Source organism: Phocoena phocoena, chromosome 3 (assembly GCF_963924675.1).
Source record: "Phocoena phocoena chromosome 3, mPhoPho1.1, whole genome shotgun sequence".
Lineage (NCBI taxonomy): Eukaryota > Metazoa > Chordata > Mammalia > Artiodactyla > Phocoenidae > Phocoena > Phocoena phocoena.
In genome coordinates, this window is record NC_089221.1 from 157285788 (window position 1) to 157411866 (window position 126079).

At 54.0% G+C, this 126079-nt stretch overlaps 6 protein-coding genes across 9 annotated transcripts; 4 read left to right on the forward strand and 2 right to left on the reverse strand.

Annotated features, from left to right (window-relative positions):
* Positions 1-10060: 10060 nt before the first annotated feature.
* WNT3A (Wnt family member 3A) lies at positions 10061-56872 on the forward strand. The gene is made up of 4 exons (XM_065874999.1): positions 10061-10131; positions 28760-29001; positions 50311-50576; positions 56393-56872. The coding sequence occupies exons 1-4, from the start codon at positions 10061-10063 to the stop codon at positions 56870-56872; spliced, it is 1059 nt and encodes a 352-aa protein (XP_065731071.1).
* Positions 56873-73728: 16856 nt separating this feature from the next.
* Positions 73729-91773, forward strand: ARF1 (ADP ribosylation factor 1). Of its 3 annotated transcripts, XM_065873111.1 has the most exons (5): positions 73729-73820; positions 89689-89873; positions 89949-90059; positions 90168-90292; positions 90452-91773. In XM_065873111.1, exons 2-5 carry the CDS (start codon positions 89726-89728, stop codon positions 90611-90613), a joined length of 546 nt encoding a protein of 181 aa, XP_065729183.1. In that variant the 5' UTR covers positions 73729-73820; positions 89689-89725; the 3' UTR covers positions 90614-91773. The 3 variants fall into 3 exon arrangements, with proteins under 3 accessions (XP_065729183.1, XP_065729184.1, XP_065729186.1); XM_065873112.1 differs by lacking the exon at positions 73729-73820 and having other exon boundaries at positions 89726-89873; positions 90168-90265; positions 90482-90613; XM_065873114.1 differs by lacking the exons at positions 73729-73820; positions 89949-90059 and having other exon boundaries at positions 89726-89873; positions 90452-90613.
* Positions 91774-93064: 1291 nt separating this feature from the next.
* On the reverse strand, positions 93065-95289 carry C3H1orf35 (chromosome 3 C1orf35 homolog). The gene is made up of 8 exons (XM_065874669.1): positions 95137-95289; positions 94896-95046; positions 94701-94746; positions 94529-94608; positions 94246-94318; positions 93979-94064; positions 93343-93468; positions 93065-93260 (listed from the first exon to the last, which is right to left on the reverse strand). The coding sequence occupies exons 1-8, from the start codon at positions 95228-95230 to the stop codon at positions 93203-93205; spliced, it is 714 nt and encodes a 237-aa protein (XP_065730741.1). The 5' UTR covers positions 95231-95289; the 3' UTR covers positions 93065-93202.
* Positions 95290-97246: 1957 nt separating this feature from the next.
* MRPL55 (mitochondrial ribosomal protein L55) lies at positions 97247-100235 on the reverse strand. The gene is made up of 3 exons (XM_065874670.1): positions 100210-100235; positions 97804-98008; positions 97247-97396 (listed from the first exon to the last, which is right to left on the reverse strand). The coding sequence occupies exons 1-3, from the start codon at positions 100233-100235 to the stop codon at positions 97247-97249; spliced, it is 381 nt and encodes a 126-aa protein (XP_065730742.1).
* Positions 100236-101341: 1106 nt separating this feature from the next.
* GUK1 (guanylate kinase 1) lies at positions 101342-110486 on the forward strand. Of its 2 annotated transcripts, none has more exons than XM_065874672.1 (8): positions 101342-101432; positions 107614-107727; positions 107977-108018; positions 108127-108223; positions 109464-109602; positions 109677-109761; positions 109946-110031; positions 110172-110486. In XM_065874672.1, exons 1-8 carry the CDS (start codon positions 101372-101374, stop codon positions 110205-110207), a joined length of 660 nt encoding a protein of 219 aa, XP_065730744.1. In that variant the 5' UTR covers positions 101342-101371; the 3' UTR covers positions 110208-110486. The 2 variants fall into 2 exon arrangements, with proteins under 2 accessions (XP_065730744.1, XP_065730745.1); XM_065874673.1 differs by lacking the exon at positions 101342-101432 and adding an exon at positions 106924-107005.
* A 978-nt stretch (positions 110487-111464) lies between these two features.
* On the forward strand, positions 111465-121064 carry GJC2 (gap junction protein gamma 2). The gene is made up of 2 exons (XM_065874946.1): positions 111465-111563; positions 118747-121064. Exon 2 carries the CDS (start codon positions 118765-118767, stop codon positions 120052-120054), a length of 1290 nt encoding a protein of 429 aa, XP_065731018.1. The 5' UTR covers positions 111465-111563; positions 118747-118764; the 3' UTR covers positions 120055-121064.
* Positions 121065-126079: the final 5015 nt, after the last annotated feature.

A 126079-nucleotide genomic window follows, 5' to 3' on the forward strand; every position in this document is an offset into this window, starting at 1 on the left:
GGGGAGAGTCCACGTTGAGGTAGGGAGAAGGACCCAGAAGGAGCCTGGGGTCTTCCTGAGCTGAGGATACAGAGTCGGGAGTCTAAGAATCCAGATTGGATTGAGTTCACAACACAGAGCACTGGAGAGGAGAGAGCTGCATGGAGAGTGTTCTTGAGAGTTGCAGAGGGCTCCCTCAAGTCATCCATGACTGCTGATCAGCACATACATGTGATGAAACTACTCAAAGCCAGAGAAGGGACCACCTGAAAGAATCAAAGAAATAATCTCCATAGCTCACACAGGTCAGCAACAGTTTATGTTCCCAACAGCCAGACTGGAAAAGCCTCATAATTCAGAGGACATCAAATGGAGTCATCAGAAGTACACTGCCTCAGTGCTAGGGAAAAGTTAGCCCTAGACTAAATCCTGCTCAGGTCCTGACAAACAAAGCTTTAAAGAAAGCCTCAGAAGAAGTTTTCAAGTAACTTAACTGTATTCAGAATAAAGCTGAAGAATTTTTATAAGAATACAAAAGTATTCAGCGAAATAAGCTAAAATTCACAATGTCTGACTCTCAATTGAAAATTACCAGACCTGCAAGTAAGCGGAAAAATGACCCATAATGAAGAGAAAAAGCAATCAAGCAATAGAAATAGACACAGATGAGACAGATGAGAAAAATAGTAGACAAGCACATCAACACAATGACTGTAGGGATTTCACATATTTGTGAAGATAGAGGAAAAACTGAACAGGTTATGTAGAGACAAGGAACATGGGAGGGTAATCACACTTCTAAAGTTGAAGACTACAATATTGGAGATGACACATACACTGGATGGGATTGATGGCAGATCAGACATGGCAGAAAAGAATATTAGTGAACTAGAAGACATAGCATAGAAGAAAAGGCTGAAAATACGAACAGTGAATCAGTGAGTTGTGGGAGAACTTCAGGCAGCCTAATACTTGTATAATTGGAGTCCCTGAAGTTAAGACACAGATTTATTTATTATTTATTATTAGAATTGCCTTATACATTTGTGGAGGCAAAACAAATCCAAAACCCACAGAAATTTAGGAAGAGATCCCAGGAAGGTTCAAACCATGGGCTCTTTGAAAAGATCACTCTAGCCAGACTTATAAGAAAAAAGAGAGAGAAATTAATAATACCAAGAATTAGAAAGGTTACATCTCTACAGATATTAAAAATATTAACATCTATATGCCAATAAATTTAACAACTTCTATGAAGTGAGCAAATTCCTTAAAAGACAGACTATCAAAGCTCACTCAACAAGAAATAGATAACAAAAATAGCCCTACATTTATTACAGAAATTAAATGGATAGTTACAAACCTTCCTATAGAAAACTTTTCTTCATGAGAACACTTTAGGCACAGAAGGCTTCATTGGTGAATTCTACCAAACATTCAAGAAAGAAATAATAGCAATATTCCACAAATTCTTCTAGATAATTAGATTTGGGAACACTCATGAGTAGTCTATGAGGCCAGCATTATCCTGATGGCGAAATCAGAAGAAGATATTGTAAAAAAAAAGAAAATATCAGACCAATATCCCTCATGTACATAAATGCGAAAATTCTTAATTAAGTTTTAGCATATCCAGTTGAACAATATGTAAAGAGGACAATACATCATGACCAAGTGAGATTTATCCCAGAAATGCAAGGTTGGTTTGACATTTGAACATCAATTAATATAACTCAGTGAAATAACAGACTGAAAAATAAAAACCATATAATTGTCTCAATAGATGCAGAAAAATCAATTGACAAATTATGACATTTGTATAAAAACTTTCAGCAAACTAGGAACACAAGGGAACTTCCACAACCTGATAAAGGGCATCTCTGAAAAACCTACCATTAACATCATACTTAAATGAAACACTGTGGGCCTGTTCCCCATTATCAAGAACAAAGCAAGGATATCTACTCTGACCACTTTTATTCAAAATTGTCTGAGTTTCTAGCCAACGCAACAAGGCAAGCAAGAGCTGAAAGGCATCCGGAATTGAAAGGCAAAAGTAAAAATGTCTTTATTCACAAACAACACCATTGTCTATGGAGAAAATCCTACAGAATCTATGAAAAAAACCACACTAGAACTAGCAAGTGAGTTTAGGAAGGACACAAGATCAATGTACTCAAATCAATGGTATTTCTATGTACTAGCAACAAATAATGGAAATAGAAATTGAAAGAAACAATATCATTTAAAATAGCATCTATCTCCTAGACTAAGAGGAAAGAGCTGGTCTAGAGGGCAGGTGGAAGATTTAAGAGAGAGAAGAGCCTGAAGACAATGAGAACAAATGTCTGCTGAATCTTCTGGATGAACTGGGCTGGTGGAAATTTCATCCTCTGAGGCAGGAGAGATGGAAGCCCCACAGCAGGTCATATGGGGAACGCTGATGTCCTCGATTTCCCAGTACAACCCTCTGGACAACATGAGAGAGGAGGGATACCTATTGAGAGCAGGCAGAAGGAGCTGCACTGGTAGGGAGAGGTGGGGATGCTAGGTAGAAAGGCTCTGCAGAGCAGGGAGGTAGGGAAAAGGCCCACCAAGAGGCTGATGGCCTCATAGGAAACATATTGTCAAGTCTCATTGGAGCCAGAGAACAGCAAGAGGGGAAGGGAGTGGTCAGAGAAGACCTTGGACAGCCTCAGCCCCCCTCCCCTCCCTCCCATGATCGCGCCTCACCTTTCCTGACCCACTGACCACGACCTGGAGGTGTGGGAAGGTAACACCCCAGCCTCGCTCAGCCCAGGGAGATGGCAGCCGATGGTGCATATTCTTCCCCCACCATCACTGATGGAGGCACCGAAGGTTATGCTGAGGGTTCAGTGCACCAAAGCAGAGGGCAATCGAGTGCAGAGGGAGTTGCAGACTGTGAGCCTGGGTGACAGGGAGGCAGGAAAGATGCTGCATAGGAGGCACCCAGTCCCTAATCCTAACCCTCTGAATGCCAGCCCCATGGATCTTGCGCTCAAGTCCTCCAGGCCTCAGCTCTGACTCATGTCCTGAGGATGGTAACACCGCTTCTCAAGTGGTTCTGGGACCAAGTGATCACCCAGCTTGCCTAATGCAGACCAGCCGGGACTGTGGTCCCTGCCATTACCAGGAGGAGGATCATATGCACTCAAGACTTGGGAACGCCAAAGGCTGGGGAGGTGCTGAGGCTTGTTCCACCCACAGCTGTGCCCAGCTGGGCACTGACTGCAGGTGAGGGACCTAGGAGTGGCCCCAGGTGTCCCACCCATGCCACCTCATTCAACATCTCCACATGGTGGCAGTATTGTCCTAGAAGCGGAATTTTGGCAGGTGGCCCCTCAAACACTAATGGCACCACGGGGAGGCTGTCGCAACAAAACTTAGCACATTAGAATGGCTGGGATAGGACTTCCCTGGTGGCCCAGTGGTGAAGAATCCATCTGCCAGCGCAGGGACATGGGTTCGAGCCCTGGTCCGGGAAGATCCCACATTCCACGGAGCAACTAAGCCCGTGTGCCACAACTACTGAGCCTGAACTCTAAAGCCCGCGAGCCACAACTACTTAAGCCCACACACCCTAGAGGCCCGTGCTCCGCAACAAGAGTAGCCACGACAATGAGAAGCCCGTGCACTGCAAGGAAGAATAGCCCCCATTCTCCGCAGCTAGAGAAAGCCCTCACACAGCAAAGGAGATCCAACACAGCCAAAAATAAATAAAAAAATAAAAATAAATTAAAAAACCCAAAAGAATGGCTGGGATAATATAGAACTCTCATTTTACAGGTGAGCGAGGCCTCAGAGTCAGGATTCTAGGCCCCACAGGAAGCCAAGATTCTGGGACAATTAACCTACAGATCCTAATTGTTGTGATGAGAGTCTAGGATTCCAGAAATTCCACGATGTTGATTTTGAAATTCTTTTTTCTTATGGTTCTAAGACTCTATCTGTGGCTTCCTGCTTTGAGAATCAAATGATGCCAAGATCTGACGGCTCTACTTATTCAGCTGCTCTGGGCCTCATGAGTCTATGACTGAGTGGTGCCAGCATTTAGAGAGTTCATTCATTCCTTTAGGCAGAATTCACCACGTGGCTACTTAGGAAGTTAGAAAACTCAGTAGCCCTACTTCCATGACTCTTGGATTCCACCCTCCCTTCGTTCCCCACACAGAGATCCACAATTCCCACAACATCAGGCCACCTCTGTCCATCTGAGGAGAGCAGGCTCAAGAATCATGCAGCCTGGGAATTCCCTGGTGGTCCAATGGTTAGGACTCAGCACTTTCACTGAAGTGGCTCAGGTTCAATCCCTGGTGGGGGAACTTAGATCCCGCAAGCTGCCTGGTGTGGTCAAAAAAAAAAAAAACCAAAAAGAATAATGCAACCTGGAACCAGAATAGGACCAGCCATGTCTCTTGCGCTCCAAGTCCTAAGTGGAGGGGATGGAAGGTTAGGATGCTTACACAGAAAGACACATGAGGTAGGGCTGCACACTGGAGACTGGATTATGGGGGATATTTGTCCCACAAGCCTTTGATGATAGCTTCCCATTCGACATCGAGAGGCTGGGTGCTTGGTGATCCAGGAGCAGATGTCCTGAAAGGCGTGAAGAATCCCTGGGGTATGAGATCTGGAAACCAGGGTGCATTCATCCTCAGTCTCTGCTGCTCACCCTGAGCCTACTTTCTCTGTGTAAAGAAGGGGCTGACCTAAGGTTCCAGTCATTTCCATAAATCAGACCCTCTGATCAAAATCAAAATGGAACTCTCAGGGGAACTTAGGAGAGGTAACCATGTGAGGGGAGAGCCAGCTATGGGATGGTATCTTGAGACAGATGGACTTGTTCTCAAAGGGACTTCCTCAAACCTCTGCAAATGCTCTCTCCAGGGACTCCAGAGGGCAGGTAACCCAGCCCAACAGGTACCTCACCCTTCGTCCACAGGAGTCAGCTCAGAAAGATGAGCAGACACAGACCAAGTTTGCTCTCCTGTGGACACATGCCTCCCTGCATGCCCTCTCCATCCCAGCCATAAGCTTTTCAGGCTCCTGCCACACAGCCTTCAGAATTATGAGTCCCGCCACCAGTATTCAAATCTTGGAGGGACTTATTCTTGTGAGGAACACATTATCTCCAGATACACAAGTCTCAGAGAGACTGAGACCCCAATCCTTCCTTGACTCCCTCTGGGGACCCAGGGAGAGTTGTATCATAACCCTCACTGAGCCTCCTTGCCCAGAATGCAGAGACAGATGTTTCTAGGGGGTGCTGGGTGAGACCATGGCCCCACAGCACTGGGCAGAGCCCTGGGCACCCAGAGCATGTGATGTTGTCACCATCTCAAAGAGCACTGGGGAAGTCATCTGATCCAACAGCCTGTCTTTACAAGGAGAACCTACCAGAGAGACAAGAGGAGGCAAAAATTTCACCAGGGATCTGAACTGGAGAGGAGAGGCTCTTAGAACACTAACAAAACTACAGACTAAGATGGAAAGATGTGGACAATAGTAAGAGCCAATGAACACACAGCAGGATTAGACACAAGGTAGGACACATGAAGAGGTGCACCTGCAGCAAAGAAGGGGATGGGGGAGGCAGAAAAGCCAAGACGACCCATGCATCTCAGGCCCACCCAAGAATCATGGTTCCCAAACTTTGTGCCAAGGCACCCTGGGGTGCCACAGCAAATTCCCGGGGTACTGCAGGATATTTTAAATGTTCAAGGAACACGTGGTGATATGGTCCTCTCTGTAGGACAGACACCTACTGGCTCCAGGCAGTTCTGTTTCAGCTTGGACGGTGGCACATTCCTTTGTGAGGCTGAGTTTCTGGCTTTTGCTGTGATTAAAAAACAAGTACCAGGCTTCCCTGGTGGCGCAGTGGTTGAGAGTCCATCTGCCGATGCAGGGCACACGGGTTCGTGCACTGGTCCGGGAAGATCCCACATGCCGTGGAGCGGCTAGGCCCGTGAGCCATGGCCGCTGAGCCTGTGAGTCCGGAGCCTGTGCTCCGCAACAGGAGAGGCCACAACAGTGAGAGGCCCGTGTACCGGAAAAAAAAAAAAAAAAAGTACCAAATGAAAACTGCTGAAGAACAGAAAGTAAGCTGTCCTCCCTGGGGCTGCAGGCACACACTTCCCATTGGTAAGTAACTGCAGTTATGTGACAATGAAACAAAAACAGTATTTTTTCTTTTAACTTATAAACATTTCTTTTCCCAAGAGCTACTAATTAATACATTATTTGGACCTAATTATTTGCTAAACAAAACTTTTAGGCATTTCTTTTGGCCTGGGGCACTGTGAAAAAAAATGACAGAGCATGGACAGAAAGTCTGCCTCTGAGTACAAGCACCCCACCCCTGAAGAGCAGGTGTTCCAGGAATGACAGCCCCCCAGGCAGGTCAGGGAAGCTTCCAGAAGGGGCTTAGAACCAAATGGGCCTGGAGGTAAGAGAGCACCTGCTCTTCTGACCCTAGACCTTCATCCTGTCTGCTTCATCCTGTCTGTGGCCCCTCTGAGGTGACAGCTGCAGGGCTCCTCGGCTTCCAGCCACTGGCTACCCAGAGCCTTTCCTGCCTCCCCTCAACTTTTTAGAAAAGAAGGAAGTGAATGAATAATTAGGCAGTTAGTGTCCGAAAGTCTGCCTCCCTTCTCTCCAGTACAGGAAGGACCACTATCTAATACTTACCAGGCAGGGATTCAAATGCTACCACAGATGACAGTTCACTACCTCAGAAAGCAAAGTGCCCTCTCATCTGGCCTCTTTCCTCCACACCAGGTCCTTGCCCTCCCTCCCCCACCTCCCAGCAGGGGCCTCCAAAGCTCCTGGGACCATACCTTCCTTCCCCTCCAGGACTATTCTGGAAGAAACACAGCCCCAAAGGGGCCTCTGGAAGACCTATGGTGAGGCAAAAAAAAAAAAAAGATCTTTTCTCCAGGGGCATCCATAAATTCTTCAGAATGTTGAATTAGACCTGTGACCAAGGGTCCGTCATGGAAGCTCTCTCTGTGTGACAGCAGAGGGCGCTGCCAGGAAGGCATCCTCCCCTTCACCTTCAGGGAGGGAGCCCAGACTCCACGGCCAGGGTGAGCAGCTGCGTGGAGCAAAGGCATGCCACACCACCAGGTTGACTCTATCCTTAAGTCAGGTTGCAGAGTTTTCAGCTGAACATCAGGGAGCAGGAAAGAATCCCACTCACTCAAGTTATGATAGAAACATCCCCCTCCTGCACCTGCATTCTCTCTACCCCAACCTGGGGATGGCCCCCATCCCCATGCTCCTGGGCTTCTGGGAAACAGACTTAGGGAGCTTCTATCATGGCCAGAAAATGGGGTGGGACCCCCGTTCCCCCATGCCGTAACCTCTATGTAAGTCTCACAGGGTCTGTGGAGGGCTGGAGGCCCCTGCCATCCAGACTCAGGTGGCACCACTCTCCAGCCTTCTCTCCGAGGTCCCGCCACCTGTCTGGAGATCCCTTCTCCCCCTCTTCTGTGCACTCACATGGGCTGTTTGAGGTCAAAGCTTTCAAAAAGACCACAGGATGGGGGCAAAGGAAGAGTGCCCTGCAAGATCACCATGTGGAAAGGGCCAGCTCTGGAAGCTTCCGGACCAGTGCCATCATGCAGCTTGCCCTGGTTGCAGCTCTCCCAAAGGAACGCTGTGATGCACATTTTTCAAGGAACTCTAAAGAACTGGGAGTCTTCACGTGGGAGAGGGATCGGGGCGGTTCTCAGCTCTCCCTCTCTCTCCCTGCACCATGGGAGGCTCCCCCAAGCTCAGGGTGCCCAGCTTACTCTCCCTCCCTACCACCTAGTGTAGGCAGAGGGCAGGGACCAAATGAGGGAGAAGAAAGCAGCAAAAGGAAGAAAGAAGGGGCCTGGCAAGTGAGGTGGCAGGAGGGAGGACTGAGGCGGCAGCGCCCACCTGCTCCATTCTCCGCAGAGCCCATCACAGCGGGACAGCCAGTCCTTTGGTCCTTTGGTAGGGCACAGCCACCGCCCTTTGTGTGTGAGGAGCCAGCAGCCTCTTGGGGGCTCCTCATAACAGCTCTAATCCCAGGGCCCCACAGTTGGGAGGGCAGGGGTGGGAGCCTGCTGCACTGGGATTGGCCCCCACCCCACTCCCACAGCCCAGTCCCCAGTAATGCGATAATTGGGTGGGATTTTCACTGAGAGAGAGGGGAAGTCCAGAGGAAGACGAGCTAACTACCCACCCCGCCTCATTCCAGAATTCTTCCGTCCTTCCCTCTTCAGGTGAGGGGGCACAGTGACTCAGAGGAGGGGTAGAAGGACAAGGCATGCGTAGACTCAACTGGATCCCACTGGCAGTGCAGAGAAAAGAGAACATTCCTTGAAAGGGAATGGCTTTCCCTCCACATCTGGGAAGGAGTCCCTGATGCAGTCACTGAGGTGACCCCTGGTCCAGAGTCCACAGGACCCCACAGGCTCCCTTTACAGATGGGAGAACCAAGATGGATAGGGGCAGCATGCCGTGGGGTACGGCCTGCCTCTTGCTCTCCAGCCACTGCCTAAACCTGGAGGGTTGCTGAGTCACTCCCTGCCCCGAGAAGCAGCCACATGCCCGCCAGTGGCCTCTCCATCGGGCCCCCACATTCTGCAGGTCACATGGTAAGGCAAGGCTCAGGCGCTGTGGAGGAGCTGATGTCCACTTGAAAAGAGACATCATAGAAGAGACTGGAGTTGGGATTTTTATTCACGGCTCTCCTCCCCTCAGTTGCGAAACGGTGACATGGATTCCTGCTACCCCTTCTTCACAATCACTGACTGGGTCTCCTGCTAATGCACAAGGTGGGGGAGGGAAGGGAAGTTGGGAAGACGTCTCGACTTGGATCTTCCTCTTCCTCTCCCCAAATAACCCTGGCTCCTTTTTCCCTGGGCTGCAGGTGAATATGCAAACAGAGCTTTGCGTTGGACTGGGAGCTGGAGAACTGGCTAGCCCCTCTTTGTGACCTTGGATAAGTCACTTTCCCTCTCTGGTCTTCCCTTTCCCCATCAGCAAAAATCATAAGGCTTACCTAAGTTGTCAGAAATCCCTTCTGGCTGAAGAGGCCAGCAGCCCTGGGCAGACTCGGCGGTCAGTAGTCCCAGAGCCAGGGGGCTAACCGGCTACACTGTCCCTGGGGACCGGAAGCACCAGGACTGCCGTTCCCTTCCCTGGTGGGGTGTAGGGGAGAAAGAGGAGTCGTCAACACCTGGGCCCTGAACAGAGCTGGACTGTTTCCCAATAGTGACTTTCAGAAACGTGGCTGCACCCTAAATGCCCACCCAGCAGCTGTCCCCAGACAGGCTGCCCCCATTCTGGCCGCTCGCCATCGGCCCAGCTCCCAGCGGATCGGCAAGGGGCCGTTCGAGGAGACAAGCCTCGGACGAACGGAACCCCAGCAAGGAGATGGACGAAATGGAGGCGCAGCCCGACCACCTAGAGGGCAAGGCACAGAGTGCGCGACAGAGCAGAGGCAGGAGCGAGAGCTGGACAGCGCGTCGCACGGTGAGCGCAGGGCGCGCGGGGCTCCACACCTAAGGAGCCGCCCATAAGCCCCGAGGGGGCGCGGCCCGGGAGGTCGGAGGGGATACCTGCGGACCATGCAGTCCCGGGTGCCGGCCGGCCGCCAGGCCAGCTGCCCATCTGGCACAGCGCAAAGCCTGGAGCCGGCGCACCCGCGCACCCCCGCGCACCCCGCGGCCACGGGAGGGGCCCGCGCTGCAGCCGTCACCGAGCTAGCTCCCAGGGCCCCGCCCGCCCCCTGCCTGCCCCGCCCCGGCCCAGGCCCCGGCGGGCGCCCCCCGCGGCGCTGCCCCGCCCCCGCCGTCCCGCGCCGCCCCGGGCCCCGGCCCGCCGCCCGGCCGCCGTCCCACCTGGCGCAGCGCCGCCCTCGGAGCCCGCGCACCCGCGCACACCCGCGCACACCCGCGCACACCCGCGCACCCCGCGGCCGCAGGAGGGCCCAGTGCCGCCGCCCGCGAGCTCCCAGGGCCCGGCCCGCTCCGGCGCCCGCGCTCTCGGGGCGGACTCCTGGCCCTCCGAGATCTCCCGCCCGGCGATGGCCCCGCTCGGATATTTCATATTCCTCTACGGCCTGAAGCAAGCGCTGGGCAACTACCCGATCTGGTGGTGAGTGAGCCTTCCTCACGTTCTCCCCGGCCTCTGTGCGTCCCCCAGCCGCCGTCCCCTCGGGCAGGGCCCCGCGGTGGCCCAGAGCCCGCGCTCTGCCCAGCCCTCCTGTTCCGAGGGTGGTTTGTTTTCCTTGGCGGCCAATTTCGACCCGTTCGGGCCGGGGCTGGGACGCGGGTGGCGGAGTTTCCGCGGACATTGATCCCTCGGGCATAGAGGGGCTCCCGGCGTCGGACGGGGCGAGCAGTGAGCTGGGGAGAGGCAGGAAGTGGGACAGCACAGATGGCATGAAAGCTCGGGCACCAGAGGCCAAGAGAAGCCAGGAGGGCGAGCTGGGAGAGGGAGATCCGCCTGAGACTTTCCTTAAGGACATGTCTTACACACACACACACACACACACACACACACACACACACACACCTTAAAACAAAGTCAGTGAGACAAGACCGAACAGCTCGGAGCAGCGTAGTTACGTAAAGACTGCGGAGACTCGGCCGGGAGTGGCGGGCGCATTGGGGCCAGCACCCGGCCCTCCTGCGCCTTCCTGCCGCTGTCCCGACCGCGATGCTAAGGAGGGGCTTCTGGAGAGGTAAAGAGGGAGAAAGCATCGCGTTTGAAGGCTCCTTAGTGAGAGGCTCCGCGAACCCACATCTGAGAGGGCTGGGGCGTTCCGTCTTCCACCACAGACAAGACACATTCCCGTGAGACCCTCCTAAATCTGGCGATGGAAGTGCAGATAAACCAAGGGAAGGGTCCTGAGGGTCTGCAGCACATATCATGAGGGGAGGAGGGAAGCGAATTTGGTAGAGCTCCCCACAGGCAAGGGCCACCCCGGCTCCCCAGTGGAGAGGGGAGGGGCGCTTTGAGATGCCCAACATTTGACGAACACAACTGGGGGGAATGCGGGAGCCGAGCGGCCTGGGCGCGCCGCTGGAGGAGACCCAGATCGGAGACAAGCCTTCACACACACATGCGCGCGCGCGCGCGCACACACACACACACACACACACACACACACACACACAGCCAGGAACTCTCTCCGACGGCTTGCCTGGAATTATAATAATTACGCCGAGGGGAAGTTGGGGCGGGGGGAGACTGAGTGAGCCGAAGTACATCTAATCCGATAATAATTTTTCTCTTCGAGATTGTTCAGGAGCGGGGGCGCCCTAGGTGTGGGGCGCGGGTCCAGGCGCAGCCTGGCGGGACGGGGCGGGGCAAGAAGGAGGCACCGGCGGGTACGAGGGCCTGGGAGAGGTGGCGGGGAGGCGGGGACTTGCTTCGGGGACCCCCGCGCGTCCCGCACCCCCGCGGCACCTGCAGCGCCCGGTCGTCTTCTGGAGCACAGGATACAGCGGGCGTGCCTCCCGACGCGGGGACACTGACGCCGGGGGAACCAAGGGAGCGCGTCTGAGAGAGCCCCGCGGCCGCCCGCTCCCGCGCAGGCTTCTAATTAGAACCCGCCGCCGCCGCCGCATTCCTGGGCGCTAGTGGAAGCGCTTTCGCCCCTGCGCTTCTTCCATAAACAAGGGCCGTGTCACCAGCCTCTGGCCACCCTACGCGGTGGAATCTTTGTCCTTTTGGCCCTGAGTGTCCCTGGCCTTGCTCCCCTCAACACACGTATGTCACCCTTTCCACCTGGGCCGTATGTGTTCCATTTGAAAGGATCCTGGGACATGCTTAGTGTATCCGGCATTCTCCAGATCCGTGGGGAGGGGCGTCCCCTCCCCACCGACTCCTGGTCAGTGACCCACCCAATCAAGAGTCTAGAGCAACCTTTTGGCCCCAGAGGGAAGACGGCGCCATGGAACCCCCCACTTTGCTCTCCATAGGATTCTCACATTCAGTGATTCTCTTGTTTCCTGGGAAGAAGCATCTTCGGTGGCCACAACCTCAGGGCTTACTGAGGACCAGCAGTTTCCTCTCCTCCTCCCCTCTGCCCCCAGGCTGGACACAGGAAGGACGTGGTGGTCTCCACAGTGGACATGAGCGTAATGAAAAGGAGGGCTCACAGAGAAAGAAATGGAGTTTCATAGCAGGCGGAAGGCTTTCTATCTTCATACCCTACCTGATGGAGTTTCCCACAGGTGGCTCCTTCTTTCTCTTGCCAACCCCCTCTCCCACTTCCCTCCCTTCCCCAAGTGAGGCCTTGGAGGGAGACCCTCTCTTTGTAACTTCTCACCTTCACACTCAGCCTCCCTAATTGGTATTCTGTTTCACCTTCCCTCCCCAAAATAAAGCCACTGTTCTCATCACTTCTCTCCACCCCACCCCCAGCTCCTCGCATATGAAAGTGAAAGTGACAGGGACTTCCTCACCTGGAGAAACAAGGAAACAACCCAAATTGGGAGTAATTAGGCTTTGAAGTTGGTGTGGGCTTGGTGGGAGGGTGGAAGGAGAGGAGGAGGTGGTGCTGCATCCTGTGGGAATTTAAAGAGCCAACTGCCTCCCCGGGACCGTCTCGGAAGAGTGTCCTTCACCCTAGATGCTCAAGGTCCAAAGGCAGGTTCCGACAGAGGCACAGAGAGACAGCCCTAAGACCAGAATGTTGAAAGCTACGGAGACCTCCAAGAGGTCTGTGCTCCTTGTGTGACAGACAACGGGGTGGGGGTGGGATCCAGAGAAGAGACCTGGGAGGTGACAGGACAGAGGCCTGGGCACCTGACCCCAGAGGCATAGCACGGCCAGACGGCCCTAGCCCCCTCCCCCTCGCTCCCCTTGTCCAGACTGAACTCTTGTTTAATTAGAATTGATCAGAAGGATCCAAGCGAACACAGAACAGGCATCATGGTCAAGGGGAGCACGTGGAACCCTTGAAGAACAATACCCAGTGTGCACCTGTGCTCCATGATGTGCTTTGGGCACCTGCCTCCTACTTCCCGTGTCTGGGCTGATGGCATCTTGTGATCCCCCTGAGGCCTAGCCAGGGCCCTGGAGGTCAGCCTGTTTTCTCCCCTGCCCCCTCACCATGGGGCCAGGCCCCTTCATTTCCCCCACCAGGTTGCAGTGCTCCATTCCCGCCATCTTCTGCCTCTGTTCTCACTGCCCTCCCACCCTCCACTCTAACCCCATACCCTCACTGCCCCCAGAGCTCCAGCAGCAGTGCTTTCACCTGCCCAGAGAGCCAGGTCCCCCTTTCCCTATCGGGACCCCCTTCCTGCCACCCAGCTCCTCACCAGTTTCTGATGGACCTAGGGCTCCCCAGCACTGAGTGGCACCTGGAGTGGACATCACCCCAGCTGGCCCGGGAAGTTCCCATGTTCACGTCCCGTCTTCTCCCACCCCGGGCCAGCTCAGTAGCCTGAGACATGCTCCCAGTGCAGCATTCTCCGGTTCTCCCACCTTTCACTGCCTCTTCACCCTCCTCCTTAGTCCCCGGCACCCCACACTCATGTGCACACAGACACCCTGCTCTGAGAATGTGTCCAGACCCCAAGGAAGGCCAGCTCAGCTGTCACCTGCCCCCCACCTTCTAGAACCTCCTCTCTGCACAGCCTTTCCTGGCGCCAGCCCCACTGGTTCTTCAGGCCCAGGGGTCTTCTCAGTCCCGGGTGGGACATAGGCTTCCCTCAGTGGGACCCACTATTTGGGGGTGAAGGTGCACATGGAGTTCAGGGAGAGTGAACAAGGGCTCTGGAGGCACTGCCCAGGTCCCAAAGCCTCAAAGGGTGGGTGAGGTGGGGGCTGAGGAGGAGGAGGGATGAGCAGCTACACAAGGTGAGAGGTTGCCTGTGTCAGATGACACGGGACCTGGTAGGGCTGAGCAAGGCTCTGAGGCTTCTCAGGCAGGCAGGGCCCAAGCAAGCAAGACTTTCTGAGCTGCCCTGCCTCTGTGAGCCTGCACCACTGCGAGTCCCTCCCCAGGGCAGCCCTGTCCCTCCCTCCAGTCCTTCCTTCTCACTCTGCCCTGTTTGCCTGTCCCTCTCTCTCTATGTTTCTCTCTCTCTCTGTGTCTCTCTACCTGTCTGTCTCTGCCTATCTCTCTGTCTCTCTGTGTGTCTGTCTGTCCCTGTCTGTCTCTGTCTCTCTGTCTGTATTTATCCCTCTCTACCTCTGTCTCTGTCTCTCTGTGTCTCTGTCTCTAGCTCTCTCTGCCTCTCTCTGCAGCTCTGAGGCTGGTGATGGTAGTGGCTAGCCTATGAAACTAGAGAAATCCAGACACCAGTTCGACACCCCCAGCGTTGTAGGATCTCAGGGCGCTGGGAACCATGTTCCTCCACAGAACCACCAATGCACATCCTTTTCTTGAGGAGCAATGTTAGAAACAACCATAGGTAAAACATATGTGGTCAGAAAACTTGTTTTGTACCACCAAGTTCAATACCCATCATCTTGATTCCTTGACAGCCCACCACGGCACACGCTCCTTCCAGAGCACAAAAGCATCACTCACCTCTCACATCCAGCTCTCTCTGACTTGGCCACCTAAACACTTGGGACTCTGTCTGGGGCTCAGGTGCAGCAGCTTCTCCCAAGCTGGCTAACCCTGCATTTTACTGGGCTTCTTGTCATTTTTTTAAAAAATGATTTTGTTTTATTTGCACAAGCCTGCTGGAATTCTTTGTGACAGGGAAGAGGGTGAATAAATACAGTTGAGGAGGAATACAGTCTGGAGGGGTTGTAAAACCACACTTTCCACGGTGGGTCCCAATTACAAATCTCCAGCCTGCAGGAATAGGAATTGCCTTATTCCAGAGGGGCTCTGCCACCATCCTGCAGGTGTGGCCCAGGACAGGGAAAGCAGGGCTTGGATGTACCGCCTGTCCATGAAAGTATCAGTTATACTCAAAATGTGGTCCACAGACCAGAGCCCATCCATGGATGGTTGTCCGTGAAGAAATAAGAACGGAAGTTGAAAATAGGTGTTTGGGAACAGTCATGGCAGTTTTTTAAATGTATAATTTTGTGCAGCATTTTAATGTAATCTATAAGAATTGGTGAGAAATTTAAAAAAAAAAACCAAACCAAGTTCTCTAGCTAGTTTGAGAAGCCAAAGCCCCCCACGGTAGGCAACCCCTGCTATGCCCAAGTCTGGGATCATCCATATGGACCACGTCCCCTCAAGGCTTTGCCACCCAGCACTTGCCATTTGCGCTGTGGAACCAAATGCCAGAGTTTGTATTTGCCCCTTTTAAGTGTAGTTGAAGGACTTGAACCACCCATTGTTGAGAAGTGTCAGGGGAAGACCCCCACTGCTGTTCAGTGTGTGAGAGGCTCTCGGGGAAGGAGGACTGGACTTCTGTGTGGCTCCAGCAAAGGCTGGGAGCAGAGGCTACAGGTGACCAAGAGGCAGATTTTTGGCTCAGTATAGGAAAGGCTTCCTGGGTCTGAGAGTGGTGGTGGTGAGCTGCCCGTCCCTGGAGAGGTAGAAACAGAGGCTGAGGAAGGAGCAGCCTGCTTTGGGTGGAGGGTTCCCATGGACACGTCAGCGGCTGAGAATCCGAGGTTTACAAGGCCCACATCCTCCCCCCACCCCCACCGTAGTCAGCACTGCAGCTAACAGTCTTCCTGGTTAAGTCCCCTAGACTCTACCAGGCACAGCTGGGGTAGTTTGGTTCACAGTTACACAGCAATCGATGAACCCATCCTGGCATGCCTTTACCCGCAACCCCCCAGCAGCATGCCCTCCCCACCTCGTGCACCTACATCACATCACACTTGCCCCTAGCCTCGCTCAGCTGGTCCTGGACCTGACGATACCCGCCTCCTCACTCCTCACCTGGCTGGGCTGGACACTGTGGGGTGACATGAAGAGACGGAGAATAAGGCTCTGACTCCGGCCAGGCTGCCTGATCCCAGGGGAACCTGTCCTTCCCTTTGTAGAATTGTCACAAGGACGGCACCTATATCACCAGGCTGTGAAAGCCCATGGGGTATTTGTTCTCCTTCCTCCCCTCTTGACCCTTCACCCCTTGTAGCTCCTAGATAAGATTTGGTTGAACAAATGAATGAAGGAATGAATGGATGGAATCTTTCCTGTGAAAAAAAGAAATTATCAGGTGGCCTGTGCTTGGAGACATGAGGACACAGCTGACTGTTTTTACAATCCCCCTGACTGAGCCCCGGCTCTGGGGCTGGGTCCCCACCATGCACCAGAGCAGCTCTGCCTCGGTCTCCCTCCCAGCCTCTCCAGGTGACACCCTGGAGGTGTCTCACACTTTGGTGCTTCCACATTCCATCCCCGACAAAACGTGCCGCTGCCGCCCAGGGAAGCGGGCAAATGCATGGCCGCGGGCACGGGAGCCTCTGCCCGCCTGCTGGGACTTGCGCAAAGTATGTGTCAGTAATCCCGGCTCGGCCCGTTGGGGCAGGAGGGGGTGCAGGGAGGGCTGCAGGCAGGGCCATGCAGCCCAGGGGCTGGGAAGAGATGGCCCCCAACACCAGGGACCCAGATCCTGGGACCCCTCCCCATGGGCCCTCCTATCGCCAAAGGTGTTCCAGCTCCTGGGGAGGGGTCTTCCAGGCAGGAGAGAGAGAGAGCATGGAGGCATGTGGGCTTTTCTCGGAGACGCCACAGTGGGTAGAAAGAGAAGGCAGAAGCTGGAGGGCTCTGGGGCAGGTGAGCACCCCTGGAGGAGTCTGGGTCCTGTAAGCCTCCTGGACAGCTCCATCCAGAAAGGACAGAGCCTACCCATCAAGCTGGGTAGCCATCAACCCACAGGGCAACCAGCCCCACACTCAAGGCCTCTGGTCTCAGGACAGCAACCTGGTCCAGCTGTGGAGAGGCCCTGACCTTAGAAAACAGCAATTTGGGACAGGACAGGCACTCTAGAATCCTCATGTGTCACCAAGGGGAAGACCCATGAGACCAGCCAGGGTCCTCCTCAGCAGAGGCCCTGCAGGCAGAGTGCAGAACAGGGGCCCCCAGATGAGGACTGAGCAGAGATCTGTGCCTTCGAAGGACAAGAGAAGATGTGGCCTTGCTCTCTGGGAGCGGCCCCTCATGGCTCAGACATGGGAGGTTGTGCATGAGGAGTGGCAAGCTTCAGCAGGGTCCAGAGAGGGCGGCTAGCAGGGCTGGGAGCACAGAGCACTTCCTGGAGAGGTGGCCCCGGATGACGTGTGGACAGAATGTGCCCCAGCCCCGCCAAGGTGTGAATGAAACTGCCATGCCCATTGCTCACTTCCCCTCCAGGAGCCTCTGATAGAATGTGGTCCAGCACCTCCTTAGACAGACGGAGAAACTGAGGCCCAGGAAGGAAGGGCAAAAACAGTTAATTCAGTGAATAATACAGCTGGTGACCACATCCTGCCCTCCAGGCCCAGCCAAGCTGTCCTCTCCCCAGAACCCCTCTCTCTTTGAGAATTGCTGTGAAGTCCCAGCTCTCCCTCCAAAATGCGCACAGCCACAGGCAAGGGCAGAGCTGTGCCCACAGTGCACAGGTACTCTGTGTTTGCTGGTCTTGCAAAAAGAAATCAAACCAGGACTCAAGAAAACTAAGAGCCTATGACTCCGTTAAGATCTGCCAGGTAACGGTGCACAGGCACTTAGCCTCTCCGGTTGAGGATCCACCCCCAGAGGAGCCAGGCAGGGGCGGGCTGCTGGCGCCTGCTCCAGGTCCTGCCTTTGCCCCCAGCCTCTGTCCACAAGAAGAGCCATCTGTCCTCTGGTTTCGCAGCACATTTACGGTAAAATCCGCTTGAGTGAAGGCCGTCAGCTCAGGTTGGGGCAAAGCTGGCCCAGGCTGGGTCCTGAGTGGCCTCCTTCCCCTGCATGTCACAGCCAGCGCCTTTGCTCTATCTTGAGTAAGACTGCCTGGCAAGGCGCCTGGCCTTTCAACAGTGCAACAGCGCAGTCCTCAACAGGAGCGAACCAGGGAGGAGGGAGAAAAACCATTAGTACTTTCAGGAGGCAGCCGTGGCTCACGTGGCCCCAGCCACAGGCTGGAACCGGAGTCTAGGAGCCACTTTGCAAACTGCACACGTGGTTGCTTTGGGTTGAAAATAGTACCCCCACCGAGAAAAAAATTATTACTAAAAAATTAACCAACAATAGCATTCACAAAAACCTGGAAAAAAAAAGTTCATCAACTTACCAACTTAATACAGGCATTTTCCTCACTTTAGGTTCTTATTTCATTCACACATTTTTCCTGATCGTAATAACAGTATGCAGAGAAGATCGTGGTCTGTTTTCTAGGGTGTACCATCTCCCATTAAACATTTTGCATTTGTGGGGCCATCTCAGCGATGGTGCTAGCAGTTACTCAGGCCTGTGGTGTGAGCGTGCTGTAATCTGCTTGCCTGACCATTGGCCCTTTCTGCTGTATGGATGGCCCTGCAAGGAGGATCTCTCCAGAGTTGGAATTTGGGGTAAAGGCTCGGGGCTCAGAGGAGGTGGGGGGGGGGTCCTCCCATATCTGCGCAGGGAAGGGTGCATTCAGTTTGGGATGATCTGGTTTTTAGGGGCCTTCGGGACATCCGATGTGACATCCAGTTGAGCATTTAAAATTCTAGCTCCCAGCCAGGGGGCGGCTGAAGATGAGGGTGTGAGTGTTTCCTGGTTGCCAGCCTGCACTTCAGGGTTGGCAGCAACAAGGGAAATGGAACAAATTCCTCATAGGGTGAACTGTGGTGGCCAACTGCAGGGTGAAGGAAATGGGTGCAGTGAGGGCAGGCTGGCCTCTTGGCCTCTGCCCGCAGGCTGGGCAGGGCCTTCATGCCCCTGTGGTTCCCAGGCCCCCAGGCCCACCACCCCAAGGGAAGGGCAGCACACCCCCCTCCTGCCTGGCTTTCCCTGAGGCCACAGGACACAGCTTTCGCCCATTAAGGCAGGGCCAGCGACCCCTGAGGTCATTGTTGGTAGAACATCCTGCATTGGCGATGGCCGTGATGAGGGGGAGATGCATGGTGATCCCAAGGCAAGGTCAGGACCTCACGGTGACCCAATACATGGGTCCGAGGGTAAAGGAGGGGTGACTGATTATGGGGTTCTCACCCCCAGCGCTCACCTGAACACCACCATCCCTCCTGTGAGTGGCCCTAAGTCAGGCCCCTTCCATCTCCATCTGGTCCCCAGTTTGCACACCTGTCAAGCATGTGAGAGGCTGAGGGGGAGATTGGAAAATTAACCTGAAGCCCCAGACACGCAGGTGAGAGCTCAGAGTGGGTTCCTGGGAGGTTAATGAGGCCTGGTCCACGCTTGTTACCCCTCCAGAGAACCCCTCTTAGCAGCACTGGACAGAAGACCATGACTTTGCCTCCTCAGGGTTTGGAAACGGACAGTCCATTCCCTGCCTCAACATCCCCCTTCCCACCACAACACTTCTGGAATGTTCACTATTGCTGCTTCCTTCGTCTGTCACCAGTTTGCTCTTTTTAGGATCTTCACCACCTCTGGAAGAGAGATGTGGGGTCCGGCCCCTGCTTATTGCTGGCTCTGGGACACTGGACTGGAGGGAAGCAAGTGGCCAGCCCCATGCAGACAGATGGGGCTGTGGAGGGCGGGGGCTCACGTCCTGAGCCTGGCTGAGTGCGCTCTCCCCTGCCTCTATAACAGATCTCGTGTTCTCAAAGAGCAGCACTGGAAGTTTCTGGAAGCCTTGGGATTCAGAAGCAGAAACCAAAGGAAAACCTTGACTGCCAGACCAAAGGGTTTGGACTTGAAGCCTTGGGAGGCTCCTTGGACTCAAAGTCCCAGGACTCAAAGCTGGGCTTACCTTCAGTGATCCCAGAATTGGTGGTTTTCAAACACCAGCAAGCATCAGAACCCACTGAAGGGCCTGTTAAAACAGGGCACTAGGGCTTCCCTGGTGGCGCAGTGGTTGAGAGTCCGCCTGCCGATGCAGGGGACGCAGGTTCGTGCCCCAGTCCGGGAGGATCCCACGTGCCGCAGAGTGGCTGGGCCCGTGAGCTGTGGCCGCTGAGCCTGCGTGTCCAGAGCCTGTGCTCCGCAGCGGGAGAGGCCACAGCAGTGAGAGGCCCGCGTACTGCAAAAAAACAAAACAGGGCACTAGCCCCGGGTTTCTGATTCAGCAGGTCTGGGAGGGCACCGCCTTGGGACTTGCATTGCTGACAGGTTCTGTGGTGCACCTGTTGCCTGCCCAGGGGCCACCTTAAGAGGACCCAGCTGTCACCCAGCTACCTGGCATGATAGCTGGGGAAACCAAAGTGCAAAGGGTCCAAAGTAACAGGCAAAGTTGACCAGCCAGGGGACAGACTGGAGCCACCACACACATCGCCCTTCAGTGATTGTTCTGTGTTGGAAACAGGGTCATATTGAATCAGGGAGACCAATAGTGTTCTGTGTCTTTGGGTTTAGTGTTGTCTGTGTGGGATTTGTTTATTAATATGATGTTTATCTTACTCTCTGTCATGTTCATGTTCCCCCAGATTTATATGTTGAATCCCTGACACCCAATGTGATGGTGTTAGGAGGTGGGGCCTTCGGGAGGGGATTAGGGTTAGATGAGGTCATGAAGGTGGAGCCCCCATGATGGAAATAGTGTCCTTAAAAGAAGAGGAGAAGACACTAGAGTTCTCTGCTATATGAGGACACAGCGAGAAGGGGGCCATCTGTGAACCAGGAACCCTTCGCCAGAACCCCACCATGCCTGCACCCTCATCTCAGACTTCCAGCCTCCAGGGCCGTGAGAAATGAATGTGTGTTGTTTCAGCCATCCTATCTGTACTCTTTGCTGTGGTGGCCCACACTGACCAAGATAATTGTTCATAAATGTTATCTTGTATGTACTGGTATTTAATACATTTTAAGAGCATAATAGCATATTAGAAAGGGAGGGCCTGGGGAAGCCAACCTGCCAAAACCCCATCCTGCCATGTTAACTCGTTGACGTTGGTCAGGTGTCTTCCTCTAGCCCCAGATTCTTGGTCCAAGAGATTCCCCGGGGTTCCACCTACCAGGTTGTGTAGGTTGGAGAGAGTCATATAGTGGGCAGGGCCAGAGCCAGGACCACACAGGTGATGGTGATGGAGCAGGTAGGCCAGTTAAGTAGCTAGGCAGTGGCTAATGGCAGGTGGTGGCAGAAGTGATGCCAGGGGCTTTGAAGGGGGAAGTAACCAGCCTCCAAGAGAGAGGCACTGGTCCCTGAGGAGGGGTGGTGCTGGGGACACAAGCAGAGGAGGGGGAGGGAGGGAAGAGCTGTCTGAAGGCTGTGGTAACCAGCCCTTGAAGGTGGCAGACCCTTGGGCTACACAGGGAGGGGCCACCTCCTTGCGAGGTTCAGTTCCTTCTGGCCTGAGCAGCTTGGAGGATGAGAGAAAAGAGCCAGCAGAGCAGGCTGAGCAGAGGAGGGAGATGGGGAATATTCAGTCTTCACTGCATGACAAATGACCAGAGTTACGGCTTCAAATATTACCTGTGCATTCACAGAGTTCACGGCTCTGCAGGTCGGAAGTCTGCGCAGCTTGTCTGGGTTCCCTGTTCAGGGTCTCTAGCGGCCAAAATCAAAGTGTTGACCAGTCTGGGGAAGAATGTGCTCCCAACCTCACCCAGCTGTTAAATTCTGGTCCTTGCAGTCCCCATGTACTTGCGGCTACCTGCCAAGGGTGGTTCTCAGCTCCTCGAGGCCACTTTCTGGTCCTAGAACACAGCCCCTTCATCTCAGAGCCAGCACCAGCTTCAGACGCTGCTGATGTCTCCAACTTCTGCTACCAGCTGGAGGCTCTGCTTTGAAAGCATGCATGTAGATAGATTAACTCAGCTTGGTGGCCCTGATTTATGTCTGCTGTCCACTGCAGGTCCTGCAGATATAGCAAGTGTGATCTGTCTACGTTAAGAGTTCTGGACAGGAAGGTGGGCACTCTTGATGCCATATCAGAATCTGGGCTTGGTGGGTGGGAGAACAGGAGAGCAGCCACCTCCTTCCAGGGGTGCATAGCCGCCCTCTGTCCCATCCGCCCAAACCACGTCCCCTCCCAAATGCTCCTTAGATGTCCCCCTCTGGATGCCAGGCCCCTGGGACAAGAAAATGACATCTTTATTTGTACCCACCACTAACAGCAGTTGAACTCACCTTCAATTATGAATGGAGGTGACAAACTGCAGCAGCATTTGTGGCTTCTGAGATGCTGTCACCAGAAGAAAACAGATACTTTCGTCTCAGATGACAGTTTGTTCAGAAATTACAAAATGCCATTGAGCTCTCAGCCCGTCATGTAGGCTCAGTAAAGAAACACACAACCCTGAATCACAAGTTGTTCCCTGTTGTAACCCTGTGTCAGTCTGCTTGTTTTCTTGTAACTGTTTCTTTCTTCTCCACTTGGTCTGGGATGATGACTTGACTGTAGTGCAGAGAGTTTGTGCCGGCCAAACCCACTTCCCCTAGTGGTCACATCTTACACAATTATCAGGATGGAGACCACGCTAGTGCACAGCCAAACACAGGCTGACTTCACCAGTCTCTCCATGGATGCCCTTTCTCTGTTCTAAGATCTGACTTGGGAGCCCAGGTCACATTTGGTGTCGTTGCATTTTATGCACTCTGAGAACTTGGGGAGGCATAGAACACCAAGATGGTGGTGCTCTGTAGTTGCAGCACTTTCCAGTTTACAGCATTCCTCTCCCACTAGGCTGTCTCTGGTCCCTGGCAAGACCCTTAGACAGGACAGTACGTGGTTGTCCCTGGGGTCTGGGGCCCAGAGTCCTGGATGCTCCCCAACATCCTGTCCAGCCCCCAGCCCCAGGCCAGTGCACCCTCCACTTCCTCCTGGAAGGGCATGGGAGGAAGGAGTTACAGATCTTGGTTTTCCAGGTATTAATTGACTGCGGGCAACTACCTTCTTCTCAGATTAGAAATTGGAATCCTGGGGGTGGTAAGGAGATAACATATGTCCAGTTTGGAATTTTTTTCCAGCTTTATGGAGATATAATTGACATATAACATTGTATAAGGTTAAGGTGTACAACATAATTATTTGATGTATTTACATGGAATAGTGATGTATAAATTTCCAAATTATTACCACAATAAGGTCAGTGAACACAGTTTGGATCTTTAATATGAACTTCTTATGAACCAGTTTATCCTTCAAGGCCCAGCAAGATTCAGTGACCTGAGTTGGGCCCCCTTGACCCTTCCCTGCCCACTTTCTCCCACACACTGGACCCTCCTGTGTCTGACAGGACCACCCCCCCCCCAACTCTCTGCCCTCCTTGGGCAGGGTCTGCATCACCCAGATCCTCTTGGTTGCCCAGCTCTGGAACAGAGGAAACTTTCTGGAAATAATTCAAGGAACTAAAGGGGCCGCCAGGTCCAGAGCGGGTGGGAGAGGGATCCAGTCAGGCTTGGTGGAGGCCAGAACAGCTGGAGTGGCATCTGGGCTGGGAGCTGGCTGCCAGTACTCTGGCCGTGCTTTCGGAGGTGGTCATACGGGGTCTGGCTGGGAGGAGGTCTGGGAGGAGACAGGGGTAGGGGAGCCGACTCAGCACCCCAACCTCGGAATGAGCCTGGGGAGAAGCTGTGAACTTGAAAGTCCCACTCTGCTTTCCCTGGAGCTGCGGCGCGGCGGCGTGAAGGGAGGTGGGGAGGGGCCGAGGTGGGGGCAGGCTCTATGCTTTCTGTGGGTGGTGATGGGGTTCTGGGGATGCGCAACTCAACCCCCACTCAGAATGGGTCCTGGCCTCTGGCGTCTGGCAGAGGGACCGGCACCTTGGGAATGGTGAGGACCGAGAGAGACTGAGTCTTCTTTCTCTTTCTGTCTGAATTGAGTGACCCCTTCTTTTTCCACTTGCTCTGAGTCTCCGAGTACATTCTGCCAGTAAAAAGAAATCAACTGAGTGGATTTGCCTTCTGACGGACCCTCTTCATCCCTTCTCCAGTTCGAGCCAGGCTGCCAGCAACAGAAGAGAAGAAGGAGAGAACCCCCATGAACCTCAGGAGCCAGGCCCTTCAGAAAGGCTCCATGACCGGAGCCATGAAGGTCAAACCTTACCCCAATGTTCCATCAGGAAATGTTCAAACATCCAGAAAAGACGCAGGACGTCGACGGAGAACATCTATGTACCCACAACTCACATTTTACCTGACCCAGTGTATTCCATACCTAAGCATCCCTCTGTTCACCCACCTGTTCATCTCATGTTTTATGTGCCCTCAATCCACTCTTTCCCTGAACACTTTGGCTGGCTCATCATTAACTAGAGTTCAACATTTGTTTACAAATCACATCCCATGTGGAGCATCAAAATGCGGCACAGATAGATGTGAAGTACCCTGGCTCACGGAGTGCAAGAGCCACAGCCTGTCAGGGCAGCCTCGCCTGGAGTGACAGCTCATCCCTGCTTCCAAATGGAAACCCCTAGTCCCAGGCAAACTGGGACAGTTGGTTCCAGCCCCACCTCACCTGCCAGCCTCTGAGGCACCTCTGCTGGGGCTCCTGTGTGCTCCAGGGAACTGGAGAAGGTTGAAAACCACTAGCCTGGCCCCCACAGCCACATCTCTGGCCTGGCACTCCATCGAGGCCTCCAGGACTGGCCACGGCAGCCCTTTCTTGGCCTGAGACAGAAGGAGCCTGGTGAGTGACCAACCAGGCTAGCCAGAGATGGACTTTGAACTATGGGAGGTGCCATAGAAGCTGCTGAGGGATCCTGAGCCAGAGTCCTGATTCTCCCCCAATCCAGCTCCTGCCCTGTGTTCCACCTGCTGTCTTCACAAGGCTACTCAGTTCCCGTGACCCTTCCGCATGAGCCTCTCCACTCTTTACAGAAGATGTCATCCCAAACTCTTGTGCTGCCAGTTCCACGTTACATCCTGTTCATGCCGAGTGGAGTGGGGGGATAATGCTGGGCAAAGGTGGGAGGCGGGGAAATTCAGGGTCACCGTGAGGGGTACCACATGGTGGAAACAGATAGCCGACCTCAGCCAAGGGCAGTCGGAGGCCAGCCACATGTGCCGATATAGGCAGAGTGGTCACTGGGGCTGGGATGGGATGTCTCAGCGGGTGGAAGGGTGTAGAAACTGGCTGGAGTAAGTTGGGTAGGAAGTGGAGGTGATGATGTTCTGGAGGAGGACTGGGGCCCAGGGAGTTTTGCCCTCTGATTTACAGGTGGGAGGTTCTCCACGAAAGCATGGGCTGAGAGTGGCAGCGGGCACGCAAGTTAGACACGGCCTACCTCCCCCGCTGCCCACCACCAACCCGTCCTGGACATCCGACCTCAGCCTGGAGTGGGCAGAGCTGGCCCATCTTCTCCACCCTGAAATCCTTACCCTGCCCACTGGGTGCCTCCAAGAGCAGACTGCTGACCTTGGCCTGCATGCCACCTCTCAGTCCAAGGGCCAGCTTCCCTCCCACCCTCCCATCCGTGCATTCAGCCTGTCCATCAGGAAGCTAAGCACCTAGGGCAGCCCAGGGGTCCCAGAGAAGCAGCAGAGCAGCCCCCTGTGGTCTCCACTCAGAGCCATCTGTGCAGGACATGGTGCAGGAGAGCGAGGCTCAGATCACAAAATACTTCCTAGAGAGGAAAGACCTCACAGCTGGGTGAAAGCAGAGGGCTGGACTTTCTGACAGACTGTGGGGTGGGTGTGAGAGAGAGCTGGGGAGGGTCAGGCCTGGCCGGGCACCCAGCACCCAGTAGGCTCTGCAGGCAGTAAAGGAACAAGCAAGGGAATGAGCCAGCCCCACAGTCGAATGCCACTTGGGAGTACTGACTCAGGCAGTGGCATGGGGACGTCCGTGATATCTGGCACGAGGTCATGGCTGGTCTTTGGCTCATCAAGTCATGAGGATGGACAGGATGGGGAGTGTGCCCAGGGAGGGGGATCAGATATTGGAGCATGGATGTGGGAGGGACCCAGGAGGCCAGGAGTCTGGTCTGGAGGCTTCAGGCCTTCCCCAGGAACGGACACTCTAGGGCTGGCCACTCATTAAAAGAAGGCTCAGCTTCACTTGAACACCTGACTGCAAGGTGTCATGGACAGTCCCTGGGGAAAGACAGGTTTTAATTCTTGAGAGATGCACTTGATCAGGAAGGGAGAGCAAGCAGAGGACGAGGGCTGCATGGTTGCCCAGAAATGGTGGGCAGGAGGGTACGGGATGAGAGGATACCATACATGGAAACCCTGTGTTCAGGACTTCAAGGAGAAGTTGCCCTCTCCCAACCAGCTAACTGAATACAGAACTACATAAATGCTGCCGAGGCGAGGCGTAGAGGGTGGCCCTCACACAGAAGGGCAGGGGGACTGTGGGGGATACCAGGGACTCCGTGTGGCCACGGAGATGCCTGGGACGAAGCCCCACGTCAGCTGAGAGATGGGTGGAGACAGGAAGTGTGCGGGGAGGCTGGTGTGACAGGAGCAGGGAGCTCACAGGGTGTGAGAGGAGTAGCTGGACAGATCCAGATTCTCACAGGACTGTGCAGTGAGGAAATGTTCTCTCTGGGTCATCCAATGAGGCATCTCCAGGTACTGAAGGGCATGGGTTTTGTGCCTTAAGGTAAGGCAGCCTCTGAAGATTTTGAAGGCGAAGAGGGAAACATGTTAGGATATGATGTGTATTTCCAGAGAGTGGGTTTGTTTCTCTGAGAGACAGTGATCCTGTTTCCTACCATTCTCACCACAGCTGAATGGAACTGGGTTAGACTCAGAGTAGGACTTCCTGAAAGTCAGCATCTTAATGCAGGTGTGTGGCTTGCTGAGGGACACAGAAACCTTTGTCCCACCTTCTCAGGGGCGCTTAGCCCTCCCAGGGGAGAGGAGGTGCCAAACAAGAGGAACCTCCTGGGTGGGGGGCAGCTGAAACGTTTATAAAGCTGCCATTGCCTTGGTTTCCCCACCAAACAAAGGAAGGGGAAACAGACATTTCCACCTGGATCCCACCAGAGAAAGCTACCAGATAAGCAGGAAGCACCCTGTCAGGCAGAGGGGCCACTCTGGGCCTGGGACACACCACACCCGACACCCCACAGGGAGGAGGAGACCCGGCTCCCTGAGGAGGAGAGAGCGCAGAGGCCAAAGGCCTGGGTGAGCGTGGGTAGCATCTGTACCTCTCTGTGCTAAGAGAGTCCACAGATCTCTGGGGACTAGGTAAGAAGGCACAGAATGCTGTTTCCCTGGAACCACCCCACTCCCAGTTACCCTCCTAGATCTGTGGGGCCTCCCATGCTTTGGTCTTCTCCTACCACCCTAAGGGTCTTCATAGCCCCTTCCAAGAGCTGAAGAGCCTTTGTGATATCAGCGGTTGATGGGGGGGCAGGCTTCCACAGCCGGCCCTGAAGAGTAGCAGTGGCCGCACAGTCATTCACATGGAACACCCACCCAGGGGTGAAGGAAGCACTGAGACGCAGAGGAATCAAGCAGAGCTCTGCCAGCAAGAGCCCATCAACCCACTACAGAGACAGATGCATCCACAGGTGACAGGACTGTGGGTCATCCATTGGGATGGGCAGATATAACAACATGTCACCATGGGATTGGAGAAGGTCTTTCCCCTCTGCTCCAAAAAGGACCTGGTGGTTCTTCCTCTTAAATCAAGGTGTAATCACATATAGTAAAATGACCCCATTTCAGTTAGTTTTGGCACATAAACACATGTGTAACCAACACCTCCATCAAACACAGAGCGCTTCCTTCACCCTAGACCAGTATGGTCCAGTAGAACTTTCCACAGTGACTGAAATATCTAACCATCCAATGTGGTAGCCACAGGCCATGTGTAGCTGGTGTGACGGAGAAACCAAATTTTTCTCTCATTTATTGTCATTTTGCTTACTTTAAATTACATAGGCATGTGTGGTGAGTGGGAACAATTTTGCAAAGCACAGACTGAGAAACATTCTCTCATGCTGTCTTCAGGTCAGGCCAGTCCTCCCTATGAATGAGGAAACTACCCTGATTTCTGTCCCCATCCACAGTGTTGCCTGGCCTTGGTCCCCATCAGAGGAGTCGTGGTCACCCACACTGGGTCAGGCCTCTCTTCAGCACCCTGCCAGGGACATCCCTGCCCTTTGCATCAGTTGTCCACTCCTCTCTGTTTCCAAGGAGAACTCCACTGCAAGAGTAAACACTGTCTGTTCATCCACACTTCTATGGATGCATACTTGGGTGGTTTCCAAGTTTTTCTCTGATGATCACAGCCCTGTGAATATTCTTGAGCACATCTTATTGTGGACATATGCTGTTATATCTGTTGGGTAAATAGCCAAAAGCCGGCTGGCACAGTCGGTATGAGTTCAGCGGTGATTTTCACGCATGTGATTTAGCCACTGCTGTACCCCATCTCGCCGCTGCTCCAGAAGTGGCCCTCCTCCCTCCTACCACAGACCCAGCCGCTCCTCTCTGTGCTGACCCAGCAACACACTGTATCCTCGAGTTCCGTCCTCTGCGCTCCTGAACAGTTTCAGGGTGCTACTGTCTCCACCCCAACAGAACAGGGGACGCCTGCAGCTGCGCAGAGAAGCAGGCAGGCCTCCACCGCTTCCTTGATTTACTTTCTGTCAATCCACGTGCACATCTTGATGTTTTGTGCTAAGCCTCAGGTACAGGTTAGGGACAGGCTTCCTGCACGGTAGAAGCACACCTTGCCCTGGAATGCACAAGCGTCTGGAAGCAAAGGGCCTGTGTGCATCCTCCAAAGAAGGTTCACACTAAGGCAAGCCTGGCTCCTGCTCCTGTTTCATGGGCCAGCAGTGCACCCCTCTTACTAACCAGGCCCCCTTTTCCTCCTCCCCCAGGTCCCTGGCTGTCGGGCCCCAGTACTCATCTCTGGGGACGCAGCCCATCCTCTGCGCCAGCATCCCAGGCCTGGTCCCCAAGCAGCTGCGTTTCTGCCGGAACTACGTAGAGATCATGCCCAGTGTGGCAGAGGGCATCAAGATCAGCATCCAGGAGTGCCAACACCAGTTCCGTGGCCGCCGGTGGAATTGCACCACTGTCAACAACAGCCTGGCCATCTTTGGCCCTGTGCTGGACAAAGGTACACGTGGCACCCGTCATGGCTTTTCAGGCAGAGGTGGCAGCCCAGGGATGTGCGTGCAGCAGGGTCCAAGCCAGCTTCCCCCTCAGTGAGGGTGGGCACAAGCCACTACATTCCCCTCTGCCTTCGTGTCTCACCTATGCTCAAGTGTGGGAACGGCACTTCCAGCAGAGGGGGCAGTGCTGCACAGACCTCATTACCATAAGCATCTCCCATGTGGGTCCTTTCCAATGCTCACCCACTCTGGAGGGTGCTCCTGACACTGGGAAGGATGTAAGATCACGCAGAGATTCCTCCTGCTTCCCCTTTCCCAAAAGCGATTACGTAGTTCCGCGGGGACAAGATTAACCATTGCAGGTTTCCTGCAGGAGCCAGGACTTCAGGCAGGTCTTAGAGAGAAAATATAAAAACAAACAAAAAACACAGAAAGGGAGAGGGTTGGAGATCACAGAGGCACACAGCAGAAGTTATTCAGGGTCATGGAGCCAGGGGTTTATTTTGGGAAGGAGAGGAGGATTGGGAGTGCTGGGTATTGGTTAACTTACGGTGAAGAGCAAACTTTCACAAAACCTAGTAGTTTAAACAATATTAATCATGTGTTATATGTCCCAACATCTGCAGATGTAGACAGATGCAGTAGGCAGGGCTGGTCTCTGCACCTCTGCTGGTCCTCATTTCTCTTACATATCTGGTGGCCAATGCTGCGGTCAGCAGGAACACCCACAAGTAGCCTCTTCACGTGACCTGGGTTCCCTTAAATATAGTGGACAGGCCCTCCAGCAAGTGGGAGGAGAAGGAGGGAGAGAGAAAAAGAGAGAGAAAGAGGGAGAAAGGCTACTTTCACTGAGCAAAATGTTTTCAAGATTTATCCACCTGTAGCATGTTTCAGCACTTTATTCCTTTTTATGGCTGAATTATATTCTATTGTGTGGATGGATCACCTTCTGTTTACCCATTCATCTGTTGATGGACACTTGCGTTGTTTCCAACCTTTTTTGGCTATTGTGAATAATGTTGATATGAGCACTTTTTACAAGTATCTGTTTGAATACCTGTTTTCAATTCTTCTGGGTATACTCCTAGAAGTGGAATTGCTCAGTCATATAGTAATTCTGTGTTTTGAGGAATTACCAAACTGTTTTCCGCAGCAGCTGCACCATTTTATATCCCCACCAGCAGTACATGAGGGTTCCAATTTCTCCACATTTTTGCCAATGTTTGTTATTCTTTGTCTGTTTTTTCCTTTAGCCCTCCCAGTGGAAGCGAAGTGATGTCTCATTGTAATTTTTACTTGCACGTCCCTGATGGCTAATGATGTTGAGCATCTTTTCATGGGCTTGTTGGACATCTGAATGTCTTCTTTGGAGAAATGTCTATGCAAGTCCTTCGCCCAGTTTTTAATTGGGTTGTTTGTCTTTTTGTTGTCGAGTTGTCAGAGTTCTTTATATATTCTAGACACTAGATACTTATCAGAAATACAATTTGCAAATATTTTCTCCCTTGTATCGATTGTCTTTTCAGTTTTGTGACAGTGTCCTTTGATGCACAGAAGTTATAATTTTGGTGAGATTCAATTTACCTATTTAGATGTCATATCAAAGAAAGCATTGCCTAATCTAAGGTTGCTAAGATTTACACCTGTGTTTTCTTCTAAGAGTTTTACAGTTTTACTTCTTACATTTAGGTCTTTGATCTGTTTTTAGTTATTTTTTGTATATGGTGAGAGGTAAGGGTCCAGCTTCATTCTTTTGCACGTGGGAAACCAGTTATCTCAGCACCATCTGTTCCAAAGACTAGTCTTTCCCCCATTGAATGGTCCTGGCACTCTTGTCAAAAATCAATTGTCCATAGATGTCTGGGTTTATTTCTGGACTTTCAATTGCATTCCATTTGTCGATATGCCTGTCATTCTGCCAATATCACACTATCATGTTTTCTGTAGTTTTGTAGTATGTTTTAGAGTTGGGAAGTATAAGTCCTCCAACTTAATTTTTGTTTTACAAGATTGTTTTGGCTTTTTTGGGATCCCTTGCAATTCCATATGAATTTTAGGATGGTTTTTCCATTTCTGAAAAAAAGGCAGTTGGAATTTGTTTTTAAACATCTCTATTGGAGTATAATTGCTTTACAATGGTGTGTTAGTTTCTGCTTTACAACAAAGTGAATCAGCTATACATATACATATATCCCCATATCTCCTCCCTCTTGCGTCTCCCTCCCTCCCACCCTCCCTATCCCACCCCTCTAGGTGGTCACAAAACACTGAGCTGATCTCCTTGTGCTATGCGGCTGCTTCCCACTAGCTATCGGTTTTACATTTGGTAGTGTATATTTGTCCACGCCACTCTCTCACTTTTTTATGGAGATTACATTGAATCTTTGAGAAGTATTGCCATCTTAACAGTATTAAGTCCTCTAATCCATGAACATGGGATGTCTTCCACTTATTTAGGTCTTCCTTAATTTTTCAGCAGTATTTTGTAGTTTTTAGTGAACAGGTCTTGTACATCTTTGGTTAATGCATTCCTAAGCATTTTTATTCTTTTTGATGCTATTATAAATGAAATATTATTTTATTAATTGCCTTTTCAGATTGTTCACTGATTATGTGTAGAAGTACAATTTATTTTTGTGCTTTGATCCTGTATTCTGCAAATTTGCTTAATTGTTTCATTAGTTCTAAGAGTTTTGTGTGGATTCTTTAGGATTTTCTATATATGAGATCATGTCATCTGTGAATAGAAACATTTTTGCTTCTTCCTTTCCAATTTGGAATCCTTTTATTTCTTTTTCTTGCCTAATTGCTCTGGCTAGCACTTTCAGTACTATGTTGAATAGGAGTAGTGAGAGTGGGCACCCTTGTCTTCTTCCTGATCTTAGGGGGAAAGCTTTCAATCTCTCACCATTGAGTATATGATGTTAGCTGTGGGATTTTCATAACTGCCCTTTATCAGGTTGAGGAAATTCCCTTCTATTCCTAATCTGTTGTGTGTTTGTATCATGAAAAGGGTGTTAGATTACATCAAATGTTTTTTCTGAATCAATTAAGATGATCACGTGGTTTCACCTTCATTCTATTAATGTGGCATATTATTATTGGTTGATTTTCATCCATTGAACCACCCTTGCATTCTTGGGATAAACCCCTCTTGGTCATGGTATATAATCCTTCTAATATGCTGGAGGACTTAGTTTGAAAGTATTTTTCTGAGGACTTTTGCATCAATATTCATAAGAAATATTAGCCCATAGTTTCTTTTCTTGTAGTGCCTTTGTCTGGTTTTGGTATCAGGATAATGCTGACCTCATAGAATGAGGTAGGAAGTGTCCCCTCCTTTTCCATTTTTTTGGTAAGAGTTTGAGAATGATTGGTGCCGACTCCTCTTTAAACGTTTGTTACAATTCACTAGTGAAATTCTTCTTTGCTGGGAGGTTTTTCATTTCTAATTCAATCTCTTTACTTGTTATAGGTCTTTTCAGATTTTCTATTTCTTCTTGTGTCAGTTTTGGTAGTTTGTGTGTTTCTAGGACTTTCTCCATTTCCTCTAGGTTAGTCCTTCATTTTTGAAAGATAGTTTTGCCAGATGTAGAATTCTTGGTTGACAGTGTTTTTCTTTCAGCACTTTAAATATATCATCCCACTGCCTTCTGGCCTTATTAGTCTCTGATGAGAAATTGGCTGTTAGTCTTATTGAGGATCCTTTTTACATGATGAATAACTCTTGCTGCTTTCAAGATTCTCTCTTTGTCTCTACCATTTGATAGTTTGATTAAAATGTCTCAGTGTGAAGCTCTCTATGTTTATCCAACTTGAAGTTTGTCGAGCTTCTTGGGAGTATCTTGAGTCTTTGAGATTTTTTTAAAATCAAATTTGGAACTTTTGGCCATTATTTCTTTAAATAGATTCTTTCTGCTCCTTTCTCTCTATTGTCTTCTTCTGGGACTCCCACAATGTGTTTGTTGCTACATTTGATGGTGTCCCACAGGTCTGTTCATTTTTCTTCATTGTTTTTTCTTCCTTCTCCTCAGACTGTATAATTTCAGTTAAACTCTCTTCAAGTTCACTGATTCTTTCTTTTGCCTGCTCAACTCTGTTGAAAACTTCAAGTGAACATTTCATTTCAGTTATTGTACTTTTCAGCTCCACAAATTTTATTTAGATTCTGTTTATAATTTCTGTCTCTTTACTGACAGTCTCTCTTTGTTGAGAAACTTTTCTCCTGGTTTCCTTTATCTCTCTGAGAACATTTAGGACAGTTGATTTAGAGTCATTGTCTAGTATGTTCAGTATTTGTGCTTCCTCAGAGATAGTTTCTGTTAATTTAATTTTCCTTTTCCTATGGGTGGGCCATACTTTCTTGTTTCTTTTCATGCCTAGTAATTTTTTGTTGAAATGTGGAGTTTTTGAATATTATAATATGGTAACTCAGGAGATTAGACTCTTCTTCCTCTTCAGGGTCTGTTGTTGTTACTATGGGTTGTTGTTGCTTGTTTGTTTAGTGCCTTTTCTAAACTATTTTTAATTACTGCATTCCATGTCATGTGTGGTTCTCTGAAGTCTGTTTCTTTAGCTTAGAGTCAGCTAGTGGTTTGGCAGAGATTTCCTTAATATCCTGGGATAACAACAACAACAAGAAAAAGGCCCCCACTCTGCCATTTTGCTGATGCCACTTTGTATCATCTTTTGAGACCTAGCCTCAAAGGCTGGGCAGTGCCACATTCTGTTGGTCAAGGCAGTTACAAAGGCCCACCCAGATTTTAGGGTAGGGGACACAGACTCCACCCTTGATAGCATGTTAAGGTCACCTTGGGAAATGAGCATTAAGGACGGGACATTCATTGGTGTGGCCACCTATGGAACTGCCATCCAATCTAGGATGGGCCAACAGAGATTTGATGCCTAAGGTGGGTCCCCAGGGGCCACAGCTGAACATGCTGTCAGTAGCGAGAGTAGGCCACAGAAGACATAAGAAGAGAGGATGCCAAAGGAAGGCTACTAGGACAAAGGTAGGGTGGGTCACATCAGCAAAGATCTGCTGGGGGCCCTGTAGTCCCAAGGGGGCATTGGTGACAGGATGGCCAAGGCCATGTACCACCTCTTCCACACACCTGCTTTCCCATCTTGTAAAGGGAAGCCCCATCCTTCTGTTACTTGGAGTCACCCATGATTCCTCTCCGTTGCAAGTCCCATCAACAGTACCTTCAGAGTCATTCCTGAATCCAACCATTTACCACCAAGCCCAGCCACCCTGAAACCGTGCATCATCAAAGTGGCTCCTATACAACCGTTCAGTCCCATTCCCAATGTCCCTGAGGCCAAAAGAGCTGTGTCAACCACACCCCTCCTTCACTTGGGCCCTCCAGGGCTCCCAGCTCTCTCGAATCCTCTGGCCCTGCTGCCTCTTTTCCCTCCTCCTCTTCATCCTCCCTGTGCCCCTGTCCAGCCCCACTGGCCTCTTGGCTGCCTCCCAAACACTGAGTACAGTTCTATCTCCACCTTTGTTTTTGCATATCCCTCTGCCATTGCTCTTTTCTCTGCCTTGTGTGTGATTCCCTGCCCATTTCCCTCAGTCTCCTTCTAAATGCCACCTTGTCTCCTGTGTCATGTAGCATCCCCCATGCTGACCCTCTCTATCCCTGTCACCCGGTATCACATCTTGCTGCCCGTTGTCCTCAGTCCTTTACCATCACATCCATCAACCACCCCATGAGTACTATGAGGCCCACCCCAGCTGCCCTGTCTGTCTTGCCAGCACTTGGCCTGTATGTATGGGAGGAACAAATGGCCTTGTTCAGACCTGGCAGCCAGAATGCAGAGGAAGGAAGAACAAAAGATGTCTGGGAGGAAGACACACCAGGCCCTGAGACTGCTGGCATACTGTGGGCAGAGGTCCTGAGAGTGCAACTGAGCATTGCATTAAGGGCAGGTGGGGCCCGGTGGTGTTTGTTCAAGGGGTCGGGGCTCTCCGACATCAGGCAGTCATGGTCATGCCCCTCAAGGTTGGTCTGTATTCTCTAGGGGCAAGAAGGGGCAGAGGAGAGTCATGTCATGTGACCTTGACAAGCAAGTCAGCTCACTTCCTGGAGCACTAGCGTCCCCATCTATAAAATGGGAGAATAATTGCCACAGCCAACTTCACAGAGCTACTGGCTGGGGTAATTATACATCAGCTCCTGTGGGGATGGCCACCGACATGTGTGGGAGAAGTTAGGGCCACAGGGTGATGTGACACATTGAGTGTGGGGGCATGTGTGTGTGAGTGTGTGCAAGTGTGTGTGTGCATGCATGTGCATGATTGTGTGTGTGGTGCCTGCGCGTGTGGGGTCATCTGTGGATTGTGTGTGCGTGTGTGTGTATGCATGTGTACAAGTGTGTACTTGTGTGTTTGAACACGTATGTGTTCACGTTTTTGCGTGCGCATATTTGTGTGTAGTACGTGTGTGCATTTATGTACATGTGTGTGTAGTGTGTAGTGTGTGTGTGGTGCAGGGTCCCATGCTGTGCCATGGTCAGGGAGGTATGCCCATCAATTTCACCATGCCCGGGAGGGCCCAGACAGGATCATGGTGCCATCTGGGTTCCTGGCTCCAGAGCCTGATGCGGGTGTCTAGGGTTCCCATACTCCTAAGTAAGAAGAAGTGTCAGGGATTTCGGGAAGAAGGCAGAAGCCTGTACACCTGACACGGCTGCCATCCTGGTGGTGGAGGAAGGCTGTGTCAGGTGGGGTCAGGCCCCACCTGGAAGCCAGAGAAGGAAATGTGGATTTATTTCTGGGCTCTCTTCTACCCCATTGGTTCACATGTCTGTCCTATGCCCAGGCCACACTGTCTTGACTTCTGTGGCCCTGTAGTAAGTTTGAAAACAGGGCAGTGTGAGTCCTCCAACTATGTTCTGCTTTTCCAAGCTTGCTTCAGCTTCTTGGGGCTCCTTATAAAGGGATTTTAGGATCAGCTCATCAATTTCTGCAAAAAAAAAAAAAAAACTTGGTTTTTTAGAGATTGCATTGAATCTGCAGATCGCTTAGAGGAATATTGCCATCTTAACAATTTGAAGTCTTCTGATTCATAAACACGGAATGTCTTTCCGTTTATTTAGGTCTTTAACGTCTTCCAATGACATTTTGCAGTTTTCAGCATACAAATCTTCTATTTATTCCTAAGCATTTTTTTCTTTTTGATGCTATTATAAATGGAACTGTTTTCTTAATCTCATTTTTGCATTGTTCATTGCTAGTGTATAGCAACATGGTTGATTTTCAAATATTGATCTCATACTCTATAACCTTGCTGAAGGTTTATCAATTCTAATAGATGTTTCATGCATTCCTTAGAATTTTCATGTCATTTGCTAATAGAGACAGTTTTCTCCCGTCTGGACACTCTTTATTTATTTTTTTTTTTCTTGCTCAGTTGCCCTGGCTGGAGCCTCCAGGAAATGATGAATAGCAGTGAGCAGAGCAGGTGCCCCTGATTTCTTCCTGATCTTAGAGGAACAGCTTTTGGGGCCCATTCTGTTCTTAAAATTTAAAGATCTAGGCATGAGGATCATCCTTCAGAAAAATAAACAGATAAAAGGGAGAGTTTTGATATAATGTCTCTTGATTCTTTGAATTTTTTCTGAGTTACCTGTGCCAAAACTCTCACAGTGATATATTATCAAAAAGTTTTAAAAATTTGTCAGCTCATCATTCAATTGGGTCCTCTTTCATTCTGAAACAAGAAATTGGAAACACCTGATTTACACAGAGCTTGGTGTCCCAGTCTTTATAGATGGTACCAGGGCTGAACATGTGCCAGGAAAACTGGGAGTCTCTTCATGGGTCAAGTGGGAGATGGGTGGTCCTAGAAGGGGAGGCGGGAGAAGAAGCAACAATGCCAGTGAGGTTGCCTTGGAATCACCCATGCCGACCTATGCACCCCTAGGGATATGTGAACCTGCCTTGGAGACCCCTGGGGCACAGCATCACCCTCACAGGCCCACAGGCTTTGTCCCTTTTCTGCACGTTCAGACATAGGATCCTGTCATGCTCAGCTCCAAACCCGCAATCTTCCAGCTATGGTCAAACACACAAGCACCCTAGTCAGGACAGCTGTGGAGGCCCTGAGGCCTGCCTCTTGACCCCTGCCCATACTCCCTTCTGTGTTACCCACATCGGGGTGCCACAGCAGCCATGCTCTCTCCCAGGCGACTTTTCCAACATCGCCATTGTAGATGGACCTTCCCTGCCAGTCCAGAGCTGCCTGCACCTGCCCCTCACTGGACCCCACAGTCTGAGATGGGGTCAGTCTTTGTGGGCCCCATTTTTGCAATCCTCATCCTCTCCAGATCCTTCTTATCTTTAGCTCTCAGCCCACAGGAACTACCTGGGGGGCAGCTCCTGGCCTCCAGAGCAGCTCCTAGTTTCCTGCCTCCAACCTCAATATCACTCTCCCGGGACAAAAGCTGAGCCCTGCAGGGTGATCTCAGGTCTGGTGTGGGGCCCCCTGCCATGCGCAGCAGGTTCACACAGCAGGCACATAGGGCAGTACCAAGGTTTGCTCTGGCACAGAATGGGTGCTTTATAAGGATGTGCTGAGTGAGTGACTGAAGGGTGAGCACATATGCCTGAGGGTGCCCACGTGGGCAGGTTTCCCTGGGGAGGGGGGCGTCTGAGCTGGATCTTAAAGCGTTTTCTCTCTTTCTTTAAAACATGTATACAGGGCTTTTGGAGCCGTGTGTTAAGTGTTTTACACACAGCAGTAAACTGAATCCTAGCACCCATCTCATGAGCCAGCACTATGGTTACAAGTTAAAGAAACTGAGGCACAAAGAAGGGGCTGGGCCAGGACTCCTAAGAATGTGCCAGCCTGTGGTGGAGAGGGTGGTGGTGTCTGTAGGGGCTCTCCAGGTGAGAACAGGTGCTGCAGGTGCCCAGGGCCTGCCCCAAGGAACAGACAAGTCACTAACTTCTGGGCTGGGGGCCCAGGGAGTTCCCCCTCTTCCTCTGCACTCCCTCACTTCCTTGAAAGCCTCTCAGGGGGAACCAAGACTCCAGCAGGCCTCTGGGACCCTCGTGTGGCCTTGGTGTCCCAGTCCCTTTGCCCCCATATCCACCCTTCCAATGTCCACTCTCCCCTCTTGTCCTCTCTCCCCCGTGTCCACTCTCCCCCATGTTCTCCCCTTCATGTCCACTCCCACATGTCCATGCTCCTTCCTCTGCCCTTTGCCCCCTCTGCTCCCCCCTCCCCTGACCTGATCTCTGCCCCTCCCTCCCTCCTCCATTTTCAGCTGGATGAAAGTCATCTCAGCTCCCATACGCCCTCACCACTTCATCTAATGGGAAAGAGGAAGCCCTCTCTCCCCCATCGCTTGCCACGGGGCTGAGAAATGGCAGGATTCATTGTGGCGCAGAGCTGAATGGCCCAGGAGGAAGGAGCCTGCCAGGTGCCCCAGAGAGAGGCCAGCTCTGGGAGGCCATTGTGGAGGCCCCCGCCTGGCCACCGGGCCACACTCACAGTAATCAATCTGATTGGATTAGGGTCAGGGCGACCCTAATCATGTCAGAGGTCACTCAGGCTTTGTGGCAAGGTCCGTGGGGTGCTTGACCACCCCTGCTGAGGCGGCCTAGTTGAACAAAGCTTAACACTGTCAGCTGAGCAGAGGGCCCCAGCCCCGTGTGGAGGTGTGCGAGTGTGTGCGTGTGGGGTGAGGATAAGAGGGAAAGAGCGTGTGCTCATGCCTCCTGCTTCCAGCTCACACACACACACAAACCACCATCTGCCTGGCCTGGGGCTGGGGGCTGGTGGACCCCTGAGAAGCTGCCACCGAGGAACGTGGGGTTGGGAGACAGAGGTGAGCCCGGGCTCGGAAGAAGTCCCCTCCACCCTCACTTTCCACAGCAGCAGAACCATGGAACCTGCATTAGCCAGAAAGTATTTGAAGAATTTTGAGTGCATGAAGGCTGGCACACGATTGCGGCTTATCTGTCCCTCCAGGCAGGCCCCTGGACACCTGGAGCGCCTGCTTTCCCTGAGAGCTGCCCGACACCCACTCTTGACCCCCAGTGAGGTGAAGGGGTGGGGAGGCCAAAAGGCAGGGAAGGCAGGTCCCAGACCTCAGTGCCTTAGCAGACACTCCTGGAGGAAGCCGAGCCAGGGCCATGCCCCTAGGGAAGCACAGTGGGTGCAGCTGGTCCAAGGTCCAGGCCAGTGGGTTTGTGGGTGGCACATGACTTTGGGGGGACCTGGGTCTCAGCTGGGTGGGGCATTTGCAACTTACAGAAATGGAAGGGGCCATAAAGAGGTGAGTCAGGGGAGCAGGACCCTTGATGCCTCTCCCACTGGTGTCCCAGCACGTCAGCACGAACAGGTGGGGCATGGTCCCCAGCTTCATCATCAATGACCTCTAGAAACCGGACCTCAGCCTGTGTCCATCCACTAGTTTAGTGCCCTCGGTATAGTGCTCTTGGCAGTGGCTTTCCCAGGCACCCCCAAGCCTGGGCTACAGTGGCTTCCCTAAAGAAGAGACTGGGGGAACCACTCAACCCTGCCTCTGATTCCAGCATATGTGCCTCCAAAACCCCCTTCGGGGGTCTCAGGACCTGGAGGACACAGGGCCTGCACATCTGCATTCCAGGTGGGGCATCCCCATTGGCAGAGGGAGCCTTGCTGCTGGTAGAAGTGGGCTGACTCTCACTGTGGGGTCTGCACTTGGACCTCACCCATTGGGCAGCTGAGCTGGGGACCCTAGCTGACCCCTCAAAGCACATCATGTCAGAGTCCTGGCTGGTTACCCTAGGGGCAGGGTCTGTGGGTGTCAATCAAGGTCTCCGCCAGTGTGTTCCGGGTGCCTGTTGCCTTCTCTGGCTCCCCAGACAGTGCTCATATCCCCTCGCAGCCCTCCGCCTGTGCCCTTGGACAGCCCTGGGACAAGCACCTATGTCTGCCTGCCTTCTTCCCCATTCTCCTTGGGGGTTGGGCTGGGGAGGATCAGGAGGGGGGACAGCATGGCCTGTCCCCTCCCCAGCAGAGCCCCTTCCCTTGGCCAGCCTCCAGGGGGTGGTCTGTCCACCTCCTTGTGTGTCCCGGCTTGATCTGCGGAGGGCCGGCGTGCAGGCACGGGGCCGGGGCAGGACAGCCAGGACGGCACAAGCCACAGGGCTCAGGAGGGGTCAGAGAGAAGAAGGGGCCCTTGAGGGAACCGGCATCCCTGAATCCAGGTTGCAACCCCTGACCCTCATCGGAAAGTGTTTCGGTTCACGGTGGTTGGGGAGCTCTGACTGTCTCTGCGGCCTCCCCCGTATATCATTAACTCTCCCCAGTTGGGGGTGTGTGTAAAGGGGCCAGGAGAGACCCCGGCGACACCCTGCCGCGCCCGGCTCAGAAAACAATATCCCCACGACGACGACAAGATTAAGCACAAGAGAAAAGTGAAAATGCTGCTGGCGATTCACACGCCCTCGGGAGGGCTGTGTTAAAGCGTGTGAATAGCGAGCTCCCCTCGCGCCCCAGGCCCCTGGGCTGCGCATACCTCCCGGTTGCTATGACTGGCTTGCTATGGCCTAATCGCCGACGAGGGGGGAAATTCATATAAAATATCGAGAGCCATTGTGGGCCTAACGCGGCGTGACAGTGGCTCACAAAGCCAGATTCATTAGCCCCAGCAGGTAATCAGGACGCCGGCCGTGCTGGCGGCCGGGCGGTGTCAGGGGCCGCAGCTATAGCGGGGCGCAAGCTGCATTCCGCTCTCAGGTGGCTCCATCCTTTGTGCAGGACGGGCCAACGGGATTACCAAATGCCATTGCCCATTGCGACAACCCCTCCTGGCCGCCCCGCTAGCTCTGAGACCAAGGAAGGTGGGCTGTGTGGGAAGGGAGCAAACTGCCGGCTAGGGGCTCAGGCCAGTCTCCCATCTCTTCTTCCCTCATGTCGGGGCATTGGTAGGAGGAAGAGATGCCAACCTCTGAATGCTCTAAAAGTGCCCTTGAGGCCTTCGTGGGCCAGGGAGACAGACACAGAGCATTTGCTGACCTCTCTGCACTTGCACAGGCACTGCAGGACTTGCTTGTCTTTTGGGGGGTGGCCATCCCTGGACCTGCCTCTCTGCATCCTCCCCCTCCTACAGCCTCTCACCTGCCAGGTGTGCAGTGGCCCAGGCCTGGCCCAAGGAGGCTGAGTGGTGCCTGAGAGGGAGCCACAGTCACTGCCCTTGAGTGTGTGCTAAGGATGCGGCATGAGTGAGGGCACTGAGTTCTCTCCGTGTCCTGCCAGTGATGCTCTGTGGGCAGGTAGGAGCAGAGAGGGTCCCCACAGAGGCTCCCATGGAGGCTCAGTGCCCACAGGAACCATTTGCCCTGACCTGGCCTCTCTGTAGTCCTGTCCAACTGTGAACACCGGCAGCTGCCACAAAGCACTCCTTACCTGGAACGCCAGGGAAGACTCACAGAGGGCCCCCATCTGAGTGGGGACAAGCCTGTAGGATGGGGGATTCCCCTCACATACCTGGCGAGAGAGAAGCTTCCCTGCAGGGCAGTAGAGTGGTGGGGCTGGGGTCCAGGACTCCCCACCCTGGGCAGGTGATTAGCCATGGTCCTGACAGTGGGGAGGGGGTCTCCATGGAGACAAGGGAGCCTGCCTTAGGGCTGCACCCTCTCCGCTGACCAACCCCCAGCACCAAGGCAGGGAGTCTGACCCAAAAGTCAACACTGCCCAGGGGAGTAGTGGAGCCCCAGGTCTCCAGGGGCCACGGGGCAGGCATGCCCAGGAGAGAGAGGGCTATCCCTCAGGCCAGAACTCAGCCAGGAGGAGGCTTTGACAGGCAGGTCCTACAGTTCCCAAGGAGGAGGTCACACCCCACCCTGCCCCAGGCTGAATCCCCACCCAGCCACTAGATGATAGCAGCCAGGCCCCAGTGACCCAGGGCCTCACTTCACATACGAGCCAGGCCAGAGATGCACAGCCCACTGCAGGAGCCCGGAGCAGGGGCAGTATGCGAGACCCTCCGTGTGAGCCACCTCCACGTCCCTCTAATGGGGGGGAGTGTGTCAGAGACACCCTTGCCACGGTAAACTCCTCCCCTCTCCCTGCAGAATCCTGTCCTGGGACCTCCCTCCCAAACACCTCCTGAGTCTGGCCAACTTCCAGAGGACGGGGCTTAGGAATCTGAGACCATAATGGAGGCTGAGTTCAGCTCAGGGATGCATCAGAATCACCAGAGGATTGCTTACAGACACAGATGCTCCCCACCCGGAACGGTGGGCCTGGGTCCACTGGTAGGTCTGCAGTGACCACTACTGGGGCACCTGGTTACCTGCAGAGCTTCTCAGAGGGTCCACTGGGTGGACTCCACAGACGGAACACCCAGGAGCTTGATCTCATTGGTCAGTGGTCGAATTTGAACCACAATCCCCTTCCAGGAACTTCCACTGCCAGGGGTCACACTCTATCCTCCGAAAAGCGCTCCAGCGCCCCCTCAGGCCCACAGGCCTATCCCAGGAGCCCTCGGCCATCCCCTCCTTCTCATCTGGTATCAGGCCTCCGTAGCGTTCCCCTTCCAGGAGAGGACAGATGGGCCTCTCCTCACTCCATGTGGCTGTGAAGTATGGGGCCCGGCAGGGCAGGTGGGCCCTTCACCTCCTGAAAGCTGCAACTACTGAAACAGCCTGGTGGTCATGGGATCCACTGCTGGGGGGTGCAGGAGCATCTCCTGTGACCCCTGTCTGGGCTCAGTACTCACTGTCGGGCAGCCTGTGACCGGGGCTGACCCATTTTGAGCCTTCACACATCATTGGGACTGAGAGGGCCTTCAGGGCCCATGGTGGTGGCTCAGCAGACAGGAGCCCTCTCTTTCTGTCCGGACCAGTCCTCTCAGCAGTTATAAAAAGATGCGCAGGGCCCAGGGCAGGGAGGCCTCTGGGCAGTGCTTTCCTATCAATCCCTGATAAAAGGGTCTTCTGGGTAATCTCCCAGAGGGAAAATCAGCTCTGGGACAGAGCCTGCAGCCTTCTTGTCCACTTAGAACACAGTCAGTGCTCAATAAGTAGTTGCCAACCACCAGCTTCATGGTGAAATGTGAAAGGCGAGGCCCTTGGAATAATTTTTTTGAACTTTCTTCAGCATATAGGACTTTGGGACTGTATCCCTTTTTAATGTTAAAAGGTCCTTTTCTGAAATTATGAGAGTCATTTCTTATGTGTCTTATTCTCTCAAAAAAGTAACAACATTTTGCAGTCCTATTTCAGTCCCCAAGTAATTTCTAGTACTTGCCAAGCCTATGAAATCCAAATCTGGAGACAGGATTTGTTAAAATCCCTCTAGTTCTAAAGTTCTGAGACCCAGGGAAGTGAAGTAACTGCCAAAGCCCATCTCACATGTGACACTCAACCCTCATGCCCAGGGCTGGGCTGGCCTCAGTGATGATGCAGCCCTGCCAGGTGACTCCCCCTGCCCTCCCCCAGACTCCCAGCTCTTGCCATATAGTCCTCCTTCACCTGCCCCAGACTCTACCTCTACCCTTCCATCCCTCCACAGTTCATCCACCCTTCCATCAATCCATCATCCAGCCAACATCCACCCACTATCCTCTGTCCACCACCACACATCCATCCATCCACTCACCCATCCGCCCACTCTCCACCATCCACCCGTTCATTCATCCATTCACCCATCCACCATCCATCCATTCAGCCACCCATCCATCCCAGGCCTGCCCCAGAGCTCACATTGCCAAGCCTACTGTGTGTCCTTGTTCCCCTTACTCTCTTCATCATAAACTGTAAGCTCCCAAAGGCAGGAGCTCCCAAAGGCCAGCCCAAAGCAAGGAACCTGACTTGCAATAGCAGGGCCTCCCACTAAAGGAATGCAAGGATTCCTCTGGTTCACCCTCCTCCTTCCCAGTGCAGGGATTCCCTCCACCTAACAGTGGGTCATCCAGTTTATGCTTGATTACCGCAAGAACAGGTAGCTCCTTCAACCTTTCAGAAAGCCTGGGTTGTTAGACATTTCATCAGATAGAGCAGCAATCCACTTTCTTGCAGACTTCTTACCTTGGTTCTTGAGAATGGGCACCCTGCATCTTACTTATTTTATATTCCTAGTGTATGGCTCATTATAGACTCTCAGGTCCTGGAAGGGTGGATGGATGGATGGATGGATGGTAGAAGAATAAATGAATGGATGGGTGGATTGTAGATGGATGGATGGCTAGATGGTAGAAGAATGAAAGGAAGGGTATATCACTGATACTTTGCATGAACGCAATAAATAAGTGCTAATGAGACAACATCAAGTTTCTGGGGAAGATGGTTTTCTCGATGGAAGACGCTTGTCTTACAGAAAGACTTTGTTACAAGATTCCCTTTCTTCTTCCTTTTCCCAAGCCCTAACTGCAGTGTGGGATAAGAGTCCTGGGCTGGAACAGAGCAGGACTGAGATAGCTCAAAACACTCATGCAGGCTCTATCGCAGCAACTTGGTAAATTGACAAAATTGGTCCTTAAGCACCCCCCTCTCGTAGCCCGTGTCCCCTCCTCCTCTCTTGACCTGTCATAGCCCATTCAAAAGAAGACATTTTGCTGGTGACAGAGGTATTTCCAGTCTCATCTCCAAGATGCAATTCTCTTCCCACAGGCAGGATGGTTCTCTCTCCCCCTCCCTAGCTGCCTGTGTTGTATAATCTCTGACAAGGCTGCTGTCTGTGGCTAAAAACTTTGCTGTAACTGGGGCAGCTGCTGGGCTTCAGACCCTGGTCTGAGTCCTGATTGTGCCTGCCCCACCCATGACCTTAGGGGAGCCCTGTCCCCCTTCCTCTGTAAACTCAGGCTACTCCAGCCAGTCAGTCATGACCTTCTTGGTTCAAACCCCTGTGGAAATCTGATAAAAGCAATCTATCCAGAAAAACACATGAGTTTTCAGACATGCCCTGGAATTCCAGCTCATGATTTTGTCAGGGTTAAGAACCCCCTAAAGTCTGCCCATGGATTCCTGGGTTAAAAGCCCCACCACTGTGGGATGTCATCTGGGCATTCAGGGGGTCTTCCTTCTGCACAGTCTCAGGATGTGTTTTAACTTTTTCTTTGGAAATAGTTGTATACTTACAGAAATACTGCAGGAGTCCAGATCTCTTCCTAGGCCTCCCCAGTGCTGACATCACACAAACCCAGCTAGATCCATCAAAACTAAGATCCATCACTACTAACTAAACTCCAGACTTTACCCAGATTTCACCCAGTTTTCCACCAATGTCCCTTATCTGTCCAGGGTCCCATCCCAAGTCCCTAAGCCCAGACCAGCCCTGCCCTTCATGCCCTTGAGACTGGGAGGAGCTTGGTTAGGCCTTTGGGTTTGGTTTGTTCAACGTTTCCTGATAATTAGATGCAAGTTACGATTCTTTGGTTAGAATGTCTCAAAGGAGGTGGAATGTCCTGGTGGGGGCCTCGTCTTAGGAGGCACGTGGCATCCATCCGTCTTCTGTCCCATTGCTGGTGACCGCAACCCCTATTTCTCTGGTAAGGCGGGGTCTGTCAGATTTCTCCAATGCAGAGTTTCAGTTTTTCCCTTTGTGATTGATCTGTATCTCGGGGAACTACTTAAAGACCTGTGTCTTCCATTTGAAAGGGGACTTTCTTTGCCAGAATGGACCACCTCAAGTTTTTCTGGCTCGTGGTCTTGTAAAGGCTTCTTTTCCTGATGAGCAATTTAAAGGCCGGCTCCAGGGTGTCCTTGGCCCTCGGGGCTTTATTTGTGAGGAGGCCCTCTTTTCATTTAGCGGAAGCGGAAATTGAGGCCCCCAAAGGAAAGAGAAGTGTGCAGGGTCACACAGCTAGTTGGTGACAGAGCAGGGCAGGAATGAGTTCTTTTTCCTCCAAGTTCAAGGGGGAACACCCCTCCCAACCCCCGCACACCCTTCCCCTCAAGTGTGTCTGGCAGCCCTGGACTGTTTACCTGAGCTCGATAAGCAGAGATCTCCGAGCCCCGTTCAGGGCAGAGCAAAGCCCCAGGCCTGCTTTCTCTCCCCTTATCTCAGAAGCTGGAGAAGGGGAGGTAAGGAGGGGCTAGAGGAGGGGGCAGAGCAGAGGCAGAGACAGAGGCAGGATCCTCCTATAGGAGCTAGCCCTGGGCCCTCAGGGGGCAGAGTCAGAGGGAGTTGGGGGAGCATATTCAAGGCTTGGAGAATCTGAGCCTTGAGAAGGGCCACCAGAGACGATGCCGTGGAGGAGGCGCCAGCTTGTGTGCAGTGGGTTCCAGGAATGCCCAGGACATACTGGCTCTACCCTGCCCTGGGAGGGGTGGTAAGGAACCCCCAGGCCACCAGCTCACAGCCCCTAACCCAGGGTCATTGCCTGGGCAGGAGGGCAGATACCACACCAGGGCCCTGGAAGGGTGAGAATCAGAATCTGAGCCCACCCTCTAAGGAGTTGGAGGTGGGGGACAACCTGAGTCCTTGAAAAGACAGAATAAGGGCAGGGGTTCTTCTGAGTGGAGGGACGAGAAGGAAAGGGGTCTGTGTCCATGCAGTTGTTTGTTCGTGGTGCTTTGAGTCAGCAGAAGGTAGCTCTAGGCTGGTCTGTAACTAATCAGTTGTATTATAAAAGGAAAACGGGGCAGGGGCTTCAAGTGTCCTGAGGAGGCAGCTGCCTGGCTGACATTTGGGAAAAGGAGCAGTGAGGGGAGCTGTCTTGAATTCATTCAAGGACAAGCTGAGTAGAGAGGGGCAGAGAGCCAGGTCCCATGGGGTAGTCCTGCCCAGGTGGGCTCAGACCCTCCTGGACTCCCTGCCCCAGCCCAGGGCCCGTGCCCTCTCCTCTGACCAGGCTCTCACTCCCCAACAACCATCTGTGGGATGGGCTGGGACTCCAGGTTAGAAACAAAAGGTGAACAGGACACAGCCCCCAGCTCAGGGAGCTTTCAGGCAGAACGGATGTAAGAGGGTGCTCCTGAAGCACCTGGGGAGCCCGAGGGCTCCAGGGCCAGGTGTGGACCGAACCCAGACTGCAGGGTCAGGACCCTGGTCTGTGCCTCAAAGAGCAGGGATGGGGACATGACAGATGCACATGAGCAGAGAAGCAGTTGGAAAGAACCCAAGGGAAGGATGAGGGCTGAGTGTGGCTGGAGGCCAGGGAGTGGTGGACGGGGCTGAGAGGGCAGGAGGTGGGGCAGAGTCAGCCTGTGTGTGAGCCAAGCAAGGACACAGTGGCAAGAACTGGAGAAGGGCTGGGCGGAGCCAGATGGGCACTGGACAAAACGCTCCTCCTACAGTATGTGTGAGTGTGTGTATGGGCATGTGCGTGCATACCTGTGTAAGAGTGTGTGCCTACGTGTGTGTCTGTGGATGTGTGTGCATACATATATTGGTGAGAGAGTGAGAGAGAGAGTGTGTGTGTGTGTGTGTGTGTTACGTGTGTGTGGATGGGTGGGGGAAGCTGGAAGCTGGAGGTGCCTGTCCCAACTAGGAACCCCTTCTGGTGCAACTGGGAGATACTGCGGGCTGGACTCATGGTGAAGAGCCAGGAGAGGCAGGATGGGTCAGGGCCATTTCGGGAGGCCAGAGCAGCCTTCAGACTTGGGCAGTCCCCAACCAAGCTGTCAGTGGGAGGCTGACAGAGAAGAAATGGGGAGTCCCTTTCTGGGTTTGTGGCTGGGTGCTTACCACCTGGGAGTTTCCAGAAAGCAGCAAGAGTCCAGGCCTGCTCTGGGCAAAACATGGGGGGTACACAGGTTGGCCAGGGCCTGCAGAGGACCATCCAGAACTGTTGGCAAATCCACAGAGTCACCAAAAGCAGGGTGGGGCCTGACAGCTATCGGGAGGCTCGTGCAGAGGGCACTTCCTCAGACACATCTCACACTGTGTGTTCTTGGTATAGGAGTGAATGTGCTCTTTTCAGTGGCAGGTGTGTGTGGATGTGTATGAAGATGTGTGGATGAGTGTGTGCACATTGCTGGCTGGAACTCTATCTTACCATTTTCCTGCCCCTGCCACCTGAGCTTTGGGACACACGTGCTCAGATGCAAACCTGGGAGCAGGCGAGACCACGCAGCTGGAGGAAGTGTGGGGAGCAACACAAAACTTCTACTCACTCCCCAGGGTGAAACCCACCTGTCCCTCCCCCTGCCAGGACAAATGCCTCCAGGGCACTGATGTGGGGTGAGGAGACAGCAGCCCCCTTTGATAACTCTCCTGTAGCCATTTGGAGCCCTAGCAGTGTCCAGGCCTGCAGTGGGGCATCTGCCCACGAGGAGCCCAGGGACACAGCAGGGCACACACCCCTTGTCTGGCACAGAAGGTCCTAGTTGGTCCTGTTCCTACATCTCTCCTGTTCACTCCACAGCCCATAGCATTCATTTTAGCCTAGGATTTTAAAATTCCTGCTAATCAGCAGGTAAGCTCCACGAGGGCCTCTTGCTCCCTGACGTTTCTCCAGCAGGGCTTGGCAAACAGCAGCTACTCACACACACACATGTGGAATGGCGAGTCCAGGAGTGAGTCCTATCAGCTCACACGGGACCCAGGGCACCCCCAGGCCCTTGTCCTCCACCTGGAGTGGATCGTGGCTTGGCGCCCTTGAAGAAATGTTTACACACACTCAGGAGGCATGATGCATTCATTCATCCCGTCTGGGGAAGCCTGGCTGGAAGTCCAGCCTCTGCAAATTCCAGGCTGTCCCCCGCATGCCCTGTACTTCCCTCTGGTCCTGCCAGCCCAACCCCTCCCCACCTGAGGCCCTGCCCTTATGGGCCTCCCCATGCAGAATACCCCTGCCCCCTGCTTTTCCTCTGTCGATTTCCTGCCTGTCCTTTGAGACCAGCTCCTTTAGGCTTCTGTCTACCGGGGTCAGGCTAGGCCTCCCACACCCAGCGACCCCCTGCAGCTGGCCTCGCCAAGGCAGGCCTCCCTTGACTCCCTCACATGCCTGTCTCACCCAGTTCGGCCCCACCGGCTTTTCCTTCCCAAGCTCCAGCCATCACCCACTGGCGTTCTGAAAACCAACGCCACATCCCCTGACTCATTTTCTCCATGTGCAGAAAGAGAAGGCTGCATGCAGGCGGCAGCTCCAATACCGGGTCAGAGACAGCCTGGATGAGGTTCCTGGCAGGCATTCAGTTCCAGACCCAAGCACATGGGGCCAGCAGGAGGCGAGGTGCCAATGGAGGCACTGATCTTCGGAAGGTTCCAGAAGAGGCAGCCCTTCATCTGGGCCTCTCAGTACCTGGTGTCTGGAGTGGAAGAGGGGAAGGGTGTGCAGGCAGAAAAAGAGGCACAAGTGGGCAGCATGTGGACCAGGAGCCATGCCCTGGGCAGGGCTGTGGGAAGCCTCCAACCAGGACATCTGGGCACGGGGGCTCCACCAAGGGTTGGTGGGACACTAGAAGGACCCTTTTTGTATGCCTTTTAATCAATCCGCATGATTGCTTTGAGATTCATCCATGCTCTTTCCTGGTATGCTAAATAGAATTCCATTTCATGGATGTGCCACAATTTTTAATTGAAATATAATTGACATATTATATTAGTTTAGGTGTACAGCATAATGATTCAATGTTTGTATATATTGTGAAACGATCACAACAATAAGTTTAGTTTAACATCTATTACCCCACACAGTTACAAGATATTTTCTTATGATGAGAACTTTTAAGATCTACGCTCTTAACTTTCTAATATACAATATTATTAACTCTAGTCACCATCTGTACATCACATACCCACGACTTATTTATTTTATGCCACAATTTTTCATCCATTCACCTGTTGATGGACATTTTGGAGCTGCCAGTTTGGGGCTATTACAAATAACGCTGCAGTGACATTTGCTTCCTGGTCTTTGCAGGGACACAGGTTTCCTCCAGGGTAAATACCTCAGAGGTGAATGACCAGGTCATAGGGTAGGTGTATGTTTTCAACAAGCTGCCAAATCCATTTCCAAGGGGCAGCACCAGTTTCCTTCCAGCCAGCAGTGTACAGCGTTCTGATTTCTCCACATCCTCACCAGCACTGGTTATGACCTGACTTTCTGATTTCAGCCGTCATTGCTGTTCTCCATGACAAGTTATGTCCAGCATCTTGCCTTGGGCTCCTTAGCCCTCCGTATACTTTCTTTGGGGAAGCTCTCCCTCCTCCTTGGGTCCTCCCTCGGCTACGCGCGCTCCTGTCCCACCGCAGCCCTGCCTCCCCGACTCCCATTACTGTACCGCGGTTACCGTGCTGCGAGTCTAGCACCCCACGCCCACTGTGAGTACCCAGGACCCAGCCCGGGAAGAGGCAGCCACGCCCCCACGCCAGTCCCACCACCTCAGCCCTGCCGGGTCCTGCCAACCACGTCGCCTCTTTCCGCAGCCACCCGGGAGTCCGCCTTTGTGCACGCCATCGCTTCCGCCGGCGTAGCCTTCGCTGTGACACGCTCGTGCGCCGAGGGCTCCGCTGCCATCTGCGGCTGCAGCAGCCGCCACCAGGGTTCGCCCGGTGAGGGCTGGAAGTGGGGCGGCTGCAGTGAGGACATCGAGTTCGGAGGGATGGTGTCCCGGGAGTTCGCAGACGCGCGGGAGAACCGACCAGACGCTCGCTCCGCCATGAACCGCCACAACAATGAGGCTGGGCGCCAGGTACGCCCGCGGCCCCCGCCCCCATCCTGGGTTGTGGACCCGAGAGCCCTGAGACCACACCCCTGAGGGTCCCTGGGAAATAGAAAATTTCTGAGCAGGGTATGTGCCCTGGTCCCTTGAGGAGTATGGCATGGTGTAGGCAGGGTGGTGGGCTGTGGGAGGGATGTATGTATATGGTGGCCAGGCTGGGGGTCTGCTCACCTCCTGCCCAGCGGTGTCTGAAACACAGGGCTGTCCAGTTGCTCCACGAGGTCTAGGGCATTCCCACAGTATGGCAGGTCCACCTGTGCAGCTGGGGTCACAAGGAAGGAGGGATGGGAGAAAGGCCCGCCCTGCAGGAGCTCCTGCACATCCAGGGAGGGAGACAGCCAGGCTGCTACACCACAGTGTGGTAAGTTCTACGATGAAGAAATGCACGCACACAAGGTGATCTGGACATAGTGGAGAGGTCAGACCCGGGCTGGATTCTCAAAAAAGACTTCTCGCAGAGGTGGTGAGTGGAGCCAAGCAGAATAATTGGCAGTTATCTAGGTGAAGGGAAACCAGGAGAGCCTCTGGGTAGCTCAGAGGTGAAAGAATGCATGTGAGTTAGTCCAGGTAGAATATGGAGAACAGAGGAAGAAAAAGATTTGGGGGATGGAAAGGCTGGCAGAGACCAAGCTGTACAGGGCTTTGTGAGCCCTTCTGAAAAGGGGGCTTAGTGAACCTAGTCAGAGGTTCAGTGGGGCACTGCTGATAGGAAGTGATACGTGTAGGGACTGAAAAGTGTTCGTCAGAGTTGGCCCTGGCCTTGGCCAGTGGAACCAGGGCACTGCAGAGAGCTGAAGAGTGAACACTTAACTTCTGGCAACAGGGAACTAGGTGACTCCCATTAATCTTCCAGCTAAAGACAGGTACAAATGTAGGATGAAGTGTAAAAAGTACCCTTTAAAAGCATAGAATACTCACCTGTATAAGTTACCTGATTTATCACAGGGAAGATAGTGCTGCAGAGGGGGAAGTGGTCTTTTCAATAAGTGGTGCTCAGTCAATTGGATAACAATGTGGAAAAAAATTAGTCTTGACCCCTACCTCACATCATATAAAAAATCAATTTCCCATTTCCAAATGGGAAAGATAAAACAAAGAATGTTTTAGAAGAAAACATAGAAGAACATCTCTGTGACCTTGGAGTAGGCAAAGATTTCCTAAACAGGCCAAAGAAGCACTCACGATGAAAGAAAAATGTAATAATGTGGACTATATTAAAATTTATAAAAAGGCACCGCCGTGAAACTGAAAAGGCGATCCACACAGAAGGAGACGTTCACAATATATACACACAACAAGTATATGAAAGTTATAGTATAAAAAGAACAAAAAGACTAATAACCCAATAGAAAAGTTGGCTGAAAAATGGAAAGCCACTTCACAGAAGAAAATCTAGAAATGTCCAATAAATATGTGAAAAGGTGATCAATATCATTAGTCATCAAGGAGATGCTGTTAGAATATATGCCCTGGAGAGGGGAGAGTATAACAACTGGAACAGAGCATGGTGGGAGTTCCTGAGGAGCTGGTGTCCTGAGGCTGGTAATTCATGAAATTTTGTCATATTCCATGCTTATGATATGTAAACTTTTGCATGTATATTGCACTTCCATAAAATAATTGTTAGGTGTCAAATAACTAACCATATAGTGAGGAATTAGCAGTCCAAAGTCCAGGAGAAGACAAGACTCTGAACCTGGTGCCTGGGGCAGCTTTTGTCCAGGGATCATTTGCTGGTCTGGGAAAAAAGTGCATATGCTGAGCTGCATTTCCAGCAGCCTCACAGAGCTAAAAGGGGCCCACCAAAGGTGCTATGTCTAGGAAAAAAACTCCTTGGTTTAGGCTGGGATCCCGAGGAGTAAAGGAAAATCAGAAGTAGACAAGCCCTTATGCACATGTACAGGCTAGTAAAATCTCTAGACTGAATGGATTAAGGTGATCCCAAATTGCTGGTATCCCCATGTACCTGGAGAAAGCAGATAAATCCTCTTTGGAGGATGATAACCTTATGCTAGGCTGAAATTTTTTACTACAAACAACTTTTCAAACACAATGTTCAACACATAATCAAAGATAACCTGTTAAATGAGTGATAGTCAGCAAAACAAAACAAAACAACAACAAAAAAAAACAGAAACAAGACTCAAATACTGGAATCATTAGACATAGATTATGAGAAAAAATATGCTTACTTATGTTCACAAAGCTAAAATGTAAGATTTGGGAAAGAATCCCATAGAAATTGTAGACCTGAAGAATGAATGGGAGTTTCCAGTTAAAGATGACAAACAAAATACAAATATTTTCCTCTGCATTCTCCTAGAACTGCACTAAAATGACAATGAATTAATTTTAAGATACATAAATAGACTATTGAGAACATGGAAAACAGAAAAGGTGACAATGGCAACAAAATTTTGAAAGCAAAAAGCAGATAGATGAATACTCACTATCTTAGTACACTCAAGAAAGCTGAATCTTAAGCCAGTAGAGAACTCTGAGAATCAACCAAGGAATTTCTAGTATCAGATATCTTGAGAAGTTGAGATAGATATGGGGCTGGAAACAGAAAGACTGGTCATTTGCTGGTCTGGGGAAAAAGTGTGTATGCTGAGCTGCATTTTCATTTTAAAGTCTATTTTAAAAGCACTTTTTAATGTACCAGCTCTTCTATCCAACATCTTGCATCCAGACAGCACCCCTCCATCACCATGGCCGAAGTCTGGAGGCTTATTCCCTAAAAAGGGTAAAGCAGAAGGTGTCTGGACTGCTGAGGGTGAGGCTGCCCAAGTGAAAGTAGTCTGGCTACATACACATTTGTCTTCCTAATGTCCTAGTGCCACAGTGAAGCTTGATTATGCTCTAGGCAGGAAAATGGAAGATTCTCCCCTGAGAATCAGACCATCCCAAGAGAAGAAACTTGAAGATTTTGAGGTGGGGGTTCCCCCAAAAGCAACGTGGCCAGATCACTCTACAGTGAGGGCCCAAGTAGATGAGTCCCTCCCATGTACAGGAGGTTCCAATAAGATTTTTGGCGCCCCACTTTCAAATATGAGCAGGCAGCCAAGGATCACTGAACATCTGAGGAAGGCCTCCAGCAACCACAAAGGTAAAGACCAAAATAAAGAAAAAAGAAACCCAGACTTATGGGAAAGAGACATTATAAAGGGATGAAAACTTCAAAAAACCATCAGTATCCCCAGAGAGATAAAACACTGAATCCATAAAATTGGAACAGGATGTTAATTTAAAAGAACATTCAGGGGAAAAAAGAAGCTCTTAGAGATTAAAAATAGGACAGCAAAAACAAAACTCTCAGCAGAAAGGTTAGAAGATAGTTGAGACTCGCTTCCCACAAAGTAGAGAAAAAAAGACAAGGAGATGGAAAATAGGAAAGAATAGAAAATATGGAGGATCTGTCCAAGAAAGACAATGATGAACATGAAGATGAGGAATTTGGTAAAGAAATAAGACAAGAAGGTTCCCAGGGCTGAAGAGCAGAAGTTCAGACAAAACAGGCCCCATAAGTGATTAGCACAAGAAAGGGGAAGACCCACATCAAAATTTGCTGTGAAATCCACAGCCTATGACACAGAAAAGCCTTCCAAGCTTCCCAGAAAACGCTTTGGTTTCATGCAAAGGATCAGGAATCAAAATGTCATCAGAATTTCTAAGAACAACAGTGAAAGCTAGAATAAAATAGAGTAATGCTTTCAGAATCCTGAGAGGGGGAAATATTTTAAGCCAAGACTTTTATACCCAGCTAAATCATCTTTTCAACTTTAAGTAGAAAAGATTTGTTTTCAGACATGCACGTTTCACAAAATTTACCAGAAGGCCTTTGAAAAAGATGTCTCCAAGAAGATGAAATCCATAGATCAGCTGGTGTGTTTGAAAGTCTTGAAGAGAATATTTATAGACAACGAAAGGAGTTAGTGAGACTGAACCTGTGATGAGTACATTAAAAACAGCAACAACACGGGGCTTCCCTGGTGGCGCAGTGGTTGGGAGTCCGCCTGCCGATGCAGGGGACACGGGTTTGTGCCCCAGTCCGGGAGGATCCCACGTGCCGCGGAGCGGCTGCGCCCGTGGGCCATGGCCGCTGGGCCTGCGAGTCCGGAGCCTGTGCTCCGCAACGGGAGAGGCCACAACGGTGAGAGGCCCGCATACCACAAAAACAAAACAAAACAAACAAACAAACAAAAAAACCAGCAACAACAAAACGTTTTGTAGAAAAGGAAAAGCTATCATGGCACGTGGCTCAACTAAGTATGACATTTACCACAGCCCCAATACTGTCAGCACTAAATTTTGATCTAACTGGAATTATGCTACAGATTTTAGTGTAGGCAGGGGGCTGGGAAAAGTGTGCATCAGAGTTGTGGAGTGAGGTCCCATGGAACCTCCATGGTGAGAGGTCCATAGACAATGCCAAACACTGAAAAATCAAGAAGTAGCAAGACAAGCATCTTATCAGAGGTGTAGAGGTACAAGGTGCTGCCTCAAGTGGTCAGGAAAGTGCTGTGAATGAGAGTGTGGGGGCAAAACTCCTGTTTTTCTTAATAGGTCTTAGGAACTCTTGGACCTTTCAAAGTATGTGCATATATAACTTTGATCAAGAGTAGAACTAAAACAAGAGACTGAGGAGGCAGAGATGGGAAGTGGCAGCTCCTCTCTGGAAAAGCTTGGTCACAAAAGAGAAGAGAATGGAGATTAGACAGAACTGGACTGCGGTGGGGGAATGTAATTTACAGATGCTCCTAAAAAAGTGCCAGTATGAGAGGGAAGGGTTGAAGAAAGAGCAGGCAGAGGGGGACAGGGTAGAGGCAGCATCTGGACACAGAGCCCACATGAAGCCTTAGATTTATCAATTTCTAGTAGCCACATTTTAAAAGGAAACAGGTGAAATTTGCTTTAATAATGAATTTTATTTAACCCAATATAGCCAACATGTTATTGCAATAATGCAATCAATATTAAAATTTTGAATGAGATATTTTACATCCTCTTCTTTTACGAAGTCTGGGGACTTAGTATGACCCAGCATGTGGTTTGCACTTAACAGCACTTCTCAATTTGGACCACCAGCCGCATCTCAGGATCTCACATGTGGCCAGTGCCCATGCTAGTGGCCAGTTCAGCCTTAGTTCTGATTATGCCACAGGACCTTTCACCCCCAGCCCCACTCCTTCCCCCAAAGAGAGAAGGGAAGACAACCTGACGTTGGGATGCCCACAGCAGAAACACATACAATCCTCAGCAACTCCCCTACAATCTGATAAAACCAGCTTCCTGGGCCCTGAAGGTCCCCTGCTCAAGCCACTACCATTATCCGTGCTCAGGTCAGCCCCTAGCCTTGCCACCCATCCCATGTACATCTCCTCTAGACGGAGGTCTTGGGTTTCCCCAGTCACAATGAACGACTTCCCTCCTACACCCCGGCACTTACATATCACATGTTACAGCCGCTTCTTTCCTTCACTCAACATAGATGGCCTAGAAGTAGACCCAGCCCAGGAGGGGGTCTCCCAGGCCCTGCCCTCCAGGGATCTTGGGTCTACCAGGGGAGCCACATGGCACAAGAACCTGTAGCACCACACGGAAGGGTGGTGCTGGAAGAGGGCACCTGCTCCACCCGGGAGTCCCGGAGCTTTATGGAGCAGGTGGGGGGACTGGGTTTGCCAGGTGAGTGGAGGGGGACTACAGGCAAGGAGTACAGCCACCCTACGTGGGAGGTGGGGAGACTGAGGGCCTGCCCTGACGCCCCTGCTTGCACGCTCCTGCAGGCCATCGCCAGCCACATGCACCTCAAGTGCAAGTGCCATGGGCTCTCGGGCAGCTGTGAGGTGAAGACCTGCTGGTGGTCGCAGCCCGACTTCCGTGCCATTGGTGACTTCCTCAAGGACAAGTATGACAGCGCCTCGGAGATGGTGGTGGAGAAGCACCGCGAGTCGCGCGGCTGGGTGGAGACCCTGCGGCCACGCTACACCTACTTCAAGGTGCCCACAGAGCGCGACCTGGTCTACTACGAGGCCTCGCCCAACTTCTGCGAGCCCAACCCCGAGACGGGATCCTTCGGCACGCGCGACCGCACCTGCAACGTGAGCTCGCACGGCATAGATGGCTGCGACCTGCTGTGCTGCGGTCGCGGCCACAACGCGCGCACCGAGCGGCGCAGGGAGAAGTGCCACTGCGTTTTCCACTGGTGCTGCTACGTGAGCTGCCAGGAGTGCGCGCGCATCTACGACGTGCACACCTGCAAGTAGTGGGCGCCGCACCGGGCTGGGGGTCCTCCCGGTGGCGGCGGGGGGGACTCCTCCATGGATGGGGCGGGGCTCTGGGATGGAGCTCCTGGAGGGTGGCGGGGTCCTCCGTGGTAGGACAGGGGTGAGGCTCATGAGTGGGATGGAGTTCTTCCCGACAGGTGTGGGGCCCTTCCTGGGGTGAAACTCGAGGGATGGGGCTCCTGGAGGGTGGCGGGGTCCTCTCTGGGGGCGGGGCTCCAGGGGTGGGGATTTAGCCTGCCATTACCTTCCTCCGAAGACCACATGTTTCCCTCCACCTGACCTCGTCGTGTAGAGCAGTATCTCCTGGCAGAATGAGCTGTGGAGAACCTGTGGGGGGCATCTTGTCCCCTTACCCTTCCCACTAAGGTATGAGGCCCATCCTACAACGATTCAGGTGCCTGGAGGCCTGTGGCACTCCTTCCTCAGTCTGATACCTGCCAACGCTCTCAACCAGGAACCCTATCAGGGAGAGCCTTTGCTGTGCAGAACCGCAAGAACCACCTGGGCTTGGGTGAAGGAGACAGGGCCTGACGGCAGTAGGCTGAGAAAGAGCCTAGAACACGAGGCCTGGCTCTGTCCTGGCTGCCCTGTGCTGGGCATCAGACACCCAGGCCCCAGCAAGGTGCCACTCAGCCTGGTCTGCTGTGCCTTCTACTTTGCAGCTGACAGAAACTCCTGCACCTGGCTCTCCTGTCTCCCTGTCTTCACATTCCCACTTGCACCCCATCGCATCCACAGAAGAGGAGCAAAGCCTGCTGTTCCAGTCTTGCTGTTGCCTCCCTCTTGGCCTAGCACCTCTCTCCACCTCCCTCATTCACAGCCCCTTGTAAGCGGAAGGCAAGATGGGAGCCACTGGCCTGTACTGCTGTCCAGGTCATACTCAGCTCCATACCCTGCCTTGGAGGCTCACTTTGGGTTGGGTTGTTTGGGAGATTGGGAGTCGGGGGGTGATCCCACACTGGTGCTACAGACAGAGGACCCAAAGACCCCAGAGGACTGGTCTCCTTCCCAGCCCCTCATAGCCAGGATGGACCCCCAGGTCCTGCTGCTGTGGCTATGGTACATCAGACCTACCCGCCACTGGCCACTGTTGTGGAGCCTCTGGTTGGCCGCTTGACTTGGCTCTGCTCACGTCTGACTCATCCATCCTGTCTGGGAATGAGCGAGACTGATGGACCTCTCAACCAATGCCCACAGGGGCTTCCTGCCAGGTGCTGCCATGCCAAGACCTCTCCTCCTCAGCCTCTGCCACTGTGAAATGTTGCCCAGCCCCCTGTCCCCGAGGCCCTACCCTCCAGGCAGGGGGAAGAGACAGTTGGGGCGGGGGGTGGGGAGGACAAGCTGCACGGCTCGCTAGGGATATGACCTTCCTCTGCCTTGAATTTTGCATTTTTGGTTTTAATTTTATTTCCAATGCTGCTATATCCACCATACATAGGAACTAGACAAACAGATGTGTTATTGTTGTTTTCTTTTTCTTTCTATGAAAGAAATTATTTTAGTCATAGCTTGTGAGTTTCAAACTATGGGGAAAGTAAAAACAAACAAACAAAAAACAAAAACGAAAAGAAGAAACAACCAAACAAACCTGTGGATTGTGCTGGATTTTTGGTGGTGGGTCAGCAAGGCATGGGGCCTGGATTGGTTGTGACCCTCTGGGAGGGGCCACGATGGGAGGTGGGGTGGGCATGCTTAGCTCAGAGACTCCTGGGGCCTCTGCAATAGCCTCCAGAGCCAGAATTCCAGGGGAAGGAAGAAGGATGGCCACTCCAAAGAAAGGAGGAAGCAGCCAGTGGTCTTGAAGTCTGGGGCGGGGTAGACTAGAGACCAGGGCAGAAGACCCCAATGGAAGTGCAGAGAAAGGGAAAAGGAGGCCTGCCTGTTGCAGGGGATGTACAGTGCAGTGAGCAGGGGACCATGGCAGCCCCGGGGGGAGACCCCATGCAAGTCAGTGGTGCAGCAGGACATCCACCAAGTCAGCTGAAAGCCACTTCCCCAGACATCCACAACATGCTTCATTCAGTTGACATTTGAGCACCAGCTACGTGGCCATGCTCCCTGGGCTTGGGGACATGGCCCCTGTGTGGGGTCCCCTTCTCAGCCCACCAGGGGTATTCTAGGAGCCCAGTCTGGTTGGGAGGACAGACATGTTCCCTCAATTTGAGGCTCACCAGCCTGAAGCCTGGAAATCAGGCAGCCGCTTCTCTCTGAGCCTGGCCTCCTTCTACCTCCTGCAAAAGCCACTTTAGAAGTCCAGCTCATGCAGCTGGAATCCAGTTGGGAGGTCATGAGGGACATCCCTCACTGGCAGAGAGCTGTTGCATGAACCCAAGAACTCCCAGGGGCTCCCTCCTGCCTCTGTCCATCCTCAGGTCAGAGGCTAGAGCTGACACTGGACCCCTGGCCTCCCCTCCACCATAGGGCATAGCTCAGGAATGCAAGTCTTGGCAGAGGTCGGCAGTCTCTCAATGTATGGTTGGCCAAATCCTGGCATCATGCTCAGAACCTTGGGATGGGGATCTTTCCGAGGCAGACAGGGAGAGCCTCAAGGACAAACGAGGCATTCTGTTGGCAGAAGCCTCACGTTGTCCCTCCATGGCTATTGCCTACATCCATCCATCCAGGGTATTTGGGGTATGCAGAGCTGGGTGGGCCTCTGAAAACTTAGGCTGCAGGAGCCAGGGGGTGAAGGAGTGGCTTTCTCAAGGCCACACCTTCATCTCTCCAAGCCAGGAGCAGGGTCCTTGCTTCTCTCTGCGTCCTTCCATGCCCCTCTCCCCACTACTACCACCACCTCTGAACGCTGCCCTGATATCCAGCCAGACCCACAAGGAGGGAGAAAGCTGAGGAGGCAGGGGTGGAGGGACAGGCTAGGACAGGTGGGGGCAGGGGGGAGATGATGCTGGAGCTGAGGGGAGGAGGCCTAGCCCCACCCACTCAAAGGTCGGGCCCAGCATAGCCACCCTACATGAGCCATATGCTGGAAGGGAGGGGGCTGGGAACAGACAGGAGCCTCGTAATTGGGAGGCCCGTGCCTGCTGAAAGCAGAGGGAGGGAAGTCCAATTCAGCTGGCTCCGTGGCTAGACATCAGGGCCACATGGTGTCCTTGAGAGTAGGGAATGAAGGGCCACCCTCTGCCAACAGAGAGTCATGGCTGGCTGGGCAGGGGTCCTGGACAGGGCTGTGCAGACCCATCGTGGGCAAGAATGTCCACTCCACACAGAGCCCTGCACTGGGAGAGAGTTGTGGTAGAGTGTGGGGAGCTGCCTGATGGATGGAGTGGGAACCCATCAAGGGAGGGAGGGAGGAGAGAAGGAAACATGGCTTCATCCCTCAAGACAGGACTCAGGGAACACCAACCCCACCACTTTACTGGCCACAGTGGTCTTTGCTGGAGGCTCCAAGCTACTGAAGACAGAGCCAGAAGAGGCCCAGTGAGGCTAAGGGACTAGAGACAGACGCAGGGCTCTGGACCCCAAAGCCCCTGCTTTCACACTCCAAATCACGCATCAGCTTCCCGGGCTGGCACACCAACGTCCCACCCCAAGCCCATGGCCTTGTTGGCTCGGGGCTCACTGCTCCGCCACCACCAGGCCTATTTCAGGCCAGGTCACCCACTGTTCCGGGACTGTAGCTGACCACCAGCAATTCCCAAATGGGGCCCCAAGGGGTTGGCTGGGTCCAGACAGACTGCAGGCAGACACTCTATAAAGAGGGAGACAGTGATTAAGCACACAGGACAGTGTCCGAGACTGGAGTGCAGGTGGCCAATCTCACCCACGGGTGTGAGTCACCAGCCGGGAGGACCCGCAAGCCCTCACAGCCCACCAGGCAGTAGAGCCAGGTCAGACACTCCACACAGGGGTTCAGCCCTGGAGGTGGGGGGTGACAGGTGCCCCACTCGAGCTGCCTATGGGCCACATCCACAGTGCACAGACAATACAAATGGTGCGGCACCTCTAAGTTAGGGTACGAGCAGGAGTTGCCCTAATTGGTACCTGCTGGGAACCAGGTGCCAGGGGCTCCTCAGATGAAAGGGTAGGGGAGACAGGTTGGGCAGGGGGTGGAGGCATAGCCACAAGGTCACAAGGGTGAGATGCCAAGAGAGGAAGCAGGGACAGAGCCGGGCCTCCTAAGGGAGCAGAGCCCAGATACCCAGAAACAAGAAAGGAGCTTCCCTGGGAGCTGATGCAGAGGTAGGTTCTGCCTACCTGGTCTCAGCTCTCTACCAGGTGAGGCACCAGGCTCCCACTACCCATCGCCACGGCTCCAGGACAGAGAGGGGCAGAACCCCACCAGAAGAGGCCCATAGATCCACAGGACAGGCCCCAGTAAATGGGCGAGGGGAGCTAGCAAGAGCCTGTGTGAATGAGGAGGCAGAACTCTCAACTCTCTGCTGGCCAGGAGCAAGCCCCACCCGGGGCCTCAGTTTCCCTCTAGTGCCAGAGGAAGTGGGATGAGGGGGCTCCCCAGGGCCTCTCTGCTCCTGCCTTTTGCTGATGTGGGATCTATCCGGAGCCCCCTCTAGAGCCCAGCTGGCCCCCCTCACCCGCCAAGATCAGCATGTCCCCATGAACCCTGGCCCAGCCCCTCAGCCCCTGCCCTTTACCCTCAACTCAGAGGGAGGGCAGAACACAGGGCAGCCTGCCTGGGCCTCAGAAGCACCTCTCCAGGGAGTTTACAGCCCCTCCCGCCAGCCCTGAAGAAGGAGGAAATGGGCCTGGTGGGCCTGTTCACAGGTAGTTGAGATAGGAGAGGAATAACCATATTAAAGGCCCGGAGGTAGTAGGGCCTCACCCCACCAGGGCCCCCCTTGGCCCAGCCCCCTGCAAATCTCACACCCCCAGGGCAGCAGCTTTGAAGTTCTGGAGGGTGTGTGTCCAGCCCCCTCCTCCTGGGGCCCCCACAGGCCCTCCCCTCCCCCCTCCTCCCCATACTCCCACTTTCTGGGTCCTAGGACCTCAGTTTCCACACACTTCAAGAAAGCTCTGAAGCATCCCATCCCCCCACCCCTATGCTGGGCCAGAACCTCCAGGGCTGGGACCCCCAGAGCAACAGGTGCAGGGCCAGCTCTGGATCACCAAGCCTGGTACAAAGGGCTGAGGACCCCTGGCCAGGTTCCCTGGTCCCACACAGTGATGGCCCACACTACCTACAGCAGAGCCTGGGCTGGATGGGCTTTAAGGTCCTGCTGGCCGGGCCTTTGCCCCTGTCCTGAGGGTCTGGTCTGGGGGACATGACACAGCCCATCCTGGGGTCTGGCCTGATGGCCTGGGGTTGCCCCAATCCCTCAGCTTTCCCCTTCAGGGGCCTACCCCCACTCCAGCCCCCTGTCCCTCCCCAAGCTGCTTGGCCCTTTTGCCTGTGACTCATTTCCCTGTTAGAAACCTGTGTCCCTTCGTGAAACCCTCTGGTTGGGACACCCAAGGACAAGGCATCCTGGCAGTCAGCAGCTTCCTCTCCAGCAGCTCCTTGGCCTCCTGGCCTGAGCAGGAACGGGACACCTTACCCGCCCACACTGCCCTCCAGCCTCCATCCTCAAGTCCAGCTTCAGTCTGGACTGAACAGATTGAAGCTGGACTTGAGGCTTGAAGTTGTCCCTGCAGGCAACCTCCCAGGGTGATGTCCAAGGCTTGGAGGAATGAGACAGCATCCCTGCAGGGGTGGGAGTGCTGCCAGCCCTTCTGTTCATAGGCACTGACAGGTAAACTGAGACCTACTGGGTGAGGTCTCTCTCCCCAGTGTGAGTTTATGAAGGCAAAACTACCCCCATTTTCTCCCGCCCTCTCCCACCATAGAGTAGGGGGACGGGAAGCAGCTAACAGAGGGTACTCCCACCTGCCACACCCCTCACCCCCCCTTACTCCCTCACCTTGGCCCCAGAGACTTGGGTGATGGCCCCTTCTGTATCTTCTGGGTCATCTGCGAGGGCTCCCAAGAGGAGGTGAGCATGTTGTGCTGTTTCTATGGCTCTGACATCCTCAGTCTGGGCCCCTCAGGCATCCTATACTACTGAGAAGTCCATCCCTACAGAGGCCAGGACGAAGGGGGTGCCCAGGGCACTGGGGAGGGCCCCAGCCTGGGAGCCACCACTGCCTGGCCTGGCAGCTGGGACAGAAGCTAGTCAGAAGGTGCTAATTGATGTTTAGATCCAGGCTGGCTCCTCAATCACGTCTTTCTCTTTCTCTCTCCCTCTCTCTTTTTTTATTTGAGTCTCTGGAGCACACAGTAAACAGTCATTTGGCTCTCAGGGCCCTGCAAATTGGTGTTTATGGTATAAGGACCAAGAGTCGTCCACCCAAACACGGCAGGCTGGGATGGGAGGGAGGCGCTGGGCTGGTAGGGATGGCACGCCCTCCTGCCCATGGAGGCCCAGCGCTGGGAGGGCCTTCCCTCCACTCTTAAAGGAGGAGGCAGGCCTACTACCAGAAACCCCTGATGCCTGCATCCCAGACTGAGGTGAAGAGCCAGCTAGTTCACCCACCGGCAGTGGGCCAGCACTGGCCAGAATCCTGCCAGCTGGGCACTTGTGTGGTTGGAGGTGGCCAACACTTGAGGAATTGCCATTAATCCAGGAGGGCTTCTAGGAGGAGGTGAGTTTCTGTGAAAGAAAAGACCCTCCAAGGGGAGGTCCAAAGGTTCGCCAGTGCCCTCAGATTCCCCAGGGCTCTGTGTCCAGTCACAGCTCCTGTCCAAGCTCCTCTCAGGCTTCCATCTCCTTCAACCTTCTCCAAGTCCCTATGGCAGATGTCAGGACCCTCTACACACACAACCCGTCCCAACCCCAGAGGCCATCTGCAGAACTAAAGACAGGAATGTGGGGAGGTCTAGGCCTTAATGCAAGAGGTTGAATGGTGGAATTCCAGGACAGCAATGGGAAGGTCTTGGGAGAGAAGGGGGACTTCCCAACCTGTCTGCCCCTTGCCTAACAACCAGACTGCAGAGAGGCAGGCAGGCCTATGCAGAATCTCCAGCAGGGCTCAACAGCCCTCCCCGGCTCCTTAGCTCCCTGTGCTGCCTATAGGTTACAGGGGTTCATTTCACCTCAACTGGCTCGCCCAGCCTGTCAGCCTGCAACCTTCAGAGAGGCAAAGCCGGGAGCCCTGGGGAAGGCTGTTTGATGTCTGGATTTTGGAAGGAGCCCCATAGATCACATGTGCTTCTTCCCTGAGTGTGCTCTTAGCTCCCAGGTCTGGGCCAGAGAACAGGAACCTCAGGAACAGAGGACATGGGTCGCACATCCCCAAGCTAGCCCCCTCCTCTTCTCAAGATACTTCCATGGCTCCCCAGTGCCCATGAGTTGGAGTTGGAGTGCCTCAGCCTGCACCCATCACAAACTGGTTCCACTCTGAGCTAAAGGGGGACCTCTAATCCATGGATGGAGAAACTGACCTGGGCAAGACATGACTTGCCCGAGGGCATTCAGCACGTTAGTCAGGACAGAGTCTTAAGGAAAACTGAGACCTCATATGTACCTTCTGGTCCCACCCACAGTTCACTCTCACCTTCCTTCACCCTTGCCTCCATCCCTCCAGTCTCAAGCCTCCCCTGGCCTCTGCTGCAGCCTTCTCACCACCTCACTGCCATAACCTTTGTGGTTCCTGTATCACTGTCCCCTGGGGACATGGAAGGTCAGTGCCAGCCACACCTCAGGGGCCCATGCAAGGCAGAGGAGAAGCTGTGTGTGTGTTGCATGTGGGGGTTGGTGGTGGTGGGATATGATGTCAAGCTGGCCCGTCCCCAGGGCTACAGGCCTCTGCAGGGGCCCTGACCAGCTCCTAGGGCTGAGCTATCTCCCCAGCTCTAGACCCAGCTCCCAACAGATCCACCCTCCCCAGCTCCAGCCCTTGTGCAGGCCAGTCTGAGTAAGCCAGATTATCAGAAAGCCTGAGGGGAATGCCCCTTATCTGGGAGGAGATTTGGGAGTGGTTGGGACACCTGCAATGGGCCACCCTTACAACAAGTGGCGTCAGTATCAGCTGTCTCTGCAGCGATACCAGGGGGTCCCTGTGTGCATGCCCACCATGGAGCCTCACCCCAGCTCCCATATCAGGGTCCCCAGGAGGTGGCTGTGAGGAAAGGTATCCCAGGTCTCTGGTCACATTGCAAACAGGGAAACTGAGGCTGGGAAAGAGGCAGGCCTTGTCCCAGCCTCTCAGAGTCAACGGCACATTGAGGACAGGCAGGATCCATACACTGGGTCACCCCTGCCCTGGAAGCCCCCCAGGAAGGGGCTGCATCCAGCGCAGGCAGCTCCAGCTGGGCAAGTGTCCAGGAAGGACAGGTGCTGCTTGGGACAGGATCAGGGTCAGTCTGAGGTCAGACATCAGCCTGGCAGCTCAGAGCTGGGTCTGGGTCTGCCCCTTGCCTGTCTCCAGAGGGCTGGTTTTCATGGATGTCCCCCACGGTATGGGGTATGGGTGGCCTCACCCAGGCTCCTGGACACCCCTGCGGGTGCAGCAACAACTCCCTGGTCCCCAGCCCATGCCTAAGCGCCTCAGCTCCAAGTCTCCCACCCACTGGACCACTGGGGAGCTGCCCTGGCACTTCCCAGTGACCCACAGCCCTGCCAGTGCTTGTTTGGCAACTACTCCTGGTGGTTGTGGAGGTTGGAGAGTTCTAGCCTCTCAGATGGGGAGGATGGACACCCCAGCCCACAGCTGGTGTGAGGAAGCTGGTAGAGCTCCAACCCAGCACCCACCCACTCAGACTAGGAGGACAGTGTGGCCTCCTCCCCCAGACAGCTCAGCTCAGCTTGCCCCAGAGTAGCCGAGGATAACAGGTATGCTGGGGACTCAGGTGGGGGTAGTGCAGCTGGGGACACTGCAGGTGAGAAGGACACTGCAAGTCAGGAGGATGCAGGTGGGAAGGAGAGAGTACAGGTAGGGAGGATACAAATGGGGACCCTGCTGGTGTGGATGCTGCAGGTGGGGACAATACGAGGGAGCATACTACAGGTGGGGTTGCACACAGCACAGGTGGGATACCTCAGGCTAGGACACACTCACGGGTGGTTCAGACCCGCTCTCTGCCTCTCCCTGTCACACAGCCTGCCCTATGATGGACAAAAAGAGAGGAGTTTTGTTCTTGACCCCAGGTTTAGCCCCTCACCTGGGCTGACCCTCGACTGTGAGCCAGTCGGGGCTGAGCCACAGGGTCCAGCTCCTGCAACCCAGCCCAAGGCTGACGTGACAAGTGGGACAGGCCACCATCCACTCTGATATGCTTCCTCAGCCAGCAGGTTCAGGAACAGGTACGACCACTTCCTATTTCCCCTATCACAGGGCTTGGGGTCCCTGAGCAGGCCCTTGGGTTGAGGGACATGAGGACACACCTGGGCCCTGGAATAGGACCAGAGGCCTCTCCAGGGTTCCCCCTGCAGCTCTCCAGCTGCAGCTCGAACCCAGCCTGGCCTGACACGCTGGCAGACAGCAGCACCAGCCCAGCTGATACCCCAGCACGGCCAGCAGTCTCCAGATCTGGGTCTGTCCCAGTCTCAGCTGTTCTTTTTATATTTTCCTCGTTCAGTTATGAGGGATAATTTCTCTCCAGGCCCAGAAGCAATGCTGGGCCTCCTCACACCACCTGGCCCACCTGCTCAGGCTCCCCCAGCCCTCAGCCTAGCTCTGCTGGGCTTCTGGGCCTGGACTCTGCCTGTTGCCCTGATGTTCAGGCTCTGGGCAGCGGTGAGACACTCAGGCCTTCTTTATTCCCGTCTATGGCAGAACAAGGCCTGCTTTTGTCAGGGACTCGCCTTCCTCGGCCTATCCATGTCTCCCTCTCTAGAGCCAGGCCTTTGAAGGATCAGATCCCAGATCCTGATGTCCCTGACTTCTCATCTGGCAGGCCTCTGCCTGCCTACTGGCCTCCCTCACAGGGCACCCACCCCCCTGAGCACACCTGGGGAGCCAGGTGCCTTCCAGGGCAACCCTGGCCTGTCCTTCACAGACAGTTCTAACAAGGGGTGGTAGGAGGTAGCAGCCTGTGCAGGAAAAGGCTTGAGACACCCTCCCAAGAAGGGGACTCTCCAGGGCAGGTGCCCAGCTGGGCCTGCGGGTAGAGATGGGGTGCTGAAAAGGGCAGGGCCGGCCCACCATGACCTGGGAGCCAGAAGCAGCAGCCAGCCCCCCAGTCTGGAATCAGGACCTGGCACAAACAGGCTGGTGTCCCCAGAGCCAGGCTGCCCTCACTTGGTGGGGACAGCAAGCCACTTCCGAGCCTCAGGATCCCTGAGGGATTTTCACACTCTTGGAGAGACCAGAGTGGGGATCATGGAGCTGCACCCCAATGTGGGGTGGCAGGTGTGAGGCCAGCCCTCTGGGGTATGAGGCAGGGTGCACGCGGGCAGACCCTGGCAGCAGATGCTGGGACACCGTGATGCCTTTGGCTGGGCTTTTTAATTAACCTTGGTCACTCTGAAGGGCCCCAATTAAATGGAGAATGTGATGGCAGAGTGGGGTCAGGCAGAGAGATGAGTTTTAATTAAAGCACAGAAGGTTCCCAGCCAGGGTAGCAGTTGCCTAGGCAGGAGCGCCCCCGCCTGACCGCCTTTGCTCCAATCTTGCTCCAAAGGACGATGGCACGCCTCAGATGGCAAGAGTGAGCACTGCCTGCCCTTGGCCTGGCAGGACACAGCATGGTGCCTGCAGAGCCTGTGACCTCTTATCCAGTCTGTGTGGCCCAAGATCAGGCAGCTCCTCTCTGAGCCACTGTCCCCTGCTGGCTGCCCCCCTGCTCTCCTTCCCATCTTTGAGCATCTATGGTGTGTCCACTGCAAAGGCCCTGCTGGGTGGTGGAGGATAGACAAAAACAATGAAACAAATGTATTAAATACTTTCATGTGCAATGGAGGAGAGTGGAGTGAAGGGCTGAGAGAAGCAGGGAGGGCTGCTTCAAATGGATAGGGGGTACAGAGGAGCACCTCCTTCCTCGGAAGGAGGAAGGAAGGAGGGAGCGAGCTCACCTGGATGGGAGCAGTCAGTGCGAAGGCCCCGGGACAGGACCCTGGGCACAGCTGAGCTGCCTGATACCTGCAAATTAGAATGAGAGGGGGCCAGATGGCAGAAGGCCGTGGGCATGGGGGGCTTTCAGCTTCACTCAGGGGGACAGGGACCACATGCAGCTTCTGAGCAGGGCCACTTGCTAGGTGCCAGGAACCAGGGTGCCTGAGCCCTCCATAACCCAGACCCCAATCTGCTTGTCGTCCAGGCTCCCTAGCCTTGCTCAGTGGGATGGCAAGCGAGATGCTCATGAGTCCTTGGGAGATTCTGTGAATCCTGACTCCTTCTTCTGAGGATAATCCACACCTGGGCCTGGGCCTGGAGCTGGCTGGGGGAGGTGGTGGCAGGCAGGCACATGAGCCCGCCCCCACAGCTGCCCATCTTTCTTCAGGGCAGTTTTGCAATAACTGCAGCTACAGAGACATTCTCCACACCTGGCTTCCTCCAGACACGGGGCTTTGGGAGCGATGAGTGAAGGAAGCAGGGTGAGGGAGTGTCTTTCAGTATCAGCACGGACTGCCTTCAGTCCTTCCCCTAGTCCTGCTGAGGGCTGCAGGACAGGGGGCACCTGGGAAGGAACTGGTCTGACCCCAAGACCCAGAACCACTTCAAGGTGTGGCGGTCACAGCAGAGGACACATGCCCAGTGGGGGACACATACCCAGCTGGGCAGGCTAGGTGGCCACTTGCTAGAAGTCGGCCACCCTCAGGCTGATGTGTGCAGATACCACCCGGACAGGCAGGTGAAAGGAAAGAGGGGTGTCTAAGGGGCCCCCACCCTTTCAGCCCCAGGAACCAGCCCACATGAGGCCCTGGGGAGGCCATGACAAACTTCCACAAATGTGGTGGCTAAAAACAGACATTTATTCTCTCCAAGGTTTGGAGGCCAGAGCTCTGAGATCAATGTGTAGGTAGAGTGTGCACCCTCTAGAGACTCTAGGGGCAGATCTTTCCTGCTTCTTCCAGCTCCTGATGCCCCAGGCGTCTCTTGGCTTATGGCTGCATCACCCTCTGCCTCTGTTGTCACGTGGCCATCTCCCCTTGTCTGTGTCTCAAATCTCCTTATAAAGACACTTGTCATTGGATTCAGGGCCCGCCCTAATCCAGGGTCATCTCATCTCAAGATTCTCAACTAATTACAACTGCAAAGATACCATTTCCAGACAAGATCCCGTTTGGAGATTCTGGATGGGTGTGATTTTGGGGGTCGCAATTCTAACCCCCTGCAAAGCCTGTGGTGTAAACCCAGGCACTGCCGCTGTCTGGCTGCACCTCACGCAAGACTTCATGCCAGTACATGTCACCAAGATGCCGCTAGGTCCTAACCCCCAAGAAGGTGGCATATATAAGGACTGTCATTTTAAGCCACTAAGGTTTGTGGAATTTGTGGAACTAGTCACCAGACCGCAGAATGGGCGGGGTCCAACTTTTCCCTTTCCTAGGGTTTTTGGAACCCTGAATTCATTAGATGCCTCCCAGGCCAGGTGGAGTCCCTCCCTCCTGCTGTCCTCTGTCCGGGGATTGAAAGGGGAGAAGGGCCCCCAGAGAGAGGCACAGACATCAGCCCCCTCAAACCTAGGGGTGAGTCCCAAGAGAACAGCTTGGTCCAGGTGGAGACTAGTGTTGCATGCCCCCTCACAATCTGTGTCTCCCCACCCCTAGACCCATGAGGGCCCCACTCTTCCTCCCTCCCCTACCTACCACCTTGCTGGGTGCTGTGGCTCCACACCCTGGTCAGCCTGGTCCTGGTGGCCTCCTCCTGCTGGATCCCTGGCCTCCAGCCCCTCCCTGGCCACACTGCAGGAACCACCAGGGAAAGCCCCTGAGTCACTGGGGCTCTTCCTGCCCCTCAAATTCCAGCACAGACATCTCTGCTGGCCCCCTGCCCTGCAGCCTGTCTTACATATCCCCAAGTGGGGCCTCTCTCCCACCCCTACTGACCTCCTCCAGAGGTTAGAGCAGAGAGGCTATGTAGGCACCAGGGACCCCCTAGCAGGCTGGTGAAGCCCACGGGCTCCTTCTCAGAACAAGGTTTTATTACTGCCTAAAATAAATGATGCACCATCACAAAAGAAACAGATCCAGTTATCAAAAGCTTTAAGACTTTTGTGGCATGTGACTTCAGGGGCAATAGGTTTCCATTACCTTCCATTACAAGGGTGATGGCTTCCAAGACGTTCTAAGTGTGGTTAGAACTTTCCAGACCACACACCACCAGTGTGTCCTTCTAACTGCGTTCACCTCCATAAAGCCAGAAGATATGGAAGTGAAGCGTTGTGCAGAAGGGGGCACGGCATGCGGCATTGTCACCAGCACCAGAGATGAAAAGGCTGGCTGCAGGCTGACAACCTCTGTAATTTCAGTTGAGCAGGGAACAGAAACAAGATTTCATGGTTCCTGCAACAGCTATGACACGACATGAAAATGTCTTGAGGTTTCTGTTGCTGATGTCATAGGTCCAGCACATACTGCTGTTTGGGAATGTCACCTATATTCAAAATGGGAGGAAAAGCTAAATGTTAGTCAGAGGGTCCTAAAAACAAAGATGTGCTTTTTGGCACCCCTGTGCGAGGCTCACTGAGCAGGGCTCCCTGTACGCGCCTTACCTGTTGTCTGCCCAGGCATGGAGTGAGGCCGAGAACCAGGTGAGAAACATCCTTGCCCAGTGGAGCTGGCCTTCCAGGGAGGACCATGGTGCCCAGGAGAGCTGAGGTGAGCGTGCAGGAACCGCCCATTCCCAGACAGTGCCCCAGGCAAAGGGAGAAAGGCCCTGGGTGAGGCAAAGGGAGAAAGGCCCTGGGTGGGGAATGGTCCCGGCCTGTCCCTGTGAGCTGGGCCAGAGTGAGGGGGCCAGAGTGAGGATGCAGGGAGGGAGGGGCCTGCATGAGATGGGGAAACTGAGGCAGGAGCAGGTATGCTCAAAGGGTCCGAAGGTGAGAGAGACCCCAGAGCCAGCCCTCTCACATGTGTGGAACTGGGCTATGGGGGTCCTCACACTGTCCCTTGACCGCTGTGTGGCTCTGGGTGAGCCCACTCCTGTGCCAACCACAGGCTTCCCACATGACCTGGCAACCCCCAGACTCCAGCCCAGGCCCAGGACAAGGGGCAGAGCTGCCCAGGGGTGGGGCAGGAAAATGGACATGGAGGGTGTGTAAGTCCCCTCCTGGGACCCACACCATCAGAATAGCTGTAATAATCCCTGCACCTGCACCAGGAGGGACATGTAGGAGGGTGGGCTTGGAGAGTGTGCCTAGAGAAGAAGGGATCTGAGCTGAGCAGAGGGAAGGGTGCGGCCCTCTCCACACCCCACCTCTATCTGGACAGAAGCCTATCTCAGGGTCTCCTCTGGGCTCAGGAAATCTATAGAGGCCAGCCCAACAGAGCCAGGAGCAGGTAGGGGAGTGCAAGTAGGCAGAAGGCCCCCATCCCCACCCCACCCCCATCCAGGGAACTCTTTAAGAGGATAAAGTTCTGCAGTTACGTCCTGGACGTTGAGTGCCTTCACAAGTAGTGAGCTCCCCATCACTGGAGGAGTCCAAGATAATGTTGCAGCCTGCAGATGTACTGAAGCTCCAATGTCTCCAGAGGCAGGGTAGGGCCAGAGGAATAGTGAAGGTGCTGGCAACAGGCTTTCTGGAGTCCAAGTTCCAGGGGCTCAATCCTAGCTGTGTGACCTTGGGTGGGCTTGCAACCTCTCTGACTGCCAATAACCTGGCACAAATGCTGTCCACCTCACAGGTGCCACACACAGAAGCTGCATGAGGTACCTGCCAGGCCTGGGGTCTTGGCATTTCCTATTCCCTCTCTCTCCTGCCTCTGCCCCTTTGCTCTTGCTGGTACTTCTGTCCCTCTATCCACCTTCCCCAGGGGGCCTTCTTATTCAGCATCCTCGTGTCTGACCTTGTATTTGGACTCAGGGACCCCCAGAGGGGAGGAACTTGACGCCAGACCCCAGCCAGGCCCCTGGCGTGGGTCAAGCTGAAGGTGAGGATCTGGGCTGGGGACTCTGAGCCTGACAATGGAGGTGGCCATGGATGTTGGCAAGCCCTCTAGCCAGCTCACCTCGCCCCCTCCTGGCCAAAGCTGGGTAGGCACCCTGTTCTGTCCATCCCGTGTTTCCATCGCTTGGACTCCAGGGAAGGGGGCAGGGAGGTCCTGGTGGGCACTGGGGCCTCACTCTCCCTAGGCAACTGCCTGACACCTCCTGGCTCTCTAACAGGTCTCCTGACAAGGGCAGGGATCCTTCCCCTGAGGTGCCCACCATGGGCCTCCCATACCTGTCTGGCCTGAAGATGCCTCCTTTTCCCAAGGGAGGGGGGCACCAAACCAGGAGAACAGAATCAGGAGGAAGGTAAATTCAGTAACCTGGGGATTACACAGGAATCCATCTTATTTTTTAAACTGTGCGTGTATCTTTCACATGCTCCTTCCTGTATATATATATATATATATATATATATATATATATATATATATATATAAAAGGAAGCTCTGAGGACACAATAATCATTTGCAGACAGTCAGCTGTGGGTCAGTTCTCTGGGGCTAGAGAGCCAGCACCACCAGAAGGTTCTGTGCCCCTCTCTGGAGATATAAACCCCTGAAGGCACTTTGAGTGAGCATTGTGATGTGTTTACAGCATTGGGGGGGGCAGCAGCTGAGGTGCAGAGCACAGGCTGGTTCTTCCATAGATAGTGAGGTCTGGGGGAGGCTGGGTCTCGAGACAGGGGACTGGTAGGGTCTGGCTAACAGGGCCTAGGGCCCTCAGCCTCTCAGGAGAAGAGGTCATCAGTGTTTGGGGCAGGAGGGCTGCCCTGGGTGTGTGTGTGTGTGTGGCTGGGCAGCCCTGGGGAGGGCTGGTGAGGTCCTAGCCACCCCAGCCCAGTAAGGAGGCCCTGCCCAAGAGGAGTGGGTGGGTGAGAGGGGGCAGAGAAATGACAGGAGCCTGCCGGCATACTGCACAACACCTCAAGGCTTTTCTCTGCCGGGCAGGCTCCTGGGCCAAGACCCAGGTGATGGCCTGCTTTGCGCCCTCCACAACATGCAGGGCACTTGGGGAAGAGGCCCCCAGCAATCTCACCAATGACTCTTGATTTGGGGACCCTTCACAGCAGCAGGAGGGTAGTGGGGGAGACAGTTCAAGTAGCACAGGGGTGGAGGGATGGTGCGGGACTGGGGGTTGGCGGGAGGCCACAGTCAGACCCCCAGCCGGGAGAACGTGGAGAGGGACCACGACAGGCCCCCTCTCCCTTCTGATCAGCTCAGGGAGGCTTCCCAGAGGAGAGGGCTCCCCCGTCTGTCACCTGGAACCCGCCTCGGTGGCTACCTCGGGGGAGCGCTGTTCCCTGCCCAGCTTGGCTCCCGGCTCCGCCCGTGCTACTAGACGCCAGCTTTATTTGATCTTGGGTCTTGCTTCTTCAGGCCGGCTCCTCGGGCGCGCACGGGGCTGCATGGGTCACTGCAGTCACCCGAGCTGAGGCTGGGGAGGGGAGCTGGCACCTGGGCACCGCCCTCTCGGGACCGCAGGGCCCACCCGGGACTCAACCACTGCATCTGCGAAACGGACGCCAGAGCTCCCCCCAGGGCCGACCACTGAGAGGCGCGCGCAGGCGCAGCCGTACTCTGCCGGGGCTGAGGGAGAGGGGGGCTGGGGGCGGGGGGGAAGGAGGGGTGCGCGCAAGCGCTTTGGTGAGAGAGGAGTCGTCCCTGCGCCCCGCGCCTGTCCGCGCTCCCGTCCCCACCGCCCGCCCAGAGTCTGCGTGTGCACGCCGCAGCGGGGGAGTGGGCGGGACTGCGGGCGGGACCGCCCCGTTCCCCAGCGTCCCCCGCGGCAGCAGGCACTGACGTGGCTGCCGTCAGAGCCGCCATCTTGTGGGAGCGAAACCAACGCCTGCCTCCGAGCAGCATCTGCGCCGCGGCCGCCGAGGGTGAGGCTGGGCCCGGGCCGAGGGGGGGGCGGGGGCTGAGTTGAGGCCCGGCGTGAGGCTGGGCCGGGGCGGTAAGAGCCAAGACGGGTCCGAGGTGAAGCCGGGCCGGGCAAGGGGCGAGTTGAGGCCGGGCCGTGGGTCGAGGCGGGGAGCCGAAGTGAGGTAGGTAGAGGCGGGGAGCCGAGGCCCGGCAGGGTCCAGGGTCGAATAGAGGCCGGGGGCTGAGGAGAGGCTGGGCCGGTCTGGGGGTTGAAGCCGGGCCTGGGACCGAGGCGGGGCGGGGCAGATTGGGTGCTGTGTGCTGGGCAAGGGGTCTAGGCTGGGATGGGGGTCGAGTAGGGGCTGAGCTGGGTCGGGAGCCGAGTCGAGGCCGGGGAGGGGGTTGGTCGCGCAACGCTCTCCTCAAACCCCCAGAGCCGCCGGGGCGGGCGCCCGGAAGTCCGGCCCGCAACGCGGGCTCTCCAGGAAGCCTCGCTTCCTGCTCCGCCTGCGAGGCCTCCTGCCTCGGGGTCGCGAGGACCAGGAAACTGAGGCCCGCAGCCCGGGACGCGGCCAAGGTCACACGATGGCCAGGGTTTGAGCCCAGTTTCTGTCTGTTCCGAGCACGGAGCCGGCGAGGCGGGGCGGGGTTCGGGGTCCGGGTTCCAGGGCGGGTGCTGTGGAGCTGGGGTCTGAGTGGGAGTGCCTGCGGCCCAAGGAAGCCCCCGATGGACGCGCTGGCGGCACTGTAGGGCCCCTTTATCCAAGCTTGCTGCAACCCCGGGATTGCTTCCTGGGTGCCTTTGGCATGGATTAGAACACACTTCCGAGCTGGTGAATCTTTAACCTACGTTTGGAACGACCTGTCCAGGGTTGAGGCGGCCTCCCTAGCAGAGCGTCGTAAAGCTTTCTTGTCGCCCAGTCCAGGTGGTTATGGGAGGTAAAACGGTAGCTTTGTTAATAAGGCTTGGCAATTATAAAGTCCTTAAAATATTAGCTAATCAACTGAGCACTTTTGAGCTCCTCAAAACACCAAGTTGCTGTTTTAAATGAATCGAGCAAAAATGCACAAGAAATCATTGGCAGGAGACAGAGGCAATTCGGACGATTTGGGGAGGCCCCGGAAGTCACTGTTGAGAGCTGTGTAGTTGATGTAGTTGTAGCTGATGTAGTTGGTGTTAGAGTAGTCAGCTCTAGTTCTTGTTTCAGAACTGGTGGTCAGCGTTTTTTTCTGCTGGCTGTTTGCGTGGTTGCTCCTGCATTTCTGGCAGTGTGTGTGTGTGTGTGTGTGTGTCTGAAGGAGTGTGAGATGCCATGGCGCATGCTGTGTGGTGTTCTTGGAGTTTTCAGAAACTCAAGAGTAGCCAAAACTGGAAGAACTTTGAATGCATGGTGTTGTTAGCTGGGTCCAAAATTATGAAGAATTGAGTGTGTATGTGTTATCACAAATCTGGCCACTTCGTTAGAGTGTGCCATAAAGATTTCCTCTAGTTAACGGGTAGAATGTAGTGTGCCTGTTCACTGGGCATGTCCTGTTGAAAACAGATCCTTGTCACTTGGGCATTAGAAACCTGCTGTTTCCCGTGAGGGCTAACTTCAGATACAGGTATTCAAAATTGCTACTTCAGAAAGATTTAACATAGTTGGTTTGGATAATAGGTGACTCACATGCTGTCTGCTCATCATTGTAAGAAAGTTAGTAGAAAGCAAAAACTGGTTCTGTGCTTCTCACAGTTCTGGTTTTTAAATCATGTGGTTTAGCTATTTGCTTTGCCTCTTGCACAATGTGAAGAGGGCGTTCAGACCTGCTAAGCAACCTCTACCAAAGATCAGGCAGGGTTTGAAACTACAGGAAGGTACACCTGGACTTTTCTGTTTACTTTAGTAGAATTCAGTATGGACCATCAGCCACTGAGGTGATCTCCAGGGTCGAATGGCTGTACGAATAAATCTAACATAGGGGCAAAACCCTTGTGCAAGTTCATAAATAGTATATTAACTTGGTTTGAGAGAGTTAAATCAGTTTCCTTCAAATTCAATGTTGCCTTGAGATATATGAATTTAAATCTGCTCTTGATCACAGTTCAGGCTCACCAAGCATTTCTGCAGCCTTCCTGAGGGTTGTGATCACTTACTGAGCTGGTGTTCAGACCCAGCTAGCCTGTGCTTGCCATAGCATTTATGACTGGTCTCTGTACACGTTGTCCCATAGATATTCTCCCCTTTGACCTTCCAGCCTTTGTAGGATTAGGAGAAAGAAGGAAATAAAATGCACGTTTGTCAGAGGTGGTTGGGAAAGAAACATGAAAAATTCCTTTCAGTTGGGATCTTAACATTAAATAAGAACTTACCTCTTTTGTGGTCTGTCTGCTCGTCATTGGTGTGGATGGTGTTAGAAATGTCCTCCCAGCACCATCTGAAGTGGTCTTTTGGAAATGTTTTTGACCTAATAGTGGGTTGGGTGTAACACTTCCTACTGGCAGGTAAAGGAGGGCTTGGGAATGTGTGAGTGTGAAAGAATAGGGGGTGATGTTAATTTCAGAGTGTGAGCCAGGGAGAGGGGAATACTTCATCCTTAGGTTCTTATCCTCTCGTGATTGTTATAAAATCTTTAAAATATAGTATCTGTTAAAGCTATACAGCTCTATCACTATTCTGGAAGGTAGTTCAACATTCTCAGATGGTTCAGATGGCCTGATTAGCTAGAAAAAATGTGGCAGAATTTAACACGAAAACATCAAAGCTCCTTATTCCTAGGAGAATCTGTTAGGCCCTCACCCAGTTCTTTCAGCCAAGCTTCCTTATATGAGTGGGAAGAAATGGTGAAGCTATCTGTTGCAGGGACTAACCTCCATATTCCTAACAAACCCATGTTTCCTGGGTTTTGCATACATTGGAGACAAGAGCTTGGCAGCCTGTCATCACATAGAAAGGGAAGAGTGGGACTTATCACTCACTGAAAAAGAAGAGACAGAAAAAAAGCATACAAGACAGGCAGATTTTACACACATAGCATTCGGGAGTGATTCTCTTTAGGAGGCAAACATTTTTACACACCTGAGGCTACAGGGGTAACTGTTAGTATACAGCATAAATTAACAGAAGCCCCAGTTATGATCCATGTACATTTTCAGAAGTTAGAGATGTACAGTATATTTTAGAAACATTAATTAATGAAAATCAGAATTTAGTAAGTTTTGCTCCTCAGAGGGATGCTAGCAAGCTAGAAGAGTTTGTCTCCAAAGAGCAAGTCATATGTAAAATAGCCAACATCTTTCAGTTTGTATTGTACATCAAATTATTTTTGCAGTGATGTATGTGGGAGCTAAACAGAAAGCTTAATAGTACTAGGTCTCTGAGGTCCTGGAAATTTTTAACATGAAGTTTTTAAGTGTCCTATCAGTTTGACTTAGGGACAAATGGCCAAGAAAGTAGTTTCAAGATTCTGTCTAGACTTATATGTGAAGAGTAGGAACGAAGGCAAAGTTAGATGTGCCTGTGTTTTGATCACAGGTTTCAGAATAAAGGATGTCTTTAAAAATTGCTGTTAAGAGGGTGTTTTCCTGTCAAGTATTCTATCATCTGTAGATGAGCATGCAGTTCCTAACTGATTGAATCTATTAATTTATATTTAAAATAATGTATCTTTTGTCAATTTTGGTGATGTAACTTTGCTTAAAATAATTATAGCTTTTAGCATTTCTCTTTTGTCAAAGTGATATGAGATCTTGCAGATTCCTGGGGAGATCACTGAAAATATATTTTTAGTCACTGGTTGCATGTACCTGAGGGCAGGTTTAGGAAGCAGATTGTGTACACACTTCTCCTGTGGTATTGAACTTTGCTGAGATGGACGTGTTTGCCCTGAGTAGTTATCTGTGTCTCTACAGCCCAGATTTCCTCCTCACTGGAATGTCAAAGGAATGTTCAGATTCCATCACACTCATGTATACTTTTAAACCAGTATGAAATTCATCATTGAATTGATAGGGTTTTTTTTCTGACAAACTAATTTTTCAGAAAAGCATATGTATATGATTAATCTTTCTACTTTTTCATACTTAAGGCCCTGATAAGTGTTCTTTTATGATTCTTTTCTCCTCTTCTTGACAGTGAATCTCTTGGGTGCCCAGGGAGGTGGCCAGTAGAGAAAAAGACAGGTGGAGATAGAGAGATGGGTGGAGGAAGGTGTGTGAGTTCTGGGCAGAGGAGTACTCACTGGCAAAGTATAAGGCTGGGTGGAGACGCAGGGCCATGGCAGTGAATGGAATGGAAAAGCAGGCCAACGGGACACAGTAAAAGGAGTGGGCACTGAGTCAGACCTATCAGGAGGATAGGGGAGGAGGTGCCATTTGAGTAGAGGTATAAGGGAGTGGGGGTCCTGTGTGTCTTTGGGAGAAACAAGAAGCTTCTCCCAGGCAGGGAAACAGTAAGTGCAAAGGCCCTTAGGTGGGAGTGCACTTAGTTGATTTGGAGACCTGCCAGGAGCACAGGAGGGGAGAGAAGCCTGCTGGTGTGTACCAGTGGTCCTTTGAGGGATAGCCCCACAGAAAGGGTATTTTGGGAACTTGTGGGAGGATTTTGGGCTCTGCCAATGGTGAGAGGCAATACTGATATTTAGTACGTTTAGCAGCAAGAATGCATTCAGCATGACTTTCATATAGGTGAAAAATCTGTTTATATCTTAAACCTAATTCTGTTTATGTATGGAGTCAACGTGTGTGTGTGTGTGTGTGTGTGTGTTTGGTTTTAGTAGATGTTCTGCATTTTCTAGGAAATAAACTACCTTGTAAATTAAGGGTGATTGTATTTTGTTCTTTGCAGAACTTTACCAAGAGTTGTTCTCTGTTTCCGGTGGTGGGACATTTCATGGACACAGCAGGTTCTGAGTATCTGAGATGCTGGTGTATTTGTGGCAGTCTTCATTAGGTGGTTCTCTGACTACCTCCCTTGAACTTGTAGTGTGGTCATGACCAATACTGAAGGTCATGTGTTATATGACACCATCTTTCATTTCCATGTTACATTTTAGTTGGGGCAACATGGGTTTTTTGCAGTCTGGTGTGTATGTTGGTTGTATTGTCTGCTAGTTTCCTTTCTGGATGGCAGGGGTGGTGCTGTGAAATGCCATGGGGGTGTTGGCTCTGATCTTCTTAAAGAACCTGACTTAGTCTGACCTTTCCTAACAGGACCCTCTTGCTGGCATTGAGAACACCTTGCAGAGTGGAAGCTACAGGCTTTGGGAGTGCCAGAGGAGAGATGAGGTGGCCGGGACCAGGTGGATAGTGATGGGGAAGCACCTTTTCAAAGGGAGAGGTGATGGGACTTGCCAGTAAAGTAAACAGATTTGAGGATGAGAGGGACAGAGAGAGGAATTGTGAGTGTCTCTGGGGTTTGGGTCTGAAGAACTGGGAGGAAGTTGCAGAGGGTTAAAGTGGGAAAGAGTGGGTCCTTTATATTTGAGGATTAGATTTTGATGGGAAACCCATGTGTTAAGGGGGTAGTAGAAGAGAAGTCTGGAGGTGAGAGGAAGCCTCAACTGGGGTCCCACGTAGGGGACTGCGTTCCTCTGGGAGTGAATGGCTGGATAGGGGCAGTACTAGGGAGTGAAAGTGCAAGACACTGAGTGTGATGGGACTGCTGGTCACCTGAGGCAGGTGATGGGGACTGCTGGGAGGTTTTAAGCAGAGGATGGCAGGAGCAGGTATATGAATGAAATTTCCCTGAGTCCAGGGCTGTCCAGGGTTTGAAATGTGAGCAGAGGTAGGAAGAGCCCTATTGAGAGGTAGCTGTGGCTGTTCAGGCCAAACAACGAGAAGTTCCCCACAAGGACATTGTCCTCCCAGCCAAGACCAGCTGCTTGGAGAGTGAGGCAGAGGTTTCCCCGAGTGCTCTGAGCTGGTGCACCTCTGGGTGCTCCTAACAAGGGTCTCAGGAGGGCAGATCTGGCAGGGGGCTTGCTTCAGAGGTAGGAGGATCTAACAGAGGCTCTCAGCCACTGCTGCACTTTGCTATTCTGTGTCTTCTGGGAAGCCCATCACTCAGAAAAAGAGGTGGGGCTGTAATTTTTTTTACATTTTGTTTTCAAAATGAAAGTTCTCTGCAGGCAAAAATCAAGTTTTAGAGATTGGTTTAATCATTTTAATCACTCACAAAATCCCCTTGTGCTGAAAAAGCCTCAGGGGGCTGCCTGCCACTCTGAGAAGTTTGAGGAGGAAGAACTGGGCACTCTGACAGCTCATGGTTGGTTGCAGTTCCCTTTTTCTTCAAGGGTGTGGAAAGGGGTCCGAGCAACGCTGGCTTCTCCAGAGCCCCACCTTTGTGCCTGGAGAGGGTCCTATGTCTGCACCATGGGTGCAGGTGGCCTCCTTGAGAAGACACCAGAACAGAAACCATAGGGGCTTTAGCATGTTTGTGGTGATCATATAATTAAAGAGGTAGAGTGACAAAAACAAACTAATGTGATATACTTCACAACAGAAATCAGAATCCTGAATTGCCTTCTCTTCCTTGTTCTCACTACTGGAACTGAAACATAGGACTGTGTTATTTGACAGGTGTGCCTGTCCTTTCTGTCAGGATCATGGGGACTGAGACTTCAGCAGCTGGAGCTGTGTGTGTGTGTGTGTGTGTGTGTGTGTGTGTGTGTGAGAGAGAGAGAGAGAGAGAGAGAGAGAGAGTCCCTGCGCTCATGTTGAAGCTTTTAGCTGCATTGAAAGGACTATAGTGTAACTGTGGATCAGTCTTTGACATTGCTTGGCCCAGAGCCTTGTTTGCCATTGAGGTGAGGTTGGAAGGATGAGCACTCTGTTCCACTTGTGTTTCACCATCTGTCAGTTGGATTCATTGAGTACTCTTGAACTTTTGTGTGCCCAGGGCTGTGCTCATCACACAGCTACTCCTTACATGAGTGTGCTGTTAGCTCCACAGTGTGTCGAGGGTATGCTGAGAACAACAAAAAGGAAAGGACTCTTCCCTGTGGAAGGTGGCATCTGAACTTGGCTTCAGAGGTTGAGTGAAAGGCTCGGTGGGCATGGCATAGAAAATCAGTATGGAGAGGGGACTGGGAGCCAAGGTCAGAATATGGGCCTGAGTGACTTGCTGAGGAGTTCCAAACCAATGGTGCTCTGTTTGCAGGATGGGTTGAAATACAATTCTAATTGATTTCCATAGAACCACTGATGTGCAGAATTAGTAAGGAGTTGGTAGTCAACACTTTTCAGGGTATCTGGGTGGTTTACAGTTGCCTGTAGTTTCTGTAATCCTGCTTTGCATTTTAGTCATAAATTGCTTTGTTTCCTCCATATTCAGTTTAACTTGTTATACATTTTAATGTTCTGAGGTTGTTGCAAATTTGTTTTTGGTTTTGTTTTTTCGGTCTTTTGATCTCTTTTTCCAGTAACAATTTCTTTAGACTTAAGTGTGTTTGGAGTCAGATGGAGGGTATATATGCCCTGACTTCTGGAGTAGAAGTGCTTGTTAGGGTCCATGGCACTGGCCCCACCACAGTGAGGGGTCCAGGCGCCCACCACCAGGTCTGCAGGACCTGGAAACCATTCCATCACTGTTGCCCCATCCCACGGGCTAGCATACTCAGATGGTCCTGCATAGCTACAGGGGGCCAGGAATGTAGGTTTACTCTGGAAGGCCTCTCGAGCCCAGGGACAGATCTGGGAGAAGAAAATACCAAGGAGCAGCCAGCGTCTGCCACCAGGACGAATGCACAGAACTGTCAGAGATGCTCCTGATGTAGCATCCGAATGAGGCCTCAACTTGTGGGTATCATCCACTCTTTGTTTTACTCCAGTTGGAGGCCGCATGACATTTGTGTTCAGAGGTCCTACATGGACATTGTTTTCATTTGGGGTAGACCATCTGGTTATTTGCTCCCATCTGTAGATTTCACGTCAGTGTAAGTATCTTTGGTAATGGGCTTTGAGAACAGTTACGTTAAAAAACAGTAAAACTTTAAGACTGTGAATAAGGGAGAATTGCAAAAGATAACTAAATATATTCATCAGTTAAATGCTTTGGATTTTGTAGTTACTGGTAAGTAGGATTAATTGCAGTTTCACTGTTTCCACGCTCGCCTTGTGGTTCATATGCTTGTTCCGTTAGACAATGGACAGTGACTCTTGGATGTTCATGTTAGTATAGACCAAGAGCTACATTCATGAATGAAACTCATTTCTTGTTGTCATTTTAAGGATTTCACCTTGAATCTTAAGCTGGCCAAGAGGGACCTAAATTGAATTTCACTGGTTGCTCCTCCTAAGGATCAGACCTGACCGGAAACCCCTTCCTTCAGCTTTGGGAGGCAACTTGCAGGGCATCTGGAGACCAGGGTTAGTGTACTAGTCTATGGATTTCTGGTACTCATCGTCCTCTGGGGGCGGCGGTGGGGGGGGTTGTTGGGAACGGGACTGCTGCATAGAGGCCAGGTCTAGTGCCTAATTGATTCCTGCAAAACATCCTAAAAGTTTTGTTGTGAAAAACAAAAAACAGTCTCTCATTGGAATTCACCTTTAGGAGCAGACCAGAACTATACAGTTCTAGAATGTTTTTGCATGTTCTTTCATTTATTCTTTTTCTTTGTATTGAAAGTTCAGAGTCAGTGTAGATGAAATGGGTGGAGGTGGTCAAAAGGTACAAACTTCCGGTCCTAATATAAATAAATCCTGTAATATGAGGTACAGTATGGTGACTGTAGTTTACCGTACTGTATTTATATTTGAAAGTTGCTAAGAGAGGAAATCTTAAAAGTTCTCATCACAAGGAAAAAAAGGGTGACTGTGTGAGGTGATGGGAGTTAACTAGACTTTTTGTGGTGATCATTTCACAATATATACACATATCAAGTCATTATTTTGTACAACTGAAAATAATACAGTATGTCAGTTATATCTGAATAAAACTGAAAGGAAAAAAAAAGTTCAGTCAACTTAATTACATCCTTTGAGTGTCTCAGGCTGAATATTCTTCCTTCTGAGCGTGTTGTTGATTCTTATCTTCATCACAATTGTGTTAGGCCTGTGAGGTGTATCTGCCTGTCACTAGTATTGGCACGTTCAGTATTCTTATGCTAATTTTTATGAAAAAGTTACAACATGTAACGCTCTACCCAATAGCAGAAAAATGTTAGAGCTACAGAAATGGAATGTTGGACTAATAGAGTAATGACTGAAGGCTTTATTTAGCTGATGGGGTGGAGCTACAAGTTGATGTACAAAAAGCAGTTTGTAGCAGATTATATTATGTGATAATATTGCCTATGAAAGTAGAGGACCCCCACCCCTTAAAATTAAATCCTACATGTCAGGGATGAATTAGGCTTTTGAGTGGTTGATAATCTAAGCACATATTTGACTGCTTGAAGAATGAATGAAACCCTTGTTTTATAATATATATCAATTCCTCAGGAAGATCTTCACTTTGTTAATTTTTCTCAAATTAGATATTAAAATTGACATTATGAACTATTGAGCTGTACATTTTACTATATGTAATTTACACCTAATAAACTTGACTTTTTTTTAAAAACAAAACGAAAAAAATTCTGATGTCACCTAGCTGTTCATTTGAATAGGGGATTCATCCATATGATCTCATTTACAGAGGGACCAGAACAGCCCATCACATCTGAGGCACAGAATAGAATCCAAACCCTTGTTTTTTTGCCTCCTTGGGTCACATTTTCGTTTCTCAAGACATGCTCTAGGTTAGTGGTTTATTCTTCCTGCTGATTCCCAGCAGTTTGGGTCATCTTGATATGGATACAGAGATTTTAAGTAAACCAGCTCTAACAGTTTCAGAAAATGTGACAAACTTTCCTTCTGCAGAAGTAAGCTGCACGGCTCTGTAGGGGAGGGCTGTCCCGTGCTTATCTTGAATCCTCTGAGGCTTGTTAGGAGATGCAGCAGGCACAGGTAGAGCTCGTGGGTACATATATTTCTCTTCAGCAGGTAAACCAGTCACTCTGGATTCATTTACTGGAGTGGAACAGGTGTAAACTCACGCTACATTTTTTCCTCCCTGCACTGGCTTTCCCAGGGAGGCCTGTTGTTGGCCTTGGCCTGTAGCCTAATAGGTCTTTGCATGCAGGAGTGTAGGCAGCCAGTTGTGTCCTGTTCTTTGCTATAGTGTTGAACTGCCACCCTATCATTGTTTCTGGTCCTAACCAGAAAAAGGAAAAAACCATTCTTAAGGGGCTGTGTCCGCTCAGAGCTTTCTGTCTCAGGAAAGAGACGTGCTGTTGTTACTCTTGCATCTTATGAGCCAGCTGGAAGGTGCAAACTCAGGCAGGTGCGGGGAAGTGCTCTTTTGAGAAAATCAGCGTCTTCACTGCTTACAAATACGGCCATTACCATGAACCTGAAAAACAGGTTTTGACCTTAGTGCTGGGGATCCTGGTAGAGGAAAGGGTGAAATAAACCTAGGCTGGGCATCCTACAAGTTAGAACCTGTGTGGAGAGGCCACGGAACAACTCTCATGGTAACTGTTGAACCTTTCCACTGTGATACTGTGTTAGGTCAGGAGCTGCCAGGGCCCCTGGACCAGGTGCAGGGTGGTTATAGATAGATGCTTGTATAGTGGGAGAGACCAAGTGCTGTGTGTAGCGTCTTAAACCCTAGAGTTTGTGCTCATCCCCATCCAGGTTCAGCCACCAAATATATGGCCCATTTCCCCTTTGGGGCTTCAGGACTTGAGTAAGTTAAAAAACTGTGTGTGGAAGGCAAGGACCACACTGATAATCAGGGCTCAGCAGACTGCACGGCCAAGGCAGGCCAGGGGTGAGTGGGCAGACATGCTTGGGTGGAGAGGGGAGGAGGCTCTTGGACTGCCATGGCTGTGACTGACTGCATTTTGAAGCTGACATGCGGGTGTGGGCCTGCTGCTGGGCCCAGTTTACCTGGAATGTTCCATCAGTCCCGTGTGGGAGTTGGGAGAGTACACTTAACCTTTTCACCCCTTAGTGCCCAGGTTTTTGTGTCAATTTGTAGGAACGTAACACTAAAACAGGTATAAAACAAGTATAAACAGCAGTCTTCCATCCTGCCTCCCAGGGATAGCCCCTTGCATGCCTCACTGTACTAAATAGTGTGCTAATACTGTTTCTCAGTGTGTCAGCTTTGGACAGTGAGGGTTGGCCCTTGAGACCACAAGTTCTGGCCTCGGCTTTCCAATACCCAGCAATGACAGTCAAAGTATCATGACTGAGTAAATATTGTTCACTGCTGAGTCAAGTGGTGACTGGCTTATGGTTTCCCTCAGGAAATCTTAAAATGACTTCTTTGCATTTTCATCCTTGGGTTTTTTTTTTGTGTACCTGTCATTAGTTTTTCCCAATTCCCCTAGAATTGCCAAACCCCACGTTTAAACCACATAGGTAACTGTTCCTCTTTTCCTGGAACTCTCCTCCTTCCTGCTGCAGCCTGCGCTGGCTGCTGTTCAGGCCTGCCTCTGTGTCTCCCTCCATCACCTTGGGGGCTCCCTCTGCCTGTGGCAACCTGGAGAAGAAGGCATGTGTGAAGCCTTGCATTTCTGACCTCTGTTCTGCCCTTTGGCTGATACAGTTACAGATTGAAAGTGCTGCTTATGTCTCTCTTTTGGGGGAACAGTTTGAGGTTCACCACATAATTGAGGGAAAGGCATGGAGATTTCCAATACCCACATAACCTTCCTCACTATATCCCCCACTAGAGTGGTGCATTTGTTACAGTTGATGAACCTACATTGATACATCATCATCCAGAGCTCATAGTTTACCTTAGGGTTCACTCTTGGTGTTGTGTGTTCTGTGGGTTTGGAGAAATGCATATTGACACGTATCTACCATTGCAGTTTCACACAGAATAGTTTCACTGTCCTAAAAATCCTTTGTGTTCCACCTATTCATCCCTCCCTTCCTCCTAACCCCTCACAACCACTGAAAGGATCTTCTTACTGTCTCCACTGTTTTGCCTTTTCCAGAATGTCATATAGTTGGAATCATAGGTGTGTAGTATTCTTAGATTGGCTTCTTTCACTTAGTAATGCACATGTATGCTCCTCCACATCTTTTCATGTCTTGATAGCGCCTTTCTTTTTAGTGTTGAATAATATTGTTTGGATGTACCACAGCTTATCCATTTACCTACTGGAAGACATCATGGTTGCTTCCAAATTGTGGCAAAATTTTGAATGAATAAAACTTTTTGGAATGAATAAAACTTCTGTAAACATCAGTGTGCAGGTGTCTGTGTGGATGTTAGTTTTCAGTTCCTTTGGGAGCATGATTGCTGAATTATATGTTCAGAGTATGTTTTGTAAGAAACCTCCAAACTGTTTGCGGACAGCTGTACCATTTTGCATTCCCTCGGGTAATGGAGGAGAGTTCCTGTTGCTCCACATTCTTGCCATTGCCAGCGTGTGTTCTGGATTTTGGCTTTTGGTCATTCTAATAGGTGTGCAGTAATAGCTCATTGTTTTAATTTGCATTTCTCTGAGGACATATGATGAGCATCTTTTCATTGCTTACTTGCCTTCTGTAAACCTTTAATGAGGTTTTCATTAAGATCTTTGGCCCATTTTTTTAATTTTAAAATTAAATTTGTTATTGTTGAGTTATAAGTGGTCTTTGTATATTTTGGATGACAGTCCTTTATCAGATGTATCTCTTGCAGATATATTCTTCCAGTCTGGTTTTGTCTTTCACAGAGCAGAAGTTTGTCATTTTAATGAAGTTCAGTTTATCAGTTATTTCTTTCATGGGATCATGTCTTTGGTGTTGTGTCTAAAAAGTCATCACCATACGCAACGTAGATGTTGGTCTTTTAAATTGCTCCTAGTTTCCTCCCTTTTTTAAAAAAATATTTATTTATTTGGCTGCATTGGGTCTTAGTTGCAGCATGCAGGACCCAGTTCCCTGATCAGGGATTGAACCTGGGGCCCCTGCATTGGAAGCTCGGGGCCCTAGCCACTGGACCACCAGGGAAGTCCCAGTTTCCTCTTTTTTAAATCTTGTGTGTGTGTGTGTGGATTTTTTTCACTTTGGTTGTGAGGTCTGCTGTTCTCTGTGTCCTAATGCCCTGTTCTTGTTTTGTGGGCACCAGGTCCCCACCATGTCGATGCCAAGGCTGTGTGTGGGTTGGGGATTTTGTTTATTTTTTATTGTTTTTTCTTTTTAAATGTCTTCTCTCCAAATTCTTTGTTTCAGTCACTTGCATTGGGGGCTTCTTAAAGGGAGATAGGGGCATGGCTGTTTGAGGGCCTCCAGGTGCAAGAATCCATAGGTCCTTGCTTTGAGCCCTCTGGGTTACATGTGAGGGTCTGCAGGGAAGTGTGCCTCCCTGTTGATTTTGCCCATATCCATCTGTTTCCAGTACAGTGCACCCCATGCCCTCCTCTGCCTGGATGGTGGAGTCAGGGCCCCTGGTTCAGCCACTCCAAAAAGGTCCCTTGGCTCTCCTGCAGGGCTGAGGATGAGTACTTGGTCAGGGTCAGACCTCACCAAAATTTGCTGATGTCTGTCGCCTCTTTCCACCTCCCCCCACTTTTCTCTTTTGAGTCAGTCATCACTTACTTCTTTATTGGTAACGATTTCAGGAGTAAGCTGAGATAAATGTGTGTGTTCAGTTTATTCTGTCTTCCATAATTTATCATCGTCTATAGGAAAAATGGCTGTCTGCAGAAAAGGAAATATAGTAAAGATATTTTTAAATTTTAATTTTATAACTAGGTAATATTATTCAAAACCAAAAAGAATTAAAGTGTTGAAAGTGCACTGAAGCCTGCTGGAAGCGCCTCCACGGGACATCTCTAGGACCATTGGAGCATCTAAGTCACAGTGGGGTAGTGATTCTGACCTACTGAGTAAACTAGGAATGCACAAGTTCACACTATATCAAAGTGGTTCCTTGCAGTAGAATGCTAACTAATAGCTGGAAGGAATGACTCAATAGAAAATCACCATTTGACAGTCCTCATGGTAATAATTCAGCCAGGAAATGTCAGAGTGCTAAAACTAGAAGGTGGAAGTTGGATGAGGAGCAGGACGTGGACTTAGTCACCAAATACTCACTGATGACTAAGGCAGAAAGTAACTTGCAGTGGAGGCCTGGCGACTCCACCTGAGCCTGTCATCAGAGGTGATAAGGAATGGTGATAAGGAATGGTGGGGGTCTGGGGCACGCCCCCCAGGTGGAGTGCAGTGGGACGTGCCTGTGGCAGGCCCATAACTGTGTCCTTCATGGGTCTGGCCTCTGACCCCAGCAGTGTCCATCCAAAGTCCAAAGACTGGGGAGCTCATTGTTACTTCTAGGGGGGTCAGGTATGCAGGGCAAGGCTCCTTCCAAGCCTTGACGGTGGCTTCCACCAACACCCTCTCAGAGGTCAGATGCAAGCAGCTCCTGCCTGCTTGGAACAATCTGTGGTTCATTAGGTTTTCTGTCAACACTCACACAGAGTTCTTCCCAGTTGAAGGCTGCCCAGCTCTCCACAGCTTGACTTCACCATAGGTGCCAAAAGTCCAGATTCCTGGCTTCCCTGGTGGCGCAGTGGTTAAGAATCCGCCTGCCAATGCAGGGGACACAGGTTCGAGCCCTGGTCCAGGAAGAGCCCACATGCTGCGGAGCAGCTAAGCCTGTGCGCCACAACTACTGAGCCTGTGCTCTAGAGCCTGCGAGCCACAGCTACTGAAGCCCACATGCCTAGAGCCAGTGCTCTGCAACAAGAGAAGCCACTGCAGTGAGAAGCCTGCGCACAGCAACAAAGACCCACCTCAGCCATTAATTAATTAATTTTTTTTTAAAGTCCAGATTCCTAAGCATTTGAGAAAGTGACCGTTTTTTCCTAAGGCCTTGTTTGCAAATAAAACAGTTGAAGAAGGAGAGTACTGAGCATGGAGAGGCCAGTCCTGGGCAGCTCTGGTGCCTTGGGCGCCTTTTGGGACAGGAGATCCTCTCCTCCGTGAGCCTCACTCTCCCACAGCTGTGGTCACTTGTCCCTTCCTGTAGGTCTGGGTGTCTGGGCCTGGTCTCTGACCTTGGGTCCAGCCAGCTCAGTGGTATCCTAGTGTTTCTGCCCTGCTGAGTGAGGAGAGCCTGGTGGGAGCCCAAACACAGCACACGTGTTCTCGTACAAGCATGTTGCTGCACCACACAGGCCTTCTCCTCTCTGGGACAGCACTGACCACAGCTCTTGGGAAAGTGTCCCCTGGCAGGCTCCCCAGGGTCATTGTTGTGGGCTCACCCTTAGACTGAATGCCCTGGTGTGCTGCCCTAGAGCCCAGGTGTTCTCACTCCACCGGTCCCGCCTGCAGGGTGTGCTAAGCTCTCAGCGTGTTGGGAAAGGTCGGCTTTTGGTCTCTGCCATGGGCCCTCCTAGCTTCTTGTGTGTTAGTTGCCTTAACATTGGACGGTTTTTCACTGAGACTTGGAGCAGTTGGGAGACATGGTAGGGCCTTGGAGTGGTTGTTTCTGGCCCCTTGAAAAGCTCTGTATTAGATTATGGAGAATCTAGCATTCATTTGAAAGCCACACCTCTCCACGCATGTTGGACATTGCACCCCACAGTGGCAGGTTGTAGGACTTAGAGGTAAGTTACCCTGAGGCCTTGGGCGTCACTTCCTGATATAATGGCAGTTGCTGCTTCAAAATCCGGTCAGCCCTGTTCTAAGATTCCCATTCTCTCCCTTTTAAGGGTGATTTTAGGGCTCAAGAGGCAGGCAGGCAGGACTCTTTTTCTTTTGGATAGGAACCAGAATTACATCAGCTTATGCCTTGTGAGTTTTCAGGAGAGATAACAGGATGTCCATCTGTCTGTCTATGGGTGAGTCTGTCTCTGAGCTGCTGCTGCTTTGCTGGCCCTGGGCAGCACAGAAAGAGACACAAGGACTCCTTGTATCTGCAGGTTTCTCTGGCCAGTGTTGCTCCCACCAGTCTACAGCATGGGGAATATCTTTGCAAACCTCTTCAAGGGCCTTTTTGGCAAAAAAGAAATGCGCATTCTCATGGTGGGCCTAGATGCTGCGGGAAAGACCACCATCCTGTACAAACTGAAGCTGGGTGAAATCGTGACCACCATTCCCACTATAGGTGAGGAGGCTGGGCCTCGGGAGGCTAGGGGGTAGTGGTAGCCCTAGGGAGAGCCTCACACTGGGTTTCCTCCAGGCTTCAACGTGGAAACCGTGGAATACAAGAACATCAGCTTCACTGTGTGGGACGTGGGTGGCCAGGACAAGATCCGGCCTCTGTGGCGCCACTACTTCCAGAACACACAAGGTGAGGGTGGGCCACCCCATTACAACCCTCAGGAGGGGGGCTGTGGCCTTTGGGAGAGGTTGGGAGTGTCCCGGGTGCCTGCACTAATGCTTACTGTTCCCTATGCAGGTCTCATCTTCGTGGTTGACAGCAATGACAGAGAGCGTGTGAATGAGGCCCGAGAGGAGCTTATGAGGATGCTGGCAGAAGACGAGCTCAGGGACGCTGTTCTGCTCGTGTTTGCTAACAAACAGGTACGCATGACTGAGCCACCCTGTGTGCTGGTGGTGGGTGCACGTTAGGCAGCCAGCCTCTCAGCGATGGAGGTCTGACGAGGGGGGGTCACAGGTCAGGTGGAGAGGGTTCCATGCAGTCCCCTTGACCCACGCCTGCTTTGCTACCCTCCCCCCTAGGACCTCCCCAATGCCATGAATGCAGCTGAGATCACGGACAAGCTGGGTCTGCACTCTCTGCGCCACAGGAACTGGTACATTCAGGCCACCTGTGCCACCAGCGGGGACGGGCTCTATGAGGGACTGGACTGGCTGTCCAATCAGCTCCGGAACCAGAAGTGAGCTGTACTCCTCTCTCCTCCCTTCACACTCCCTCCTTCTGCCCTCGCTTTACTCTCATGTGGCAAACGTGCCCCTGTGGTGTGAGTGCCAGAAGCTGTCTCCATGGTCGGTCACAGTGTGCTTCACCATGCTGTAAATGTGCAGACGCAGCCTGCAACTGGGTTTTTATTTAATGTAAATAGTTTTTGTTTCCAATGAGGCAGTTTCTGGTACTCCTATGCAATATTACTCAGCTTTTTTTATTGTAAAAAGAAAATCAACCCACTGTTTAGTACTGAGAAGGGATTTTAGGCACACGGGTCATTCAGGAGTCGCTGTGTCAGAAAAGCCCGATGTTCCTCTTCTGGGCTTTACATCTGTGTTGAGATCCATTTTGGTGGTTGGTTTTTAACCCAAACTCAGTGCATTTTTTAAAATAGTTACAAATACAAGATAAGGAGAACACTTGAACACACAGAAGGGAGAAATGTGCCTAGTGTAGGTTCTGCAGTAATGGCCTGAGTCCAGTCCACCAGTGGTCTGTTTCCCGTTGGGAACGTGAAACGGGGCAGAACCAGCTATGATCCATTCTGCATGGTCACAATAGGGTCCCTGTGATTTGCTCTGTCTTGGGTCATCCCACACCCCATAGCGTTTGTGCTTGTATCTGTGCTTACATGGCTGCCCAGGAGATGGGCTGGAGGCTGCAGCCACCACTCTCAGACCCCTTGGAGGAACCCCAGCCTTTTCTTGGGTCAGCATGGGCACTTTGGTTGGAACGCTCTGGTTTGAGTGGGAGCCCTGCAGTCCCCTTGCTTGCCTGCTCCGGGCTCTCTGGGGTCTCACCAGCAGGAGCGGGGGTGGTCATCCTTGAGCCCCAGCCCCTCGGAGCCCCTGTCTATGTGTGCTTTCACTCCCTCAGCCTGCAAGGGTCAGATTTGCCATCGAAAAATGATAACCTCTACTTTTTTCTTTTGTATTTTGATAAACACTGAAGAAGCTGGAGCTGTTAAACTTTATCTTGGGGAAAACCTCAGAACTGGTTTATTTGGTGTCGTGGAACCTCTTAATGCTTTCAATACACAATTAGTAATCAACTGTTTTGTATACTTGTTTTCAGTTTTCATTTCGACAAACAGGCACTGTAATTACAGCTATTAGAATAAAATCTCTTAACTATTTCATGGCTCTCCCATTTTTGGGTGCCCCTGACTGAGTCTGCTTCTTGGAAGCTGGGCAGGGACAGCTGCTTCCTCCCCACTTAGGGAGGGCAGCATTGCTCTGACTTGCCCTGTTCCCTCTCTCTGCCCATCCCTTCCCTGCCACCCCACCCTTGTCTCCCTCCCCGCCTCCCCCACCGCTTCACTTTCCCATGGGTGGGTGTGGGTATGTCCCAGTGCCCTTGTGGTGACCACCTCATTGGTCTCATGCTGGCAGTCCAGCCCCCTGGTCCCAGTCTTGGCAATGCCTGGTTGTGAAAGGAACGGCAGGGTCACCATATGGAGTATGCCCAAAAGGCTTAGGGCCAGGTGGTATGTGGAGGAAACCCCCCACCCTTCCTAACATCCACCCTCTGTGGTAACCCCCAAGCCAGCCAGCTGTCCTCTGGAGGGGCGGGAACCCCTGGCCAAGCTCCACGTCACTGCCACAGCGATTGACCCATGCCTGGCTGGGTGCTTTGTGCACCTGTGCCATAGACCCCGTCCCACTTTTGCAAGGGTTGTCCCTCTGACCTGGAGCCCTTCTTGGCACCCTTGCTGCCCCCACTGGGTGCAGGCATTGGCAGGCGAAGTTCCAGGTGTCCTTTCCCCCAGAAGGCAGGCTGCCCCACCATAAATAATGATCTACTCTAACAGGTTGAAAACCAGTGCTGAGTGCTCTGAAGACAGAATTGCCTTCAGCTCTCATTTCTTTGAAAATCAGAAGCAAAACAAGAACCTCAATAATGAATCCAGGCTGGGTTTTGTCTTTATTCCAATGTGGTTGTAAGATGTTTTCACTTTTTCTGTGGAGGGCCAGGTTGTATGTATGCCTCCCAGCCTTGGAGATGGGGGGCCGGGTGGAGGGAGCCAGTGCCATAGCACGCAAAGGGGATGGGGGTGAGACAGTGGTTAAGAGGTCCCTTGGTGGCCTGGAGAGACAAGGGTGGCTCCAGGTACAAGTCCTGCTCCCCATGATCTAAATGCCCAGGCTGCCCCTTCTAGCATGCTCACCTACCTGCAGCTGAGCACTCTTTGGCCCCTCTGCCTTCCCTGCTGGCCAGTCATGGCCCAGGGCCCTTGGTACACCTGAAGTTGATGCAGGGGACCAGGCCAACATGGGACCCCAGGATGCTGACCACCAAAAGGACAGTGCCCCTCCCAGTGGGCTTGCAGGTAGTCTTGCTGGAACTCAAGAGATTTACCACATTTTCACACATCACGTTCTATTGTGACACATGACAACAACCTTCCCTTTAGTATGAGACACTTTCCACTTAAAATAAGTTTATTTAAGTACAAAGAATGAGTCAACACAAAGAAGAATAGAAGTAGCCATACTTGGCCACAACTAAGCCTCTTTGGGGACCTGGGGTGACCCCCACAGGCCAACCCTCCAGATCCCTGGGCCTCAGTCGCTGTCATGCCTGCGCTTCCTCTTGCAGCAAGTCGAGGAGTCTGAGTCATGCCTAAGGGAGACCAAGGGACACCTGGTGTGAGGGGCCCTGCCTGCCCAGCACTGTGTCTCCATCCCCAGGCAGCTGCACCTACTGGATGGGAGCAGGGGGCTGTGAGGAATCCGGCCCCTTCCCGTGCTCCTTTTCTTTCCTCCTCTTCTCTTTCTTGTGTCTCTTCTTCTTTTTCTTCTCTTTCCTGCTCTTCCTGTGGCTTTCAGGGCTGCAAAGGATGATACGGAGTGCCAGGAGCCTCTGGGGTTTTGGGGGTCTAGCCGGGGGTGGGGCCACCACAGTAGCCACTGACCATGTGTAGCCATTTCAATCTCAAATCACTAAAGGAAAGTCCTCAGTACCATGTGTGGCCAGTGGCTACCATGGTGGGCATCACAGACACATTCCAACCACGGCAGAAAGGTCTGCAGGGCAGCACCTGACAATCTCATGGCTCCTACCAGCCCTCCCATTGGGATGCCCCTGCACTCTTGGGGCCGGGTGGTGACCCCCTCCTGTGCTCCCCAGGTCCTCGCACAAGTGGCCCATGTCTGAGCATCCTCCTCCAGGGCCCCTGACCCTGCAGGGGGTTGGTAGGCAGTCGTGAGACCGCCCCAGGGCTCAGGATCTCCAGAGGCTCCTCAAAAGAAAAAAGGGGCTGGAGCTGGGGAGTTCACTGACTGGAGAAGCAGCCAACATGCTGAGAAAACAGTGAGTTCTGTGCCCTGGGAGGCCTTACCCCGGCTCCACCTTCTCCTCTGACCGAGGCTTCTTTTTGGCCGAGGCCGGGGAGGTCCCTGTCCGACTGCTCTCCACGCGGTGGTGCTGCCGAAAAAAGCCACAAGCCACTCGGGATGTGCGGGGCGCCCTGGCATGCCGACCGGCGAGAACCAGCCAGAAGCTGGGAGGGTATCCCCAAGGAGAGACGGCCTGCCCTCAACAGGAAGAGGCACTCAGACCGCCCCCCACCCCACCATGGGATCCCAGGATGTTTGGGGGTAGTTACCGTGAACACTGAAAGCCCCAGCTTAGCAGCCTCTTTGTCTTCCCGGGACAGCGCCACTCGCCCTGCAGAGCCACTGCGGGGACGTGGGTGAGATCCCCCCATGGTGAGACACACCCCCATAGACACACCCACGGCGAGGGCCGCCCATCCCCAGGCCTCCCTAGAGAAGTGGTGCGCCCAGACGACCCGTGCTAGCGTCCACCTGGGCGGCTGACAGTGCGGAGCCCCGAGGAGCCACGCCCTCGCGATTTCTGGGGCCCCCAAGGACCCTCTGGCCCCGTACCTGGAGCTCCCCAGGCCCAGGAGCCGGTCCACTCCCTTCTCGGGGTCACCTCCTTCCCGCTTACAGACTTCGACAAAGTCCTGTTGGGGAGGGGAGTGCAAGTGCTCACCGCAGCGCAGGGTCAGACCCCTCCCAATCCCGCCCCCGCACTCCAGGAGGGCCCACCTCTCACCTCCTTGCTCAGGCCGGTGGGCTGCTTCCTTACGTTCTTGTAGCCTCTGCGGGGGCCGCGCGTGAGCTTCAGGGAGCTGCGGGCCTCGCCTCGGCCCCAGCCCCTGCCGCGCCCCCACCCGGAGGTAAACCAACACCCTCCCCGTCCCCCGCCCCCCCACCCCCACCCCGGCCCAAGCTCTCAAGCCGCACTCACAGCGCTGCCATGAGCGCCTCCTGCTCCGCCTGCCTCACAGCCGCCAGCTCCTGCTCCCGGCTCAGACCCGCGCTGTGCTCCCGGCCCTTGGCGTACCAGGTGAGGTCACGGCCCTTCTGCCAGCGGCCCACTGGGGCCATGAGCGAGTTGCCTGCGGGGAACGGAGCGCCGAGTGCTCGGCACGGCCCGCGGGTCGGCGCACCCCCAGCCCGCGAGCCCCCGGTCCCTGCGCCCCACTCACCCAGGTAGTTCTCCCTCTGCTTATCAGTCTTCACATCCTCCCAGCTGAACTGGTCCTGCCCGCCGCGCACGCCGCCGCGGCTGGAGCCGAACATGGTAACAGGCAGCCTTCTACCTCCGGACTTCCCGGTACCCAGGCCCCACAGGTCCCCGCTCCTACTCACGCGTCGCACGCGGTGACGTCACGCCTGCGCCAAACCCGTGCGCTTGCGCTCTGTTTCCCCCCTCACCTCCCGAAGGTGTCCCGCCCTGGCGCGCCTGTGCCTCAGTGCCGGCCCCCGAGCGCTTGCGCACTGCCGCGGGCCCAGCGGTGGCACTGGCAAAGGTGCGGAGGCTGGACCCGGGCACCCCAATGACAGGACAGCCGTTATAAGTCACATTATGTGGGTCACGCCCCAGAGTCACTGTTCCCATTGTGTGCCGTGTTCCCTTGGCTGTGCCGGCAGAGGGGCAGGCACTGGAGAGACGTCTGCAAACCCGCACTGAGCTTCCCGGCTATAGCTGCTTGAGGTTTCGATCAGGTAGCAGGCTGCCCCAGAGACAGGGAGCGCCAAGGTCAGGTCGCGCCTGCACCGCTCGTCCTCCGCCCTCGGGGGTACCGGCTGTGTCCAGTTCCCAAGGAAACACACCTCATCGCGTTCGTTCCCCAGACAGCACAGAGAACGCCTCAGTCACCCACAAAGTGTTGGCAGATGCTTCTCATTCGGCACCGTTTCGGTCATTGCTGCTGTCAGGTGATGGCTCAGTATCCGAAGTAAATTGAGCTAATTGTAGGGCAAGCGCGTTCCGTTTATCACCAGAGCGAACCAGACTAGATTCAGTGATAACGGTGCTAGTGAGTGGAGGGGTGCCACTCTATTAGCCAACCCCTGCTGAATTGAAACCGTAGGGTGAACAAATGTTCTCTGAGGAATTTACAGCAAGGTGTCAAGACTGTTATTCTGTATGCCCTTTGTATTAGTCCTTTCACAAGACACTGCCCTCCTGCAGGTTACTCAGTGAATTCACCTGATGGGCTGGCAGGACATTAAATGAGAAGAGGCCTTTCACCTGGCCTTCCTCTGAACCTGCTTTCTCGGGGAATCCCGCACTTGCCTGACGGCTGCCGGGGGCATCCTTGAGCAAGCCAGGTTGGCTGGGCCTGGAGTGGACAGCTGCTGTGGGGGCCGGGGGGTGGTGCAGTACAGTAGATGTCCCCGTGCAGCTGTACAGTGCTGGTGTGGTGAGTGGACCAGAAGGGGTTGGCCTACTGATCTAGAGATAAGGTACAGGGTTCATCTCCCACAGGCTGCTGGCTCCTGCCTCCCAGGTCATGAACAGAATGCCGTCCCCACCGTCTACTATATGACAGTGCTCTACAACTGGCCCTCAGATTTATGAAAAGGAGCCTGACAACCAAGGACCTAACAAGAAGCAGCCCCAGGCCTGGGCCGGCTCAGCTGCCTTAAAAAGGCTGGGAATTGCTCCCTTGGGTCTTGCAGGAAGGCTGCCAGGGTAAAATCAACCCCTGGAGCAGAAAGGCAGCAGTCAACTGGAAGGCCTAGCAGATTGTAGCTACAATGCACTGCAGACCTCAGTGGCATTAACAAAGAGGAGCGGCCAGTCCCTTTGGCCCCTTTGATGGGGAGCACCTTCCCACTGCGTGCTGGGTAGGGCTGAGGGAGCCCTGGTGAGGGGTAGGGCAGGCCAGCTGTAGGCTAGGTGCAGATGTCCTTGGATCCCAGACACCCTGCTCCTCCCACCTACTCTTGGTGGCCACTGTGCTCCCCCAGGAGAGTCCCTGGTGCCCTGAGGCTGAAGGCAGCGCTAGAACCAAGGGGGCTCCAGGACCCAGAGGGGCAGGTACAGCAGTGGCCAGGCTTCCCTGCAGTAGGAAGAGCACCCATGACCTCGGTACTGTTGAAGGATCACATGCCCTTTGGACCTCATCCTAAAACCACAACTGACCTGATTCTAAGCCCTCCATTCAGCTCAGTTGTAGAGACCCTCAGGCTAGGGCACATGAAAAAGAAAGACAAGATGGACACAGCTTCGTGAACACATGATTTAAAGACACATGCCCCTCCCTGCTCCATAGCATCCCCCTCGGTCAGAGCAGCTTCCAGGCACCATCACTTTTTGGTCCAAAACTGCTTGTACTGCTCCACATCGAAGTCGTCACCGAGCTCTGGCTCCTCCTCCTTCTCTTTGACCTGGGCCTCTCGTTTCCGGAACCGTGCACGCCTCTCCTCTGGGGACAGAGAGTCCAGGTCCACGGGCATCTGCGGGGAGGAAGGGATGTGTTGTACATGGCTCAGGTGGAGGGTACCAGGATGTTCTCCAGGGTCTCCACTTCACCTTGTTATCATCTACCACACAGTTTAGGTCTTATGTGTTCTGTTGGGTTTTCTCTCCCTTTGAAGCTTTTATTTTTTAAAAAACTTTTTCTGCTTGTTTTCCCAAGACGTGATAAGTTTTTTGAATACACACCTCACTATTGCTTTCTCATCTTGATGTGTGGAGTGAGCTCCAGGTCACCCTCCTCCCTCTCCTCAAACAATTCTGACCCATGACTCGCCTTCCCTCCCCAGTCCAGTGATGGTGGATTCTGAGCCCATGAACCCCTAGAGGAGCAGTTTCTACAGGCTAAGACCTGCACCCCAGGGGAGTGTTGGGGAAGGAAGCTTACTGTGAGTATCCGTCGAGGCTCCCGGTAGCGGATGTGGATGGTGGAACCATCCTGCTTGACCAGGAGCACAGGGTAGAGGCGTGCGTAGGTCTGCCGGTGCACTCGAGTGAGTGAGGCTCTGTTGCAATCAGCCCGCTGGGAGGACACATACAGTTGGCGGTGGCTCTCAAGGGCAGCCCCTGTCACCCCACGCTGCCAGAGCAGGCTGCAGACACACATGTGCTGGTCAGCGGTTGGTGCCAGGACCAGAGTGGCCACGCAGCCCAGCTCCTATGGGGGCACACAGCAACCCACACCGGGGCAGCATGTGGTCAGAGTAGCTCCACCCCACATCCAGAAAGAGGCTGCAGGGGTGAGCCCACAAGGCTCTCAGATGGGTGAGGACAGAGTCCACAGCCAGGACCCTGGTGGGTGTCTCTGGTGAGGCCTGGCCCCATAGCTAAGGTGCTGGACTACAACATTGAGTGGGAAGCTGACTTCCAGGGGACTGCAAACCTGGTGCTTGGACTGACCATTTGAGTCCATCCCATGCCCCCTTCCCCATTCACACATTGAAGCCCTAACCCCCCGTGAGATGGTGTCAGGAGGTGGGACCTTTGGGTGGTGATTTGGATTAGATGAGGTCGTGAGGGTAGGGTCCCCCCAGTAGGATTGGTGCCCTTATAAGAGGAAGAGACCAGAGAGCTAACTCTCTCCTCCATATGAGGACACTGCAAGAAGGCAGCCATCTCTGAACCAGGAAGAGAGACTTCACCAGAACCCTGCTGGCACCCTAATCTCAGACTTCCAGCTTTCTTAAGCTGCCTGGTCTGTGGTGTTCTGCTAGGTCAGCCCAAGCAGACCGAGACACCTGGCCCACTTAGCTTCTGAGTGTGGTGGGCGCTCAGCCCTCCCGCACACAGCAGAGCACATGCTCCAAGGTGACAGGAAAGGGCTAGGTACTCTTCATGCCCCACTCTACCCAGCCACGTGACCCCACATTTGTCTCACCCACTCGGGACCTCGATTTCCCTGTCCCAGCCTTTCCCTGTGACCCCCCGCCCCAAAGTCCCTTCCAGGCTGGCTTTCATGCAAACTTGCATTCAGAGCCCCAGGCTGTGCCTCAGGCCATCCGTTTCCTCCCTCACAGGTTTGAGGAAGAATGCATTCAAACAAGTACCAGAATTTCCTGGAATTGTCGGGTACTCTGGAAGTGACCTTCTTCTCCTGGCATTCTTTTGAACACTCACGGTGGACAGGCATCCTGCACACTCACCATGTGCCTTTTCCCAACCCCCTCACTGCATGGGCAGTCACATCAATGCAGACCTTCCCAACAGCCTCCCACCTGGTCCCCATTTCAATTCCAGTTAAGTTCCCCTGCTTTGTGGGTAGTGATTCTAAAAACCTGATATTCACATCACTTCAGTAGCTCCCACCAGAGTTTCAGGACTTCTCTCTCCACAAAGCAGCCAGCATGAGCACATGGGCCACGCACAGCCACAGTATGGCAGCCTCTGCTTTGGTTGTGGTTCCCACCACCCCCTGCACTCCCCAGCTGACACCTCAGGCTGAGGGCCCATCTCCTCCACTAGCCTGATGGCCTGGGGCAAGAATTGCATCTTATTTGCTATCAAGTCCCAGACCCTCCCTAGCTAAGTGCTCGTAAATTTTGGCAAAATGAATCCAGTCCCTGCCTCCAGAAGTGCAAGATTGGAGAAAGGAGGTGGTGGGTAAACTCCAGCACCAGAGGAACCTGCAGTCAGTTGGGCAGGGCCTGTACCTAAGCAGCACCAGGGAGCCCAGGACACAGCCGCTCCGGAGAACCTGGGGTTGGTGACTCAGGAGGCTTCTGGAAGGGGCTGGAGTCAACCCTTGAGGGGAAAGAGTGGATGTTTTCCCACCAAACAGCAGTTGCAGCTCCAACATGAACCTTCTCCAGCAATGAGGGCCCTCCTGGGAACGCTGCAGCCCGAGTCCCTTCTCCATCTTCATACTAACCCACAGCTTCAGGTGCCACATCCCTCTCCCTAGATTCCACAGAAACAATTCAAAACCTGCATTCATTTTCTCCTCCATCAATACTTCTCACCTGGGGGAGACCAGGGAGTGAGAGGAACACGCAGATGGGGAGGCAGTTCTGGTGGTAAGAGAAGGAAGGCCATGATCTTCTCCATGGCTGGCCCGCAGGCTCTGAATAGGACAGTGACCACCATCACATCTGTTTGGTGCCAGGTACTCACAAGTCACTTCCATTCCTCCTTCAACACTTAAGGTGTCCACACATATGTACTTGTATGTATTCTCCAGATAAACACACTGGCTCTGGAGGTTTTCCTGAGGCAGCAGACCCTAAGGCTCTTGAGTTGGCATTCTTTGGGTGGCCCCATTACAGCAGTCCCGAGAGGCCTGGAAATCCATGCTTACCCAAGCAGTCTGCCCTTGGCCACCATTCCTCCTGCAGCACGTGAAAGCCCAGGGTCAGTCACTGGCCCAGTGTGTGACCTGCTAGGCAAAGAAATGAGAGATCTTTTTAAAAGGCAGGCTTTTCCACCTAACTGATTCTCACCAAATCCCAGCCAGGAACAAAGCGGTCTCCGAGACATTACCAGGTCAGTGCCAGTCTTGCCCAGTAACCTATCAGGCTTCCAGCCCTGACCTGGCATTAGAATCACCTGTGGAACGTTTTTGACCCGGAGATGCCCCAGTCCTACTCCCCAAAACTCTGACTTAGTACGTCTGCAGCAGGGCCCGGGACCTTTCTGGTGGGTTGCTGAGTCAGGGGAGCCACTCTGAGGATGGAATGCAACGTAAACGGAGAAGACTAGCTCATACCTTGTTTTCCAAGGTCATTGCATTCTCACAAAATCCAGCGAGGTAAAGATTACAAAAGGGCAGCCGCGGCTTACTAAACCTTGAGTCCCAGGGAAACTGAGGTTTCCGCGGTGACAAACCAGTTGTTTCAAATGTCGAAGACCTGATGTATCAGACATTCAGACCCCAGGAAAAGAGCCCTCCCGACCGAGATGAGGTTTGCCTCGCTATCCCCAGTCAGGGCAGGGCATCTGCAGGCTTCCTTCCGCCTTAGGACGTGACTCAGCAGGACAACGAAATGCTATAAACCTCCCAATCGATACCCACTCATTCTCTCGCCCTCGAGGGCGGCTTGCGGCGGGGCCCGGACCCTCCCTTGGGGGACACCCTCCAAAACCCTCGCGACGCGGCGCCTTTCCGGCACCAACTTGCCACCCTCACCGCCTCCGGAGCGGCCTCGAGGACCAGCTGCCAGGCCGCCACCGGCCAATCGGGCGCCGGACTGGCCACAGCCCAATCCACAATCACTGTAAACGCAGCTTTCAGTTCTCCTGCGGCACCGCCACAACGTCATCCGGCGGGCGCAGCGTCGTGCGGCGCTGACGTACAGCCTTGAAAGGCGGGGCGAGGCCGGCGCAGCTATGACCAGCTTGCCCGCTGGCTGAGGCGGGTCCGGCGCCGCGCTGAAGTGCTTCTCTGAGGGGCGGAGAGAGGCCGGGACGGCGCGGCGCTGCTCTGTGACGTACGTCCCCGCGGGCGGTGGCGGCGGCCCTTCATGCTGCGGCGCCCGCTGGCCGGGCTGGCGGCGGCCGCCCTGAGCCGGGCCCCCTCGGACGGTGAGTGGCGGCCCCTCGCGTGGGGGCGGAGGTCCGGGCGCGCGCAGGCCCACGGGAGGGCCTTCCTGGGGAGTCCGGTCCCGGGCTCGCGTGTCGCTGTCTGAATCCGCGGAGGAGAGACGGGGACCGCCGCTGCTTGCGTGCGAGGGGCCGCCAGAGCCCGCGCTGAGCTCCGGTGTCGTGGACCTGCCTGAGGGACTCGTGGGGCTGTGCTCGTGAATTCTGTCATCCCGCCAGGCACCGAAATTGCCCTCGGCGGTCCTCAGTGGTTTCCAGAGTTCCGTCTCGGGGCGAGCAAAGCAGGGTAGACAAGGAGAGGGTAGTGTGTCTTCTCATGGAGTTTGCAAATACAGGGAGGCTTTCCTTCGCTTTGAAGTTGTATCCCGTCTGTCTGTGTTTTAGAATTGCTTTTGGTAGTTACTATTTTACTTAGACAAATTAAAAGCTGGTTCCCCTGTGTCAGTCCTCAAAATGCAGGAGGAAATTCTCCTGGCACGGGAAGTTCCAAACAGCTTGTAAAACCCCTGCAGCTTGAGGACTTCATGCTGGATGCCATTGTGGACCCTGCAGGATGCGTGGGGGCAGAGAGGGGAGCAGCCTGACACCCCTCTCCAAGGTGGGCCACACAGCAGAGCCGAAAACCCTGAGAGATCAGGGTTTTGAAAGACCTTAGGTTGCCCCTGGTATGGCAGAGTCGCAGAAGTCCCGATTAGCTCACCCGGCCTGTAGAAATATGTAGTCTACCCCGAGCTCAAGACGAGCAGCACAGATAACAGTTGGGAAACCCTCCCGGTGGTCCAGCTTTGGTGCTATGTTTGGTTCCCAAATATTGCAAACGCAGGGGCGTCCTAGGTGGGCAGAGCTGACTGCTCCAAGGACTCCCAGCCAAGAGGGCCCTGGGACTGCTACAGGTTCCTGGCCAGCCCCACAGCCCAGCGCTACTGGACATTGCAGATATGGGTACTCCACGCAGGAGCAGGTTGTTGGTGGCAGGCCTTCCTGACTTGTGGGCATGGTAGCTGGGGTTCAGCTTCCCTCAGGACAAGACACCTCTAGTCTAGGTTGCTGGAGCTGCCCATCTGCTGATTTTAGACATTCTTTTGGGAGCAGTGAGAGGGAGTGAGTCTCCACCCAGATGTTGGTTTGAGGAGGAGCAGTGAGGGGTGCCACCTCACATGTTATCAATGTCTTTTGATAGGGGTGGAGGAGGTGGAAGCTCAGGTGATGATTGGCCAGTGTGGGATGAGGCCCATGGGGACAGGAGGAGGGAGGCCAAGATGTGCTTCTCATGGTCAGCCTTGCACGAGTCCCCTGTGAGTGCCCCTTGGCAGCATGCCTGGCCAAATGTGGACTTTTCTGGACTTTTCTGTCACTCTTTCACTTCCCAGACCATGACTTGTGAGGGACCCAGGAAAACCTTCACCTTCGCCACCAGGACGGATGTGGGGTGGGTGTGGCTTCCTGTCTTATCATTGACAAGCTGAATTTCCCGCCATGTGAGCCCCCACTCTGCCCTTTTCTTGTAAGAATTCCACACACTTGCCTGCACACACCAGGCCAGCTTGTGATCTGGGTTGGTGCCACACCAGTGATAGGTGTAGTTTGCTTGGGCTTTCCTTTAGATTCTGAGAACACATTGATCCAGCCCTTGACCTTTGTCTGGAACTGGTAAGATCAGCAGTTTATTTGAGTAGCAGATTCTGCAAGTTCTGAAGTTGTACATTTTTCTTCAGCCACACCCAAACTTTTTTTTTTTTAAACACTTGAACTGTTGATCTCCATCGTTTGCGTCACATTTAGCATAGCCCAAGAAACACGTTCAGAGGATTTGAGGAAGAGCGAGAAGGAAGGTATTATGATGTGGTTGGGGGTGGAAGGAACTGACCCCAGTCCTCAAGGAGAAAAGGGGAAGCACAGAGGGTGAGCTGTTGGGGCACTGGTATGGAGGCAGGTGCTCTTCAGTCGGGCTCTGACCCCTGGCTGAACCTGTGTACCAGGCCTCTGTTCCCCCTGGGTCCGTCTCTGATCCTGTGCGTGCTGGGCCTTGATTTCCCCTGGTCCCTGGCTGAGCCTGCATGTTCCAGGCCTTGGTTTTCCCTGGTCCCTGGCTGACTGACCCTGGTTGTGCTTGACCTTTGTTCCCCTCTCTGTGAGAGTGAATGCTGCCCCAACCAGAAGGGCTTGGGCTTTTTCTTGCTCCATGATTTGTATGTCCTGGACCCCTTTCCCTTTTATGCTCCCTCTGCCTTCCCTTAGGGCTAGAACTGAGGATCTCATGTGGGACTGAATCCCGGTTCTTCTCCTTGATGGAAAGAGATCCAGATGCAGCTGTGTAGTGCCATGACAGGCCTGAGTCCTTCGTAGTGTGGCTTCTTGCCAACACTTTTGAAGGACAGGCTTCCTCTCAGGGAAGGCATGGTCTCACCCCACTGCCGGGAGAGGAGGTGAGAAGAAAATCACTGGCTGCGTTGTGGCTCTCCCACTTCAAGTCAGGTTCTTGAAGGTTAAGTGGTTTCTTAAGGTCATTGGGCCAGGACATGTCCCACACACGGAGCACCTGAGGCCAAGGCCAGCATAGTCCTCCTGTCCCACACAGCCTTTTTGGGGGATAGAGCATGACCAGCTATCCTAACCCAGATCAACTCATGTCTTGTGGCTTGTGTTTCGCAAGAGGGCTGATGGGGTTTGACTTTCTCTTCTGTGTATCCTCAGAGGGTTGCACCTTGTCTTAGTGTCTCATGGAGGAGTGGGGAGGGAAGTGGGGTGGTGGCCATGCCCAGCCCTTGGGACAGGGCGGGAAGGCAGGTGGAAGCAAGAAGGAGAGCAGGAAATGCTTCTCGAGGCAAGCCTTCCAGGGCTGCCTGAGGAGCTCCTCGTGAGGGGTTCCAGCAGAGAGCATTCCAGAAGGCACGGACTTGCACCAGCGACTCCTACAGAAATTGCATCCCTGATCCTTATTGCTGTCCTTGTGAAATCTCCAGTTTCTTGCCAGGAAGCTGGGGTTCAGAATTGTGGAATAGTCAAGGAGTAGAGGATACAGAGCATTCCTAACTGCCAATCAGTTCTACCAGCTGCTGGGGCCAAAATCAGGCTCAGGGGTATCTGGCACATTTGATCACTGGGACTGAGAGGCCCTGAGGTCTGTCCCACACTGAGTGTGCTCCTGTCAAATGCGGCTTTAGTGAGCACTCTATCACCACGATCACTGGGTGGAGCCCAGTACCCAGCGACTCCCCCAGTGCCTTCTGCAGGGCCAGTCCACTCCGATATGGTCACTGTGGCTCGGACCCTTGTGCTAAGAGGAGGTGACCTCAGGGAGGAGACCCACAAGAGGAAGGACTCTGGATCCCACCCACCTCAAGGCAGTGGTGCTAGGTGGGTGCCCCCTCCCCTTGTCATCAGTAGTGTAACCTCTGAAGGAGGGCACGATGGATGGCCAGCACTGGGAAGGCCTGGGGCCTGGACTTGAGGGGCAGGTTGGGGCTCAGGAGGATACCCTGTGAGGAGTGGGCTGGCAGGGTAGGGTGATGATTTGGACCCAGGCAGGGAGTGAACTTTGCAGCCATCAGCCAGTCCCCATGCGTGCATACATACCTGCTGCTTACTGCCAGTGGTTGTTGGGCTGGGGATGGGAGGTCTCAGTGGGATGCAGGTGCCGTGCCCATGCCCCCAGCGTTCACAACGTGGGGTAGAAAGCCAGATAGAGACCAGGTAAGATGATGAGTAAGACTCGTGCACAGCATGCTCCTTGAGGGTTTTGGGCGCTGGGACTTCCATGTGTAGTGTTTGGTCCTGATTGAAGACATGTCTTCCCTATGTAGGTTTGCAGTGTCCAGATGTTAGAGCTTATGACCACAACATCTGGCCATGATTGCAGGCATGGGGAACAGGGCAGGAACTGCTAGGGAAGCATGTTAGGGGTCTGTGTGCTGGCCTGGAGGCACAGGGCAAGTCAAGACCATGTAGCCTCTGGGTGTTGCTGGCAGGTTTACAGCTGGGGGCTGTGGGATGTGAGAGTGGGGCACCTGTTCAAGTTGGCAAAGGAGCATAGTGTTCCTGAGGGGCTTCTTCATAGATAAGCAGGATGGGTCCTCCCCTTCCTGGAGGTGGATACCCCAAGTTGGGTCCAGAAGGCACCAGCTGCATCCACTGAGTTGAGGGTTTGTTGCTGTGAGCAAGGCCCAGGTAGGCTTTCTGGTCCATCTCTTGTGAGCATTGCCATGTGTCCACTTGATGTTGCCCCCGCCCTGAAGAAACTCACATTCCTGTGGCGCCTACATGCTGCCGGGTCCTGGGAAGACCTACACTGCTGAACAACCACAGCCCTCCTGCTTGCAAGGTGGGGAGGCAGTGTGTGTGCGGCGGTGACTCGGCACAGTCCAGAGGCCAGGCAGCGTGGTGGCAGACCCCAGCCTCCATTGCCTTTCTCTTGCCAGGGCTCCTCTAGGAGCAGCAACCTTACTCAGGGACTGACTGGCCCCCAATATCTCCTCTGTCCCCCTATGCCCCTCCACCCCGACGTAGCTCTCTCCACAACCGTGGTCACTCACTGTCAAGTCAGGACAGACCCAGGGGGGTGGGCTGGGTTGCCCACAGGACATTCATTCTGCAAAGGAAGGACCTTTGTGAAGGCCAACAGTGAGCCAGAGATGAGACCTTCCCATGCACCAGTCCTTAGGGTAGGGAGGGGGCTGCGGTCTATTGGGCAGCAACAGCCGTGGGCTTAGAGTCGGACACACACACATGTGGGCATTTGTATGGTGGCACTGTGTCTGGGTGGGAAAGTCAAGACACCAGAAAGGAGTTGGGAGTCCAGTGGGACCGTTGCTAGATAAAAATGGTGTACTGTTGTAATAGGAAACTTGGAAGAGACAAGGGAACTAAGAACAGGTCACTTAGAAGTGACAGGTAATTGATGAGCTCCTCTGGGTCCATTTCTTCTATCTCTCTTCAGCAGGGGAACGTATCTGTTTCCCGACTCCTTCTCCGGGGTGTTTGCATATGGCATGATGGTCCCAGAATAGCTAGCTATGCTTTAGCCAGATTACCCAGGTTGGCCTCATTGCGGATTAGGGAAGCAGTGACCACCTGGGGCCCTGCTGGAGCGCTGCCCTGGGCTAGATGACTGGGTGTCCCCAAGCAGAGTGGCCTGTCCCTCCTGGGCCTCATTGCTGGTCTGCTGGCCACTGACTGCTCCTCCACACCTTACCAGGCACCCCACAGACAGAGCCCTGCTGGTGTAGGCCAGCTCACCACACGCCCTCCCAGGGTCTCCCTCCAGGGCAACACATAGCCTCCCAGCCCCCTAGCTCAGTGCCTGCCTCGATTCCTGTCTTCTGAGGCTCCAGATGCATCTGACCTTCCTCAGCCCATCTTGTTCATGTGGCTGGGTGGGCAAGTGCGCATCTCTAGGGTGAGGAGCAGCCTTTGCCCTCTGCTGAGCAGGTGGTGCTGGCTGCCCTGGGAGGGATTTAGTGCTTAGAGGGTGGAGAGCAGGCAAGGATTACCACTGTCCTCTCAGCTCATCCCGAGCAGCCCCAAGGTGAGCACGGAGGCTGCACCCCACGCAGGAGGTAGGTCCTGTATGAGGGGTGCTGGGGTGATCCGATGGGCACAGAGCAGGCTAAGCTGATGCTTCCAGAGCTCCCCCGCTATTCCTGCCCTCGGCGTTTTCACCTGTGGCAGGTGTCTGAGCCCTGTGCTATGAGCTGGGAGGGTGGCACCCATTGCTCTCCTGCTGGCTTCATGAGACCCAAGTATCAGAGAAGGGGAGTCAGGAAGCTGTGGTCGTTTGTGGTCAGCCCCTTGCTTTTCAGTGGAAGTTCCCAGAACAGAGCTTGGGTTCCGCTGACCTTGACCAAGGGCACCTCTGGGGTGTGGTACCAGGAGACACAGGAATTGGGACCCGGACATGCCCCTCCCAGGAGCTCCTTGACGGTGGGATAGGAGTGGACAGCTGGGGAGGCCACACATTTGTGGTCAGTGCATGTATTACCAGGTAGCACGCCCAAAGGGAGGCATAGCCAGGGTTTGAGCATGGCTCTGAGTGACTGCCCACAGCTCTGCCCAATTTCTGGGGTGAATTCACTTGGGGCAGAGGTGGGGGCACTGCAGCCACCTCGCCCACTTCCATAGGGAGCAAGGCCCTGCTGATATTTGTCTCCCCCGTCCCCCGCTACAGGGATGTCAGGACCAAGGCCCGTTGTCCTGAGCGGACCCTCAGGGGCTGGGAAGAGCACCCTACTGAAGAGACTCCTGCAGGAACACAGCAGCATCTTCGGCTTCAGCGTGTCCCGTGAGGCCCCAGGGGAGGTGGGGGAGGGTCTCAAGGAAGCTGGGGCCGGGGACCCCTGCTGACATGCTCTGAAGCCCCCCACACTCCCACACGGTGGGGCGGAAGCCCCCACACTGCTGACCCTAACCTGGAGCCTCCTCTCCCACACCCCCAGATGGGCTGAGCCAGGCCCTGTGGGCAAGGCCCTGGGGATGGGATGCCTGGGGCTCCAGGTGTTGTCCCAAGTCAGTCACTGGTACTTGTTCCTAGACACCACAAGGGACCCGAGGCCAGGAGAGGAGAACGGCAAAGGTGAGCTTGGCCAGCCTCAGTGCTCCAGCACAGGAATGGAGCAGCCCTCCATTTGTCAGAGTGATGCATGAGGCCTCAGTCTCCCCATCAGCTCCTCCTCCTTTGCAGATTACTACTTTGTGACCAGGGAGGTGATGCAGCGGGACATTGCCGCCGGAGACTTCATCGAGCATGCCGAGTTCTCAGGGAACTTGTATGGGACCAGGTGGGCCATGCTTGGGGCCCTCCCTTCCTCCAGTTCTCTCAGGGACCTAGAGTGGGCAGCCCAGGCAGGGGTATCTGTGGGCATTGAGCAGCGGGTCTCCCCTTGGCTGGGCCCCAGGTTGGGGGTTTCTTTCTATGGGCTGTCTGGGCAGGTGGGGCAAGGGACCCAGCCCCCCAGGGGGTCAGGATGCAGCCACAGTCAGGGCTCTCTGGGCCACTCCCTCCTGGCCCAGCCCCACTTGTGTCTACCTGGCCAGGCTGCTGTGAGAACAGTGGGCCACACAAGGGCCTGGTATGCAATGAGGACTTGGAGGACCTGGGTCTCATAGGTCGGCAGGTTGCACTTTCCCCCCCCGACCACCTCCAACCCCTGGGGTAGCCTGAGAGGGTCCCTGGCACAACAGCAGCTGCCCCTCCCAACAACCCACCGGAGCGGGGTCTTTGCTGGCTCCTCGCACCTGGCTTGCAAGGCCTGGAAGCAGTGCCTTGACACAGGCAGGCATGCCTCTGTGCATAGCCTGTCCCTGAGCCACCTAGCTGGGTGAGGCAGGGACCCCACAGGACCCAGCGTACTCTGCCCCAGGTGCAGATGGGAAGAGTGGTGGGCTGCCAAGTGGGGTCATTTGGCCACTGTTGGGACACTCAATGCCTGCTGAGGGGCAGTGCCCCCAGTGGATGAGGAGCACATGGTACGTGGTGACCCTAGGGTGAGGGGCCAAGGCCTACAAAGAGTGGCCAGGGGATGAGGAAGCCCAAGGGCGTGCCGTGTAGTTCTGTGGGGGCCATAGCCAGGGCATCCCTCTCCAAGCAGGGCCCCAGCATGCAGGATATGGGAGGGTGGTCGCCATCGCTAGCCTGAGGGCACGATCCAGGGGGTGATGCCAGAAACTTCTGGAGGCATGATTGGCGGGTGGGACTGATTGGGGTGATGGAGTGGTGTGGGGCCTGGGAGCAGGTGCCAGGAGAAGGAGAGGCCCTGGGCCAGGGTCTGAAGGTGCCCCTCCCTACTGCCACACCAGACCAGCAGAGGGCCCCCTTGTGCAAGGGTTGCTCAGGGAGTACTTCCAGAAAGAGGGAACAGATGCCACAGTTAGGGTGGGCCCCTGTGGGCACCCCCAGAGAGGCCCAGAGCAAGGGATGGGCAGTAGATGGTCCCACTGAGGCTCTTCGAGGCCGTGGGGTCTGCTTGCTAGGGCCTCAGGAGCCCACAGCTGAGCAGCCCCTCTCCTGTCATCCCCCAGCAAAGCAGCTGTGCGGGCCGTGCAGGCCATGAACCGCATCTGCGTGCTGGATGTGGACCTGCAGGGCGTGCGCAACATCAAGAAGACCGACCTGCGGCCCGTCTACATCTTTGTGCAGCCACCCTCACTGGATGTCCTGGTGGGGGCTGAGGGAGGAGGGCGGGGGGGCAACCCTGGAGGCTCTGACCTTCTGACTTTCATACTTCGTCTCAGGAGCAGCGGCTGCGGCAGCGGAACACAGAGACGGAGGAGAGCCTGGCTAAGCGTCTGGCTGCTGCCCGGGCTGACATGGAGAGCAGTGAGTGTGGGCACCTATCCCTCCGTGTCCCTGGACCCTCTCCAACCCCCACAGTAGAACAGTCCCACCCAGCAAGGGGCAGAGGAGGGCTGGAGCCATCACCCAGCACTGTGGTCCACGTGAAGGGTCCCCGGACCCCCCCCTCTGTCATCAGAGCCTCCACTGACCCTGCCCCCACCCACAGGCGAGGAGCCCGGCCTGTTTGACCTGATCATCGTCAACGACTGTCTGGACAAGGCCTACTGGGCCCTGAAGGAGGCGCTCTCCGAGGTGGGCTGGGGGTGGAGGTGGGGCCTCAGACCTCTGTCTGGCAAACGGGGAAAATAGGCTGGGACAGGTGATATGGCGGCCCCAGGCCCTGGGCGAGACCCTCTTCCTTTTCCCAGCCTCTCTTCCTTTCTCCCTGGCAGGAAATAAAGAAGGCTCAAGCAACTGGTCACTCCTGAGCAGGTCCACCGGCTATAACTCCTCAGGTGGGGCCTAGGGCCTGGCACCCACCCGCAGCGGGCTAGGGTCTCCGGCGGTGGCTCTGCTCACCTCAGCTAGCACCCAGGGTTTGGGGTGCTGCCTATCTTCCCTCACTCCCCCACCGTGACTGGAGGACTTTTCTCTCACCCCCTCTCCCCATGTCCATTTCTAGGCTTCCTCCCCACCCTGCCCTATCAACCCCCCTCCCACGGAAGCTGGGCTGACATCCAAATAAAAAACTGCTGGGTTAGAGTGTCCTTGAGCCCTTGGATCGTGGCCCTGGGTGGGTGGGGCCACGGTAGACCACTCCAGACCCACCCCCCACCCCACCCTGCTCTTGGCAACCACACCCTGACTGGCCAGCCCCTGGAGGTCCCTGGGCAGCAGCATCCATCTGACGTCTGCTGCTCTGGGCTGCCCCTGAGCTGCTGCACGCTGCTTGCCCAGGGCTCCCAGCAGGTGGGTGCAGGGCCTCATCCCCCACTGTCTCTTTGAGTTGCCGTTGAGGCCGGGGTCAGAAGGTCCTGGGGGCTCATCCTGCATGAACCACTCCTCCTGGTCCCTGAGCTGGGCTGATGGTGGCAGAGGGACAGACACTGCATACCTGAGGAGGGACTGAGACTACAGAGGATGGACCTCTGCATCTGGAGGCCTTGTGCATGGCCCACTGGTGGTCTGGCCGGCCATAATGTTCCTGGAGAGGCCAGCCCAGGGAAGACACCTGGGGGCCTCTGTTAGGGTTCCAGGCTCTGTGGAGTCTCAGAAGATACCTCCAAAAGCTGCCCATCTCAAGTTGGGGCAGCTGAGTTGTACTAGGCACAGGAGGCACTCGCCTGAGCCCTGGTCCACGCCCAGGTCATGCTCCTATGGTGGAACCCAGACAGATGGTGGATGCAGACCTGGAGGAGGCAGGGAACCCAGACAAATAGAAAGGCTGGGCTCCATCCAAAAGTCCAGATGCACAGCAGAGGGCAGGCGAGAGCTGGGCCTGGACACTGGACGGTGGGCAGAGGGGCGCTGGGCAGCCCCTAGGCCTGGGGGCAAGTGAAATGGGGCTGGGCTGCCTCCTGACCTACTGTACAGCCTGGGAGAGACTGGTTCCCTCTCTGGGACCCATCCAGCCCCAGGGACAATCAGGGATTCAGGCCCCGAGCCTCAGGGGGAACAATGGAGCCCTTGAAGGCCCTCCCCCCACATTGTGCTTGGTGGTGAGAGGTGGCCCTGGGTCGGGTCGGGCCCTGGACTTAGCCGGGTGCACACCCTCAGGAGGGCTGGTGTCCAGCCGGCCAGCAGGTGGAAGGGCTCAGAAGGACTTGTTTCCTGGCCTGGAAAAGGTAGGGTACCACCAGGGGACCAGGTTTGGGGTGCCCTTTGGGGCTGACAGCACCCTGTTTACTCTGGGCCCAGGGTCTCAGGGGCCTGGACTCAACTCTCTTGGAACAGCCAACCCCAGGAGATAACGGGTGCTGAGCCTGGTTGGGTGGCCCTCCATTCTGGGGGTCTGTCCATCTCAGGCCCACTGCCCTCACAGGGCCATCAGTTTGGGTGGTGATTCAGCTGCAGTAAGACTCAAGGGTAGGAGGAGGTAGAGGCAGAAGTCTGCCCCTCCCCCTCCCCCAGAAGCTGCTCAGGCCAGCTGATGAGCAAGGGGGGAAGGTGGTGGGCCTCCGAGCAGCTGGGACCCCTCAGGCCATGTGGGACTGGCCAGCCCCTGCCAGCTAGGCAGCTGCAGTGTATCCAGAGGCTGATGCCTTGGGCTCTTCAGCCCTGGGGGGAGGTTGGGGAGCCCCAACTCTTCCACATGGGCAGGCAAGCTGTAGTTGGTACACCTGCCTGCTGTCCACACTGCTCTTGGTTTAGCCTTTATGTGGCCACGGGCACCTCCTAAACCCTTGTGGCCACCTGCTAGGTCTTGCGTCCTCAGATCTGGGTCCTGGAGGTTAGCAGAGCAGAACAGACTCCTGTTCTCCAGGAGCAGCACCCATTGTGCCACAGATGTGAGTTGTCTGGATGCGGATTGCGTGCAGGGTGGCTGGACATGAATGGGGAGCGGGACTGGGCTGGGGTCCCGACAAGGGGCAGCAGCTGGTCCTGTGGTATGCTCGGCTGTTGGAGGAGCAGGTGGACACAACAGGTGTTCAGGGCAGGAAGGGGGTATGCAGGGCAGAGAGAGTGGCACTGCCACACACCGAGGGGGCAGAGCCTGCAGTGGCTTTAATGCGGCGTTTTGGGCCGCATCAGGGTGGAGGGTTGAAGGAGGGGTTGAAAATGTGGGCACCCCATGGAGTCCGAGGGGCACAGTGTCCTGCCCTTGGCCAGCAATGCCTGGGGAGGTCCTTGAGGGGGCACCGAGCTTGGGCAGGGGTCCTGGTTCAGCCTCACACCCTTGCTCCTCCTGACACCTCCCCCTGCCAAAGCCCAGGGTTCTACGGCCCAGGCCACCCTGTAGCAGCAGTTCCTGGCCTGGCTGCAGGAGCGGTACAGGCTGCGCCACCATGACTCACTCCCTAGGCCTGTCCCCACCACACCCTCCACTCCTGCAGGAGGCCCCTCACTTCCCAGGTTCCAGGCTGGAGCAGAGCAGAGAGGGGGCCCCCTCGTTCCTCCACAGACCCAGAGTGCCATGTCCTAAGGTCACCATGGGACGTGGTTACCAGCCCAGCCACCTGCACCTCCAGAGGCCCTGGGAGGGAGGAGGGCCCTCCCACCTCAGGTTTACACCAACCCTCCCCAGAGCTTCCAGGCAGGGCTCCATTGCCTCAGACATTGAATCATCCCACTGGCATTTGCTGAGCGTTGGTGTGATTGGGGGCACTGAGCATGCAGTAGAGACACCTCACTCTTCTGGCTGTGGAGGGAGCTTCCCAGAGGAAGGCCATTGGAGCGGTAGAAGGCAGAAAGCAGTGCGTGTGTGTGCTTGAGCGTGAGGATGAAGTCTGTGGGCGTGCAAGTGCGTGTATAAGTGTGTGGGTATGCAGTTGTTAGAGGGAGTCCAGACATGGTCAGCTCTGAGGTGGACAGGAGCAGGTCAGGAAGTTCCTGAGGACCTCTGAGGATATGGGTTTTGTGCTGAGAGCCCTAGGCTCCCTGGGACCCAACCCAGTGGGGCCTGTGTCCCCACCTTGGGGTGCCTGCAGGAGGGGAGATGGGGGTAGGGGACTGGGAAGGGAACTTCGCCACTAGCTGGTGTCTACACTGTGGGAGGCTGTGGTGTGCACTGGAGTTGCTGGGGGCGGATGGATGTGGCAGAGGGTCCCCAGGCCTGGGGTCTGGGTTTTGGGCACCTGGGTTGGGGGCGGGTGCACACCTCTCAGTGGCCAGGGGGTTCAGGCAGGACACAACTGGGGCATCCGGGACAGGGGCACAGGGAGGGAGGGACATGGAAGACAACCCACAGAACCACTAGCAAATTGATAAGGGAGAGACCTCGTGGGCATCCTAAGGCCAGGCTGTGAGGGAGGCCTGGGGGCTAGTGGAGGTGGAGAGAAATCAGATTTCTTCAGGCATACGGCACTGGGGACTGAGCAAGGCAAGTGCTGCAGCCCCGCTCTCTGAGTAAGAACTCTCCCCCACAGGGCACTTCAGTGGGTGGGTGGGCAAGCAGCAGGAGGGAGACCTTAGCCTGGGAGGTGGGTGGATTTCAGGAGCAGCCCCTGGTCCCTGATCTAAGGCCTCAAGTCTCCCAGGGCTGAGTCCACCTTGGGCTACTTGTAGGTACTCATATGTAGAGGAGGGACCACCCAGTGCCAGGTGCGTGCAGGAATCTTGAGTCCTCAGGAAGGGAAAGAGGTTATCTGAGATGCCCAGGTTCCCAGGGAAGGGTTCCACCAGTCCTCTTGGTGAGCTGAGCACTCCACTCTGGGGGGGTGGGGGTGGGGCAGCCAGGCAGCCCCACCTCAGCCAAAGGAAGTCCACCCACCATGAGAGGGGGCACATGGGAGGAAGCTGGGCCAGGGATGGGAAGGAAATGGCTGGGCAGGCCCTGACCTCACTACTACAGGAGGAGGCACTGGGCATCTCTGGTTCTCAGCCTCTGACCACCCGCCCCCCCACCAGCCCAGGACCTTTGTTCAGACCCAGGGGTGAAAGGGGCTTGAAGCGGGGAGAGCCCAGCTGCCCACCTCTGCAGGAGCCACTCCATTGGTGCCAGAACCAGGTGTGCAGGGCCCAGCTCACCCCAGCACAAGTCATCCTGATGCCCACTGGAGCCCATGGTGCCTGCCTATCACCCTCCTCCCAATAGGGTGCCTCCTTGGGCAACTCTTGGTGAAGATGACCCCAGCCCCCTTCATGGGGATCCCCCATGTGTGCCTTGCACCCTGCCCAGTCACCCCTCCCTCCCCCGACCCCACACCCTTTAGTGAACACTCCCAGGCCTGCCCCCTCCCAGACCTTGACACCCAGGGGCACCTGGGCCCCTTCTCCCCAAACCTCGTCCTGGATCCCACTTGAGTGGCCCCCATCTGCACTTGCTCTAACATGTAGCTTTGGGTGAGATTCCCTCTGGGGAAAGGATTCCCTCTGGGACAAAGGTCCCAGCAAGATTCCCTCTGGGACAAAGGTCCCAGCAAATGCCAGGGCCTTGTTCCCTGAGGGGCCAGCACCCCCTCACACACCCTCCTCTCCTGCTGGCCCAGCCCAGAGCCAAGCTCCCACTGGCTGCCTCCCATCAGCACTGGACAGCCATGGGCCTGGCCTTTGCCTCCCACTGCCCCATCTCTGTGTTGGGGTCCTTCTTGCACCCCACAGCCCCAGGACAGGTCACAAGCAAAACTCGCAGCTCTGTGCTTGAAGCCTGCAGACATAGAGAAATACGTTCCAGATGGGACAAGACAGGGAGAGGGAACTTGAAGTGATGGAGTAGGAAACCATTTAAAATAAGGTTTTTAATTTTACAACACGTGTGATTTACAGAGAAGCTATAAAGAGACCAGGGAGAGTTCTCATTTGCCCCCAAACCCAGTTCGCAGTGATGTACTTGTCACAACTGGTGCACCAATATTGATACATTGCCATTAGCCAAAGATTCCTCACTTTTCCATGTGTCCTTTTGCTGTCCCAAGGTCCCCAGGGGGAGGGGTGACTGGCCTCGTGTCTCCTTGGTCCCTCTTGGGGGTGACTCCCTCAGACTTCACTAGTTACTGATGCCCTTGGCATTTTGAAGGTCAGGTAGTTTGTAAAAGCCCCTGCTGGAACTTGTGTCAATGTATCTCATGATCGCCTGGGGTGAGGGTTTGGGAAGAAGCCTCCGGGGCAGCAAGGTCTGTGCTCTCACCTTGGCTCCTCCCTGCAGGTGGGGACCTCGGCCACCTGCCTGAGGTGATGTCTGTCAGGTTGTACTCCTCCCTCCCTCCTTGCTGTGCTCTCTGGAAGAGCACCCTCCTTGAGGTCACAGTGACTACATGAATTATTCAGAATTCCCTTCTCCCCCATTTAGTTAGTTATTGTATCATTTGTATCAGTGGGGTCTCATACATTTTCTACCTTGGGCAACAATCTATAAACCAATCTATAATAGCAGGGTGGTGGGCTGGCCTCAGAGGCAATCGGGTGGAGAGACAGGACCAGGGGGCAGGGCTCAGCGTGGGGTGGGGTGGAGCGGGAGTGTGGGCGGGGAGTGGACGCTCGTGGGACTGCGGCGTAGCAGAAGCCCCAGCAGGGGTGGTTTCCGCCTGTGTGGGAGCAGAATGCGGGTGCTGGTGCGTTGGGACCAGGTGCGCTTGGCATTTTACTGCAACGTCGGGGGGAGTCTCAGGAGCACAGGTCGATGGGTTTCTTAAGGTGCTTGGCAGAAGCGAGGCAGGCCCAGGGAGCGGCAGGACCCGGCAGAGTCCGGTTCAGGGTTTTTGCTGATGGAGCGGAGGGGGTGCTGAGCGGAGAGCCGTCCAGGATAAGCCCATCTGAGAGGAAGACGCTTTGGAGGGAAATTTTTGGGTCTGGTCTTCTGGGGTTTGCTGTGCCTGCTGGCATCCATGTGCCGATCCAGCAGCTGGCACCAGAAGTCTGGATTTGGGGGACCCCTGCGCATGGCACTGAGGGCCTGGGCTCCTCCGGGCCATAGCTGGTCAACGTCAGCCCCCTGACCATGGAATGACCGCGCCGTGACTGCGTGTGTGACACAGGCCCTGCACACACATGTACACAGCACGCAGCCATGGGCCCTTGGGTCTGAAGAGCCAGAGCCTCTGCTCCACACCCAGAGGGTGCCTGAGCTCCCCCACTGGCACAGGGGGAAGGAAGAGAGGAGGTTTGCTCACCCTTCCTGCTGCCCAGGCTGTCCCCTTCTGCTGACAGCCTGCAGGGCCTGCACCCTCTTTCCTCCACACGACTTATCTCTGGGGGGGCTCTGACTGCACCCAGGTCAGCCCCCCAGGGCAAAGTGCCATCCTTCACACCCCAGGGCAGGGTCCACCCAGTGCCATGCTTGAGCTGGTCTCAAGAACCCTGCCCTCACCCCCCGCTCCCCGCCCCTGTGAGTGTCTCCTCGAGCTGGTCATGGGCCTGGTGGGCGCATTTATACCACGGGAGTCAGCAAACACTACACCAAGGCTTTTCCACCGAGGGCCAGTTGTTAAATACCACACAGAAGGGGTCAGGACTGCCCTGGCACCCCCACCCTCCCTCCCATTTCTCCACTGGGCTCCATCTTGGAGGGGAGAAAAGTGGGGGATGCTCTGCCATCCCTTTTCTGGGTTCCTGCATGGTGGGACTATAGGCCTCAGCCTCCTGGGATGTGGGACTGTCGAGGTCAGGGTTGGGGACGGGTCCTGAAGGAGAGCTGAAGTTAGAGCTGAGGAAACACAGCCAGCTGAGGACATCAAGACCCTCGTGCTCATTCGTCCTTGAGGCAGAGGTATATCAAAGATGGCCCTGAAGGGCTGGGCATGTGCCAGTTTGTGTACCTGTAAATGTGCGTGCCTGTGTATGAGTGCATTGCACATGTGAGTGTGTGTATATATATGTATGCACATGCGTGTCTGAGTGAACGTATTTGCATGTGCACTTGTGAGTGTTTGCATGTGTGTGGCTATGAGGGGGCGCTGCACACAGATGTGAGGAAATAGGGTCACTTCCCCAGGAACCCCGGCTGCCCCCTCTTCCTGCCCCCACCCCTGCCCCAGGAGAGGCCCCAGCTCCATAAAGAGGGCCCGGAGCTCTGAATGCCCCTGTTGTTCCATTCCACACCTGCCCACGCTGCCTCCCGGGCCTGTTCCAGAAGGAGGGGGCCAAAAACATCAGGTACTCAAGGGTCTTCTGCCTCCAAACTACCCAGGAGCAGGTACTGGTGTGGAGGAGGGAGGGTGGGCATTAGGAGGCTGTAGCCCCCTCCCTAGAGGTGCAGGGGTACAGGGGTGTCTGGTCCTGCCCACTGAGCCCCTTCTAGGTACAGGCTTACTCAGGGGTAGCTGATCTAGAAGGAGCACTGGTTTGGGACGTGGTAAGTGGCCACATGGCTTTCTCCGAGTGTCACAGGTGCCCAAGTGTGGTTGTGTGTGTGCCTTACGGTGTCTGTGGGCCTCGCTGCACATGGTGCCACCCTGAACAGACACCTGGGCTCACCCCCTCACCCCCCCAGCCAGGATGTGCAGAGGACATGGGAGTGCTGGAACAAGAGGGAGGAGCAGCCTGGAGGGTAGGCCTCAGCCCCTGGTACAGCTGGACCAGTGGCGGGGTTGGGGGGGTACAAACAGCACGGCAGTGGTCCTTTGTGGAGACAGGGGGACCAGAGCCCCTGTCCAGGATATGGAGGAAGGGGGGCCCACTGTTGGGGCATCTGGAACTGATGGGGCTGGGGGCTACAGGGGCTGGAGGCTGACAGAGCCGTTGGGTCTGGGGATGGATGGGATTAGGGGGTGATGAGAAGGCTAGACTAGGAGGCTGGGGGCTAAGGGCCACTGGGTCTAGGGGCCTGGAGAACTGTGGGCTGATGGGGGACTGGCGTGGCTGAGGAGCTGGGGGGGCCAGGCAGGCTGCAGGCACAGCCCTTGGTGGGCCCCTGGCATGCTGGAAATAGGAATCCAGCAACCTGGGTGCTGCAAGGTGGGAGCAGGCATCTGAGGTGAGGCCCAGACTCTGAGCGAGGCTGGTCCATTTTCTGGTTGGCCTTAGGAAGGCAGCTCACCCAGTGGACTCCCTGTGGCTCTCAGGGCCTGGGGTGAGGTCCCCAGAGGCTGGGTAAGGGACACAGCTTGCACGGCACTGGGCTTTCCTAGAGAGCTGGGGGAGGGCAGGAGGGCTGGCCCTGCTCCAGGCCACAGGGACCTAGAGTCGGGTTTTGAGGGGAGCAAGACTATGTGCTCAGCCAGAGGAGGAGACCCCTTGTCTGTCCTTGTAGGATCTGTCCTCTGGATGCAGAGGCCCCGGCCCCTTGCTGATCCCTCCTACGGCAGGGTCAGGACCCTAGGTGAGGGCGGCGCTCCTGGAGGGGCTCCAGGTGCCACTGTACACCCTTCCAACCCACCAGCCCTTGCCCCCATTACCCTCGCCCCAGGTTGAGCTCCTGCTCATGGCCTGCAGGTCCCATCCCCCGCCCCTATGACCAACATGAGCTGGAGCTTCCTGACGCGGCTGCTGGAAGAGATCCACAACCACTCCACGTTCGTGGGCAAGGTATGGCTCACGGTGCTGGTGGTCTTCCGCATCGTGCTCACGGCGGTGGGCGGTGAGTCCATCTACTCCGATGAGCAGACCAAGTTCACGTGCAACACGCGGCAGCCGGGCTGCGACAACGTCTGCTACGACGCCTTTGCACCCCTGTCCCACGTGCGCTTCTGGGTTTTCCAGATTGTGGTCATCTCCACGCCCTCCGTAATGTACCTGGGCTATGCTGTGCACCGCCTGGCCCGCGCCTCACAGGACGAGCGCCGCCGCGCCTCTCGCCGCCGCCAAGGCCGCCTCGCGCCCCGTGCACCCCTGCCGTTGCCCCCACCGCCCCACCCGGGCTGGCCCGAGCCCGCAGACCTAGGCGAAGAGGAGCCCATGCTGGGCCTGGGTGAAGAGGACGAGGATCCGGGGGCGGCTGAGGGCCTGGGCGAAGATGATGAGGCTGAGGACGCGGGTGCAGCCAAGGGCGCAGGAGGGGACCCAAAGGCGACTGGGGTCCCAGGCCCGGCAGGTCAGCATGACGGGCGGCGGCGCATCCAGCGCGAGGGGCTAATGCGTGTGTACGTTGCCCAGTTGGTGGCGCGGGCCGCCTTCGAGGTGGCCTTCCTAGTGGGCCAGTACCTGCTGTATGGTTTCGAGGTGCGGCCCTTCTTCGCGTGCAGCCGCCAGCCCTGCCCGCACGTGGTCGACTGCTTCGTGTCGAGACCCACCGAGAAGACGGTCTTCCTGCTGGTCATGTACGTGGTCAGCTGCCTCTGCCTGGTGCTCAACCTCTGTGAGATGGCGCACCTGGGCCTGGGCAGCGCGCAAGACGCTGTGCGCAGCCGCTGCCCCCTGCCCACCACCCCTGGCCCCATGCCTCGCCAGCAGCCCTGTGGTCTCCCCGCCGCGCCTTCGGGCCTGGCCTGCCCGCCAGACTACAGCCTGGTGGTGCGCGCGGCTGAGCGTGCACGCACCCACGATCAGGACCTGGCCAACCTGGCGCTGCAGGCGCTGCAGGACCGGCGGTCACTTGGGGACCTCGACAGCCCACCAGGCCCTGGCCTTCCAGCAACCGCCCGGGGGCCCCCGAGGGCCGGCGCCCCTGCCTCCGGGTCGGGCAGTGCCACGTCGGGGGGCACTGCCGGGGGCCAGGGCCGGCCAGGGGCCAAACCCAGGATGGGCTCTGAGAAGGGCAGTGCGAGCAGCAGCAGGGAGGGTAAGACCACCGTGTGGATCTGAGGCCCGCATTGGCTGCTGTTCCTCCTCCCTCCTCACCAGGGCCGAGGTGGAGGGCTCTGGAGGAAGTCTAGGGTCTGGACACCGCCTAAGGGGCAGAGCACAACCTACTCTCCTCCTCCCCCTCAGGTGGCTGCTCTCCCCCTTGGGAGGGGGCGGAGGGCACCAGCCTGCTCTGCACCACTGCCCCTCCCTGCCTGAGCCCCATCTCCATCCAGGATAGGGTGGGGAAGGTAGGCCTGGGAATCACGAATGGTCCCCAGCTCTGGTCCATAAGCCCTGATGGGTAGGTGGGACTGTGGCTGGGGCATTTCCACCCTCCCAGAGCCACCCAGCTGGCCACCTCAGGACAAGGCTGCCCTCCAGGAGAGAGCTCCACCCCCTCCTGCCCCGCTTTCCCACCAGTAGCCCATGTGTGACTGCCCAGCAGTGCTTGGCCTGGGTCTTGGGGAGTACTGTGCTTATCCTCACTCCCTGCCCAGCAAATGGGGCTCTTTTCCTAGCACCCACACTCTTCTAGCCCAGGTTCTGGTTCTTGCAGAGATGGAAGCAATGCCAGGTCTTCCTTGTACAGAAGGGAAAACAGAGACCACAGTGGGCAGAGGCCCCTGCGCCCAGCCCTGGTCTGTACCACCTCCTGCCTCACCCCCACTAGGCCCCAAGCATGAGCTGCCTCGAGTGCCAGGTGGACCTGCACCCTGCTTCCTGTTCCCTGCCCAGGCAGATCTGGGGCTCAGGCCCCACATGGGCCCCAGGGTGGATGGGACCATGCCCTCTCCAGCTCCTGTGCTGGCCTGGCGTAGCCCCTTCCTCTGGGATATACTTCAAGTTCTGAAAAGACATCGGTCCCCCTTACCACTCAGACCAACAGGATGGTGGTGAGGGGCTATAGCTTTGCCCATGTTAGGGGAAGGCGCTCTGAGGCTCCCACCACAGCCTCTTCCCTCCAGACCCCTGTCCAATTCAGAAACAGCCTCCAAAGGGAGTGAAATAAAACTAACTTTTGTTTACAACCACATGTGTATGTGTATGAATGTCCGCATAAATGTGTGTGTGCGCTTGTGTATGTATGTGGGAGTGTGGTGTGTGTACATATGTGTGAGTACACATATACGCGTGTGTATACGTGTCCACCGTTGGCCTCTGGGGACACATGGCTCAGCTCGAGGATGGCTGGGAGAGGAAACCACTTTGCAGGGACCATCTGGGGAGCAAGGCCCAGGATGAGCCCCTGCAGCTCCTTGGAGACACTCTGGTGCCTCTCTGTGCCAGGCAACAGGCTCTGCCCAGAGGAGAGGGATATGGCTGAATGAGAACAAAGAACAGCCGGGCCTGCATGTTTAGAGCCCAAGGTGGTAGCTCAAAGGACAGAGAGGCAGTCCTGTCTCAGGCCCCGGCATTATCCAGATGCTGGCCAAAGCCCGCAGTGGTAGCTTTTGGTGGGGAGCAAAGGTGAGCACAGTTGGGGAAACAGCTGCTGCCGTCAAGGAGCCACTTTGGTCTAGACTTCAGTGATCCTGCTGTCTACCAGCCTCCCTCAGGCCCAAGGCAGGCCCTGAGAGCTACTCCCAGATTGCAAATCCTCTCTGGGGTCCCAGGGCCAAGCCCCAAGCCTGGGTGAACCCCAACCCAGCCTGCCTCTCTGGTCAGATGCCAAATGCAGGCTGAGTCCCTTTCCTTTGTGGGGTCTGACTGGCTGATCCCTGGTTCCAGGTGACCCCACCCCAAGGTGAGCCTTGCCCCCAGGTAAGCCCCACCCCCATGAAGTCCCAGATGTCAATGCTGGAAGCAGAGCCTCAGAAGGAAAGCCAATCCAGATCCAGAGCAGGGACTCACCACTCGCCTCTCCAAGAGAGGAAAGCCCATGGAACTGGCATCCCTGCATTTAGGGCTGTGCTGCTGGCAGTGTCGTCATGAGGAATACTGGGTTTCTGTGGTGGGGAACATGCTGTCCAGCCATGCCTGGCTCCCATCAGTGTGACTAGGTGCAGTGAGCGGCAGAGCTGGTGAAGGATATCTGCAAGGCACTATTGTTGGCTGACACCCTTGCCGTGGCCCCTCCATAGCCTCCCTGCCCACTGTGTCCCTGAGAGCAGCCTCCTGCAGCCAGTGGAGGGCCTGGAGGACATCAGGACCTCAGGGAGTTAAGTGGGCATTCCAGGTGGGGAATAGTGGGAGACTTTAGGGTTCAGAACCACCCTAGTGGCTGGAGAGGGCTGGTGAGGAAGGCAGGTGTCCACTCCGAGCAGGGCCCAGAGGTTGGCCTCGATCCTGATGGTCAGTGCTCCCACATCTCAAGGCCATGAGGCACACTTGATGGTGACAGGGTCCCACAAGGGGTGGAAGGTGGGGCATGGGCCCTCAACATCTGCCTGAAAAGAAGCCTTAAGCCAGCAGACAGGGAGACCCTGGGTGGTTTTGTGTTTGGGGAAGAACATTCTGGATTTCACTGTGACAGTGTCCAGGGAAGCCTTTCCCCATCCTCTCTGTGGAGTAACATCAGGATCTCACCCTCTATAACTCGGGTTGGGCTCCTGGTGTAGTTTCAGCCTGGGAGTGTCTGGTGGGGCCAGGGCTGGCTCAACGATTTCCTCACTCACCGAGCTGGGGGTCCATGCTGGGGTCCCTCGATGTGGTTTGGACCTCCTTGCATTGCAGCATGGCGGCCCAAGAGGACCCAGCAAAGGCCAACTGACTCTTATCACCAGCCCTAAAGTCATATCACTTCACATCATAGCAGTCACAGGCCTGCAGGATCCCTCTCAATGGGCCAGTGTCACATTTTAAGGACATGTGGACTAGTCTCTGTTGGCCTTGGTCCGCTGGCCCCCCTAGCCACGTGTGAAGCCCTTCAGCACCCCTCCCACCCGCACACACAGGGGCACGTGATCTTGGGGCCTCTGCAGCCACTTCTCCCTTCTTTTACCACAGTTCTGATATCGGTCCATAATTCACCCCATACTGTTTAGCCTGTCCAGTTTCTATCATCTCAGTCCCCCCACTCCTAATTGGTTTAGATACAATTTGAGGCAGCTGGGTCAATGGGAACAGGACACTGCCCAGGGGCTCCTGGGGAAATCTATTTGCTGCGTGTCTGTGACATGGAAGTCAGATGTGGGTCAAGCTGTGAGTCTCTGTGCTCAGTGGGTTGGTCCAACACCAATCTAGATGTTGCAGTGAAGGTGTTCTTTTAGATGAGATTAGCATTGACAATCTGTGGACTTTGATAAAGCAGACCATCCTCCCTAATGTGGGTTGCCCTCATCCAATCAGGTGATGGCCTTAAGAACAAAGACTGAGGTTCCCAAAGAAGTGATTCTCCCTCCAGACTGCCAGTGATGATTACATTTATGGGTCAGCTTAACTGGGCCCTGGGATGCCCAGAACAAGCGTGATTCTAAGTGTGTCTATGAGGGTGATTCTGGATGAGATTCACACTGAATCTGCACACTGAGTAAAACAGATGGCCCTCCCCAGTGCGGGTGGGCCTTGGCCAATTAGGTGAAGGCTTGAGTAGAACAAAAAGGTGGAGTAAGAGAGAACTCCTGCCTGACAGTTTGAGCAAGCACACTGGTCTCCTGTCTTCAGATTCAGACTCAGGCTAGAACTCTCCTGAGTCTCTAGCTTGTAGATGGCAGACCTTGGGACTCCTCAGCCCCCATAGTTGAGTGAGCCAATTCCTTATAATAAATCTCTATCGAGTTGGTTCTCTTTCTCTGGAGAACCCCAACTAATCAACATCCCATCAGCCAGAGGTTGTTAAAAGGGCTTCCCAGCTGTGAGGAAAACTGCAAATGGAGGCTCTATTCTGGGAGGTATCTCAGTCAGCTCAGCCTGTGTAACAAACACCATAGACTGGGGGCTCAAACAACAGACATCTATTTCTCGTAGTACTGGAAACTGGAAGTCCGAGACCAAGCTGTCAGCACCTGACGCCACTCTCCTTGGTGTGTAGACAGCTGTCTTCTCCCTGTGTCCTCGCATGGTCTTCCCTTTGTGTGAGTCTGTGTCCTCATCTCCTCTTCTTAGAAGGAAACCAGTCCTATTGGATTAGGGCCCACCCGTGACTTCATTTGACCTTAATCACCTCTTTAAAGACCCCATCTCCAAATACAGCCCCGTTCTGAGGTCCTGGGCATTAGGGCTCCATAATGTGAATTTGGGGGGATGCAATGCAACCCATATTAGAAGGCAGATGCCTAACTAGAAGCTCAGTCACCACAGGAGGGGATCCTAATGCATAAGCCTCTTGTCTCAGGAACTTAGGGGCCTGTATGAACCACTGGGGTCCTGTATGTTTTGTGAGCTTTCAATGGGGGTGACTTAGGATTTACTGTCATGTCCTCCCAACTGATGTCACTGGCCATCCCAGGCTAGGGGAGCCAACCTCTGTGTCATACACGTTCCTACCTCTAACACCAATTTCTTGATGTTCTGAACCACCATAACCATGATCTCATGCCTGAGCCCCGATACCCTAACAGGGTGTCCATCTCCCACCTATGACATAGTATCTAGTATGCCCAAGTCTGTTAACTCTCAGAGGTGGAACCCAACCACTAAACTTGGCACTTAATGCTCACCTAACTACTTAAAGAAAAAAACCTCTCAGTGCCTGTATGGCCATGAGGCTGGAGAGCTGAACTGGGGTGCAAAGCCATCGACCCTCGCCCCCCATCTTCTGTGCTCTGGAGCAGGCTGGTGGGTTGAGCCCAGGCCTCCCCACCCCTGCTTCACTGTCTGGTGGGGTCCTCGGGCTGTGTGGGGCCCACCCAGGTCTGTAGAGGGGCAGGGCCAGGCCAGGGGAGCGCCTGGAGCAGGATCAGACAGAACGGCCTTGTCTCATTCTCATCTGTTTCCATGGCTGGAGCCAACTCACCGGCTGCTCAGGGAGATCGTGGAGGGCTTCAGGGAGGGGGGCGCCCAGAATGGGGGCAGCTTCCTTCTTCTGACTTTGGGAAGGGAGGAGGCCATGAGGAGAGAATAACAGGAAACAACCCCTGGCCTGGCAGCAGCTGGGAAACAGGGTCTGGGACCCCCATGTCTGCTGATTTTCCAGCTCTCAGATCCCCACCCCTCCCGACAGCTCCAGGGCCCAGGGCCTCAGAGGGAGGAGATGCACATGGGATCCAGCAGCAACCTATGCCCCCAGCTGGACCCAGGCCAATGAGTGGGGTTCCTTGGGGGCATCCTGAGACCGGTCCACAGTTCCCTCCACCTAGAACTGTAGGCATGAGAAGCTGCAGTGAGAGGACCTGAGAAGGAGCAGTAGCCAGGCCATGCCCACATGCAGGGGTCCCTGCTGTCAGGCTGGCCAGGCTGGTGCAGAGATCTGGGAAGCCTACCTGGAGGAGGGAGCCTGAAGCAGTGCTGGTTGGCAGACTCTAGAATGCTGGGAAGTGCTGCCTGCTCTGTTCACAGAGGCAGCCGCCAGCTGACTGTGGCTCTGGACATTTCAGTGTGGCCCATTCAGGAAGGAGCTAAAAGTTTCATTTGACTTCATTTGAGTTAATTTGCATTTAAACAGACCCAGGTGGCAGCAGTGGCCCTGCTGGACCAAGTGGGCTGGGCTTGGCACTGGACTGGGACTCAGGTAAGGTTCCGGGTGGCCCTGGGTCAGCCTGCTGGCCCTTCCCACAGGCTGTGCTGGTGGGAAGCAGGTTTTCTGCTGGCCAAGGGATGGGCTGATGTGAGGCTGGAGGAATGCAACCTCCCCCTGCCCCCCCACCAATGTTGTCCTCGAATGGTTTCCTCCCTGACCTCACAGGGCTGACAGGGAGGTGCTGGGTCACCCTAGGAACACAGGCCCAACAGAGGAAGACCTTTTCCATGAAAGGCCAGTGGAACTGCATTCCAGGCCTGGCTGCTCACAACCAGGAAGCCGACTGGGAGGGGACCAAGGGCCTGGAAAACCCTAGGGAGTTCTGGTCAACCAGTTTATGTTAATGAGGTGACTTTTGAAAAGCCCCTAAGGATGGGGGCTGGTTGCTAGAACCAACCGTGTGATTAGAGGGTTAGAGCTTTCAGC

Excerpts from the sequence above, each read along its gene's own strand:
- C3H1orf35 (XM_065874669.1), bottom strand. The coding sequence starts at position 95,230 with ATGTTCGGCTCCAGCCGCGGCGGCGTGCGCGGCGGGCAGGACCAGTTC. Across the intron at positions 95,047-95,136 it reads GCAGAGGGAGAACTACCTGG|GCAACTCGCTCATGGCCCCA; the intron begins GTGAGTGGGGCG and ends CGTTCCCCGCAG. Across the intron at positions 94,747-94,895 it reads GAGGCGCTCATGGCAGCGCT|AGGCTACAAGAACGTAAGGA; the intron begins GTGAGTGCGGCT and ends CGGCCCCCGCAG.
- WNT3A (XM_065874999.1), top strand. The coding sequence starts at position 10,061 with ATGGCCCCGCTCGGATATTTCATATTCCTCTACGGCCTGAAGCAAGCG. Across the intron at positions 29,002-50,310 it reads TGGCCCTGTGCTGGACAAAG|CCACCCGGGAGTCCGCCTTT; the intron begins GTACACGTGGCA and ends CTCTTTCCGCAG. Across the intron at positions 50,577-56,392 it reads ACAATGAGGCTGGGCGCCAG|GCCATCGCCAGCCACATGCA; the intron begins GTACGCCCGCGG and ends ACGCTCCTGCAG.
- GUK1 (XM_065874672.1), top strand. The coding sequence starts at position 101,372 with ATGCTGCGGCGCCCGCTGGCCGGGCTGGCGGCGGCCGCCCTGAGCCGG. Across the intron at positions 101,433-107,613 it reads GAGCCGGGCCCCCTCGGACG|GGATGTCAGGACCAAGGCCC; the intron begins GTGAGTGGCGGC and ends CCCCCGCTACAG. Across the intron at positions 109,603-109,676 it reads CACCCTCACTGGATGTCCTG|GAGCAGCGGCTGCGGCAGCG; the intron begins GTGGGGGCTGAG and ends ACTTCGTCTCAG.
- MRPL55 (XM_065874670.1), bottom strand. The coding sequence starts at position 100,235 with ATGGTGGCCAAGGGCAGACTGCTTGG. Across the intron at positions 98,009-100,209 it reads GCCAAGGGCAGACTGCTTGG|CCTGCTCTGGCAGCGTGGGG; the intron begins GTAAGCATGGAT and ends GTGTGTCTGCAG. Across the intron at positions 97,397-97,803 it reads AGCCTCGACGGATACTCACA|ATGCCCGTGGACCTGGACTC; the intron begins GTAAGCTTCCTT and ends TCCTCCCCGCAG.
- ARF1 (XM_065873111.1), top strand. The coding sequence starts at position 89,726 with ATGGGGAATATCTTTGCAAACCTCTTCAAGGGCCTTTTTGGCAAAAAA. Across the intron at positions 90,060-90,167 it reads CTACTTCCAGAACACACAAG|GTCTCATCTTCGTGGTTGAC; the intron begins GTGAGGGTGGGC and ends TTCCCTATGCAG. Across the intron at positions 90,293-90,451 it reads TCGTGTTTGCTAACAAACAG|GACCTCCCCAATGCCATGAA; the intron begins GTACGCATGACT and ends CCTCCCCCCTAG.
- GJC2 (XM_065874946.1), top strand. The coding sequence starts at position 118,765 with ATGACCAACATGAGCTGGAGCTTCCTGACGCGGCTGCTGGAAGAGATC.